The sequence below is a fragment of the Colletotrichum karsti genome (assembly GCF_011947395.1).
Source record: "Colletotrichum karsti strain CkLH20 chromosome Unknown Scaffold16, whole genome shotgun sequence".
NCBI lineage: Eukaryota > Fungi > Ascomycota > Sordariomycetes > Glomerellales > Glomerellaceae > Colletotrichum > Colletotrichum karsti.
The window spans coordinates 354,359-489,555 of NW_024065916.1; the positions used below are offsets into that span (position 1 = coordinate 354,359).

General features: G+C 51.8%; 39 protein-coding genes across 39 annotated transcripts in view; 24 read left to right on the forward strand and 15 right to left on the reverse strand.

Moving 5' to 3' along the window:
* Positions 1-1,649: 1,649 nt before the first annotated feature.
* On the forward strand, positions 1,650-2,466 carry CkaCkLH20_05628 (uncharacterized protein; the record flags this gene model as incomplete). The annotated part of the gene is made up of 3 exons (XM_038888346.1): positions 1,650-1,809; positions 1,992-2,051; positions 2,108-2,466. The coding sequence occupies 3 exons, from the start codon at positions 1,650-1,652 to the stop codon at positions 2,464-2,466; spliced, it is 579 nt and encodes a 192-aa protein (XP_038746243.1).
* A 1,566-nt stretch (positions 2,467-4,032) lies between these two features.
* On the reverse strand, positions 4,033-7,338 carry CkaCkLH20_05629 (uncharacterized protein; the record flags this gene model as incomplete). The annotated part of the gene is made up of 2 exons (XM_038888347.1): positions 4,033-4,495; positions 7,208-7,338. The coding sequence occupies 2 exons, from the start codon at positions 7,336-7,338 to the stop codon at positions 4,033-4,035; spliced, it is 594 nt and encodes a 197-aa protein (XP_038746244.1).
* A 2,192-nt stretch (positions 7,339-9,530) lies between these two features.
* Positions 9,531-10,355, forward strand: CkaCkLH20_05630 (alanyl-trna synthetase; the record flags this gene model as incomplete). Its single annotated transcript, XM_038888348.1, has 1 exon — positions 9,531-10,355. One exon carries the CDS (start codon positions 9,531-9,533, stop codon positions 10,353-10,355), a length of 825 nt encoding a protein of 274 aa, XP_038746245.1.
* Positions 10,356-10,563: 208 nt separating this feature from the next.
* On the reverse strand, positions 10,564-12,390 carry CkaCkLH20_05631 (uncharacterized protein; the record flags this gene model as incomplete). Its single annotated transcript, XM_038888349.1, has 2 exons — positions 10,564-11,627; positions 11,682-12,390. 2 exons carry the CDS (start codon positions 12,388-12,390, stop codon positions 10,564-10,566), a joined length of 1,773 nt encoding a protein of 590 aa, XP_038746246.1.
* A 1,211-nt stretch (positions 12,391-13,601) lies between these two features.
* On the reverse strand, positions 13,602-15,322 carry CkaCkLH20_05632 (pantothenate transporter; the record flags this gene model as incomplete). Its single annotated transcript, XM_038888350.1, has 6 exons — positions 13,602-13,760; positions 13,825-14,518; positions 14,571-14,924; positions 14,984-15,087; positions 15,149-15,199; positions 15,251-15,322. The coding sequence occupies 6 exons, from the start codon at positions 15,320-15,322 to the stop codon at positions 13,602-13,604; spliced, it is 1,434 nt and encodes a 477-aa protein (XP_038746247.1).
* A 1,709-nt stretch (positions 15,323-17,031) lies between these two features.
* CkaCkLH20_05633 (uncharacterized protein) lies at positions 17,032-18,812 on the forward strand (the record flags this gene model as incomplete). Its single annotated transcript, XM_038888351.1, has 4 exons — positions 17,032-17,319; positions 17,373-18,441; positions 18,502-18,642; positions 18,700-18,812. The coding sequence occupies 4 exons, from the start codon at positions 17,032-17,034 to the stop codon at positions 18,810-18,812; spliced, it is 1,611 nt and encodes a 536-aa protein (XP_038746248.1).
* A 2,324-nt stretch (positions 18,813-21,136) lies between these two features.
* CkaCkLH20_05634 (uncharacterized protein) lies at positions 21,137-21,879 on the forward strand (the record flags this gene model as incomplete). The annotated part of the gene is made up of 2 exons (XM_038888352.1): positions 21,137-21,243; positions 21,297-21,879. The coding sequence occupies 2 exons, from the start codon at positions 21,137-21,139 to the stop codon at positions 21,877-21,879; spliced, it is 690 nt and encodes a 229-aa protein (XP_038746249.1).
* A 321-nt stretch (positions 21,880-22,200) lies between these two features.
* CkaCkLH20_05635 (tim barrel metal-dependent) lies at positions 22,201-23,142 on the forward strand (the record flags this gene model as incomplete). The annotated part of the gene is made up of 1 exon (XM_038888353.1): positions 22,201-23,142. One exon carries the CDS (start codon positions 22,201-22,203, stop codon positions 23,140-23,142), a length of 942 nt encoding a protein of 313 aa, XP_038746250.1.
* Positions 23,143-23,550: 408 nt separating this feature from the next.
* Positions 23,551-24,538, forward strand: CkaCkLH20_05636 (fructose-bisphosphate aldolase; the record flags this gene model as incomplete). The annotated part of the gene is made up of 3 exons (XM_038888354.1): positions 23,551-23,636; positions 23,690-24,199; positions 24,253-24,538. 3 exons carry the CDS (start codon positions 23,551-23,553, stop codon positions 24,536-24,538), a joined length of 882 nt encoding a protein of 293 aa, XP_038746251.1.
* A 522-nt stretch (positions 24,539-25,060) lies between these two features.
* On the forward strand, positions 25,061-25,920 carry CkaCkLH20_05637 (ribonuclease e inhibitor rraa dimethylmenaquinone methyltransferase; the record flags this gene model as incomplete). Its single annotated transcript, XM_038888355.1, has 4 exons — positions 25,061-25,114; positions 25,179-25,349; positions 25,406-25,576; positions 25,639-25,920. The coding sequence occupies 4 exons, from the start codon at positions 25,061-25,063 to the stop codon at positions 25,918-25,920; spliced, it is 678 nt and encodes a 225-aa protein (XP_038746252.1).
* Positions 25,921-26,364: 444 nt separating this feature from the next.
* Positions 26,365-27,506, reverse strand: CkaCkLH20_05638 (malate l-lactate; the record flags this gene model as incomplete). The annotated part of the gene is made up of 2 exons (XM_038888356.1): positions 26,365-27,300; positions 27,366-27,506. 2 exons carry the CDS (start codon positions 27,504-27,506, stop codon positions 26,365-26,367), a joined length of 1,077 nt encoding a protein of 358 aa, XP_038746253.1.
* A 1,499-nt stretch (positions 27,507-29,005) lies between these two features.
* CkaCkLH20_05639 (zn 2cys6 transcription factor) lies at positions 29,006-30,571 on the forward strand (the record flags this gene model as incomplete). Its single annotated transcript, XM_038888357.1, has 1 exon — positions 29,006-30,571. The coding sequence occupies one exon, from the start codon at positions 29,006-29,008 to the stop codon at positions 30,569-30,571; it is 1,566 nt and encodes a 521-aa protein (XP_038746254.1).
* Positions 30,572-31,063: 492 nt separating this feature from the next.
* CkaCkLH20_05640 (phosphoribosylglycinamide synthetase) lies at positions 31,064-32,384 on the forward strand (the record flags this gene model as incomplete). The annotated part of the gene is made up of 3 exons (XM_038888358.1): positions 31,064-31,274; positions 31,334-32,160; positions 32,226-32,384. 3 exons carry the CDS (start codon positions 31,064-31,066, stop codon positions 32,382-32,384), a joined length of 1,197 nt encoding a protein of 398 aa, XP_038746255.1.
* A 712-nt stretch (positions 32,385-33,096) lies between these two features.
* CkaCkLH20_05641 (stress responsive a b barrel domain protein) lies at positions 33,097-33,657 on the forward strand (the record flags this gene model as incomplete). Its single annotated transcript, XM_038888359.1, has 2 exons — positions 33,097-33,157; positions 33,212-33,657. The coding sequence occupies 2 exons, from the start codon at positions 33,097-33,099 to the stop codon at positions 33,655-33,657; spliced, it is 507 nt and encodes a 168-aa protein (XP_038746256.1).
* A 502-nt stretch (positions 33,658-34,159) lies between these two features.
* On the forward strand, positions 34,160-35,215 carry CkaCkLH20_05642 (isocitrate dehydrogenase (nad(+)); the record flags this gene model as incomplete). Its single annotated transcript, XM_038888360.1, has 1 exon — positions 34,160-35,215. One exon carries the CDS (start codon positions 34,160-34,162, stop codon positions 35,213-35,215), a length of 1,056 nt encoding a protein of 351 aa, XP_038746257.1.
* Positions 35,216-35,788: 573 nt separating this feature from the next.
* CkaCkLH20_05643 (uncharacterized protein) lies at positions 35,789-37,772 on the reverse strand (the record flags this gene model as incomplete). Its single annotated transcript, XM_038888361.1, has 8 exons — positions 35,789-35,940; positions 36,002-36,146; positions 36,200-36,337; positions 36,398-36,614; positions 36,676-36,994; positions 37,047-37,177; positions 37,237-37,561; positions 37,628-37,772. The coding sequence occupies 8 exons, from the start codon at positions 37,770-37,772 to the stop codon at positions 35,789-35,791; spliced, it is 1,572 nt and encodes a 523-aa protein (XP_038746258.1).
* Positions 37,773-39,848: 2,076 nt separating this feature from the next.
* CkaCkLH20_05644 (calcium-translocating P-type ATPase) lies at positions 39,849-43,496 on the forward strand (the record flags this gene model as incomplete). Its single annotated transcript, XM_038888362.1, has 5 exons — positions 39,849-40,887; positions 40,944-41,374; positions 41,429-42,550; positions 42,610-42,825; positions 42,897-43,496. The coding sequence occupies 5 exons, from the start codon at positions 39,849-39,851 to the stop codon at positions 43,494-43,496; spliced, it is 3,408 nt and encodes a 1,135-aa protein (XP_038746259.1).
* A 1,060-nt stretch (positions 43,497-44,556) lies between these two features.
* On the forward strand, positions 44,557-46,773 carry CkaCkLH20_05645 (choline dehydrogenase; the record flags this gene model as incomplete). Its single annotated transcript, XM_038888363.1, has 5 exons — positions 44,557-45,081; positions 45,140-45,725; positions 45,789-45,887; positions 45,961-46,640; positions 46,744-46,773. The coding sequence occupies 5 exons, from the start codon at positions 44,557-44,559 to the stop codon at positions 46,771-46,773; spliced, it is 1,920 nt and encodes a 639-aa protein (XP_038746260.1).
* A 620-nt stretch (positions 46,774-47,393) lies between these two features.
* Positions 47,394-49,299, forward strand: CkaCkLH20_05646 (uncharacterized protein; the record flags this gene model as incomplete). Its single annotated transcript, XM_038888364.1, has 3 exons — positions 47,394-47,437; positions 47,487-48,852; positions 48,928-49,299. The coding sequence occupies 3 exons, from the start codon at positions 47,394-47,396 to the stop codon at positions 49,297-49,299; spliced, it is 1,782 nt and encodes a 593-aa protein (XP_038746261.1).
* A 132-nt stretch (positions 49,300-49,431) lies between these two features.
* Positions 49,432-52,189, reverse strand: CkaCkLH20_05647 (uncharacterized protein; the record flags this gene model as incomplete). Its single annotated transcript, XM_038888365.1, has 2 exons — positions 49,432-50,803; positions 50,868-52,189. The coding sequence occupies 2 exons, from the start codon at positions 52,187-52,189 to the stop codon at positions 49,432-49,434; spliced, it is 2,694 nt and encodes an 897-aa protein (XP_038746262.1).
* Positions 52,190-57,607: 5,418 nt separating this feature from the next.
* On the forward strand, positions 57,608-58,747 carry CkaCkLH20_05648 (late sexual development protein; the record flags this gene model as incomplete). The annotated part of the gene is made up of 2 exons (XM_038888366.1): positions 57,608-57,943; positions 57,998-58,747. 2 exons carry the CDS (start codon positions 57,608-57,610, stop codon positions 58,745-58,747), a joined length of 1,086 nt encoding a protein of 361 aa, XP_038746263.1.
* Positions 58,748-62,312: 3,565 nt separating this feature from the next.
* Positions 62,313-69,567, reverse strand: CkaCkLH20_05649 (uncharacterized protein; the record flags this gene model as incomplete). Its single annotated transcript, XM_038888367.1, has 17 exons — positions 62,313-62,356; positions 62,408-62,477; positions 62,531-62,643; positions 62,700-62,848; positions 62,905-62,965; positions 63,023-63,321; positions 63,374-63,438; positions 63,489-63,625; positions 63,681-63,861; positions 63,908-64,205; positions 64,257-64,556; positions 67,566-67,778; positions 67,833-68,016; positions 68,069-68,432; positions 68,497-68,633; positions 68,691-69,281; positions 69,342-69,567. The coding sequence occupies 17 exons, from the start codon at positions 69,565-69,567 to the stop codon at positions 62,313-62,315; spliced, it is 3,432 nt and encodes a 1,143-aa protein (XP_038746264.1).
* Positions 69,568-70,172: 605 nt separating this feature from the next.
* On the forward strand, positions 70,173-74,942 carry CkaCkLH20_05650 (uncharacterized protein; the record flags this gene model as incomplete). The annotated part of the gene is made up of 5 exons (XM_038888368.1): positions 70,173-70,387; positions 70,454-71,468; positions 71,528-71,693; positions 73,968-73,987; positions 74,043-74,942. The coding sequence occupies 5 exons, from the start codon at positions 70,173-70,175 to the stop codon at positions 74,940-74,942; spliced, it is 2,316 nt and encodes a 771-aa protein (XP_038746265.1).
* Positions 74,943-75,733: 791 nt separating this feature from the next.
* On the forward strand, positions 75,734-77,288 carry CkaCkLH20_05651 (glycosyl hydrolase family 43 protein; the record flags this gene model as incomplete). Its single annotated transcript, XM_038888369.1, has 5 exons — positions 75,734-75,826; positions 75,874-75,917; positions 75,969-76,356; positions 76,413-76,577; positions 76,629-77,288. The coding sequence occupies 5 exons, from the start codon at positions 75,734-75,736 to the stop codon at positions 77,286-77,288; spliced, it is 1,350 nt and encodes a 449-aa protein (XP_038746266.1).
* A 2,084-nt stretch (positions 77,289-79,372) lies between these two features.
* Positions 79,373-80,709, reverse strand: CkaCkLH20_05652 (uncharacterized protein; the record flags this gene model as incomplete). The annotated part of the gene is made up of 3 exons (XM_038888370.1): positions 79,373-79,463; positions 79,607-80,011; positions 80,309-80,709. The coding sequence occupies 3 exons, from the start codon at positions 80,707-80,709 to the stop codon at positions 79,373-79,375; spliced, it is 897 nt and encodes a 298-aa protein (XP_038746267.1).
* A 7,389-nt stretch (positions 80,710-88,098) lies between these two features.
* Positions 88,099-89,652, forward strand: CkaCkLH20_05653 (flavocytochrome c; the record flags this gene model as incomplete). The annotated part of the gene is made up of 1 exon (XM_038888371.1): positions 88,099-89,652. The coding sequence occupies one exon, from the start codon at positions 88,099-88,101 to the stop codon at positions 89,650-89,652; it is 1,554 nt and encodes a 517-aa protein (XP_038746268.1).
* A 358-nt stretch (positions 89,653-90,010) lies between these two features.
* On the reverse strand, positions 90,011-91,368 carry CkaCkLH20_05654 (subtilase; the record flags this gene model as incomplete). Its single annotated transcript, XM_038888372.1, has 2 exons — positions 90,011-90,838; positions 90,898-91,368. The coding sequence occupies 2 exons, from the start codon at positions 91,366-91,368 to the stop codon at positions 90,011-90,013; spliced, it is 1,299 nt and encodes a 432-aa protein (XP_038746269.1).
* A 2,613-nt stretch (positions 91,369-93,981) lies between these two features.
* Positions 93,982-94,781, reverse strand: CkaCkLH20_05655 (elongation factor 1-gamma; the record flags this gene model as incomplete). The annotated part of the gene is made up of 3 exons (XM_038888373.1): positions 93,982-94,137; positions 94,188-94,486; positions 94,544-94,781. The coding sequence occupies 3 exons, from the start codon at positions 94,779-94,781 to the stop codon at positions 93,982-93,984; spliced, it is 693 nt and encodes a 230-aa protein (XP_038746270.1).
* A 631-nt stretch (positions 94,782-95,412) lies between these two features.
* Positions 95,413-101,360, forward strand: CkaCkLH20_05656 (uncharacterized protein; the record flags this gene model as incomplete). The annotated part of the gene is made up of 6 exons (XM_038888374.1): positions 95,413-95,482; positions 95,549-95,769; positions 95,828-96,350; positions 100,129-100,341; positions 100,404-101,114; positions 101,179-101,360. 6 exons carry the CDS (start codon positions 95,413-95,415, stop codon positions 101,358-101,360), a joined length of 1,920 nt encoding a protein of 639 aa, XP_038746271.1.
* Positions 101,361-102,426: 1,066 nt separating this feature from the next.
* On the forward strand, positions 102,427-104,225 carry CkaCkLH20_05657 (major facilitator superfamily transporter; the record flags this gene model as incomplete). Its single annotated transcript, XM_038888375.1, has 6 exons — positions 102,427-102,575; positions 102,640-102,759; positions 102,828-102,999; positions 103,059-103,232; positions 103,298-103,969; positions 104,028-104,225. 6 exons carry the CDS (start codon positions 102,427-102,429, stop codon positions 104,223-104,225), a joined length of 1,485 nt encoding a protein of 494 aa, XP_038746272.1.
* A 560-nt stretch (positions 104,226-104,785) lies between these two features.
* CkaCkLH20_05658 (uncharacterized protein) lies at positions 104,786-106,626 on the forward strand (the record flags this gene model as incomplete). The annotated part of the gene is made up of 6 exons (XM_038888376.1): positions 104,786-104,872; positions 104,933-105,418; positions 105,483-105,513; positions 105,572-105,768; positions 105,839-106,001; positions 106,067-106,626. 6 exons carry the CDS (start codon positions 104,786-104,788, stop codon positions 106,624-106,626), a joined length of 1,524 nt encoding a protein of 507 aa, XP_038746273.1.
* A 161-nt stretch (positions 106,627-106,787) lies between these two features.
* On the reverse strand, positions 106,788-114,224 carry CkaCkLH20_05659 (uncharacterized protein; the record flags this gene model as incomplete). The annotated part of the gene is made up of 8 exons (XM_038888377.1): positions 106,788-108,295; positions 110,108-110,600; positions 110,653-111,039; positions 111,097-111,338; positions 111,399-111,767; positions 112,631-113,413; positions 113,469-113,601; positions 113,649-114,224. The coding sequence occupies 8 exons, from the start codon at positions 114,222-114,224 to the stop codon at positions 106,788-106,790; spliced, it is 4,491 nt and encodes a 1,496-aa protein (XP_038746274.1).
* A 1,031-nt stretch (positions 114,225-115,255) lies between these two features.
* CkaCkLH20_05660 (uncharacterized protein) lies at positions 115,256-115,969 on the forward strand (the record flags this gene model as incomplete). The annotated part of the gene is made up of 1 exon (XM_038888378.1): positions 115,256-115,969. The coding sequence occupies one exon, from the start codon at positions 115,256-115,258 to the stop codon at positions 115,967-115,969; it is 714 nt and encodes a 237-aa protein (XP_038746275.1).
* A 288-nt stretch (positions 115,970-116,257) lies between these two features.
* On the reverse strand, positions 116,258-118,922 carry CkaCkLH20_05661 (uncharacterized protein; the record flags this gene model as incomplete). Its single annotated transcript, XM_038888379.1, has 9 exons — positions 116,258-116,718; positions 116,783-116,896; positions 116,965-117,490; positions 117,548-117,659; positions 117,742-117,854; positions 118,074-118,320; positions 118,391-118,448; positions 118,504-118,658; positions 118,729-118,922. 9 exons carry the CDS (start codon positions 118,920-118,922, stop codon positions 116,258-116,260), a joined length of 1,980 nt encoding a protein of 659 aa, XP_038746276.1.
* Positions 118,923-121,254: 2,332 nt separating this feature from the next.
* On the forward strand, positions 121,255-124,709 carry CkaCkLH20_05662 (symbiotic chitinase; the record flags this gene model as incomplete). The annotated part of the gene is made up of 10 exons (XM_038888380.1): positions 121,255-121,487; positions 121,595-121,793; positions 121,862-121,905; positions 121,960-122,372; positions 122,426-122,918; positions 122,984-123,210; positions 123,289-123,588; positions 123,667-123,788; positions 123,863-124,279; positions 124,371-124,709. 10 exons carry the CDS (start codon positions 121,255-121,257, stop codon positions 124,707-124,709), a joined length of 2,787 nt encoding a protein of 928 aa, XP_038746277.1.
* Positions 124,710-125,376: 667 nt separating this feature from the next.
* Positions 125,377-126,348, forward strand: CkaCkLH20_05663 (fructose-bisphosphate aldolase; the record flags this gene model as incomplete). Its single annotated transcript, XM_038888381.1, has 3 exons — positions 125,377-125,471; positions 125,528-125,907; positions 125,957-126,348. The coding sequence occupies 3 exons, from the start codon at positions 125,377-125,379 to the stop codon at positions 126,346-126,348; spliced, it is 867 nt and encodes a 288-aa protein (XP_038746278.1).
* Positions 126,349-127,331: 983 nt separating this feature from the next.
* CkaCkLH20_05664 (aminotransferase class-III) lies at positions 127,332-128,718 on the reverse strand (the record flags this gene model as incomplete). Its single annotated transcript, XM_038888382.1, has 2 exons — positions 127,332-128,354; positions 128,407-128,718. 2 exons carry the CDS (start codon positions 128,716-128,718, stop codon positions 127,332-127,334), a joined length of 1,335 nt encoding a protein of 444 aa, XP_038746279.1.
* An 845-nt stretch (positions 128,719-129,563) lies between these two features.
* On the reverse strand, positions 129,564-130,755 carry CkaCkLH20_05665 (thiamine biosynthesis protein; the record flags this gene model as incomplete). Its single annotated transcript, XM_038888383.1, has 4 exons — positions 129,564-130,394; positions 130,447-130,515; positions 130,569-130,671; positions 130,721-130,755. The coding sequence occupies 4 exons, from the start codon at positions 130,753-130,755 to the stop codon at positions 129,564-129,566; spliced, it is 1,038 nt and encodes a 345-aa protein (XP_038746280.1).
* Positions 130,756-131,784: 1,029 nt separating this feature from the next.
* CkaCkLH20_05666 (uncharacterized protein) overlaps positions 131,785-135,197 on the reverse strand; it is a gene marked incomplete at both ends in the record, with an annotated part of 5,819 nt that continues 2,406 nt past the window's right edge. Inside the window, 5 exons of the mRNA XM_038888384.1 lie at positions 131,785-132,889; positions 132,948-133,123; positions 133,173-133,283; positions 133,336-133,694; positions 133,752-133,814. Coding sequence (XP_038746281.1) covers positions 131,785-132,889; positions 132,948-133,123; positions 133,173-133,283; positions 133,336-133,694; positions 133,752-133,814 — 1,814 coding nt within the window. The remainder of the gene's footprint in view (positions 132,890-132,947; positions 133,124-133,172; positions 133,284-133,335; positions 133,695-133,751; positions 133,815-135,197) is intronic.

Consider the following 135,197-nt stretch of genomic DNA (forward strand, 5'->3'; position numbering starts at 1 on the left):
GTGCAGGACCGCCGCACAGTGGCGCGGCCCACATCATCACTGATAATAATATCCCAAAAGGCGTCTCGGCCAGTCCTTACATGGTCTATACTTCCAGGAGCCCCTGAAGAATGAAGCAAGCTAAGCATTCAATGAGTATAGCTGTGGGTAGCATCATTTTCGTTTGGTTAGATGAAGGGGCTGGTGAGGATTCAAACGAGAACCAAAATGCGATACCTCCTATCTCACATGGCGAAGCAGGTCTATTCAGGGAAATGGGGTCTCTAAACTGACGGAACTCACTGAAAGATATTACATCGCCCGCTGTTACAAGTGGGAGTTTCGAACTCCTCTTGACGGAGCCACCCGTGCAGCACATATATCGCAGACTGAATTCAGACACTCGAAGCAGCGACGTTGCACGTAGCGCATGAATTCTACAGCTTCGTTTGAAATACTACGCACTTTTGAATCTGATAATCTAATGAAATCAAGTACCATTGGCAATGCGATAATCGAAGCAATGATTCCGGCTTTTCCGATGTGACGCTGGTGACGATCATTTCCTGGGTCAGTTGGGTTACTCTCATGAACGGGAGTGCTCCGGTTGTTAAGTCCACCGAAAACGATGGAAATCCTACAGAATTGTACACTGCATATTCATTGGATCTCACTCCGCTACAGCCTTACAAGCCGCTTACTACGCAGGGTGCGTTGCTGATCTCAGGAGCCGGCAACGGCCGGTGTGACCGACTATTCGGGAAGGTGGGGGTACGGCATCACCCGGGCCAGAGGCCGGGTCGACGGATCCGCGAAATAGCACAGATTCAGGAGTCCACCGATCCGCCTTGCGGGAGTCGATGTCTGTGCTGCAAGGGTTCTATGGATAGGGGAGGTGTTCATCTCTACTATCAAGTGTTTGGATCCTTACCACGGACTACCGCGAGGCCTTACGAATAGCCTCGGTCTCCTTACGTGTGTAGTTCTATGCGAAACCACCAACATCCCGGCTTTCCATGCTAAGCACTGCGTAGACGTATAACACCCATGTTAAGAAATCAAAATTCCGTGCGCGGGCGCCAGATGCCGGGACCCCATATCGGCTCCAGTTCATCCCACATCCCGAAACATTTTTGACGGTTGACGTACGTGCCATCTGGGATGGCCATATTCTAGAACCAACGATAACGGCACTGCCGTCGAAAACCTGCAAGGCACATACCTGTTTTTCGTCCCTTCTGCAGCTGAAAAGCTTGGCCGAACGCTAGACGCCGACAGCGGTTGCATGAAGAAATTTGGTGATGATTGATGAGCAACCACGTACTGCGGTGGGGTCTTCAGCCTCAGTGTCAGTGGTCTGAGCCGCAATGAGGGATGGGATCATGGGACGTGACTGGCGCTTCGGAGATTTTTTCATTTGGACGACAATCACGTTGTTGTACGGATGTCCCGGGCAAAAATTGTCAATTTTTGCTTCTCGTCTGATGTGATAAATAGACTGCTTCGATCCCGCTCACCGGACCTGACTTGGCTTCTCACCACCTTCAACTCGAACCACCAAGCACCGAATAAGTAATAGCTCTCACCACAGTCTATCGCTACAGGCAAACAGCGTCATACAACAGCCTCATCTAGTCTTTTCACATCAACTCACAAAACAAACCGCAATAATGCAGCACATCGGAGCTTTCACTCTGGCATTTGCCGCCATCGCCGCTGCGGCTCCGGGCCTGGCTCCCTCGAGTCACGTACGCCGTGCCGACACCAACTCTTTCCAGGTCTACGCTTACGGCACCGGACTCGGCGGTCTGGAGATGTTTACCGCTGGAGGTACGTACAACGGCGAATTTCCAAACCTTCCACATGGTCATCTATGCATGTGCTTTTCCTCGGGAATCTGATTCCGTCACCGTCGCACTCCCCCCATTCATTCATTTTGAAGATCCCCCAGCTCGGTCTAGACCCTTAAGTCCCCGTCTGTATCCACCAAACTAACAACCTTTCTCCTCTAGGTGACGCCTACTTCGGAGACTACACCCAGTTCAACGACTCCAACGCCGCCCCAGTGATCTGTAAGTCGATTCCCCCACATCCCTTCCTACCAAACGGAAAGACTAACAAGAACAAGTCACTCCTCAGGACGGAGATGACAGCGTCTGGATCGGAGCTCCGAACACCACCGCCCTGGCTACCACTCCCGAGTGGTCCAACGTCACCTTCACCGTCCCCGGCACCAGCTCCAGCGACCACAACGTCGCTTTCTTCGACAGCAACTCCACTACCACCGGCCGCCAGACCAGCGGGTTCGTCTTCTACGGCAACTTCATCCTGGTCCAGAACCCGGACGACAGCAGCTTGGAGTCTTTGTGGTACGCTACCGCCAGCGACATTGATGGCATTTACAACCTCAAGTGGAACCAGACCGGCGACGACACCGATGGCAAGATTCTTCTCAACCTCAGGAGAACGCCTCCTTCCAACGCCTGAGTGATATTTGGTTGCTCTCTCAGGTTGTAATGTGTAAATGTGTTTTATTTGTCACTTGTTGGAAGTTGAAGATGGTGTCCGGTTCTTGTGGAAATATAGGGGGAGTTGGTCATGGTTGGATAAAAGCTCGCGGTCTGGTGTTTTCGCGACGCGGATGATAGACTTTAGTGTGTCGATATTGAATTTAGAGAAGACCTTTGTGGTGCACGTCAAATCGATGTCCTGCTTCAATGACTGATTTATCTGTAGACATGCAATCTCCTGTCCTCAGTGACGAAGATTTCGTACTGTGTCAGATGAGGAAGACTCTCGCAATAAAACACTATCCACGTTAGGAGCGTAAGGTAAAGTAATAAGCTGCCGCTATTAGGTCCTGGTGGTCACAGTTGTCGCGAACTTCATACACGCGTAAAGGTGACCTAGGTTTTCTTCTTAACTAGTTCCCATACACTCGCGGTTATAATAAACAAAACAGTCCGTCCACCTATGCTGCGCGAAACTATCCAGACGTAAAAAATCAATTTTTAGCACACCTGAGAGGTGTAACTGCACTTATAGCTAGTGCCACCACATGAGGTGGTGTCGAAGTCTATTGAAGTACCATCCAGAACCGAGGCCGTGAAGTATGAATACTGAACAGCAAAATTGTTGTTCAAGTTTTCAATACCAATAAAAGCCCCAGAGCCCTTGTCTGGGGACTGGTAATAGGTCATAGTGACCAATCCTGGAAGGTTTTCATAGAACGTTGTTGCAAAATGATAGTTTGAACTTGGCGCCCTATAACCACCAACAACATGCTCGAAAGTAACTTGGCGACCAGAGCCTCGAGAAGAGGGGGATATCTGGTAATATAGACCCTCTGGGCTACCGAAATCATAAAGGTCTTTCTGAAACGTGGAAACAACTATGTCTGCACCTATCGAGGGACCAAAGGAGATGTAGCCATTGACGCCGACATAAGCGATCGTGCTGTAAGAGCCGTTTACGCCAATGGAGAACGGCAGGTTTACCGTCGCATATCCATCGTCAACTGAGGTTTCAATGAGCCGAGTAGGATTGGAAAGTCTAATCGCTTGGGTTCCTGTTGAGGCGCATTGAGCTGGAGCTTGAGCTTGGTTGCATTGAACCGTGGCAGGGCATGTGGCGGTGGGCTGCGCTGATGATGAACTGCTGGAGGAGCTGCTGGAGGAGCTGCTGGACGAGCTGCTGGAAGAGCTGCTGGACGAGCTACTAGAAGAGCTGCTGGAAGAGCTACTGGAAGAGCTGCTAGATGAGCTACTAGATGAGCTACTAGAAGATGTGATGGACGTAGTTGTGACTGCGGGAGAGAGTGAAGGACTGAAGGAGCTGCTAGATGAGCTACTAGACGAGCTACTAGAAGATGTGGTGGACGTAAATGTGACTGTGGGAGAGAGTGAAGGACTGGAGAAGCTGCTGGAAGAACTGCTGGAAGATGTGGTGGACGTGGTTATGACTGTGGGAGAGAGTGAAGGGCTGGTCAATGACGAGCCAGATGAAGTCGTCTGTATGGCCGAACTGCTCGATGAAGCTGCTGATGAAGTAAAGCTACTGCTTGCGGATATAGATGAAGTAGAAGAAGTCACTGTCGTCTGGGTGGAAGAGGATACTGAAGACGACGTAGATGTGAGTGTTGAAGAAGATGATGTCGATAGGATGACAGATGATGTTGTCGACGTCGTGGACGGAGTCATTGAAGGCGAAGGTGAAGGTGATGTTGATGTGGGAGAAGACGAAGACAATGTCGATATTGGGGTCACAGACTCTGCGGAAGACGCCGTTGATGGGAGAATAGATGACAGCGATGATGAAGTCATTGATGGCGCGGTGGACGAGGATGGCAGATTTGATGTAAACGTATTTGGGAGAGGGAATTGAGAAGATGATGAAACGGAGCTTGGAAATACTGACGCAGAAAGCGATACAGACGTGGATGATGTTTGTGGAGAGGCGAACGTTGAAGAAGACCTCCCCGGTGGACTTCCTGGGGTGGTAGACGCAGTGGATGCTGCTAAGGAGGGCGATGTCTGAGAGACAGCTGAGCTTAAAGTTGATGATGAAGGTCTTTGGCTCGATTCAGGAGCCAGAATGCTTGGGGAGCTACTACTCGGGACTGGTGTCACGGGAGTAGTCAGGGTCGTTGTTCTAGCAAGCGAGGATTCCTGCGAGGTAGTGTTGGGAAAGAATGGAGAGAGCGTCCGGAACGTCGTCGAGCTGGTCTGAGCCTCAGTAGCTGGAGTCGAGCTGACCGGTAGCAGCCGGCTGGTGCTAGGAGAGCTCAGCTGAGAATTCGAGCTTGCGGCCAATATTTGGCTGCTCGGAGTATTCAACTCGCTGGTTGGCGGCCTTGTTGTTTGGATTACCCCTGTACTAATTGGCCCTGGAGTCGACTGGCTATCAGAAGGGCTGATTGCTGTTTGCGTCTGCAGGGTACTACTAGAACCTGAGCTGGCGGATACAATCTGCCCGTTCTGACATTGCTCGACTGTTCGGAAATATTAGTTACATATCTCAAGATTGCCTTCAACCAGTTCATAGAATGGGACAACTTGCCTCCATAAGTAATGAGATTGACCGCTACGCAGCCTGGGGGGCCAGATGTGAAAACGATATACACCTGCCCGCTGGTGGCGTCCTGACAGAAGCTTGCTTCTCTATTGGGCAGCGCCAGATTTTGGAAGACGAGTACGCCGTTGATCGTTGTGAAGCCTGTCGTTACTGCTCCAGCTGGGGGGTTGCCTGTGCTTCGGATCTGTCTGAAAGAATCCCCAACATCGTAGTACAGTGGAAACCCCCCTGAAAAGAGCTCTTGCGCGTCAGATAAGATGAAGACGCTGGCTAGGTCGCAAGTTGTCGGATTCTCATCCAAGCCAGTACTGACGAAGCCGCCGAGATCTCGTTTGCTTAAGCGCTTCGTCCTCCCGGGTGGAGCTGGAGTAACGAAAAATATCACTCGATCACCAGATATGACTGGAATTGTAGGAACGGGTGGCGACGTCGTGATGGCAAAAGAGCCAGATACTTCGGAGGTCGCAACTGTCGTAGAGGGTACATTCGAAAAGGACGTGACTCCAGCAGCCGTCGACGATATCGAAGAGCCGGTTGGTATGGACTCAGTTGGTATCGAAGATCCTGGGATAAGTGCGCTTGTAGATAGCGCAGATGAAGTGCCCCCTGACTCGGGTATGAGTGCGCTCGTAGAAAGCGCGGATGATGTGCCTCCTGACCCGGCGGAAGTTGCAAAGATCCCTGAGCCTGTAGACGCGACTGTCGACGCTGATACGGTCGTCGATACGAAGTCTACTGGCGACTGAGCCGGACCCACGGTCGAGCTATCAGGAACTATGGTAGTCCCGAAAGATACAGGCTCGAGGTACGTTGAAAGATACGTGAAGCACCACAGTCGTTCGACATCATCAGCCGGAGGAGCAGCACCCACTGTGGCGAGCACACCAAGTACAGCAGCGACAAGTGCTAATCGTGCCATGCTGTTGATGTGAGTGGGAAGATAGTTGTCAGTTGCAGGTTTTGATGGGTCTTGCGGTTTATGGAAGGAGGCAACAAAATGGTAAAATGGGCACGCAGAGGGACCGGGAGGGACAGTAGAAATGTTTGATGTGATATCCCGGGCCGAGAATAAACACCGATGCCCCTATTACATCGAGACATTCACATTTCTTTCTCGATCGTTTTGCGGTTTGGCATGTTCGGAGATGACAGGGCTGAAGGCCTGACAGGGAGACGGGAATGGAGGGTGAAATTAGAGAAACAAGTACTTTAACTCCCATTCCACCATCCCTCGTATGCAACATGTAAACAACAACTTGTCTCTCATCCATAAGACATTGCGAAACAGGTGAATTCCCGGATGGTCTGGGCACCAAATATCACCCGTTGCGAAGATTGTATATCACTGGGTCCATCACAGTTGCGCCCACAAAGGGGATCATCTACGGAAGGCATATACCGCGTTTCTTCGCCACCACTGCACGTCCGCAGAGAGGCATACGCTACTTGTACGTTGGATTTACCCCTAATTTATATGCGCAACGGCCAGTCCCTTTTTGAGTATCATACAAGACGAAACATACATCATGCAAGGACATCGCTGGATACCCGCAGTTGTCATAACTTCCGCCGCCGCCGTTTCTGCGGCACCCGAGAACATCACTCTGACATGGCGAACAGCCACCATTACACAATGCTTCGCCATCACGTTCGAGACGCCCTCGGTTTGTAACGGCCATTGTGTGAGACCTTTCGTACACAAGCCAGCAGCCCAGAATGAGCCTATCACGGTGCAAATACAGGCTCCCAGCTGCAACTCTTGTGGTTGCGACGCCTGCGCTCATACCATTGCGTATACGACGACCTACGATTCATTCTGCTCGACTGGCCTCTCTCGTCAAGTATATGCTGTAACAGAGACGTACAGCGGGGTCGAGGCGAAGCCTACCGTAGCCTCGTTATCAGTGCCATTCGGCTTCACGGCAGAAGTACAGACCTGCACGACGTGCGGCAACAAGCCGGTTACGGCCACAATTACGTACCCGGTCCCGGACGCTGCATATATCACGGGAATATCGGGACCATTCCCTGCACCACCTGGGGCAAAGAGCTACGAGTTAAACACAAGTGGTTCGGTGGGAGCTTCTCCTTGGCAAGATGGCGATGCAGCTGGGGATGGTTTTGCTTCTACTGCGGGACCCACTGCAGCACCTACTCTGGATTCCGCAGCTGGGTCAAATCCCACTCCCGGTCCGGGTCCAGGTCCAGGTCCGGGTCTAGGTCAAGGTCCGGGTCTAGGTCAAGGTCCGGGTCTAGGTCAAGGTCCGGGTCTAGGTCCAACGCCAGCGTCGGGCGAGGCAAATGGATCAGGACAAAACTCTCTACTGGGTGGAGCGGAGGGTAGTGGGGTGTCTTATGGCGACTCTGGTGTCAAGCCAAGCCTTCCAGCTGGGCAGTACGGCAATCCGGCCTTCTCACCGATTTACGGCATCTCCAGCCTGGGTCCTACTCAAGGCCCAAGCTTAGATATTGAAGCGAGGCCCTCATCTCGTGAGTATTCTTTAAAATATCCCAAGATCAAGAATTATTGTTTTAACAAAACTGCAGCTATAGCATCGAACAGCATCGCTGTGGTGACACAGGGCTCAACAGGCTGTCCATCGTTTTCTCTCAGGCTGGGGCTTGCCGTGGGTTCATTTATTGTCATTCTGGCGAACATTCTGTGAGACGAAGTCGTTGGAAGGATTCACCCCTTCAGTTCTGTTTATAACCGCGGCCGATACTTTTCATCGCTGAGGTAGGAGTAGGAGAAAGACTCTGTATAATATATACAGAATAGAAGAAACAGTAGTAAACTTACGCTTGAGAGGAGACTGAGGGCAAAATGGGAGACGTGAAACTGACTCGGAAGAATAAGCAGATAGGATCGATCGAGATTGAGCCCAAGGGGGGGAGGGTTGATGAGCGGGCTGAGCTTGGTAGTAAGACTAGGCTAAATGTAAAGGCAGTCTGATACGAAGAAAACCATATTACTATATCGTTGAGAAATCAAATCGTAGTACTATACGTACTATTCGACACCAAGGTGTCGAATCACGACGCCTTTCATACTACCGCCCAACACCGCACGCAACGAACCTTTTATATATGATTTCCTTCGACGAAAAACGCTTGGGAAATGATATCGATCCCTCACAAGTTACAAAAAGTATTCTTCGCGAGAAGAGAAAGATTGACAGGCGTCGCTCGAGAGATGCCTTCTTATATTTTCCCACGCAGAGGTATCCCCAGGTACCAGACCTAAGCTGTTTCTCCTGATGTCGCATGATACCAAAATCTTTCCTTTTCTCTTCGTTTCCTTTCGTTCGTGAGTCGTCACACTTAATCTTTCTTCCTGTCGTTCTGCTGACCTTACCCAATCTCAACATCTCTCAATCAACAAAGCAGACGCCTTCATGATGGCCTTTGGCGGCAATGAAGTTTAGTATCCAAGAAGCTTTGCGATATCGTTCTTCGCGGAGTCGATGCTGACCACGTCTGAGTGATGTGCGAGCCCTCTGAGATTGTGGCAGACCTAGCCAAGCTGGACGAGCGACGACTCGAACCACCTATTCCGTTTTGCAACCTGGCCGCCGCCAACGAGGAATCACATTATTCGAATGATCTACTCAATGGACTGCCGGATACCGCACATAATGATAGGTTCGGCGAGAATGCGGAACCCCGGAAGATTCTTGAGATTTTCAAAACCCGGCCAGTTCGCGGTCTGGCCGCAGCACAAGCTACTATTAATAAGCCGAGGTTTTTGCCGACTTGAACAGTGGCGAGATCATATATTTGGTGCAATGGGATCTGAACGCATATTCGGAAACAGGAGGATACTAAGTCCAACTCTGGTGTACATTACACGGTTGAGTTTTAAGAACCAATGTTAACGCTGCGTTAATCTCTCTTTAATGCACAGATCAGTATACAATCTTTCCTCAACTCAAGAGGGGTGACATCTTGACCATGCAAAAAATACAACTAGAAGCAGTGCTTCTGGTCCAAATTAAACACTCCATGTACTCAAGTCGGATTGGAAGCTACTCTTTCGTGATGGACTCAGGCTGATAGGCGTGCTGATATGGCAAACGGATGAGAAATTGAGCCTGAGCGAGTTTATACGTATTTGTCGCAAAGCACCACCATTTCTCAGACTAGCAGATGTATCTTAGTTATGTTTCTCTTTCGACTGGACTGGACAGTACCATCGAGCAGAGATGATGCCTGTCGCTCTAATCCGCGTACTCGGCAATCTAGATACCCCTGGACTTCAGACGATGGATCCACTTTAAATCCCTCAGAAATGCACTTTGGACCACATTTCCACAGCGATCTCGCGCCCTTCATGTCAACTGGCGCAGAGAAGACCTTAGAAAGAAAAGGAATGTCAAGAATCCACGGCTCATGAATCGATAAATAGATTGCGACTGTTGTCTCTCGTTGCTGCTTGTTTTCTGTACCCTTGCATCACCTCCGAAGACGCATCACACACAATGGCCGCCGCAGCACGCACATATCTGGCCTTCCAGCACAACGCCAAACTCCACACCCTCAAGACGCTCGTCACCGCGATCCGCCCCTTCGCCGACCTCGAAGAAGCCAACCGCCAACTCTTCAAAGATGGCAGCGACCAGGACCACGTCGTCGTGACGAAGGAGACCATCTTCCACCCGCAGGGCGGCGGCCAGCCCTCCGACGTCGGCTCCATAACCACCCCCTTCGGCGCGTCCTTCTCGGTGAACTCGGTGCGCATGGACGTCGTCCGCGACGGCCAGGTCTTGCACTTCGGCCGCTTCAAGGAGTCGAGCGCGGGGTTCAAGGAGGGCGACGAGGTGGAGCAGGCCATCGACGCCGAGAAGCGGCTGCTGTACTCGCGGTATCACACGGCGGGCCACGTCCTCGGCGCCGCGGTGCGGCATCTGCTCGAGAAGGAGGTGGAGGGCTTCGACGAGCTCAAGGCGTCGCACTTCCCGGACTCGGCCAACTGCGAGTTTCAGGGGTTGATTGACGGGAAGCACAAGCAGTCGATCCAGCAAAAGGTCAACGAGTTCCTAGATGCCAAGATGGATGTCAAGGTCGATTTCTGGGACGAGGAGGACTTTCGCAAGCGTGGGCTGGAGAGGCTGATTCCCGACAGGAGTCTGGCGCCGCCGGGAGAGAAGTTCAGGGTTGTTGAGATTGTGGGCGCGGAGGTGTATCCGTGTGGCGGGACGCACGTTGATACGACGGATTTGTGTGGCGAGACGACTGTGAGGAAGATTTCGAGGAGTAAGGGCAAGTCGAAGGTCAGCTACGCGGTCGCTGCGAATGCCCCGTAGGTTTAGAGTCTGGGGATAAACGATAGAAGCATCATGCATACGACGAAAAGAATGAAGTAATTGTTACATTGTATTAGTCTACAGAGTCATCAGTCGTGAAACCCCTTCTAGTCTGTGCGTACCAATCGCTGGTCATCCATCTAAGCCTATGCTCCGTAACGCCGCTGTTGTCTGTGTTCTCACATCCCAGCGGAATCTTCTAAGTCTTCTACTCGCGCAGCAAAGCAATGCCTGAGATGGCCCGATCATCGTCCGAGAAAAGCTTTTTCTTTTCCGATCCGTCCAAGTTGCTCTTGTAGATGTTGCCGCCGAGGTCGCCAAAGTAGACGTGGCCGTTATCCTTGTCGAGCTTCACGCCAATGGCCTCATTGAGATGCCTGACCAAAATCTCAAACTTCTCAGGGCCAGAAGACTCCAACAAGCCAGTCTTGGGGTGGATGCGGGCCCTGTTCAAGGTGTTTCCCTTGGGGATCTCGCCACGGTCAGTCCAGAAGATGGTGTGGTCATCCTCGTCAACCTCCAGGTCGATGCACTCGGGAAGCTTGTCCAAGAAGCACACGATATCGTCTCTCGTCTCGGCGGTCTTGCCTTCGGGCATTTGGATGTTGGCGCAGAAGATCCGTCCCTGGCCAGACTTGGGCGCGCCCTTCTGCGTCCAGTAGAACTTGCCGAGCTTCGGCGCGACCGAGATGCCCACGCACCACGCCTTGATGTCCTCCGGGTCGTTTCCGCCGACAACGAGGGTCTCCAGCTCGCTTCCGTCCAGGTTCGACCGGTACACCCTCATACCCTCGCGGTCGCAGAAGTAAATCTTGCGGCTCTCGGGCTCCACGACAAGCTGCTTGGGCGTGTTGATCACCCCCGGGACGAAAAGCGACTGCACGTCGCTGCCGTCCAGGTTGGCGGAGTAGACCGCGCCGTCCTGCTCGCCGGGGTTGCCCATGCAGGTCCAGAACATGCGCTTCGTCTCCTCTTCGATGTCGATGCCGTCGGGGACTTGCTGGCGGTCAACCAGCACGCGCTCGAGCTTGCCCTCGGGGGTGAGCTGGAGGACCTGGCCGGAGGTCATGTGGTTATCGGAGCGGCCGAGTCCGAGGTCGAGGGCGACAATCTTGGGGAGGCGGGGGTAGAGGCCGCCCTTGACGGACTTGTGGCCGAGTTTGCCCTTGGAGAGGTATTCGCGGTCGAGGAAGTCGACGGTGTTTGAGGGGGAGAGGCCGCGCTCTTTGACGTAGTGCTTCTCGATGAATGCGACGGTGTCGAGACCGACCTCTGCTCTTGAGTTAGTACATGAGGATTTGGAGTGTTTGTAGTGAGACGACTTACCGTCCATCATTTCGCAAGGTCCCTTGCCGCGCTTGGCGAGCTCTATGAACAGGGCGTCAATCTCTTCGGGGCTGGAAACACCCTCGGCCAAGATAGACAGGGTCTCGCGCTTGATCGCAGCCCATAGGCGGTTAAAGATGAACCCGGTAGACTCCCTCCTCGCGGTAAACGGCTTCGTGCCGACCTCCTTCTGTCTCTCGGTCATGAAAGGGAAGTATTCCGGGTGCGTGTGTCCATCAGTCATCAGCTCGACGACCATGTTAGCCGGGGGCATGTAGTAATGCGTGTTCATAATGCGTTTCTTAGTCTCGTCGGTGACCTTCTCAAGCATCTCCGACGACCGGTATGACGAAGAATTGCTGGCCAGGATGGCGTCTGCCGGCGCCTTGGCCTCGAGCTCGGCGAAGGTGTCGATCTTGATCTCGATACGCTCCGGGACGGCCTCGATCACGAGCCATGCGTCCTTGACGGCGCTCTCGAGATCGGTGAAACATTGGACGGTGCCGGCGCGTTTCGTGCCGGACGCCGGGTAGCTGTCGACGTTCTGCTTGACGTAGTCGAGGCAGGGCTGGTGTTGGTTGCCGTCGGGCTCGCGGACTCGGACGTTGTAGCCGCCGGAGGCCCAGATGCAGGCGATGCGTCGGCCCAGGACGCCTCCGCCGAGCACCGTCATGGGGCGCTCCGTGTAGTTTGAAGGCAGTACCGACATTGATGTGAGTGTGAGTGATAGTTGTGGTTGGATATCGATTAAGAGAAGGGTTATTGGACTGTTGATTGTTCACATTAAAAGCATTAAGGATGTGTCGCAGGGAGCCTCAGAGCCAAGAGCCGGAGATATTTATACACATGCAATGGAGATCGGCTAGAAGCCTCCGTCGAACTTTTCGGCGGAGCATGTCTCGTCATCTCTCCGACGCTGCCGGGCCAGCCGTCGTCCCATCACCTTGGACGCCGTGGGTCCGGTGGACGGTAAGGGGCCGCGGTTGGTGGCGTGTCGTGAGTCGAGAAAAGAGAGAACGAGAGCGCGGATGACGCAGTTGTTTGATGGGATGGGTCCGCTTGTGTCGGGAGTTCGGTGCCGATCACGGGGGTCGGTGTTGCCGTGTGATAGCGGGCCGAACTCAAATCTTCCAATTTCGCCTTGATGAGTGAAGCTGTGATTTGGATCTGTGTGTCTATGTTCATATCGTCTTATAGCCAACCTACATATCCTACTCCTCGTAACTTTTGATTTCTTCGATGCAATTATGGCCAGCTGTATCGTCTTGTCATGCATGCAAACATGAACTGCTTATCGCAGAATCGCGAAGAATTCCCTGAAATTTTGAGGTGCGGAATTCGGCCGCTACTCTCAGGGTTCGTTCCGCGCCAAATCCGTCACCTCGGCATCGGGTGGGGCGGGCCCGTTCTTCTGGGTCCGGCCTCGGCATCCGCAAGCTTATGCGGTGGAGCCCCCACTTGCCGGCCTCGGCATCGCGAAATTCGGTGCTGGTCTCGCCCTTCGTGCTAGAGTCTCACCGCCGTCCGGAGCGGACATGACAGGCTGGGAGATTACTAGATCTGCGGACTTGAGTTAGACTGATTCCGATAGTTTTCTTCGAAATACCCGTGTGGCCCAACATCACGGCCATGATTGGTGATCGCTGCGGTCAAGCTGCTGCTTGCGGGCAAGATAACAGGTAATTGGAGTCGCACGACGACAGCTCGATGATCTGCCATAACGACGATGACCAGTCGGATTCTGATTGAAGTTGCAGACCACAATTTCACAGGTTATTGTAAGCAAATTCTGTTCCGAATGTGAGTTTTTCTTTAGGAGAAGTGAGAATCATTCAAGGCTGAGTTGCCCGGTGTGGTCTCACTCCAAACACGACCCCAGGCAAACCCCCTGGTCCCCGTAACATGATCGGAGACTTCTCATTAAACATTATCATCCTTTCCATCCGTTCCCTTGGTAACAGACACCGTCTCCTGGGCCTCCAGAACCCTCCGCTTATCCTCTCTGTGCGCCAAGAAGGTGAGCCCGCTGGTCCACACGATCAGAGCGATAGAGCTGGCGATCATGGCCCACATGCCCCTCTGGAAATACTGCGTTAGCTCGGACACATTGATGAATGTTTGCGGGGAGGAATGGATGACTTACCGTGAACCATGGCGCCATCGATGCACCGTAGAAAACGATGCTCCACCAGGCGTTGATGGCATTGCTTCCCAGGTTCATACCCGCCAACACCACACCACGGAACACGCCCTCTTCGTACCTCATCGCGTCATTGCACCACGCGAAGAAAGTCGCCTGGCAGGCGTAGACCGCTCCGGCCCAGTAGTAAGCGCCAAAGACCACGGACGTGGAATTCGCGCTGGTCGGGTCCTTGGACGCGACGAGAATCATGACGGAAGTCGCGATACCGGTGACACCGATGAAGAAGGCGACCAGGTACCGCTTGCCGCCGAGGAAGTCGGTGAGCGTCGCCCAGAAGAGCGTGGAGACGATGCCCACGGCGGGCACGCCGGTCGGGTAGTTGTTGAGCTGGGCGACGGTGTACTTGTTGACCGGGTGGCTCTTCATGTAGAGGCCCAACAGGGAGTTTGTGCTGAAGGACTCGGTCTCGCCGGCGATGATCCAGAGCATGACGAAGCCCCACCAGTACCACGAGGTGAGGACCTTCTTCGCGAAGCGGAATGTGAGGGGCGACTTCTCCTGGATCTCGGGTACGCGCGATGCGGCGAGGGCTTTCTCCTCGGCGGTGAGGTAGAAAGCACTGGTTGTGTGGGGCGTGTCGGGGAAGAAGACGAAGCCGTAGATGGCGACTGGAATCGTCATCAAGCCATCAATGCTGCATCGGAATCAACATCTACTCAACGGATCTTGGACACGTCAATACTCACATGAACAGCCATCGCCATCCGCTGAGGCCGTGGAGGCCGTCCATGCTGCTGTGGATGCCGGTCTGGATGAAGCCGCCGAAGAAGGTGCCAGCGAGTCCCGAGGCGGTGAAGATACCACTTCGTTTCCCAAGCTCTCGTTCGGTGTACCACGCGCCGAGAATGTAGTGAGTCCCGACGAAGGTTGAGGCTTCGGCAATGCCTTGGAAGAATCTGATGGCCATAATAGACTTTGGGCTGTGCACACTGGCAGTACACATGGTGAGACCGCCCCAGATGATCATCATCAGCGGGAACCAGAAGCGTGGTTTCACATAGTGCAGAGACAGGTTGGAGGGGATTTGTCCGATGACGTATCTTGCATGGACTGTTAGTATGTTGTCTACCGTCCAGATGAATCAATGGGCATCACTTACCCGACAGTAAAGCAGGTATTGATTTGATTGAGCTGGTCTCCGACGAAGCCGATCTCTTCTTTCATACCAGAGACGTAGGCATTGTTCAAGTTTGTCCGGTCAAGCTGCAGTGGGATGAGCATATGCAAATATGGCTGGGAGTGGAGTGATAGATCGATTACTTACATAGTTCACCAGATAACTCAAACAACAAAATGTAAGAATGAAGAAGTCGATCTTTTACAAATTAGCATGGATTGTGATATATCTCATCATCGAGAGCCTTACCTTTTGAATGAGCTTTCGTTCTCCTGGCTGATACTCGACGTGCAAGTACTGCTGAATCTTGGAGAGCGCCATATTGGTGCCTTCGACCAACCCTCTTTCAGAATGACAAAGCTAGAGACCAACTACCGCGCAGGAAATGTCGAAAACTCCCGTCATTCCTTTGACTCAAAGATCGAAGCAGTTCCGAGGAAACCCGTGCGACTTCTTATGGATCTCACCGACCCGCGTTGTTCAACCCGCTATCAGGCTTCCTTCTGGGCGTTGCACTTATCGCTGTGTAGCTGATAGCGCGGAGATAAGGTGGCAAGGAGTCGAGACTGGCGGTCGGTTTCTCAACGGGCCAACAGACCCTGGTTAGGTTGTCGCCCTGTGCTTGATGAGTGTCTCTTGGTATTTCTGCACCGTTTAGACGATTGTCGGCACCGATAGCAGAGTCTTATCTCACGTGCGTTGCTAGAATGAGAATGTCAGACTATATCGGCCGAGTCGCAAAACGTAACGATTCGGCGAAACTGTGGCACTGTGAGCTTCCAAGACCGCTATCATTATCTGATCTCTGGTCGGCGATCATGGCATGTTATCCGCAACGAACCAGGACGGAGCGATAAGCTTACAGGCTTTCGGGGTCCCTGTCCGAGACCCTTGGAGCTGTCGGGGTTCAGTCGAGCTCAAATACGCCGGATACGCGTCGACTCGATCTCTATCGCAGGGTGCAGCTTCCTGATACTCTTTTCGATGAAGCAATCGCTATAGAAGTTGGCGCTGTTTTTGAATTCACTGAAGAGTCATCGGCGCTCGGCGGTAAAGGCTTGACTGAGACAATTAGGGCTAGTTGAAATCGCTAGACGCGTCCCACTTCGCGGCTGTTAGTCGCGTCTTTACGGAGGACCCGGATGTTGGAAAAGACATAATTCTCTCACGATAATCTTGAATTCAGAGACCGCATTCAACGGTCCATTTAGACACAAGAGGTGGGAGGAGATGCGGGGGTGTTCGTTGAACGATATCAGGCTTGCCGCCGGGGTATTCTTCCGGTGCACCAATGAAGCTTAACGCTGTTTGTAGTGGCTTTCTTCCCCGTGCTGCCAAAGTACGTCATTCATCAACATAACGCGGTAACACTACCATCGTCTGGCGCGCCTCTTCTTGCGATCATCTCCGACTGGTTCTTCGACGGTTGAAAACAGTCTGGAATGGGTGGTGGATTTAGCGCGAACCCCTCCACGACGCCCAGGCTATCCCGGGACTTGCAGTATCGGCAAGGAACTGCCCACGGGGTCATATGCATCATACGACAGACACCGCATCTCCAACGTTCCTGTGATCGATAATATGCAGCTTTATCAACGCCGGAACTGGATAACGATACCCTGCACCCATGCGCGGCGTCCTGCATGCACGACAGACAGACACGCCCGCCCAGTTGGATTTTCCCGGTGCGTCTTATCTCTTCCGAGACACACGAATCGAACAATCCCACCCCACAGTTCCCGCGGCGCCGTTCTAACACTGTTACTTCTCCTCTGGTCTTCCCCTTAGCGAGATCTCGGACGATGCGTCCCGACTTGATATCACCGATGACCGGTGCGGGACGGCGTCTCAAGACTAACAAGGCTTGGGCCATCGGTAGCCGCATGCGTGTATTTAACAACTTATTGTCTCAGGTCGGGCTGAAAGGCGCCCCTCGCGAGACTTTATCGTGTTGTTGTTCCTTACACTTTTCTCGCATATAGACCTTTTTATCCGGAAAACCACAACCGCATTTTCATCTTTAATTCAACATGGGAAGCCAAGGTGTCGCACCCTGGGAGCTGGCTGGCGCCAAAAAACGCGAGGCCCTCGCCGCGTCTATTCCTGAAGAATGGCGAGTTCCCAAGGACCTTCTGCCTCCAGAGTCGCAAGCCGACGTCACCGCGTGGCCTGAGACTTCCGGTTGGTTCACGGCGAAGGAGTTAGCCATCACCAACAGCACGGCCGCCGAACTGCTTCCGAAACTCGCCTCCGGTCAACTCAAGTCCCTCGATGTCACGAAAGCCTTTTGCAAGCGAGCCGTCGCGGCGCATCAGTTGGTAAGCTTGAAGATGCCCTGCAGGAGAACCGTTGTGCTGACTGCTCATCGAAGACGAACTGCCTGTCTGAAACATGCTTTGACCGCGCCTTCGCGACGGCACAGGCTCTCGACGAGCACCTGGAGCGCACAGGCAAGCCCTTGGGACCTTTCCACGGATTGCCGATCTCGCTCAAAGACAACTTCAACCTCAAGGGCCTGGATGCGACGGTGGGGTTTGCGTCGCACGTCGGAAACCCCTCCGAATACGATGCCGCCCTGGCGACCCTGCTGGAGGAGGCCGGCGCGGTGTTCTACGTCAAGACGAATGTTCCCACGGCGATGATGATCGCGGAGTCGGTCAACAATGTCTTTGGAAGGACCGTCAACCCAAGAAACAGGAATCTCACCAGCGGTGGAAGCTCCGGTGGCGAGTCGGCTCTGATCGTCATGAAGGGTAGTCCGTGGGGCATCGGCACTGACATCGGCGGCTCGCTGCGTATCCCGGCCGCGTGCACCGGCATCTTCACCCTTCGCCCCTCTTTCGGCCGCTTCCCAACCCTGGGCTGCCGCTCCGGCATGGGCGGCCAGGAAGCCGTCCAGTCCGTCAACGGCCCCATGACGAGAACGATCGACGACCTGGAGCTCTACAGCAAGAGCGTCATCAACCGCCAGACATGGCTCTACGACCCGCGATGTGTGCCCATCGCGTGGAGGGAAACGGAACTCCCCGCGAAGTTGAAGATCGGTGTCATGTGGAACGACGGCATGGTCCGCCCGACACCACCTGTCGCGCGAGCTCTGCGTCAGACCGTTGAGAAGTTGAAGGCGGCGGGCGTCGAGGTTGTTGACTGGGAGCCAAAGGATCACAAGCTGGGACTGAGTCTGCTCGACCGCATGTTTGTTGCCGACGGCGGTATCTCGATCAAGAAGGAGTTGGAGAAGACGGGCGAGCCGTGGAGGCCTGAGATGGCGGCTTACTCGACTGCGAAGGAGCTGGGGACTTACGACATGTGGCAGCTTCATCTGGAGAGGACGGCGTTCCAGAAGAGGTATTTGGATCGATGGAACGCTGCGGGTATTGACGCTATCCTATGCCCTACTACACCGTTTACCAGCCCCAAGAACGGTACTTTTAAGCATGGTAAGTTGATTTCTTCGACGATGAAAGCGATGCGAGATTCTGACTAACCTTCTCTTCTAGTTGGATACACTGGTGTCTATAACGTACTTGACTACTCTTGTGTTTCGTTTCCCACTGGGCTGTGTGCGGATAAGAGCGTAGACACTCCTTACTCGGAAGAACAGCCTCTGGGACCAGTGTGTGAGGCTATCCAGGCCGAATGTGAGTGTTCTTTAATTTTTTACCCTCTATTGCAGAATTTAGCTAACTCATTTTCAGACGATCCAAGTACCGTCGATGGAATGCCTATCAGCCTGCAGCTGGTTGCTAGACGTCTGGAAGAGGAAAAGGCTATTGCTACTGTTAAGCACTTCTTGAAGATTACCCAATAGGTTGGTAGACCAATGAAATACATGTACGATAAATGAGAGAACCATATCCAATCGCCATTCTCAGTACATGTACTCTTCTATTAAGTCGGGATATCTGTCGCCTCGTCAGCGAGATTCTGTTGGCACGAGCTATGCTGAAATCAGGCTGAGGTTCCCATGGCACTGAAGTGCATGTCGGTACGATGTCCAACCTGGAGGGTTGGCCTAATTCGTGGCCTCTCATGCGTCTAAGCCCCGTCTTACACCATCCATACTTAGTACACGGCTTTATCTTCAAGCCGCTTGCAAATTCCATAGGCTCAAATTGACCAAGCCACCTCGCCAACTCATCCAAAAGTCATCACATGGTAGAAGTGAATGAGCTTATGAGCATGCTTGGCTTCAGCTTGTGAAACCCACCATTTTCCATTTGGTTGTGAAGCCAGTACCTGGGCAGAAGGCTGCACCTGTGCCTAAACGTTGATAAAAGGCTGTAATTCCGCGTCCTGACTGCTCTGGATATTCTTCCAAAAGCTCTCTTCATTAGCTTGTACCTTCGTCGAATAGCAAGTTGAGCTACATCACGTTTTGGAATCATGAACGCATCAGTTACCAGTCCAAGGGGTTCCAAGGGAAAACTCTGTGAATCCTGCTCACATATCCCCTTTGAGCGTCTCAGACTTCCCACCGTTGGCGAAATCGAAATTCTTAATGCAGGCAGGCAGCTGGATGGAAATCGATTCCCTCTCAGACATGATAAGTCACGTTTTGAGGTGACCACTTGGTCGCTGGGTCATGTCAGTCGGATCCACAAGTCATCAATTGCTTGTTCCTTCTGTGAAGCCGTTGTAGCCGTTTTACAACAGCAACCGAAGGCACTGGAGGATATGCCGTCGTCCGGCGTGGAAGATCCTGTCTGCAGAGCACATATCGAAGTGGATGGATATCTACTCCCCCCCGAGGGTGGTACTTGGGAACACGCTCACGCCGAAGGAGATGGTCACGTCTTTCTCTTGAGTCGGTTGGGACTATGGGTTTTCCCTGATGAGGAAGATCCCTATATTCATGAGTTGAGTCGACTGCGGCTCCCTTGGACCTTGCTGGGGGAGTGTTTTCAAACATACTATGAGTCGGCAGAAACAACCCCAGCGGTCCGAGACATCTTTGGTCAGATCAGGGACAAAGAAGCGGTTCTATTTGCTGGAAGAAGACGACCGAAAAGCGTGAATACCAATTTACCTCTCCAGTGGCTGAGGAACTGCCTCGAGAGACATGGGGAATCCTGCGGTGCAAGTGGACAGCAGTTACCTGGGCAATCTGAGTTGGTCTCTACCTTGTCTTCTTTAATTACGCTGGACGTATCAAGGCTAACATAAACGATAAGCACCATGCCACTCTTCCGCCTGATCGACGTTAACGAGCTTAAAGTCGTTGACTTTATCAACGCGGATCTTAGTCTCCTCAAATACACTGCATTGAGTTATGTTTGGGGTAAAGGCAAGCAGCGAGTTTTGCTGAAAACAACCAACTATGATGAGCTTCGCAAGGCTTCATCGTTAGTTGGAAAGGTCCCTAGAACAATTGCGGATGCAATCAAATTCACGAAGTCCCTCGGATATCAATATATCTGGGTCGACGCCATCTGTATTGTCCAGAACAGCGACGAGGACAAAAAAGCTCAGCTCAGGAATATGGGGAAGATATACGCGAGCTCTTTGCTTACCATCATCGCTGCAGATGGCAAAGATGCCGACTCTGGTCTACCGGGGGTGTCAATGCCTCGAAATCAGCCCCAAACAGCTGTAGAAATCGAACTCCCTGGCAACGAGTCGATTTCTTTGATCACGTCTCTGAAGCCAACGGGACTTGATTGCGTACATCTGACGCGTAGTACGGTATGGGCTTCGCGCGGGTGGACGCTGCAGGAGCGCGCCATGGCCCGTCGGACCATAACGTTTCTTGACCAGCATATTCTGTGGTCGTGCTGTACCTCTAACTGGTCTGAGGAGACAAATTCAGAATCGCAACTGGCAAGGGTTTCATGGGACAATCTCAACAGTGCCGAATTCTCCCTCAACTCGACTTTGAGGTCATTGGAAGCGTTTGACGATGACACTGACCAACTGTGGCTGATGTTCTCGCGGCTTGTGAGGAACTATAGCAACCGAGATATCAGCGTACAGAGCGATGCATACTATGCGTTTTCTGCCATTTTGAGGCAAGCTCGGGCGATATCAAAAGATCGATTTATTTGGGGGATACCCGCGTCAAGATTTGAACTGGGACTGTGCTGGGAGCCAGTTAACTATGGATTGAAAAGGCGTAGCGACTTGACAGCACGGAAAATGAAGTCTTTGAAACTTGAAAGAGAAGTCCCATTTCCAAGTTGGTCTTGGATGGGATGGCGGGGGGCTCTGACTCTCACCATCGAAGACAAACATGCCGACGCCGGGTGAGTGAAGCAAGTCATAAAGTACCGGATGGCTTCTAACTGACAGCGTACAGTCTTGCATCTGCGGTTGACATCTACATTCTGAGGAACCCCCCTTTACGCCTTCTGTTGGCTAGGAGGATCTTCATGGACTCACCGCGGCAAGTGACCTCTTCACCAGCACGCGGCTCCTCTGCCGTATCGCTGGAAGATCTCCGGAACAGCTACCCCAGGATCAACCTTGAAGAAGTTCCTGATGACCAACTGCTGCTTTTCTGGAGTGAATCAACACGGCTCAGAGTCGCCAAACCAATCAAATCAACGTATCACTGGCACGAAAGAGACGGCCCGCTTCACAAACACCGCGAAGAATGTTATCGCCAACAGCTGCTCGACCCCGATGGAAACATCGCGGGCCAAACCGGCCCCTGTCTGGGAAGCCAAGATGCTGGCAATCTCGAAGACAAGGAGTATGAGTTCATTGTAATAGCGGAAAGAACAGCGCCTCCCGACTACGAGAAGCAGAGGATCGCACTCCAAGTTGAGCGCAGGCCAGATGGTGTGGCATATCGGGTCAACATCGCTGAAATCAGCCAGGATGCCTGGGAGAAGGCCACGAAGAGTCACGGACTCATTGCACTAGGCAGTGAGATATGAGAGAATATGAAAATAAGGAAGTCTTGATAGGGCAATAGGAACATTGGAGCAAATCATTATGAAAGAACTGTAAATCGTTTGGGTCCATTTGCTACGGCTCGGAGTAATGCCGATTTCAATTTAATGTGTCTTCTTGGCCGGTGCACCCTGTTGGATGTGTAATGCATGCCCTTGTTACACATACACGCCACGCTTCCCAATTCTCGTAACATCTATGCCTTCGCAATACATAGAAAGTCTTACTTCACCACTTGAATTGCATAAGGAAATTTAGGCCGGCCATTCACATCAACCTTCGTATCAAACAGCCATCGGAGAATTATGAGCTCAGTCAATATCGCACCTAAGCCCGTGCCTGCGGGTGCTTGGGACACCCACCTTCACATCTTCGAGCCGGGACGTTTTGCCTTCGCATCAGGAAGACACTTCACCCCCTCAGTCGCAACTCTCGGGCAACTCCTGGATTTTGAAGACTTCATTGGCGTCTCACACGTGTGTATCGCCCACGGCCTGTCTTACGGAGCGGACTGCTCGTCTCTGCTGTACTACTTGGAGCATTTCAATGGGACGGCCAGAGGCATCTGTGTACTCGATCTAGAGACAGTCACATACGACCTTCTTGACAAGTACCACAACGCCGGCATCCGAAGCGTTCGTCTGGATTTCTTCAAAGCCCAGGCGATGAACGACGTCAATAAGCAAGTCAATCTCATCGAGGCGACGGCCAATCGCTTGCTTCAGTGGCATCAAAGCGGCAAGGGATGGAGCATTCAGATTCAGCAACCAAACATTTCTCATTGGAAACAACTGGGTGCTGTCATTCAAAGATCAAAGGTTCCGGTAGTCCTTGACCACATCGGACTCGTGAAGGCATCGAGTATGGCCCCTGAGGGGTCTGTGCCCGTCACGCAGCTGTCTGGATGGAACGATCTTCTCGATACCCTGCGGAGCGGGAATCTCTGGATCAAGATCTCAGCGCCTTACAGGTGCTCTCGCGCAGACCCAGACTTTGACGATCTGAAGGATATTGTACAGCAACTCGTCCAGACGAACTCGAAGAGGCTGGTTTGGGGCAGCGACTGGCCGCATACCCAGCGTCACGAGGATAGGCATCTTCGGAGCAAAGATGAACAGGAGCCGTTCTTGAAGATTGATGATCGCGCATGGATTCGGTCTTTGAGCACTTGGTTCAGTGGTGAGGAATGGCAAGATTTGTGGGTTAACAACCCTTCTACTTTGTATGACTTCCCAGCAAAGAGCTAGACAGGATATATGCACGAATGGACATTGAGATAGGGATAGACGCAAATCTACTCATAGAACTACAACTTGTTTGGAAGTGGTTCTCGGCTCTGTTTGAGCTTTACCGTAGCTTACCAATACGTATCTTACGGCTCTTTATCACAATACTACCAGAACTGCAAACCAGTTTTGTTTTCGTCAACACAGGTGGAATGCCTTCCGCAAGTGTCAGTCAGTTTGATGTGTTTGATGTTCATCCGACTTAAACTTACAGTGCGCTCAACTTTCGGGATGAGCCCGAGTGGACCCATCTGATGTGTCTGCAGTTCAAGGGGATGTTGGTTCGATATACAAGATCGACCAACTCCAAGACTGAAGGCATTCAGTGTTTGTACACTGATCCGGAATTCTTTCAAGTCATCTGTCACAATGGCCGCCTTTCCCCAAAACAACCGAACGTATCAAATCCTGGAGGCAGCAAGAACTGGGGGTTACGCAGTTGGAGCCTACAATTGGTATGTCTGCGATTTAACTACCGCTCAAAAGTCTCGGACTGATTCATGAACAGCTACAACGATGACGGCGTGATTGCGGTGATCCGGGCAGCGGAGGCTTGCAACTCTCCTGCTATCATTCAGGTCTTTCCATGGACATTGAAGTTTCAGGGCCCCGAGTTTGTCAAGTATGTAATCGGAGCCGCACACGCAGCAAAGGTACCCGTTGCCGTGCATCTCGACCACTGCATTGAGCCCGAGGACGTCAAAGCCGCCCTTGAGCTTCCCTTTGATTCCATCATGGTCGACGCCTCGATACACGACGAGGCGGAAAATACGCGGCAGTGCAGAGAGATTGTAAAAATCGCGAATGCCAAGGGAATTGCCATCGAAGCGGAGATGGGCCGGATAGAAGGTGGCGAAGACGGATTGCCCACTGTTGATCTCGAAACTATTCTCACGAGACCTGAGCATGCGAAAGAATTTGTCAAGGAGACGGGTGTTCAGTTTCTTGCGCCATCTTTTGGAAATATCCATGGTAACTATGGACCTGGCGGCCCAGAGAAATATTGGAGACTTCCTTTGTAAGTAACGATCTAATCGTGATGAAAGAAAAAGTGCTGACGAATCTCTCTAGGTTGAACGACATTCATGACGCCATCCCCGAGACGCCTCTGGTTCTGCACGGGACGCATGGCGTTTCCGACGAGCTCTTCAAAATAGCAAGGAAGCAGGGAATGGTCAAGATCAACATGAACAGAACTGTCCGCGACGCATACACAGACTTCATTGCTGAGAATTCTGCAAAGCTTGAGCTTACGGTTCTCAAGATGAACGGCACGGATGTTTATGCCAAGTCTATCGAGAGAGTGATGAGAGACGTCCTGTATTCCGCCGGAAAGGCATGGGGCGGAAAGGCATGAGATATTGTGATAGAAGTCAAAGAATACCAAATCTAGTATGACACTGACGAAGTCAGTCAACATGCCATTCTGATGAATGTCACACCTTTTGTGTAGTTCGGATTACGTATGTGTTCAATGTATCGCAAGCTAGCTCCATGTTTCTCTCAAGACTAATGCACCAAATTGAACCATATCTAGGGATAGGAGAACACTGCTTCAGTCAACATGATAAGCAGCGGGCTGCGGATGTCACGGTTGTCAATATGTGGTGGTGACAGGTTATGTTTCTTTCGGCGAAAAGCCGAAGAATGGAGTGCAAACAGTGCGGCTTTAGGCCGGGTCAAAATAAACGGACCCCGCGCTGGCCGGCTTTCGTCGGACCCTTCCGCGCGAATGGCGCGGCAATCGGACGTGAGCTTCAATGGTTTCAACGTCATGGTCAGTAGTGGTCCAGCGCAAACTACTTATCAATCCTCAATCAAGCTCCTCATTGCCGGCTGAACACGTAAACCATCATTGAACTCCATACCCATCCCTGCAATGTCAGCATCTCCAGATATCATCGAGCGCTTATCCAAGTGGTCCAGTTGTGACGTAAGTCCAGTCCCATGGGAATAATAAAGCTGCGGCCACAATATCACTTACACGAGGTACGCAGATCTCAGATGGATTGTCCAAGTTGGGCCGTGCCGATGGCGGCTTCCTCGAGGGCCTGGTTCTCTACTCGCCCGAATACCAGGCTGGTAAGACAAAGATTGTTGGCCCCGTCTTCACTGTAAAGTTCGCGCCTAAGGGCGACTCATCTGCCCCCAAGGTCAAGGGAAACTATGTAGGGCTGTTCTGCTTCCTGTTCATGGCCATGTCGTGCTGACCCGGGCGGAACAGGTTGACCAAATTCCGAAAGGCTCCGTCGTCTTCATTTCTCAACCTGCCCCTCACATCAATGCATGCTATGGTGGCCTTATGTCACTGAGAGCCCAAATTCTCGGAGCAAAGGGTGTTGTGATCGACGGTCACCTTCGCGATCTGCAAGAGCATAGAGATTTGAACTTTCCTGTAAGCGAACCATACATATCCTGAAATTTGACACAATCAATGGCTAATGTCAGTTGTGACAGTTGTTCGCGAGAGGTGTCGGCACAACTGCTGGCGGTGCTGTATGCTTCCCATCCGAGATCAACGTCGACGTTAAGCTCCAGTCTGTAAAGCAGGAAGCTGTTATTAGCCCAGGCGGCTACATCATTGCGGACATTGACGGAGTTGTATTCTTGCCCGGAGACCTCGCAGAGAAGGTTTTGGGTCTGGTTCCAGGTCTTGCAGCTGCGGATGACAAGTGTGCGGAAGCGATTCGTGGAGGCATGTCAGTTCAAGAGGCATTCGCAACCTTCCGAGGCAAGTGAGCGCTTGCAGAAAGGCTGGAGATCAAAGTATACTTATCAGTGACAATAACCACAAGTCATGCTTCAGACTAGAGATTACGTGTATTGCGCGCGACGTGCACCGAATAATTAAATACACTGCGAGGAATACATTCGCAGTTCATCGTGAAACAGCCACATTGTGAAGTGGAAGTATACATTTGCCCTTTTTCTGTCGTGTATTGCAAAAGATCTCTTCAGCACCCATAAATCGATACAACTTCTTGCGATGACGAATAAATCAACCCTAAGTATAAGCAATAAGATAGGTCAATCCATCAAGTGCAACGTGCAAAGCTCCATGTCGTTCTTCAGATATGATTGCGAGGAAGCTTTGTAATATCTCGAAAATGACTATGTTACATGGGAATCTGACTTGTAGATTCGGTGTCTTTCTGACTCTTTACTGGCAAGGAAAGTGTTGATCTAAGCCAAAGGTGTCGTAGAAAGTTGCAAGCCTGGTACGTCGTACTTGGATGCCAAATCCTCAAACATCTTCTTTTCAGCATCGGCAAACGGGAGACCCTGAGCCTCGCGTTCTTTGGCGAGGCGGTACTCGGGCTCTCCAGGGAAAAGGACTTCCTTAAACCCATCGGCTGGAGTTACCCCATGTACGCGCTGAACAAGCGTATCCATCCTGGAGCGGAACTGCTCCGACGACATGAAAATGTCAGGCTTGATAGCAATAAAGCAGTGTCCAACATTCTGAGGCCTAGATTCCTTGTATTGGTCACCCACGTCACCACCAAAGGCCGCGCCGGAAAGAACCCCAGACATGATGTCCATGAGAATAGCAATGCCGGAGCCCTTGGGACCACCAATGGGAGCCATGGATCCGTTCAAAGCTTCATCGGCATCCTCAGTCGGCTTGCCATCCTTATCATACGCCCACCCGAGGGGAATCTTCTCGCCTCTTCGCGCGGCCTTGCGGATCTTGCCCTTGGCAACGACGGAGGGTGCCATGTCGAGGATGTAAGGAACCTCGTTCTTGCTAGGGGCGCCAGCAGCAAACGGAGAGATACCGAGGAGAGTCTCTTTTCCTCCGAAAGGCGGCATTTGCTTGGCAGAGTTTGTGAAGACGAATGAGATCATGCCGGCTTCGAGAGCTTGCAGGACGTAGGTGGCTCCCATGCCGAAGTGATTGGAGTGCTCAGCAGTGACAATGCCGATACCGTACGTCTCAGCACGGCGAATCGCATCCTTCATTGCCTTGGATGCGACAATGAAGCCGAAGCCGTTGTCACCATCGGCGTGGGCTGCAACAGGGGTTTTCTCGGTGATCTGGATATTGGCTTTGGCATTGACCAGGCCACTCTGAACTCGCTCGATGTATTGTTGCAGTCTCGCCAGGCCATGCGTATCCTTTGAAACGTCGAAGTTAGCCAAACTGTCTGGTCCTTTTTGGCAGGTGGGAAGCCTTGACTTACAACACCACGAGTGTCCGCCTGAACCAGACACTCAGCCATCAACGTGGCATCATCCTCAGGGAGACCGGACTTCAGCAAAAGTGCCTTGGCGAATGAAACAGCTTCACTTGGCTTCGCGTAGTATCGCGCAGCAGACGACATTTTAAATGAAATGATGCTGAAGTTGTCGAAAGCCTTGTTTCAAAAAGGCTCTTACACGAATGCAAAGTGTTGTGAAAGAAACGGTAGTATTGTAAAGCCACGCAAAACACATGAGCTTTTACTATTGATAAATTAAATCAGCTGAAATAAAAATCGTGGCATTGACATCATATCCAGAGCTGAACGACCCAGCACTATCGGGACATCCCGATGGCTTTGACCCCTCCATGGCGTCGAGCACCGGCCAAAAGCCGGTGACTACCCCGCCCCCTCATCCGGAACATGCCTGTTTGTCGATTGACGAAGCTGCAAGGATTCCCCACAGAGATCATCTCACAATTCTTCAACCGCGTTCTCGGGATTGTTCCGTCCATCTTCATATCGTCCTCTCAATGTCTTTTCTCACAGATAACCATATGCACACGACAACCCGATAAGCCGGTCTCTTACTTGTGTAAGAGGCATCTCCACAGAAACGGTCTATGAACGAAGATGCTCCTGGATCTTCTGGGTGGTCTGAAGAGGCTATCTCGCCTGTACCAGCCCGGCAACGGTCCGGGGCGTCGGCGATGACTGGTCCGGGCCGCAAGAAAGGCACGGCATGCGCCCGCTGCCGTAGCCAGAAGATTCGCTGCGATGATGAGCAACCATCCTGCACCAACTGTGCACGCTCGGGTCACCCATGCGTCAGGGCGAATCTCGCGAATAATCCTGACGCCGTCAAGTAAGTAGGCAGAACCATCATCGTGGACTTTTGGATTTGTTTCGGAGAAGCAGGCTGACTTTGTACCCACAGTCATGTTACCAAACTGGAAGCCCGACTTCGTTCGTTGGAGGAATCTCTTCGTCGGGTAGCCCCCGAAGAGCTCGACCGGGCCCCGGCAGTGGAAACATGCGCATCGATGCCATGCATCATCGTGTCAACAGCACCCGAAGCTACCTACGATACAAGTCCTACAATGGAGGCAGCTCAACAATGGCCCATGGAGCAACCGCTGCCTACGCCCGACCATCAGAGCCTCCATGAGAATGACGTATATGATGCTGATGGTCTGGTTGTCGACACCGAAGGCCTTCCAGACTTGAATTCCATTGAAGATGATCCCATCCTTCACGACGCTGAACATGAGATCGAAGATGTCCCAGTTGAAAATCCTCCAACTGCTCGGTCAGCTGCGACAGATAACACCACTTCTCTAAGCCCGTCTGCCTCAACTGAGATAGGCCCAGGCGAACCTCTGGCGCATGAAGTTGGCATGCTGTCTCTGGCCAACTCGAAAGAGTCCAAGTATCTAGGGCCTTCTTCTGGTGTACCATTCGCGCGGCTGATATTCTCTGCGATTCCTCAGTCGCAAGGGCTATCCGTCAACTGGGCGGCGCCGGAAGGGGGGACGCTTACGCGGAAACCTTCTCCTGCGCACCACCCTTTCCCGCCTCATTGGACGTCTGAAGTTGACTTACAGCACTTCGCCGACGCATATTTTCAAACTCTTCATCCAATGTACCCTTTTCTAGATGAGGAGAGTATCACGGACAACCTCGACTGTCTTTACACGACCCAAAAGGCCGGTTCTATGCAGATGCCTCCCTTGGAGGAGGTTGAGGCGTCATTATCCCCCTTTCAATCTGTCCAGACTTTCCTTGTTCTCGCCTTAGGTGCTCGGATATTGGAATCTCGACTGTCTGTTGAGTTCTCATCTGAAAGATATCTCGCTACAGCAATGCAACGCATCGGAACTCTGGCATTGCATGACAGCATCGAAGGGCTACAGATCATGCTTCTCCTGACTATATCGAGTTTCTACTTCGAGGAAGGACCCAATGCGTGGTTTCTGGTCATGAATATCATTGCCAGTTGCCTTGATCTGGGTTTCCAAAGACGTGGAGTAAACGTTCATCATCCTTCCACCGTCTCGAAACCTATCAACATTCACAGTCGCCTCAATCTCAGAAGAGGAATCTTTTGGTCGGCATACTCACTGGAGAGGACATTATCGGTCGTTCTTGGCCGTCCGTTAACTCTCAGAGACGAAGCTATTGACATTGAATTCCCTGGCTACACCGCTCGCCAAGGAGACCCAGCTGGACAAGGAGCCTCCGTCGGCAGTAGCGCCCTGACACCAGAAAGCGCACGCTCTCCACATCATTCGACAAAACGAGCGAGGGTCATGATTAACCCATACGCTGCTTCACAGTATTCCTTCAAGTTCGACCAGATCACAGCTGAGATCAAGCTGATGATATATCGGGTTGTCAACTTGCCGAATCGATTTCCATGGCCAACCGATCTCGCCTCCTGGCAGCCGGATGTTAGGAAGCGATGCGACGCCCTTCTAGAAGCTCTCAGAGCCGAGTTTCGTCGGGGCCTTCGGCGGAGCACCTCTGACGGCATGGTACAGAGTCTCGAGCTGAAGTATCACCACTGTATCATGCTACTCTATCGCCCATCACCCGCTATTACGAGACCGAGCTTCGAGTCCTGGAAAATATGTTATGAAAGCGCTGTGGCAACAATTCTCATCAACTCGGAACTTCACCGCTTCTCCAAGCTGTCAAACAGCTGGCTCACTGCACATACTGTCTTCGTTAGCGGCATCACGTTTCTTTACTGTTTGTGGGTAGTACCCAAGATCAAGCAGGACACCACTCTTGTCTTCTTCAAGAGCAATGCAGAAGCATGTATCAACCTCCTGAAATATCTGGCGAAGACATGGAGCGTAGCTGCCGACGCGGTCGGGAAATTCGAAAGACTGGTTCATCTCACATCAGAATCCTGGAAATCAGGGGCTAACCGACCACCGAGCGCAGAGTTTGTCGCCGGGCAATCACTTCTGTCCATGGCGCAAGGCCAGGAAGCGGATAGCAACGAGCCTGCTGCTGCTCCAGTGACAGATCAAGGATTGTACACAATGGAAGAACCCACTATAGGTATGGGTGGCGAGTTTGAGGCAGACTCGTTCTTTAACGAGTTGGGTGATATGAGTTCATGGTTCGATCTCAATTGGCTCTTGGATGCCAGCGCTGGGTTTGGCTCTGCGGACGATGGAGCAACTGTAACATTCTGATCCTTTTGACACCATGATACCGCTTAGACAATGTTACCCGCATTGAAAACGTTATTCGCGATCTTAAGTACCCAGATAGGTGATCGATGTGCCAGAAGTAGGATAAGTTATGAAGCACTAATTTGCAGTTGCTGATCGAGTTCCCCGTTGTTTTGAGCGACAAAACAGACCCTCAATCTGAAGAACGACGACTGCTTCTTGATAAACGTCATTTGCCCGAATAAAACAGCTGTTTCGATATATTACGTAGGCGCCGGGTTGCATGTGGTCTGAACTGCCGAAGACAAGATCTCAATCCGTGGATTTGTTCAGTACAAAGCATGCCCGGGATGTAGCCGGTTTTGTGGGGCCGCCATCGGCATAAGCCCGATCGCAAGTCAGTCCGAACTAGCAGTTCTTCTTCCCGTCAATCAGCACTGGATGGCAGCATTTGGCAACCACCGAAAGTTGTTGTGTTATCGGTAGAAGCTATACCCTTTTTGAGTTTCAAAGATGCACCAATTTGCGCGCGTAGTGCGCAGGGCGACCTCCTCATCGCCGCTCGTCTCGACCTTGCACCTGGTGCATTGTCGGATTGGACGACGTCATGCCCAAGCCTTCAGTTCGTCTATCAGCGCCCAACAGCAACCGAAAGTTGCAGTGCTCTACCAAGAGATCGACCCTCCCGTTATCGCAGGCAACGTTAAGCCCAAGAAACCTGGTGGTGAGTTGCACTTCAAGTGCAAGTAGGACGCGTCAAGCTAACGCCTACTCACTGCTTAGGCTACAAAGACTCCGGGGCCGATATTGCTTACAACTTGAGCCTCTCCCAAAATGTCGATGTTTTAAGTCCGGAGTCGAAACCCGATCCCGTGAAGGATGCCGATTGGTGTTTTCCGGACAATGAAGAAGGCATTCTGCATGCAATCGAAAGAGGCGCCACGCACTTGTGGGCGAACACGATCCTCTTTGCGAGTCATCCGCTCCAGACCTCAAGAGAAATTGGGAAATATGAGAATCGCTTGCGCGTGGTGGGCCAGGGTCCTGTGATTGTCGAGAAATATGACGACAAAGACTTCGTCAACACGCTTTTACGCCAGGAAGGACCTTTCACAATGCCCAAAGCCTGGACAATCCATGCCGACCGAGACACTCCCCAATACAGCGCATATCCGTACCCAGTGGTCGCGAAGCCAGCTAGAGGTCGCGGCAGTCATGGAGTCAAAGTCTGTCAGGATGAGGTCGAGCTGGCCGCGCACATCAAGCTCTTGACGTCGGAGGGCACCAATGCCATTATCGTTGAGGAGTTCCTGGCCGGAGAGGAAGCCACTGTGACGGTGATGCCCCCAACATCAGACAAGGGGTACTGGTCGCTGCCGGTGGTCACTCGCTTTAACCACCAGGATGGAATTGCCCCTTACAATGGAACTGTGGCCGTGACAGCCAACTCCAAGGCTGTTATTGGATCTGAGGATCCTGCGTACAGTGATGTCGCAAGGGAGTGCGAGCTTGCTGCAAAGCTTCTTGGTACTACCGCCCCCATTCGGATTGACGTTCGTCGTTTTCGCGCACAGTCGAAGTTTGCTCTTTTCGATGTTAACATGAAGCCGGTAAGTCTTTCGCAGTCGTGCTCTTGAAATCTGCCTCTTGATTATCTAACGGCATCCCTCTGCAGAACATGACCGGGCCTGGCAGACCAGGACGCGACGAGCAGGCAAGCCTGACCCTTCTCGCAGCCGCCGCTCTTGGATGGGACTACAAAGAACTCCTGCGTCAAATTCTGGGAACATCATACACGCTGGAGGCTTTGAGGAAGCTCGAACCGCGACTTTGAAGAAAGCTCCATGAGATGAAGAGATGTGCAGATAAGGAATCAGAGACTACCATAGAATCTATACAACAATTATTAAATGCATGCACAGCCATTGAATGCCCAAATTTCAGCGAGAAACATCGCAAAGATATCGCATTTATGTTTCATGCACTTCATTCACTCGTTCTTATTCTCGTTCTTACTACATGTAGGCTCGATATCAATCATCTGATGATGTGTTTCAGTCAATGCCCAAATTTTCAGCTTATTCGGCTTTGACTAGTTCTCATTTGTTTACCTAGATAAATTCTTCCTCCCGAAAGCACACATGCTGGTATACTTTCCAGAGGCGGCTGCGATATGTATTGTTGGCTTATTGCTGCTCACCTTCCAACATGAGGTCACTCCAGGTGCCCTCAAGACCCAAATTGCATTGGCACAAGTACAAGATTTAGTTTATCACTGAATCTGCGACAATGGGCCTGGAATATGGTGATTAATGTGTCGCCTTGTTGACCGGCAACAACCCGGCGCACCCGGTCTCAATGCCGATGTCATTCTAGTTACGACGAGCACGCCGGGCCAGCTGGTCACACCGCTGATCCCTGGATTGCAATGAGGACTTCTTCTGTGTCTTAAAACCGTTGACTGATTGTAAAGAATTCCCACTGCATTCGAACTTGTTCACCCGTTCTCGCATCACTTTGTTGGAGTTCAGCTCGATTTTCACTCGTTGTGGCCAATCCTTCTCTTGTTTCGCATACATACTGTTAACATGACTCTCATACATATGGGTGAGTTCATCATGATACTGAACAAGCTTTTGACCACTTGTTAACAACGTATAGTATTATTCAAGTTCAGACCCGAGGTCACAACAGAGCATAAGGAGACGTTTGTGAGAGAACTGAAAAAACTCAAGAACCTGTCTTGCGTGAAGGACAACCGCCTCATTGTTGGGGGGCCATCAGTGACCGACCCGATCGAGAGAAGTAAGGATTTCGAGTTTGCTCTTCTCAGCTATCATGAGAATCGAGCCGCTTTGGACGAGTATCAAGCAAGCAAGGAGCATCATTGGTACCGTCCCCGCACCCTGGTTTACGTCGTCATGTCTGCATGCATGCTTACCAAGCCACTTCCCAGGGTCACACAAACATACATGTTCCCTTACAAGGAGGATCTCTGTCGTTTCGACTTCGAGGTAGATGAGGCTGATGAGTATATGTGCGACTTCAGCAAGTTGGCAGCGAAGATGGCAGGCGGTATATCCACGCCTGAGGAGAAGGACTTGTAGTTCAGGTATTCGCAATTGCCAGAGTATTCTTCATCAGAGAATTGACTGGCCTAGGCGTTGTCCAAGTTTTCTTTCCCGCCTGGTGAGCGCAATTTTGCAAACAATGAATCTGCTGCACATGATTTGGCACCGTGTCGTTACTCAAACAGATGGATCATTTTACACTGATTAAACCAGGCCAAAGTTTCATATCTACCGGTCTCGAACTGGGCTATGACTCTTTGGAATCGAATCCTTGGTATCCGTGTGGGCAGCTCGCTGTTTCTTGCTCAGTTGCGATCGGGTTCGACCGAGCGTGACAAACATCTATGCAAGATCCGCTACCGGATTTCGGCCCGAACGCTAACAGCATAACCGATGCTTGAGCATATTAAGTCGCTCATTACAAAGTTCATGTCATCAGGAGGCATAACAGCGACGTTAAACATCGCGTTTACGCCTGATTCCAGGATATTTTGCATCTTCTTCAGCTCAAACACTATTCTACCTCAACTTGTTCAATATGCGCATTGGAGTCCTCAAGGGCAATGGGATTGGCCCAGAGATTATGAGCGCCGCCCAACGTGTCCTCGAAGCAACAGGTATGCCGATCGAATGGTATGATATCTTGATAGCTGAGGAGGCAATCGAGAAGTATGGGCACCCCCTGCCGCCCGAGACCGTATCCCAGCTTCGGTCGGTTGGCGTCACCTTGAAAGCTCCCATCATCACCCATAAGCTCGTCGGGCGCATTACTTGCGACCAGCCGGACGGAACTTCGGCAACTTATCCGTCTCTGAATAATGCCATCAGGAGAGAGTTGGGACTATTCGTCAACCCAAGACCCATCCGTGGTTTCCCCGGCGTCTCTGGCCGGTACGAGTCTCTCGACTGCATCATTATGCGCGAGGTCACTGAGGATCTTTACTCCGGCATCGAGCACCAGATCGGCGACGACGTGGCCGCAGAAGCTGTCAAGCTTACAACGCGCGCTGCAGCCACCAGAGTCTGCAGGTACTCCTTCGAGTACGCTCGCAAGAACGGCCGCAAGCGTGTCACCTGTCTTCACAAGGCCAACGTTCTGAACTACACCGACGGACTGTTTCTCCGATGTTTCCGTGAGGTCAGCAAAGAATACGACGATATCAAGACCGAAGAGCTTATGATTGACGCCGCTTGTTACATCATTGTGCGGGATCCCAAACGGTTCGACGTCGTTGTCGCTTCCAATCAATACGGCGACATATTCTCGGACTTGGCAGCTAGGCTCGTTGGATCTCTGGGCTTGGCTCCGGGGATGAATATCAGCGATGACATTGCCGTCTTTGAAGCTTGTCATGGGGCCGCTCCCGACATCGCTGGCAAAGGGATTGCGAATCCCTTGGCTTTGACTTTGAGTGGTGCAATGCTCCTGGATCACGCCGAACATTGGAAGCAAGGCAATGCTGTTCGGGAAGCTGTACGCATTGTCGTTGAGCGCGGAGCGGATCTCACCCCTGACTTGGGTGGTTCGGGCACAACTGAGTCCTTGACTGATTCAGTTGTTGGGGAATTGAAGAGAATCATTCGCTCTCAGTAGCGGCTCATACTTCGAGGATATTGTATTTAGTATTGATCGACCGATTTTCCTTTCTTTTTCATTTTAATCAAAGTAACTCTAATGAAGAAGTCCACATTCATTTTTCAGTGCTACTCGGTGAGATCGCATGAGAACCGAGCTGATTTTAACATTTTGCCCGACAAATGCATCAACAAGAGAAACCTTCAACTTTTGGTCTTACTCCTACAAGCATTGTGGGCATCTTTAGATCATCAAACGAAATCCTACTCTGATTCTGTCTGTAGTATTGTTGAGACCTTCAACCAGGCTGTCCTTGCATTCTCCAGATGATACCGAATTTCACGTAAGTGCATCAATCGAATGTTATCCAAGCAATCTCGATTTCAATCCAGAGCGACAAGTACAAAAAGAGTTTATGGCCAAGCGTAAATGACAGTCAGAAGTGAAAGCGCGAGTTCAGGCGCAAAACAATGTCCTAAGAGAAGAGACCCCCATCCTCTGTTCAATATGTCATGAGTTTTCATGTACCATCAGGTCGCTCGCTGCAGTGTCAGTTCATTTTTCTGCAGCCTGTAGCATAGTAAACCAACCTCATGCTGACTTAGTCTCAGCTTCTTCCATGTTGGCGTGCGGAGCACCGAAAAGCGCGTCCATCTCCTCAATGGGAACGCCTTTGGTCTCCCGAATACACCACCACGCCCAGAAGCCCATGCACACCATCAACGCCCCGAAAAAGAAGTAGGCTATGATCATAAAGTCAGTTGTGACGACACATACAAAACAGTCAATGAAGACAACACCCACTGCCATAGCCAATGTCAGAGATCATGTATGGGGTGGAGCGAGACACAACGTATGACCACAGTCTCTCATCAGCGATGGTCAATGCCATGCAAAGAGACCGGATGTAAAGAGGGTAGATCTCCGAAGCATATAGCCACGTGATACCCTGAAAGCATTAGCCAGGAATCGTTTCCGAAAGAGTTTGCAGTAGTTACTGACCTGCCAAGAAGCGCAGTAGATGACACCATAGAGATAGACGCAGACCATAGCGAGGTAGCCCCAGCCAGACATGCTGGTGCCACCAGCCGCGGCTACGGCTTCCGGGTCATTCTTCATCACGTAACCCCCGAGATATAGCTACCAAGATGTCAACATTTTGTAGGTTAATCAAGTAGCTTTTTGAGAAAGGCCTCGTACCATTGGCACTGCACCAACGAAAGCGCCCCAGATAAGACCTTTGCGACGTCCAAGGTGTTCCGCCACCCAGAATGAGAATATGACCATTCCGAGGGTCTTCGCGACACCATAAAACCCGGTGGCAAACAGCTTCAAATCTGTGGACTGTATTCCAAGAGTCTGAAAGATGCGTGGGCTATAGTAAGTGATGATATTGACGCCCGTCATGTTCTGACACCTAAACGTAACGTTAGTACACGTATTCTCTATGCTATCGCCTGTGAGAAAATGAAACATACATCATAAGGCACAGACCAATAGCCAGTCTGTTTCGAATGCCCTTTTTGGTCAGATCTCTTAGCTTTCCCATCAGCCCGGGGTGCTTCGCGGCAAGATGGGCCTCGAATTCAACCGCGAGGCGAATCTCGCGCAACTCATGAACCACGTAGGGGTGGTCAGCCGGCAGTTGACGAACGTTGGTCAGAATCTTCTCTGCTCTGTCCCTTTGGTCCTTTCCACAGAGCCATCTGGGTGACTCAGGGCAGAACGGCAAAACAAGCAGGAGTAGTGTGGCTGGAAGCAGCTGAAGTCCCAGAGGAACCATCCACTGGGTGCTCGCTAGGTTTGAACATTAGTAAGTTGGGTTTCAAACGGAGTGAGTCTGACTTACTTTCGGGGCCAATGGTCCTGTTGACAGCGTAGTTGACCCAGAACCCAAGCATTTGAGCGCCTTGAGAGCCGATCTCGTAGAATCCAACGAGCTTTCCACGAATGGTGGGCGGCGCCATCTCCGCAATGTATCTGGAATAGCAAGCAGTTGGCGATGGGAATTGTAAATGTATCTGTAGATGCTGACTTACACGGGAATGACCGGAGCTGAAGCACCAATGCCAAGTCCAGCAATGCACCTTCCTGCCATGACAAGGCCAACAATGCCACGGGAGCCCGTTTGCATTGAGGCACCAGCCAAGAAAACTATTGTGGCAATGGTAATACACCACTTGCGACCCCAACGATCAGAGATTGGGTAAGAGGCCAAAGCACCAAGGAACATTCCACCCTGGAAGCAGGACACGATGTTCGAAGTGAGGTCATCGAGTTGCCGTTGCGATTTGCCTTCAAGGCCAAAATCGCGCTCGAAAGAAGGGAGAATCAAAGTCCCTCCCATAACAGAAACATCGTATCCTGGTCGTGTAAAGGCACTCGGTCAGTATCATTACCCTGATTTCTTAAGATTCAGCATTCACTTACCGAGAGCAACAGCACCCAAGCAAACCGCCATGCAGTACAAATAAATTTTCCAGTTAGCGACTTCTTTTGGGACTGCCAATGTCTCAGATTGCTCCGTATCATTGACGTCGCTAATGTAAGTTTCGAGAGTCTCTGACTTCTCCATCGTTTCTAGTCGAAGGCCAGGCTTCCGCAAGACTAAAAAAAAGAAGGCTGAATATTCAGAACAACCAGCACAGACTCAACTGTGAGAATTTCGAACGAGTAGTTGTGACACGAAGAGTCTGTGATGTTTGCACAATCAGCTATCTACTACTTGTTATGGATGATATCCGCGTTATGTAGACCAAATTTGCAGTGCATCCTATCGCGCAAACATAGCAAATGCCGTAGTTCACTCAACCAATACCAGTGTCATTCGCAACAGGGATATCCTACACCACCTTGCAGCGCGGGGGAGGCTGTGCTTTGCGGGGAACACCCAACTCTTCATGTTCACATCCGATCTCAGGATTTTGCAACTCGAGATGAACGATAGACGGAGCAACCCCGGAGTACAGAGAACATCCTTCTCTTGTCTTACGAGTTGTACTTGACAGACAATATCGGGCCATGCCCGGTCTACTAACATCCATCACCCTTGGTTGACATCACTAAGGATCACATCCAGTTTTCATCACTTGATCATGTTGACATCTTTGCCAAGACCGGCTAAAGCCAAGCGCACGCCCTTCAGACCCTTGCCTTTGCGGGGGACGAAGAGGTTCTGCAATCAAGACGGAGCTGTCCGTATGTAAAACGCTTTCTGTATCCCTCATGGGTGAACGTACGCTATGAGACCGAGCAGAAATACCGGAGCTATCCGTCTGCGTTAGTATACGTTGTTGTGTCTAATGGCGGTTCGAAGAAACTTGGATCTTCACTCGCGATAACTCTCCGGAGTTGGGGGCACCTTGGCGTACTCACCCCGCATGTTTATTCGGTGGAACAAAACCCCACATTGCACACTAACAAATGGGCTTACACTCTCGTGCAGATATGATTATCGTGTAAGTCTGGACTCTTCCTCCCGGCTTCGAACAAATTTCAAGCTCGTCACGACCCTAGATTCTTCGCTTCGTCACATACTCTTTACAGGTAATGCGATGCGTGTGACTTGAAGTCTTGGGCTTGGTGCAGTACATAGCCACACGGCAGATGATATTGACGAACACATCTTCCAAGCCTTACGGAAATGCTACATATCTCTCGCGTGTCTAGTTTTCCGGCAGATGACTAGGGACATCGTATGATGAAGGGTCCTTTACTGTAAGTGTGAGTTAGTCAAGCCAACACTTTATTCCTATCACGTATTTAGACTGTAGCTCAGGGTCGCCATTGCCCGGTGAATATGCAAGCTAGCAGGATAGGGACATCTTGTGTTTCAATTGACGGTTCAAGATCAATGTGACACAAAGTTCGCACAAGTGATTTTCATCGAAGATCAAATGACCGGAAAGACACTGATACTGGTTCCATCACAGGAAATCTCCATGGCCCACGGATTATGCTACAACCGTACAATGACAAATTCCTACGCGCTCCCAACTGGCAGTCATTTTCCGTGATCTCTCGCTCACGGAGAATGAGCGGATAAACACAGATAACACCATCACAGCGCACCCTGCACAGCCTCAATCGAACGATAGATCATCCCTTGTGTGATGCGGGACTTCAGTGCGGCTTTTGATTCACCCCAAGGCAGATTACGGCACTTGCATGGAGCTTTAACAAGACTACGTTCTAGTCATTCTTGGCGCAGCACTCTTGCATCGGCTTGACTCCGACGTGTACGTTCGAAGTGAATTCAAGAGCTCGTGTCAACAACCTCATTCATCAGTATCATCAGCTGGATAGCTCCGATGAAGAGGGGAAAAAGGCGACAAACGCTCAAGACGGTAAATTTCTCCGGTTGTCACAAAGCACTGCCACAAATTGACCCGCAGGTCTTCTGAAGACGATCGAGGCAGACTTCAAGCAAGTATACACAGCCTCTATGAAGTTGTATAATACTCAACTAGAAGTGAACGTGGACAGGTTCAGATTATGCTGATTCAAGGTCATCAACATCATCATCATACAATACCAACTCCAGCTCAACAGACAAGCCAGCTCCAGCTAAGACCATCATCTTCACTGCTGTTTGAGTTAAGCGTTCGTTGTTGATTTACTTCTGCCTTAGGCGGTATCTTTCGTTATTAAAATGGTTGGTAGTTCCCTCGTTCTACCACCCGCGCATGGGAACTCGCGAGGTCGGCCAGAGAGCAAAGCAGACACCAGAGTCTCTACCACGTCGAACCCCTTTTTGACACCCGCAGTCACCAGTCGCGCCTCCTCAGTCCATGAGAGCGAACGCCATGCCCTCCAAGCTGATCCTGGAGCTGAGGCCGACTTCCAAGTCGACAACAACCCGTTCGCATTTTCGCCCGGCCAGCTGAACAAACTCCTCAACCCCAAATCTCTCACCGCCTTCCGCGCTTTGGGGGGTCTGGAAGGCATTGCCTACGGCCTTCAGTCCGATATTCATGCCGGACTCAGTATTGACGAGACGGCAGCTCCTGGCCATGTCAACTTCCAAGACGCCGTCAGCGCAACCTCGCCTCAGCAGTCCAAGAGTCCATGGCAATCAAGCAACATCGGATCCAGAGAAGCATTCGAAGACCGTATCCGGGTTTACAACCGCAACATCCTTCCAGCTAGAAAGGCAACTTCACTCTTGAAGCTGATGTGGAATGCCTACAACGACAAGGTTCTCATCCTTCTCACTGTGGCTGCTGCCATATCTCTGGCTCTGGGACTCTATGAGACCCTAGGCGTCTACCACCCTCCCGGATCTCCTCAGCCGGTAGACTACGTGGAGGGGTTGGCCATCTTGTTTGCCATCGCCATCGTCACGCTTGTGGGCTCAGTCAACGACTGGCAAAAGGAGCGGGCGTTTGTGCGTCTGAGTGCGAAGAAAGATGAACGTGATATCAAAGTCACCCGTTCTGGCAAGCCTATCATGATCAGCGTTCATGACCTGCTCGTTGGGGATGTCTTGCACCTTGAGCCAGGAGACTTAGTACCTGTTGATGGCATTTTTATTGACGGTCACGACCTGAAGTGCGACGAGTCCTCTGCAACTGGGGAGTCCGATGCGCTTAAAAAGACGGGAGGCATGGCTGTTATGAGAGCCTTGGAACGTGGAGAGTCTGCCGGGGAGTTGGATCCGTTCATCATTTCGGGAGCAAAAGTGTTGGAAGGTGAGACTGACTTGACCACGCGTCACTACTCGAGCCAAGACTAACCGCCTTACTAGGTGTTGGGACGTTCATGTGCACTTCGGTTGGTGTCAACAGCAGTTTCGGCAAGATCATGATGTCTGTTCGAACGGAAACCGAGCCCACCCCTCTCCAGCACAAACTTGAAGGGCTTGCCATGGCGATCGCAAAACTCGGCAGTATCGCGGCAGGACTTCTCTTCTTCGTGCTGTTGTTCAGGTTTCTGGCTGGCTTGCCGACAGACAGACGCCCAGCTACCGACAAGGCTTCTTCCTTCATGGATATTCTCATCGTCGCTGTCACAATCATCGTGGTCGCTGTCCCAGAAGGCCTTCCTCTCGCGGTTACCTTGGCGCTTGCCTTCGCAACGACAAGAATGCTCAAGGAGAACAATTTAGTGAGGGTTTTGCGCGCTTGCGAAACTATGGGCAATGCAACTGCGATCTGTTCGGACAAAACCGGAACTTTGGTAAGCATTTAACCTTCATTTATCAATCCTTCGTCCGTTCTAACACTCTATCAGACAACAAACAAAATGACGGTTGTAGCTGGCAGATTCGACACGAGAGGTTTTGAGTCTTCTGAAACTTCGGCATCTTCTGCTCTGCCAATTGCATCTTGGGCGTCGGAAGTCACCCCTACCTGCAAAGAGATCATTACTCAATCGATTGCGATCAACTCAACTGCCTTTGGAGGCGAAGAGGAGGGAAAGCCTATCTTCATCGGGTCAAAAACCGAGACAGCTCTTCTCCAGCTCGCCAGGGACTATCTTGGTCTCACATGCCTTGCGGAAACTCGTGCGAACGAACACGTAGTTCAAATCATGCCGTTCGACTCCGCCAAGAAGTGCATGGGCGCTGTGGTCAAACTCAGATCTGGTGTTCATCGTCTTCTTGTCAAGGGCGCCTCGGAGATCCTTCTTGGACATTGCACCAGCAAGGCCAACGCTTGCACCTTGGAAGAAGAACTTCTTACCGAAGCCGACCGCAATTCCTTCGGTGATACCATCAATCAGTATGCGGCCCGCTCTCTTCGAACCATTGGCTTTGTCTTCAAGGACTACGAGAAATGGCCACCCTTGTCTCCAGACATCGATAAGACAGGGCACGCGGACCTGGGACGCCTTCTGGCCTCTAAGAACCTCGTTTTTCTCGGTGTAGTAGGCATCCAAGACCCCGTCCGCCCAGGTGTACCAGAGGCCGTTCGCAAGGCTCAGCGCGCCGGTGTCACCGTCCGAATGGTAACTGGCGATAACTCGATTACCGGAAAAGCCATTGCCTCTGAATGCGATATCTACACTGATGGCATCGTCATGGAAGGCCCCGACTTCAGACGCCTGTCTGACACCGAGATGGACACAATGCTTCCGAGACTTCAGGTTCTTGCGCGGTCTTCGCCCGAGGACAAAAGAGTGCTCGTTGCGAGGCTGAAGGCGCTTGGTGAGATTGTTGCTGTTACTGGCGATGGCACCAATGACGCCCCTGCTCTCAAAGCTGCTGATGTCGGGTTTTCTATGGGTGTGTCTGGTACTGAAGTTGCTAAGGAAGCCTCTTCTATCATTCTGATGGACGACAATTTCGCGTCTATTATCACAGCTTTGAAATGGGGCCGCGCCGTCAATGACGCGGTGCAAAAGTTCCTACAGGTGAGAGGAGACTCTGGACTACTACTTCCCCCAGAAAACTGACGTCGCCGCGCATCCAGTTCCAGATCACTGTCAATATTACCGCTGTGCTCTTGGCTTTTGTCACAGCTGTATACGATGCAGAGATGAAACCTGTTCTCAAGGCAGTGCAGCTCCTCTGGGTGAATCTGATCATGGATACTTTCGCCGCCTTGGCTTTGGCAACAGACCCTCCGACTGAGAAGATTCTTGATCGCCCTCCTCAGGGTAAGAAGACAGCGTTGATCACAATAAATGTGAGTTATTGCTCCCTTCTGGGCCGTTCTATGCAATCTTTCGAAGTCCGACTGACACATTTGGGCCACAGATGTGGAAGATGATCGTAGGCCAATCGATCTACCAGCTGGTTGTGACCTTCGTCCTTTACTTCAGCGGCGGTACCATACTCAACTACGATCTCACCGATCCCGACAAGAAGCTCGAGTTGGACACGATCGTGTTCAATACGTTTGTCTGGATGCAGATCTTCAACGAGTTCAACAACAGACGGCTCGACAACAAGTTCAACATTTTCGAGGGGGTGCATCGAAACACCTTTTTCATCGCCATCAATTTCCTCATGGTTGGACTGCAAGTGGCCATTATCTTCATCGGATCGAGGGCCTTTCAGATCTCTCCTGATGGTCTTGATGGTACTCAGTGGGCCATATCGATCGTTGTCGCATCGCTTTGCCTGCCTTGGGCCATCCTTGTTCGCCTCTTCCCCGACGAGTGGTTCGCTCGCGTTGTCGGCGTTCTCGGCCTCCCGTTCGTAAGTGTGTACTCGAAGTCTGCGGAGGTGTATTCCAAGGTCGTCGGTGTTTTCGGCGGTAGGAAGCGCGCGGATGTCGAAGCTCAGTCAGCCACTGCGCCCGTGGTAGTCGTTGTGGATGACTTCGTCGGGGGCGGTCAAGAGAGGAAGATGTAACTCTCTTATCAGATCTTGTCATACCACGCTCGGCCCAATTGCAACAAGGGAAGGGTCTGAACTTGGCGCACGTTTGTTTTATTTCCTTCTGTTTGGCTGTATACTTTCTGTTCTTATTCAAACTTATACATCGGTGTCCATCACCATTTCCCCTGATTCATGCATCTGCAGCATGACTATTCAGCAAATTGACCATGGATTCGTTTTCGTTAAGTAAGTTCTGACACCATTTGTTGTACTTCACTGCGCCAACAAAAGGACCCAAATATCTCCTTGGCAAACACCTGACCGGATTGACCTGCCGCCTTAAGGTTTCTTTTGAGTGGGGGTGCGTGGGATGAACAGGGGCATGTTTGCTAGGCGAAGTTCCGCTTACACGATGTTGCATTTAGCAGCCCCGTCAACCATTCCAAGGTTATCAGATCTGACATGGGTACCCAAGTTCCATTCGGAATGTTGCCAGCCTGAAGGCTGAAAAGAACTATCGTGACAGTAGAAATAGGCTTGGATTTAAAGTGCTATGTTTATTAAGCATTATCCGCGCGTTAATGACGTCAAGCACGGTTATACATACACTTGCCAGAAACTCCTTTTTCTCCGGAAGCCCAGCATCAGAAACTTGGCAGGTCAGTTATGTTGTCTGTTGTCAGCAACAACATATGCAGGAGGCCCCGTCTCAATTTCGGTCGGATGTGTTCCTTACCCCGTTTTCTCTTGGCAACCAACAAACAGACCTTCTACAAATTGTCATCGCCGGTATCGGTTGGTTCCCTAAACCAGAAGGTCCATCATCTGTCATGCTTACACATGGTATCCAGTTGAGAGAGCCAGGGCAGGTGAATTGCAAAACGCCCAGAAAGGCAAACGACATGGACTTATGGATGCAAAATATTCCCGAGTTCTGGGCAACCTGTATGGACGACATGGACAGCGGTAAATAAATACAACTGTCTGGTACTTGCTTGAGTTACCATTGAGGGCTTCAGAGGGGTCAACGAGCAACTCGTCTCTTTCACTCATTCCTGCTTTGCACTTCGCTCGGCGACGATCGTTATTCGCCATGCCCTTCTTTCGTCAGTCCAAGTCCCAGCCTCAGTGGCCAGGGATCGCACTTGCCGCCCTCCTTACGGCGAGCTCTGTTGCCAATGCCTATGTCATTCCCCGCCAGATCAAGCCCTCTCAGCTGCTTTCTAGCTATGACTATGTCATTGTTGGTGGTGGAACTGCAGGCTTGACTGTGGCTGACCGTCTGACTGAGGACCCTGAGACGAAAGTCTTGGTCCTCGAGGCCGGCGACTGGGGCAACATGACTGACAACCTCATGGTTCAGATCTCGGGCAGAACTACGTCTTTCACCGACCTTCTCTGGCCTGACGTCCAGTCTGTTCCTCAGCCAAACTTGAACGGAAGAACCGGCAATGTCTTCATCGCCAAGCAAGTTGGTGGTGGCGCGTCCGTCAATGCTATGATGAACATGCGTGGCTCTGCGGAAGATTACGACCGCTGGGCCACTCTATTCGGAGCCGGAGCTCAGCAGGGAACTGCTGACTGGAGCTGGGATGGCATCTTGCCGTTCTTCAAGAAGGTGAGAAAAGTGCATTGTCTTAGTTACCCATACACCAAAGCTAACCGTCATGTGAAAGGGTCTCCACTTCACCGAGCCGCCTCCCGAGCTGACCGACAACTTCGACAGCATCAAGTATGATGCTTCCTTCTGGGGCGAGTCTTCTGAGATCTATGCCGGATGGCCTCGGTTCTACTACCCCGGAGTGACTCCTCTGTTTGAGGCGTTCAAGGAGATCGACGGCATCGAGTTCCCGGCCGACAGTGGAGCTGGAAAGGCGGGTGTGTTCTGGTTCCCCACGCTTATGGACCCCCGAACCGTCACCCGCTCCTACGCCGGCACTGGTCACTACCTCAACGTCAACGCTACTCGCCCGAACTACCACCTCTTGGTCAACACCCTTGCCCGCAAGCTGATTGTTGACGACAAGCTGACCGCCACGGGAGTCGAGTTTCCCTTAGGAAACAACTCCGTCGTCACCGTCAACGCTAACAAGGAGGTTATCCTCTCTGCTGGTGCCATTCACACTCCTCACCTCCTGCAGTTGAGCGGCATTGGCCCCAAGAACGTTCTCGAGGCTGGAGGTATTGACGTGCTTGTCGACCTGCCCGGTGTTGGCCAGAACTTTCAGGACCACAGCAGTCTGTCTCAGATGAACATCACTCGTAAGTGACAAGAGTCTTACGCTGCTCAGAATGATGACTGTGAGATATCTGACTCATTTTTAGTCCACAAACTCGCATCGATTCACCCCAACCCGACCGATCTGGTTGAAGGAAACGACTTCAAGACCTGGGCCGACGAAGTTTGGGCAGCTAACAAGACCGGTCAGTGCTATTCAGCCCCATCCTTCCCCATCGTGTTCCACAGAGACTGACTGGAATGACTCGCACCGAATAGGCCCTTACTCCCTCGCACTCACCAACCTTGCTGGCTGGCTTCCCTTCACCGCCGTCTCGGCCAAGGCCGACGAGCTTGCTACCAAGCTGGAGCAGCAAGACTTTGCCAGCCTGCTGCCCGAAGGCGCTGACGCCACTGTGGTTGCCGGCTTCGCGGCTCAGATGAAGATCCTCGCCGCCCAGATGCGCTCCAAGGACACCGCCTTTACTCGTCTCCAGCTTGTCCCGGACCACGGTGCCCAGGGCCCCGTTGCGATGCAGTCCTTCAGCCGCGGCACCGTCAACATCAACGCTGCCGACCCGTGGAACACGGAGCCCGTGATCGACTACCGCGCCCTGTCCAACCCCGTCGAGGCCGACTTCTTCGTTGAGTCGATTAAGTTCCTCCGCCGCTACGCCTTCGAGACCTCCCTGGCTTCCAACTACGACCCTGTCGAGTACGCCCCTGGCCCCGACGTTGTCTCTGACGAGGACCTCAAGGCCTACATCGCCGGTGCCATGTCGCCTACCGACTACCACCCCGTCGGCACGGCATCCATGCTGCCGCTTGAGTTGGGTGGTGTCGTTGACCAGACCCTGCGCGTGTATGGAGTCAAGAACCTGAGAGTTGTTGACGCCAGTGTTATGCCCATGGTTCCCAGTGCCAACACTTGCCAGCCTACCTATGCCCTGGCCGAGAAGGTTAGTCGGTGCTTCCACGTTCATTCTATCTTTACATCTTGGCTTCTTATCCCCTTTCAATCCTTTCTGGGACTTCTTGCTGACAGCTTTATGCGTATTACAGGCTGCGGAAATCATCAAGCAAGGCATCTAAGCCATTCAAAGTATCTTGATGGCAGTCATAGCAGTAGTACAGGAAGAAACAGGATAGGCAAATACACGTGCCACATTCAATCAAAGCGAGGTGCCCAACTCCAGTTAAGTGGTCTGAAGCTCATCGTAAAAGGCCAAGTGACACCGTCCGTGCGACTTTTCCTGTAAACATGACTTGGAGCAATTTCATCATGTGGATTCGGCCCGGTGGTTTTATACGCGTATAGTCCAGGATTATCGTATGACCCCTCATTCACCTCACCCATTCAGAGTTGCATTTATGCCCTCGGGCCGAATGCAGGCTCGAGTTAGCAGTTTTCAACACTTATTGTGATCAGAAACTCATCCACGGAGTTGATGTGCGTGCTTTTCAAGGTCGCAGCGAATACCCCACGGGGCTTAGAACGCGGGGTATGCACAACATGGGCGATGGAAAACCTTTGCCCGACAGGATCGAAGCTGCCTCGATGATCACATTGCCCAATGCCTCGGTAGTCACTAGAAGCTATAAATGTGTGGGAAAGTCTTGACTACTAATGACTTCATTTTCTGCCGCTTCGAAAGTCCTCATCAACCTCTTCGTCGCAATCATCATTCCCTGGGAAACATTACTCGGTCATGATGGTGAAACGTATCTTGGCCTTCGGTCTTGCTGCTACATTGCCGTGAGTTACTCATGAAATCGTTAGCTACCAAGCTTATGACATCTAGCAGCCACATCCATGCAGTTTCAGCGCAACAAGACTACCAATGGAGGCTGTATCGCCCGCTGGAATATGCCACACCTGTTCCCAGCCCAACAACAACGACCACGTACGCGCCGCCGTACTCTGAGCTTTCTAGCCTGATAAAACGCTCGACAACCACGTGGAACCCGCCTGATGCTTCTCCGACTGATCATGGAGTTGAATATGGCAATGCCGCTTGGTCGTCCATGTGGGAGCCCATTCCCGTCTCACCACCTCCGTTCACGACAACTGTCTCTCCCACGCCGGTCCCAAGCAGTGAACTCATCAAGCCTCCGCCGCACCCACTGGGTCCGAACAGAACCGAGATTCAGAACTTGACATTCCCAGGCGACTTCCAATGGGGCTTTGCAGGAGCTGCTCTTCAGATCGAAGGCGCTATCAAGAACGAAGGCCGCGGACCATCAGCGTGGGAGAATCGGTCGAGGGGCAACTTTTCTTCTTCGGGACCTGGCGCCGGCCCACCCGACATCGCCACCATGAACTACTATCTCTACCAACAAGACATTGCTAGACTCGCAGCTGTCGGTGTTCAGTCATACAGCTTCAGCATATCCTGGTCTCGAATCGTTCCGTTCGGTCTTGCGGGATCTCCCATCAACAAAGAAGGCATCGACCACTACAACGATCTCATCGACACCGTCTTGAGCTACGGTATGAAGCCCGTGGTTACTCTAATGCACTTCGATACGCCACTAGCTTTGCAGAGCAACACCTCTTTCTTCTCTTATGACCATCCGCAGTTCGTGGAGAGCTTCCTGTATTATGCTCAGACCGTGCTAGTTCACTACTCAGACCGCGTCGGTACGTGGTATACCTTCAACGAGCCCACCATCGAGGCCAATATTGCAAACTCGTGGACACCCAGCCGCTTCGTCCTTGAAGGTCATGCCAAGGTGGTGCGATGGTACCGAGAATCCATCAAAGGCGAGGCGCTGTGGAGTATGAAGTTTGACCTCAGCAATACCGGCTTTGCGTTACCGTTGGATCCGACTAATGCCTCGGACGTCGCTGCTGCCGTGAGGCGGAATGAGTTTACCGTGGGATACTTTGCTCGACCACTTTTTCTGGGCGAGAACCCGCCGAAGTCTATGATCGATGCTGTTGGCGATCGAGTTCCGTCTTATACCGACGAAGAGCTTGAGCTTTTCAACGGAACTGCGGACTTCTTTGCTTTCGATATTTACACGGCGACATACCACTCCGAGCCTCAAGGTGGTTTTGAAGCCTGTGCTGCCGACCCCAACCATCCTCTATACCCTCACTGCACCGTAACTTCGAACACGCGCGGAACATGGGAAGGAAACTTCCATGGTAATGTTGACAGAATTGCGGTAAGTACAGTCCTATTATCATTGTTTCGAGAGTTTTCAGTCAGAACATCGCTGACTGGATGTTCCACGCCGAAGGTTCCTGCTGAGCACGTCCGTGACATTCTCGGCTTCTGGCAGGCCACATATCCGACAAAGGGCGGCATCACTATTGCCGAGTACGGCCTGCCCGCATTCAAGGCAGCTGATATGTCCGTCAAACACATGCAAAGCGACCTAGCGCAGTCCAACTTCTATATCCCGATTCTGGCAGAGGTTCTGAAGGCGATCAACATCGATGGAATCCATGTCAAAGAACTTTACGGCTGGTCCTATCTCGACAACTGGGAGTGGGGACAGTACGATGACAAGTACGGGGTTCAAGGATACAATCAGACGACTCAGGAACGTTTCTACAAGAGGGCCATCTTTGACTATGCCGGGTTCATCCAGGATCACATGGAATCTTGAGCGTGGTCTTGACACATGGCATAAACATGTATTGTTATCTTTCATGTCGTACCTATCTCATCATTGAGACCCCAATTACTCGTTGCTTCCGTTATTAACATTATGAAAAGTGTCTGCAGCATGGAGGAAAGTCTAAGCCAGGTACTTGAGGTTGAACGGAACAGTCTCAACCACATCCCAGTCTTCATCTTTTGTCTCATCGCCAAAGTGCTTGAGGCCACGAGCGATGAACTTGTACGTGCCCTCGGGCACAATAGTCCTATCAGCTAGGAATCCACCGAAGTTCCAGGTGTATCCAAACCGATGAGCATGGATGATGGGGGAGTCCGGCACGGGGCCAAGGGTGGGATATCCCAGGTGATCAACAACCTTGAGCGTCGAGTTACCGGTGGAACCAATTGCAACAAGCTCGACGTGCAACTGTGTGGTGCCGAGGGTGGGAGTAACGACCATCTTGGGGTAGATGGCAGTGCCGGTGGTACCGGGGCGAGGGATGGTGAAGGTCCGGTTGGCGTTCACGGGGATAAGGAAGTGGTTCTCGGTCGAAGAGAGGTAAACGCCGTTGAGGCCAATGCCGGGAACCAAGACGGGCACGTCGTGCATGCTGCCGCCAACACCAAGGTATGGCACAGACAGCGTCTCTCCATTGCTTCCCTCGAGAGTGATGTAGCCGCTGTATACAGGGAGCAGAGTGGCGTTGAGACCGGTGGGCGGCACGGCGGTGAAGCTGACGTCGGCACTGCCCCCAGCGGGGACGGTGAGAGAGTCGGCGGCGAACGTGATCTCAGCCGAGGCTTCAGACGTCGGTGGCGGGGCGCGAGCGACGTTCAGCTGAACTTCACCGGGAGTGAAAGTGTAGACTGTGATAGACTTGGCGTGGCCGAGCTTGTAAGTGACCTCCTCCGAAGCCGTGTTCTTGACGCTGAAGGTGTGCTCGCCGATGAAGTTGTCCGTGTCATTGAAGGAGATGCCAGAGGAGCTCAGGATCGTAGTCGCATGAGCAGCGTCCCAGGCTTGTACCAGACCGGCGCCCTGCTGAGCAACGGGAGCTAGGATATCGTCACGGGCGGTGGTACCGTCGACCCAGCCCTTAGTCTGAGCAGTAGCAGAAATGACTGATTTGAGAGTTTCCTGGTCGAAGGTACCGCGGACTTGACCGACAAGGGCGTATACTGCGGCTACAAACGGCGTGCTCATACTGGTACCGGGGTTCACCATGTACTGTCCTTGGTCCCAGGTCCAGGTGGAGAGAATACCACCTCCTGGGGCGATGAACTGGGGCTTGATGTTAAGCTCATATGACGGTCCATAGCTAGAGAAAGGGCTGGTGTAACCGGCAGCGACACCATTGCTGAGGGACTCTGCGAAGAGACCGGACGTGCTCGGTGGTCCGAAAGAGACGGTGATGTTCTCCGGGTTGGCGATCCACTCGCGGGCCTGACGGGGCACGACCATGCCGATGCCGAGGATGCCGTCGACGTACACATACGGCGGATACATTCTGCTGACCTCGTGTTAGCCTCTGACATGAGCCGTGATGGTAGGTGTGGGAACCTGGAAAGACGTACGATTCGTTCTCGGGGAAGAAGAGGATATGCTTGGCACCACGGTCCAGAACATTTTGAGCTTGAGTGTCAGACTGGCAGCCGTCCATGTTCAGCAACGGGACCGTATCCGTCAAGTCGATGTCCTCGGCAAGTGGTTCACAGGCAGTGTTGTTGGCGCCTCCAATCCATAGTCTGAGCGTGACGTTGGTAGTCACAACTGGCGTGCTAGCCTGCCACCCAAAGGGAAAATCGGCGGTCTCATTCTTGAAAGAGCCGCGGGTCATCAAGTTCGGCAAGATGGTGTTGTCGGCAGAGCCAATGGCAGCGACGGCCTTGCCAGAAGCAGGGGAAGCCACAGCCCAAACTCCCAGGTTTCCGGAGTTGCTAGCAGCGACAACAACGGGAACACCAGCCTCAGCAATACGCGAGACAGCAACAGCAGCCGCGTCGGCAGTCCAGCCAGAGTCGTCGCCAGCAGAGCACGAGATGACATCGCTGCCATCCTCGTAGGCCTTGTAGAAAGCGGAGACCAGAATCTCGCTGGTGGTGTAGCCCGGGCAGCCGCTGACCTTGTAGGCGCCGAGGGTGACGTCCGGCGCGGCACCGGTGAAGCCGAGCTCGTTCTCCTGGGCCATGATGATACCGGCGACGTGGGTTCCATGACCCTGGCAGGTATCGATGGGGTCAGCATCAGGCGTGGGTGCCTCGGATCTCTCGCCATAGTCATCGCCCGTCAAGTCCCAGCCGTAGCCCACGGGGAAGCCCTCGCCGAAGCCACCCCCGAGAGCCGGGTGTCTGTAATCAACACCAGTATCGACAATGGCGACTTTGATGCCCTTGCCCGTGAAACCAGCCTCGCGCAGCTTGTCAACCTGCGTCATGACATGCGTGCTGTACGTGTCTTTCGCAGCCTCATCGCGTCGGTACTTGATGGATCTCAGCAACGCATCACCGGTGGCAGTGCCGTTGCGGCCGATGGAGCTGGGGTTCAGCTTCGGCATCTGGATCTTTCGCACAGGCCAAACACCCTTGACGCTGACCTTCTCGGCAATCTTTCCGGCCGTGACATCGGGCTCGTTGTCATCCTCAACGCGGAAAGACGCGCCGTTGAACAGGCGGTACTTGAGATCAAGGCGGGGAACGACGGAAATGCCGTCAGATCGGAGTTCATCGTAAAGACCCGTGGGATCTTGATTGTCGTTGAACTCGACGATGTATGCTCCCTTGACGAAAGCATCCTCGTCGATCTGGGGAGTCGCAGGTTCGGCGTTAGCGGCGGCAACGCAGGCTGTGGAAGCCAGGAGGCCAAGCCCCAGAGAGGCAACGTTGGCGGAGAACCTCATGGCGGTGGTGGGCGCTGGATAAACGAGTGACCGGCGGTGACCAAGAAAGCTCGGAGATAGACGGATGAAGACATCGTGAGCGGATTTATAGAGCAGCTCGCGGTTGATGCTCGGCGTCTATCGTATCGTATCGCGCATGAGAAATGCAGTGAATGATTCTCGCGTTGTGAGTGAACACGAGGAATTGACACCTTCCTTTTTAGTGCCCGAAATTACCGGAACCAGGGGCATTTGGCGATCTTTCTCTTGGCTGTTGCGACTCTTCATTCGTTTAACGTCGCCAAGTCGGCATCCCGCTTCGCTTTCGGTTCGTGCAGTCGAAAACTCGTCCGACTTGGACGGGATTCTGCTCCGGATGTCTCCATCACAAACTCGGGTTGACATAACTGAAAATGATAGCCCAACATATTGCCCCGCCAGGCGAGGTTTGGGATTCGCTTCGGCCAAGTTAAGGTCGTGGGGCCGTGGTCGTATTCGAAGATCATGAGTGGGTCATTACGAGCTTTGAGCACGTCAGGGTCATGCGCTCTTGATTGAAGGCGCCATCTCACAAATATCCCCGTCATTTCCAGTATGCTTAAATGGTTAATGAAGAGCGCTATTGCCAATCTAGAAGGACATTCTGGAGTCGTTATCGAATACGGAGAAGGACGTGGACTTTGAAAGCACAGACATCCATTGGTTGGCAATAACGCCGGAGATAGAGAGCGGTAAGGGTGTCAGCAATCTGCAGATCTATCTACAGTGGTCTCAGTAACTCCGGACTCCTACGGATACATGAGACATCTCAAGCGCAGGCCGTTTTGGTTGTAGAAGTCAAAACAAAAATATCACCATATCGATGGTTTTCATAGCACGACCTGGTTTCGATCCAGGGACCTCTGGGTTATGAGCCCAGCGCTCTACCCCTGAGCTACCGTGCTGGTGTTCTCCATCAACTGGTGGTTCCACACTGACAGGGAGCTCTGAAGGCCTTAGTGAGAGGAATCTTGAATTCACGAGCACAGTATTCGCCATATTCACCTGAGACGCTGGCAGGGCAGTTGTCAACCTCATGGATCGGCTTTGACTTCACAATGACCGACCTGGCATCTTTGAAACTCATTAATGGGTGAATTGCCTAGTCTTCAGCCCCCTATTCACATTCGAGATGCCCATGTCTATGTTCTTCGTCTCAAATATTTCTAATTCTGGATTCAACTTATCTTGCGTTTTACACATTTCGTGCATCTCAAACACTTAAATAAGGTAACAGCAAGACTGATGCGGCTCTTCATCATGTGGAGTCATCAGCTTGAAAATTCTTCGCCTCATTGAGCAAATGAGCAATAAGAGCAGAGGTCTCACGTAAATCAAATGTTGTCTTTCGAGGTTTAATGAATATGGCGTTTTAGAGTCCTTATAACATAAAGAAAAGATCCGAGCAGCAAATACACCAAATCGCTTATGCGTATCTAAAACTACTATGAGAACAGCCTCCTCGACATGTGTTATGTTTGTAGTGTTTCTCATTTAACTCTAAAATGCTGTGTCCACCTCATAATTGCTCTTCAATTCAAGGCACCTGATCTCATTGGATGCCTCGCACAGCGTGTTGAGTTGCTAAATCATTCTTAGCCGTCTAGAAGTCGTCTACAACGAGTTCGAATGAAAGAAAAGCTGCATATCGAACTTCGCAAGGCTATCTATAGAAGTTCCACGTTGGATAATGAGTTTATTTTTTAAAAAAACATTCCTATGTAAAATTTCTACCTCATTTATCTTTCGCTTGTGCCGGAAAACCTCTTGTTTATTCTCTCTTGCTGTCAAGACAGGGCTTCAAATTCTTCAGATTTTGATGAGTGCAGGCCGCACTTAGGCTGAAGCTCAGGCGAGGTATGCTGTATGGGCCGACATGAAGCGATTTATAATCATAGGCTGTCCAATTAATGCGATGTATAAATCGTGGCGCCTGCGAAGGGGAGCAATGTCCTCGGAGGCCGTGAGGAAACCTCGTGTTACGATGACAATGACTGGATGAACTCCGATTATTTCATCAGCAATTAAATGCAGCAACTGAGCAACGTATTCATGTTTACTTGAGATGGATTAATGCAATTCATGTCACGGGGGGGCCGGTGGTCTGACCAGCGACGAACCTCAGCTCCGGACCGGATGTGGTGAGCTTGATCGCATGCGTCTCCGTGCCGCTGTCCGACCAGCGGCTCTTCGTACTATCCGAAGCCTCCGGAAACCAGGAGCCCAAACTCATTTGATCCCTCGGAAGGCACAGTCAATGAGAGGTCTTTTGCCTTTCGGATAGATCCAGGAACCGGGTTCAGATTGAGGCGAGATAGCGCCGTTTCGAAACAGCCTTCAGTGGTATCCGCAAAGAAGGGGTTCTAGATGTGAGCCATACGAAGCAAATCGTTGAGGAAATGAACAGATTGGACAGACTTTTCGAAGGTCCGTACGAATCCATACCCCACACTGAACTCGAGCACGAAACGGGCGCAGGCGTTTGGAGACAACACCACCAAACACTTGGCGGGGTGTTCGCGAACGACATTCTCCAAACTTGACAGTGACAGAACAGTAATTGTATGCTGTAATGCAACAAGACCCAATCCCAGGCACCATAAAGCTTTTCACTCAGGTTTTCAAGCGTGCGTGCTAGCTTTGCAGGTCGCAGGTTGCGGTTTGCATAAAGGTCATGGACCTCTAGATCGTCCCAAGGTGTTCGGATGCCAAGACAGAGGTTGGAGCAACGAGTCCTATGCTACTCCCTGGTTTAAAAATTTCATGCGGTTTCCTGTAGACATGAACGACTTCACAACTCAAATGAGACGACCATCTTTCTCTGTGATTTCTGCCTGCCTGACGTGAGAAGAGCTTTATCCTCTGCGGTCTCCGTCTGAACGCACAGGACTTGGAATGAGGTCGCTTTCGTGGACCATATCTGATATCTTCATATTGCGCCCGGACAAAGCACACGTCGCAAAGTCTCGACTTTAACTCGACGCTAGAAGCACGTCCATCGCGACATATTCCGAATGCAGTTCGCGCACGCCGCGCTGAAGTCACAGCTTGGCAAGCTGGATTGTACTATCACAGTTGTCAATATTGGAACTTGAGGGACTGTCATGAACTCGTTCCGCAAGAGCAATCTGTCAAGCTTGGCAGAGTATCCTCTGTCTCAAGATGAACCGGATGTTCACGGTAGCGATTCATGATGTACCTACATTGTTGTCTTGGATGCCTTGACTCGTCGAGAGGTGAGATGGGAGTTGCCGCAGTCACAAGTGACACAAACACTTTCCGCCTGCCAAGGCTGCAGAAACCAAGGCGATACAGAAGAAATGGACTGATTGTTTTTGTCGGGCATCCATCGTTTACATCTCATGGGCACATCTAGTGGGGTCACAGGGGTTTTGACAACAGTAGTAGCCGGATGCGAGTAGTGAATCATAATCCATTGCAGAAGAGCTGAGTTTACAGGCAAGGTACGCAGTCGACGAAGGGCTGAACTCGTCCAATGTTTCGGCCTCAGTGAGGTGAACTTGGTTTCCGAGGACTCGCTGATTTTAATGACGAGAGGATCGCGTAAAGATCTAAGCATGCCGAGCATCCAAAGCAAACAACCATTTATTTTGTCCCTCGATCCGGATAGCATACCTCCGAAACCATGAAAAGTTTACCATTCCAGGCTAAGGCTTCAAGAATAGTCCAGTTCATGACCGTTAATATGAGCAGCGCTACTGTCTGTGTTTAACTGGATCATGATAACGGCTTACGGCAATTGACAGTCGGCCGGCAGCCCAAGGGTGGATAAGTTCATGAAACGGACCTGGCAAGTACAGAGAGATGCCAGCCAGTGGAAACTTATTGAGACAGTTCAGCCTACGTCGACTGAATAAGTAACGGCGTAGCTGTGCAGGATGAATTTTGATTCGAGCGGAACTGGTGTGTTGTCAAGGAGATCATCAACAATGAAATTGTAGTCATCCGGGCCTGATGACGACTCGCCATATGCTGTGGATTTGACACCAGTCGTCCGACACACGCGGGGTTGGAAATACACTGATCCTTTGGTATCAGCGCACGTCCGGCGAGTTCTTGAGGCTCACGATCTTCCTGGCGGTGAGAGCAGCTTGGCGGAATTCGGCACACGGAGGTGAAGCGCTCGCGCACGTCGCACATCTGGCGGACAAGGACAGAGCGGCAGCGCAATGACCTTTCATGTAGGGACGTACATGTATGCTTGCTAGGCCCCAATGTCGTGGTACTGAGGTAATGCGGTATGCCGGGAGATGTACTGCCGTTGGAATCGAGGGCTGGTTTTCCTGCAAGATCTGTTGGTGGCAGTCTGCCGTCGCCGATCCCCTTCCTGTTCCTGATGCCGCTACTGCGGGCATGAGTGCAAGTGTGAACGCTGCTGATTATGATGCTTACGCTTACATGGGTAGATCGGGCGGGCGTGGGGAGATGCCGACGGAGCGGCGTCCGACTGCTTTGGCAGTTCTGGCTAAGAAGAAATAGGACAAGGCCATCCGCTAGGAGTGAGTCCAGAGCAAGCTACCCAGGTTGAAGAAGCCACGCTTTTCGGAAGCAACGAGCGATACGGGCACTTCGGCAATTGTTCTGCTATTCCTGAATAGGGTCACCGGACGAGAAACGGTATGGAGGTAACTTGATACGCGGAGTCATTTCCGAGAAAGGCGAGACGGAGCAACGAGCGGAGCGACAGCCTAATTGCGCGTGTCAAGTTCATTCAATCAAGCTGATTTGGAGAAAGTGACATGACTTGCCATGATCGGCGAATGTTCGATAGCTAGAGAAGACATCAATGACAGGGCGTTTGTCACTGATCGCGCAAGTCCCATCGGCTTGTCCCTGTCTCGGGAGACAACGGACATTGGGGTCTTTGGGGTTTGGGGAAGAGACCGTGACCACTGGAGAGGAACACCATTCTAGAGACGTCATTCCATCTGTAACATGCCAGTTTTGAGCAAGGCGGCGCGACTTCTTACCGAAACCAGCCCTACCATGTAATCCGGTTCTATCGGCTCGCAATCTTTCCGTACCGCTTGGGTGCACAAATCTGAGTTGCGGCCCTCACTGTGATCGATGTGCGTGTGTGCGCCAACAGAAGTAAGGATGTGTAAGTGAGAAAGGATGGTGGGTGGTAGGCCGATGCATGTTGGTTGCAGTCCACGTGCGCCAAGCCAGAAACAGGTTTCAAGATTATGTATCGAAACAAACTGCTCGAGAGTATAATAGTTCGTCCCGGTTACCCATCATATCGCATGCAGTCCCTCGGAATTATGCTATGCTAGTTCGTTCGTTTGTACATTGCTTATAACCTTCCTTCCCCCTCTCAACCTGTTCACCATCGGCAGTCTTCACACAACGAACTTGGGATTCAGGAACCACAAGACAATGCATCTAAGAGCTCCCCTCGCGGTTGCCGCGATGGCCCTCGCCGGCATGTCGGCGGCGGCCCCACTCGAGCGCCGAAGCTTCAGTGCCGAGCTTCCGACCAGCCCCGAGCAGATACGCCTTGTCGAGCAACAAGCTCATGGATCACTACCAAATTCGGCGCCACCAGCGAAACTTGAACCGAGCAGTTTGACTGCATTCCAGCTTATCCAATTCAACGAGCAATTCGAGGTCGCCTTCTTCTCATCTATGTTGGAAAACGTCACCACGGGTGGACCTGGGTGGGAGACTTCAGAGAAGGATAAGCTTGTGGACGCTTTGAAGGTTGTTGTCGCCGTAAGTTGTCTAACTCCTCAGACTAGAAGATCACTCAGCTAACATGAACAATAGCAAGAGAAGCTTCACGCATTGGATGCTAAGGGTGTGTTGGATCACTTCAAAGCTTTCGCACCGCCGCCTTGCCAGTATCAGTTCCCTACCAATAGCCTGAAGGAGGCCGTTGCCCTTGCGGAGACTTTTACCTCTGTCGTTTTGGGTACTCTTCAGGATGCAAGTCAGCTTCTAGCGAAAAATGGCGACTCTGGTCCGGTACGCGCTGTCGCTTCCGTCATCGGTCAGGAGGGCGAGCAAAACGGATTCTACCGCAGCATCCTTTCACGACCTCCTTCCTCTCAGCCGTTTCTCACAACCTCGATTGCACCGTTCGCCTTTTCTGCTCTGCAGTCTTTCGTCGTGAAGGACTCGTGCCCATTCAAAATGTCTCAGATCGATATACCGACTTTTGCGCCCCTGTACTGCCAGCAAATGGCTAAGGATGGCGAGATTGAGGCCAAAGACCAGATGTTGTCATTCAATGTCGACTTGAGGGAGGTTGTGACTGCAGGCAGGTTCCTCGGAAAGGATCCCGGTGGTTTGTTCGTCACCTACCTTAGTGGTCTGAACACTCCGTTGAGCGTGCCAGTCAGGAACGGCAAATGGGAAGGCTCCAAGATCGAGTTCGAAGCAGAATTTCCTTTTGAGAAAAACAGCATGTGGGGGCTCTCCATCGCGGCGCTGACGTTTGAGGGCAATTTCAAGAGCGCGGACGATGTTGTGAAGGCAACACTTGCTGGTCCTGGTTTGATCCAGGCCAACAAATAACGTGGTGGCTGTATGTTTTGGTGGTTCTTTGATTTCGCGTGGCATTTGGATAAGCGTCATGTAGTAGACATGGGATTTGGATGATATCCCGAGCTAGGGAGTCTCTTGGAGTTACCAATAGCATAGACTAGCGTTTGAATTCTAGCACATATTTGCCCCCAATCGTTTCCCAGTAATTGGGTGTACTGCAGATGCAGTGTCAGTCTGTCAACAATCCGATGATGACACGGTTTAGCAGCAAATCCGCCGTCATATCCGGAGGACCGTACGCCATGGTCCTGAGAGGGTTGGAACGGCACAGGTTGACCCGCACGCACGCACAGTACGCGTATGTCCAGTTGCGTGATCGGCTGTGCGGAAATGTACTTCTCATCTCCGTTGTGGCTGTTTACATTCGATCCCACTTCTCGTGGGCAGAGTCTTGTCTGCGCGGTGACGGCATCATGTAAGTCGGAAAAGATGGGATGATGAGCCCCTTTCCATCCACGGATGCCCCTTCCGACATTTTCGACTCAACCACATCCGTAAGAGGAAATTCTTGGTTTGACCTCGTTCGTCCGCTCTCAAGGCCGAATACGACAACCAGCTCATATCTCCCATGTCCGGTGGGCTGTCGTCTTGGGCCTCTTCTCGCCACGATAGCTTCGATTTGTTTCCACGTCAAAAAGTGGCATGTGGTCTGGCCCACCTCCGAGGATGACACAACACGACATAGCAATGCTGACGATATCTTAATATGTTCATTAAGATCGACAATCAGGCACAACGTTCATTGGGGTGATAAGAACGCGAAAGCGATTCCCTGTCGAGGAAGCAGCCTGGGTCCTGGTGCACGGAGAGCCCCTGTCACATACTTCGTCTCAGATCTTACCATCACTTCGGATTCAAGGGTACCACCAATAGTTCGGACGTTTATGATAGATCGTAGTGCAGATGCAAGCAACGGGATAGCCTTGCATTTCCCTCAATTAAGGTCTGGCTTCGCTCTTCTGGAGGTTGCTCGGCAAACGGTTTCCCCGATGAGGAAAGACCAGGAACACACTTCAAGCTTCCCCAGAAGCCAGATCGGTGGCAGAAACCTTGATTCTTCAATCGGAATGGTGACTTCACAGCATTGGCAGGCCAACCTTAAGATTTGACTGATGATGTTCTAGTCCTTCTGACCATCCAACACATATCACCCTTTTGCGAGCGGATTTGTAAGAAATGATAGCTCCAAGTCATCTCAACATGGCAACAAGTTTGGGAGACATAATGATGTGAGGGGTATGGAAGCAACACGACATCAGGTGATGATTGTTTCCGAGGTGAAGTGAGGGGGCGAAATAATCGGAGAATTCCCGAGTGGGTGTGAAGATCATTAGACCTCGGATCTCAGACGAAGTTCAGAGCATGTGTTGAGGCACCAACTGTCGTTTCGCAGTAGAAGACCTCAACGTTTTCGAATCCTTTGGCTCTAGATAGGGCGCCCTCGGAAGCTTCTTCGACAGTCGTTCTACGCTGGATCTGATTCGTGCGCATCTGCCGAGTCATTTCATAGCAGATTGACAAACGTTGGCCTGTGTGGAGCCCACTTGGCAGTAAGCTTATTGTGAACTCAATTCTGGCATCGAGGTCTGGGCCGGTAGATCACATCTTAGTCAGTATGGAGATATTAACGAATCATGCTGGCTTCATATGAGTGGAAGCTGAGCGAATCGTGCATGTGTTAAGAAGCTCGGATCTGACAATGATTTTGCATCTTACTGGGTACATTACTCATCCACGGCACCTGAATAATGTGTACATACACTCAATCATTAAATACTGCTGTAGTTAGGGCCGGCCTCAACTTGCCTAGACTCACGCCAATAAACCATTATTCTCGTGAAAATATACAATGGGTGTCTGCGCCAACTGCCTGATTCGGAGTTTACACCGTGGACTCTTACGGCGGACAATATGCCCATATAAGCCACAATTGATCATAAGGCTGCTCTAGCTAGTCCCAACTGCCCGTAACTGCATCAACCTATCACATATATCCATATCAACTCGAACCGCGAGTGAGCTTCTTGGAACGCGGCGAACATGTGCTAGCGGTTTTTTGATTGTTGGGAATCACAGTGTTATTTGCGTTACTGAATGCGCTTTTCTCTTCGGCTCAGTATTTGTTCGATTTTATCCTAAACGAACTATTCTGACCAAAGACTACTGATTCTGTTGATGTACGGGTGGAACATTGGGCTCTCCCTGGGTCTCATAATACCGGATCCTCTGTTGTAGAATCTCTCTCATCAGTGGCGGATGTGTACATATCCAGAACTTCCCTTCTGCAATCTGTTCAACAATCATCCGACTTGCCTCGTCAACATCCATGCCTTCCTTCCTTGCCAGCTCAATCATTGACTGTCGATGCTGGTCTAGTTCTGGTTCGCTCGTCTCGTGGTTCTTATCAACTCGCTCAAAGATACCGGTATTCAGCAATCCTGGGATCACCGAGCTGATGTGAACAGGCGTCTTCTGGGACTTCAGTTCCACCCGTAACGACTCGGTAAAAGCCTGCACTGCGTGCTTCGTTATGACGTATGCCGACTGCCCGGGTATGGTGGTGAAGGCTCCCGCACTCGAGATGTTGGCTATCCAACATTCGTCTCCCGAGGTGATCATTCGCGGTAGAAAGGCGCGAACGCCGTGAACAACGCCATGGATGTTGACGTTCAAACTCGTTTCCCAGCGTGCCGAAGATATCTCCCAGCACGAGCCCAGTGTTTCGATCGCAGCGTTGTTGATCAGGAGTCGAACACTCCCATGACGGGTGTAGACGTGGTTTGCCAGTGAATCGAGTTCATCTGGACATGAAACATCAACAGCCCTGGCTTCCGCTTGACCATGTGCGCTTCTGATGCTGGTGGCAACTTCTTCGGCTCGTGCCAAATCGATGTCGGCGACAATGACGGTCATCCCAAATGAAGCAATACGACGTGCGAGGCCTGAACCCAAGCCCCCTCCTGCCCCTGTTATCACTGCAACGCCTCGGTTGAACTTGCTTTCGGGACTTTGAGACGTCATTGGGAGTCAAAGAAATGAAATTAATTTGTCTCTTGGATTCACTCTTCTGCAGTTGCGCGAAACCTGCGCAGCCTTTGTAATATTGAAGCCATGCTACGCGATCAGCCTGACAAATCGAGCTGACTCGAAGTCTTGGCCTCTGATGTCTGTCTTTAGTCAGTACGCATCTCCTGTCAAGTCAGGTCGAGCCTAATTGCCGAGCAAGCAACGCGTGACATCAAGGATTGCTCAGGCGGTATGTAGAACGTATTCATGTGGTACGCAGGAAAAGGACGGCTCGCCAAGTCAGATGCTGCAGAGCTTACCCGTCTGAGTGCAGAAAGATTTGAATCAAATTCCATGTTTCACTTTGCTTGTCAATGATATGGATAAGGAACACGAAGTTGCGTTTGAAATTGTACGATGATACTGCTTCTTCTATCTCATTATTTGATCGTGAACAAGACAATCTACCCTCTTCTCGACATGAACGTAAGCCCCATGGTGCTTTTCCCTGTGCAGCTATTTCCCAAGCTCATTCTGAGCCAATTCTGTTGTCCGATGTCATGTTGTCCAGATCTGAAGGACAGTGGATTAGTATATTTTCACCTATGATTCTGGTTCACTCACAGAAGGTCAAATCTTGACCCTGGGCTTCGCGTTGAGAAATGCCGTTCCCCATAAACGAAAACGGATTGGACTAGTTTGTCAATTAGCTATGCTTCGATAGACAAACTGCTTAGTGTCTCTCACGTGGATGTACTCAATGTTGAAGTCCTCCCACCGTGGACTCTCAATCATTTCCATGAAGTGAATGCTCGACCCTGGCCAAACTGCCACGACTCGCCCTGATTTTCTGTCCTTGTCTGCACAAATTGAATGTTAAATCAGTCCATAGTAATGCTAGGCAAACATCTCATACACCAACTGTTGCAAGATCCCGTCCAAACCAGATCTTTGTGCACGTCTTGGACATAGTCATTATACGCATCTTGGAGTGGCTGCTTCACATCAATAGAGCGAATCTGATCTGTCTGCATCTTTGTGATTGCCTTCGCGATGTACTTTGCGCTATTTCAGATGTCAATGAGTCAATATCCTCGCTGTTGAGAGACGAGAAGGCCTACCTCCACTCGATGCATGGAATCAGAGATCCATTCGCAATGGGACAATTTGGTCCCAAAATGGCTTGGGAATTTCAGCACATGTAGGCTTCACGTGAAACTCATGTTGATCGAAACTTACTGAAATAGTTAGGAAGTCCTGCAATGGCCATTCCCAAGTAGGCTTCCGGGCCCCGGTCTTTCCACATAGTTCGCAAACTAATGCCTCGTCGGCCGATGATGTTGAATCGTGAGGAAAAAGACGTATTGAAGCCAGTTGCACAAATGAGAACGTCGATATTATGCGTCTTTCCATCTTCTGTCTCTACTCCCGTTTCTGTGATCCTGCGAATCCCCGTTCTGATCACATTCACGTTGGGCTGCTGGATGGCTTTGAGGTAGGGCAAGCTCGGTGTCAGTCGACGGCATCCTAGTTCCCAGCTATGCCAACTGTAAGCTGTTGAATGGAGTATTGGTCAGGATAATTACGCACCTGGGAACCAGCTTCTCTCTCAGTTCCGCAGAGGCGATTGCTGATCTCATCATTTTGGTGGCCCACTGACGATGGTCAACGGAATGATTATACGACTCTGTGGAGCTTTCCATACCTCTCTGCCTTTCTTTTCCGCCGTGGAGTCTTTGACGCTTGCGGCAAAGTTCTCGTTCATCTGCTGCTCTATCTGTTTTCGAAACAGCATGTAGTATTCCGGGTCGCTATTAAAACGATCGATGTCTGCCGAGGTGTCTTCAACGACGAGGTCAGTAATTCCACAAGACACGAAGTCATGACGGGCCCGCACATAGCTCGTTAAAGGCTGACGATTCTATGCCGAATCCGACTGTCGGCAAGATGTATGTTGGTGATCGTACGTATACATCAAGATTTCGACACATCGGCTGGATGCTCGGCACGACTTGTATGCTGCTGGCACCAGATCCGATAACGCCGACAGATGCTCCCTCCAGGTCAACTGAAGGGTCCTGCAGAATATTAGCCACTGATAACATCATGTGTAAAGAGGCTTACCCAAGCAGCTGTATGCAGAAGCTTTCCTTTGAAACCATGCAAGCCTTCAATCTCGGGCCATTTCCAGTCATTCAATATGCCACCTGCGTTGATGAACACATTGGCTTGATATTCTTCATGGACTGTTTTGGCGTGCCAGTCAGAGGAGCCGCTGCCTGCTACCTGTACTCGCCAGATCGCCTCAGTCTCGTCCCATTCGGCGCCGACCACTCGAGAGTTGAATGTGATGTTTTCTAGCAATGCATGCTTCTTGGCCACAGAGATGAAGTATTCGCCAATTTCTTCAGCGGGGGCAAAGCTAAGAGTACTATCAGAAAGGGTGCAAATGTGCGTGATCAACTTTTCTTACTGTCTCGACCAGTCGGTCTTGGAATCGAAAGAATATTGGTAGGCGTGACTGGCGACATCACACGCCGCTCCAGGATATCTCGTTTCGAGCCACGTCCCTCCCACGTCATGATTCTTTTCAAAGCACTTGAGCTTTACGTACGGGAGCTTCTTCAACTCAATGAGAGCTGCAATCCCGGAAGGACCAGCACCCACAACGATAACATCCAGCGGTCTCTGTGAACGATCATGAAGTGGATAATGCCCGTAAACGCCATCGCTGTGAGTCGGCAAAGCCATGGTGGCGGTGCTGTGGCTGGTGCTATTCGGTAATGTCATACTGGGCGCTGGGCAAGTCAACACAGAAACAACCAGTGAAACAATACCATTAACATTAACAAACATAAAACGGCGGTCTTGCTGGCTAAATCAAGATCACTTCTTCCATCCAGACACTACGTCTCAACGGAGCGGCAACTTCGTCATATTTCGGAATTACAGAGCCGGTCAAAGGTGGATTGGGCGCCTCATTGGGTAGTTACATTGAGTCAGTCAAACGAGTCAGCTAGGCGAGTAAGTTAGATCATCCAATAGGACTGCACATTGAGTAAGCATGAGGCAGGCTCCCCGGCTTAAGTCAGCGGGAAAACATTCAACTACAACCCTAGATCCAAGAATTGGTTTCCAGTTATTTGGTCGGGCCACTCAGGTGAATATGTGACGCGCGACTGATGGAAAAAGGGACTTGTCACACAACGAACCGCAAAGTCGTTTTCTCATGATGCATCCCATAACGTGTATTCACAAGCTTGGAAGAATAGTTGCTGAAATTGTCCGCAGATGTCTGCATGGACAACTCAACTACAAGCCAGTACTGTCTTACAAACTCGTCCAGTTCTTCAACATTGGCGACAGCATGATGACGACTATGAAACATGTCAACTGAATTAGCTTTATTAGAAGAAACTTAGCTAGATGCAATATCAGACTACCAGCTGAGATTACGCATGTGGTCAGAAGCAACAACTAGAGTTGGAAGGCGACACTCGCGCGTTCGTTCAACAAACGCAGTAATTTGTGAGAGGGGTCAATGGCAGCACTGATAAATGCCCGAGTTCGAGGACGAGCCATTTCCCCGGATTCCCGAAGGTGGGTTGCGGGGGGTTGCGGAGGATCTGCGGGGGTAATACCCCACGCGGGATGGCATCCCAGACGCGTTGAAGCTCAATGAGGGGAATGTTCCGCAAAACAAAACAGTTATCCTCTTACCCATGCTGATTGCCGGCCAGCTGTTCTCCAGCAAAGTGAAATATCTCAAGTTCCAAAAGTCGTTCAAAATAGTAGGCCATTGGTCTGCTACTATTGCTGAGCTATTGCATCCAGTGGTTAAACTGTCACAATCTGATCCATGGAATCACTTGGCGCAAAGGAGGGGGTCAGCATGACCGAGGCTGAATCCCGAAAAGCGAAGAAGCGGCAGACGGACCGAAATGCGCAAAGACAGCATCGCAAACGCCAGAAGCAGTACATTGAAGGCCTGGAGGCTCAGATATCTCTTCTAAAGTCGACAGGCAAGTCTGAGACGACTCAGCTTGCAGCTCGGAACTTGAAATTGCAGGATGAAGTAAGCTTTCCATACCCTTCTCTCTATTTAGGCGACATCACTAAATGGCAACGCAGCTGCAGAAGATGCATGATCTCTGGGACGAGATGCAGAATGTTTTGCAACGCCAACTTGAGCTTAGACGACATTCGGTTCTCAATTTGCAACCAATCTCGAAAGACGGCTGCCCGACGCCTAGTGACGATGGCGATAAAGATGACCGCGGAGGTATGCCAGCCTTTGTGGTCGATTCTCCGTCCGGCGTCAGCGATGCGGCTCAGGTGCATCAGACGTCACAGCCAGAGGCGGCGGCGTTACATGATTCCATGGAAACAACCAGGCTGTCAGATCTGGACGATCTCATATTCAATGACGCGCTTCCTACAGGAGATATCCCGGACCATTTTATCCACGCCGCGGATCTAGGCCTAGACGATGACGACTTCCATTTATCAAATACGCAAGAAGACCCAATAGATGATGTACTCCGCGACGAGTCTCACCTTGCCAACGCGGAGAGTTCCGATCACAACGACAGAATTGGTACCGAAGCCACACACGCCGAATCACGAAAAGCTCATGATGATGATTTACAACACCTATCCACTGTCGATCCAGCTTCAACAACACAGGACCAGACACCCCATTTGTCACATGACAATACATCTGCTTGCAGTGCGATAAACAGGCGCATGAGATGGTCTCCTATGATGAGCAATACAACCCAAGAGGGCAACTGCTTGCCGGGCGAGAATGGCCGGATGGAAACTCTGTCATTGTACGGCGACGTCCCGTTGCCGGAATCTGACAAGCAAAACCAACCAGATCCTCTAGAATGCTTCATGGAGCAGTTTAGCACATGCTTGGAACATACCTTGCCTGCTCTCCGTCTACACGGTTGGTCAACTAGTGGCGTACAAGAGGCCTCTTGGAACATGCCCATGCTGTTGTTCCCTCCCCTGGCTAGAGACAAGCTGTTGCATGATATGTTACAACGCGCGAGTCAAAAGCCGGAATCGATTGGGCCACCGGCATTAATTGACTTCTTGATTGATAACCGGCAAAACCCGTTGTCGACCGATTTGAAGGCCTATTTGGCACCAGTACGACAGACCCGTAGCACTTCCGAGTATTTGGCTACATATTGGGTGCTGTATCTTCTGTTCAGAGTTAGTCTTTCGGTCTCAATTGAGATCGGCTCAGATCAAGACAGTCTTTTACTATCTGACAACAGTGGCAGATACTCCGCAGCGAAGATGCCTACCATAGTTTGCCATCTTGGCTTCGGCCAACGCCGTTGCAACTGATGATGCATCATCCTCTTGTAGCGGATCTCATCGCTTGGTATGTCCCATGCCGCACGTATTTCGGGCTTCTTTCAATAACACCTGAACAGGCCTAAGATTAGAGAAGAGCTTGTGTTCATGTCGATGTCGGATACACAGCAGGTGGATGATGTTTCCGCTGATGTGGGGAGGTACCTCACGGTCGACATCTCAACGTCGGAATCTGACCTCTTATGCGACCCGCAGCAGATCATTTCACGAATACTGGATCTGAAAAACTGGAAGTTGGACAGGGAATTCTTCAACCGTTATCCACAGTGGAAAGAACATGCTATCTAAATCTCCAAACATGTACATATCTAAGGCCTTCGTGCTATTGACAAAATCCGTTCACGGCCAATTCGAGAAAAGAGGCTTCTCTATGTGTTCGGGATCCAAATACCATGCCAAGTCTCCACCGTCAACTTCTGTCAACGTGAAGCCATTCCCCATGAACTCAAACCTGTTGGAACTCCTGTATCGAATGTCGTAATGCTCAAAGCGAGGGTGCTCAAGCATCAATCGCCAGTGGACCAGGGAACCGGGATACTGAGCCGTGATCTTACCACCAGGTCGGCCTTGATTATACCAAGACCTACAACCAGCCGCCCACACCCTGCCAATGATGTGTTAGCAAACTCTTTCTGAAAGGAAACGAGCTGTTCCTTACGTTCTCTTCAGCCACTCGTGTACATGTTCGTTGTATTCGGCCACAACTTCAGGTTTCACTTCCATGCTGAGAATGTTCTCCGTCTGGATCTTCCTGATGATCTTGCATACATAGTTCTGCGCTGCCTCCAGCACTGTAATGAACGATCCGTGACCCGCAGGGCAATTCGGCCCCAAAGATCCAACTGCAACTGGTCAGTCGACGCACAAATCGGCATCTCGTATCAAATGACGTACTCATGAAATTGGGGAAACCACTTGTAGTGAGCGCGAGATACGCAGCTGGGTCATTTTTCCACGCCTCGCTGAGTGAGACCTGATCACGTCCAATGATAGGGAAGTGCGGCTTGAAGCTGACGTTGAATCCTGTGGCGCAAATGATCACGTCTGCTTTGAACTCAGTCCCATCGGTGGTGCGTAGTCCATCCTCTGTGAAGGATTCGATATCACCCTCGGCCAGCTCCACGTTGTCTTCGTGGAATGCCTCTAGAAACCCTTCGGCTGGGCCAAGTCGACGACAACCCATTGGGAATGTTGGTACGAGTCGTTCGGTCAATGTCTTGTCGTTTTTCAGGATCCTCTTCATTCTCTCAGTGACGAACTAGATTCAGATGTGTTAGCAAATCTCCCGTATCCTTCAAGTCATCCATCTCATAAGTGCCTACCTCACGAGCCATCTTCTGCGCCGGATGGCTGGCAATGTTATGTGGGAAACTCGCGTTGATCTTTGTCTCGATAGCTTTCCGGTGCGCCAAGTATGCTACAGGGTCTTGCGAAAACTGATTCTTTTGCTCCTCGGTATCTAATCCCAAACATATGTTAGATATATTCGCCAGATAAACAAACTCACTCGACTTACAAGTGAAGTTGCGCCCCTCAGAGTCTGTGAAGCCATCCATGGCCAGGCCTGGTCCAATCCACTGCGGCGTACGATAGAATGAAATGACCTTCTTGGCCTTTTCTTTGATGGCCGGGACGATCTGTATGGCAGAAGCACCAGACCCAATGACAATGACTGTCTTTCCCTCAAGGTCAAGATTGGTATCGTAGTCGGCTGAATGCGTCATGTTTCCATGGAAGGCCTCACGATTGGGGATATCAGGCCATTTCCAAGTATTGAGAACGCCGATATTGGCGACAAGGAAGTCGGCTCGGTCCTCGAAGGTTCTCTCGCTCGGTCCAGTCGTTTCTGTGATAGTGAGCACCCACTGCCCAGTGATCTCGTCCCATGCTGCTTTGTCAACTCGATGAGAGAGTTTGATGTAGTTGTCCACATAACCCCTCTCCCTAGCAAATGACTCGTAGTAGGACTGGATTTCCGCTGCTGGAGAATAGTATCTCGACCAATCTGCCTTGGGGTGGAATGGATATTGATAGGCTGGCGATGGAACGTCACAACGACATCCTGGGTATTTGTTCGCATACCAAACGCCTCCAGGCTTGGGATATCCTACGGTTGTTAGAACCTTTCTCACCTTTGCCACTCAACCCATTTATGATAAGAACTTACGTTCATAGACAACCAAATCAATTGAGTCCCCAAATTCTTTCTCCTTCTTGTAGCACATCATAATGCCTGATGCTCCCGCCCCTATGCAAGCAACTCGCAGCCGTCGTGGAGCGCAAAGAATGTGTTCAGATACTTGGTAAGGAACAGCCTCGCCATGGCTGATAGGTGTGCCTCCGACACGGTTGTCGAAGGTCACAGAGTAGCTGTCTCCGTTTGAGGCTGTCATTGTTCGCTTAGATGTGGTAATCGTAAAGGTATTCGGCTTCAGTTGTCAACATGAATTTCCGAGAAGCTGGTATCATCCGGGACTCAATATAAAATATTAGAAGGGGGTTCATTCGTCTGTGCGATATTGGTTCAAAGGGCAAGCAGGCGCTCGGCGATCACTCGATCTAGAATTAATGGTTCACTGACATAGCCTTCTGCTTCTAACCCCGCCCGCTCAGTAATACATCGGTAAAAGCCCGACCGTCGCGTTCACGACGTTCTGTCCGGATGAAGGTCGCGCGCAACCCCGCTCGCTGACTCGACTGGAGAGTCAACCGATCTGGAATGTGGATAACGCGGCGGGGAACCAGGGTGCATAGCCAAGATCTTCCCCATGGGGTCGATATCACCCATCGAGCTTTGATTTCTGACGTCGAACACTGGCGTTGCATTTCTGAAGCTGGTTGGTTGATATCGTAGTACTGTCTACAGGATCACTCCGCATCAACAGTCTACTCTGCCCAATACTTTCCAAACAACTTGCTGTTATCCTCAGAAATTAAGACATCGGCTTCTTTTCCCCTACGTTTGTTGGCTATGAATTTTCCAAACCGGCCTAAGTCAATGACCGATGCTGAGCACGTCGAACACAGCCAGGCCGAAGACTTTGCTGAAGCAGCCGCCGCCCAGGTTGCATACGAAAAGAGTCTCAGCTTCGTTGAAAGTGTTCGAGTTTTCTGGAGAAGCACTCTATGGATTTTATACTTCCAACTCGTTGTTTTCGGTTATGGAATAGACGGAATCATCGCAGGTAACCTACTTGCAACTCCCAAGTTCCGGTACGTGTGGTATCACCAGAGGAATGCCCCATCCCAGATCACGATACTAAGAAGACTTCCACATAGGGAAGACTACGGGACAACACTTGTACAGGGCGACACGACCATCTTCATCATTCCTGCAACTTGGCAGAGCCTGTACGGAGGCGTGTCTCAGCTTGCGGCCATCGTCGGCGCGGCTGTGACGGGATGGCTCGCCGACAAGATTGGTCGACGGTACACCAACATGACTTTTTGCGCCATTTCTATCATTGGTGTAGGTGTTCAGTACGCCTCAGTCTACGACGGCTCGCTGCCCATTTTGACGGCGGGAAAAGCCATCAATGGCCTATCTATCGGGGCATGGTTGATAATCGGCCCCTTGTATGCTTCAGAAGTCGCCCCTCTGAAGCTCAGGGGATGGCTTACAGCCATGACCAACTTTATCCAATTCTGCGGTACTCTCTTATTCACTGGGATCATATACAAAATCGGTCCCCGTAACGACGCCAACGCTTATATCATCCCATTTGCTTGTCAATGGATCATCCCGGCTATCGTCTTTCCTACGGTTCTGCTCTGTCCCGAGTCGCCCGTCTGGCAGGTTCGCGCTGGACATCGGGAGGCTGCCAAGTCATCATTGAATCAGCTCCATGGTTCCAACTCGGTTATTGACAAGAATGCCATTCTAGCCGTTATCGAGAACACAGTCCAGCAAGAACATGAGCATCGCTCCCAAGCCGATTCGGTTTCCTACAAATCGTGCTTCTCCAAGACTGATAGACAGCGCACTCTTATCAGCATGTTCATATACGGCTGCCAATACCTCAGCGGTCTGGTTTTTGTTCTCGGTTACCAGTCTTATTACTATCAACTGGCCGGGTTCGATGCTCAAATGTCGTTCTTGCTGAGCATGTTGAACAACATCAGCATGTTCATTGCCAACATACTATCCTGGCCCCTGCTTACCGTTATTGGTCGTCGACCACTCATTGTATGGGGACAGCTCGCGTGCGCCATCACTTTGTTCATTGTTGGTGGAGCTTCTGTTCCAGGAAGCCGGTCGACAAACCTTGTCACTATCGCTTTCATGTTTGTCTGGGTATGTACATTTTCCCCAGCCATAATGAATGACAACAGGCTGACACAGTTTCAAACCAGGGCTTTGTTTATCAAATAACATTAGGAACAGTCGCTTGGACAGTGGTGGCGGAAATCCCGACGTGGCGTCTTCGGTCGCGAACCCAAGGCCTTTCCAACATTGTCCTCTGCACCGTCCAGTGGCTGGTGGGTTTTGTTTTCCCATACATGTTCAATCCAGATGCAGGTAACCTTGGTGGGAAAGTCGGGTTTATTTTTGGGGCTACAACTCTCTTTGGGTTTGCTGGATGTTGGGTTTGGTTGCCGGAAACAAAAGACCGGACTGTTTCTGAGCTGGATAGTCTTTACGCTGCGAAGGTCAAGCCCCGTCATTTTCACAGGACGAAGTTAGATGAGAATGACGGATCTGCAGGTCCGAACAACAAGTCTGCCTAGAGAGCATGCCAACGCATAGGAGTTTGTATAGCCTGAAATTATCACTGAGTTCGCACACTTGCTTCTCGCCTCAACGTGGTTTTCTATACATACATGTATTGATCATGAGCGACGAGGAAGAATTCTCAAGACCTTCGTATCAACAGGGAAGATTGATCAAGCCGCCAGCACAGCAAAGCGTACAAGTGGACACAGATTTAGCACATAACAATACCAGTCGATTTCCCAATGCTCATTATGAAGTAGGTGTCAGCACTTAGGTTATCTACTGAAGTTTCATCAACCCATCAAGCCATGCACTTATCAACAATCCAGTTCACCTGCAATTGAATTCCAGCGTAAACGTCATGGTCCACATCTCCAAGTTGAGCAACCGGTACCCCAGCCTGGGTACTCCCAAAGTCAACCAGATTCCAAACATGCCCTTTCGATGGAGCAATAAACACTTCAAGATTATTGTATGTGCTCTAATTATCAGAATCAGTAACCAAGCGACTTGTTTGAGCGAGAAATAGCAACACACCTCAAGGATGCACGAAGAGAGCTTTCGAATATCGGCAACAAAGAGGTCAAGGTCGCCTGAAACCAACAGCGTAGTCTTTGGCAGGATGTCTTTCCAGTCATCTCTGCAATCAGTCGGATTTGCGTATTTGTCTAAAGGTTTCCCATGCAAATACGCCGCGCTCCAGGAATCTAGAGCTGCCTTATGCAGACAATCTCGCCCGTCGTCCTTGAGACAGGACTCGCCATCGTTTCGTAAATTCAGCCATGGACTGACCAGAAACATCCCTATGACGCGTCCCAAACGTTCTTGAGTCTGATTTACTGCTGTGATGCTCGGGTGAGGCTTGACCAAGTGACGAAGTAGTGCAAGACACAAATTGCCCCCAGCAGAATCGCCCGCCAGAATGACGGGCTTGTTCTGGCTGGCAATGTATTCATACGCAGAAACAACTTGACCGAGGGCAATCGGATAAGGGCTTTCTGGTGCAAGATCATACTCAGGGACAAACACATCGGCTTGTATTCCACGGGCTTGAAGTTCCACGCTGAGCTGCAAGAGGTATGGCGTCACAGACCCTGGCGAGCCGCTGACGAAGCCTCCTCCATAGATATAGAATATGGTGTGTGTGGAGTGCAGGAACTTGACCACGTAGCGTCCTCGAAAATCTTGCCTTTCGATCTACGTTTGTTAGAAGCTTTCCGCGTTGATGAGCTGTGACAAAATACTTACACTTTCAGTAGTTGCCTTTTCTTCAAGTAAAGTCGGACAGTTTTTCAGCAACGCGTCCGCATCTACTGTCAGTGACGTAACAGCTCTAAACTGATGCATTGAAAGCATTCTGGCAAGCCTGGCGACATCACATATTAGCAAATATGAGCATTTCATGAGTGTGCAAAGGTTCGTCACCATCGTATCGTGGCATTCGCGAGCATGTGTTGAAGAGTTGGTTCCTTGGTTCCGAGAAGTCGTGATATCAAGGCTCGGAGCCGAGTTTTGGGGACGACATAATCTAGTTGGCTCTTGTGTCAATTTGATGCTTTTCCGCTTTTTTAGAGTTTCAGTCAACATACATCGTAATGAAATCATACATGCTGTCCATCTGATGTTGTCCAGGATAGTCCTCAAGATGGCCATGGTGTGTGCGAAAACTCGGGTGTGGACTCTCAACCAATGGTCTTAAGAGGTTCAATTTTGACTTATTCAGCCGATAATTTTATACCCGTGAGAAGTTCCGTACTCTCTCATCGGAAATGCCTCTCAAGTTTTCCTGGGGCCAACTGGGGTGCCTCAGTTGGCTTGGTACGCTGACTCGCCCGCTGACTCATTGGTAGAAGTGCCAGAATCTGCGAACTAGATATTGACTAAGTCGCCAACTAATGCATGCTCCTCGTTCCATAAATGCTGCGGCATCAGAGTGCGGGGAAACAGAGTGAATACTCCATTAGTCGATTGAATGGAGTTGAAATCTTAGTGTTTTTTTCTTTCTGCCTTTCGATCTACAGTACCTCTACTCCCCCGAAATATTCGCTATGTCTTCATCCAGATTAACTTCGATTCAAGGTCGCGTTGCCATCATAACCGTAAGTCTCTTGAGCCGGGAGAGTGTCGTCAATCCGTCGCTAAATCCTATTCAAGGGTGCAGGAGGCGGCCTTGGAAGAGAGTACGCTCTTCTACTTGCGTCATATGGTGCCCGAGTAGTCGTGAATGACTACGGTGGCTCCTTGGACGGTCAACGCGGAACGATCTCTCGCGCGCAAACCGTCGTTGATGAGATAAAAGCAAAGGGAGGAGAAGCAATCGCAGATGGCCACGACATCTCTTCACAATCCGAAGTACAACAACTCGTGCAGGACGCCATCGCCGCCTATGGAACGATCCATATCCTTATCAACAACGCCGGGACTGCTGGAAAGGCCAGTTCACACGACAATGTGAACGTCGAGTCGTTCCGTCGAACATGGGAGATTGCCGCATTAGGGACCATTATGCTTATTAGTGCGGTATATCCCACCATGGAGAAGCAAGGCTACGGAAGGATCATCAATACCTCATCTGACAGTCTCGTGGGCATGGGAGCCGGCGGCGACGGTGGTTATGTGTCAAGCAAGGGCGCCACATTCGGTCTGACTCGAGATCTCGGGCGAATGAGTCCCAAGCATGGCATCAAGATCAACGGAATCCTGCCCTCCGCAGCATCTCGCATGTCTGACTTGTCGCCTGTCATTAAGCGGATCACGAGGGAATACTTCCAACCTCATCTCGTGGCAGACTTTGTCGTGGCATTATGCAGCGAGGAATGTCCTGTGTCTGGAGAACTTTTCAGTGTTGGCGGCGGCAGGGCGGCAAGAACAACATTGGCCACAGTACCAGGCCATTGCCATGAGACGGCTCCAGAGGGCTATTTGGCTCATTTTGATACGGTTTTCGGTACCTCGGATGAGCTGTTCGTGCCGAAAGATACCCTGGATTTAGTTTCTTACGCGATCAAACAGGCGACAGGAACAGACGTAGGCCGCATCAGCTTAGATGACTAGTACGAACAAGAGAAGTTGATGACCATTTTGAAAGTTTCATGTTGATGCATGTATGTTGCTGTAGTAATGCGCCGGACTGGGTACGTGTCTTTCAAGGGATCAATGACATTGGACGGGGAAAGTTCACGAGTTGGCGGTTTTGGTTCACCTTATTCTACAGCGTTCGGCCGAGGGACCGGGCCGTTCCGACTCATGACATGTTCGTCCCCGGCTCCGGGTCCCCCGAGATCACCCCAGAATTCAAGCTTCTTACCTCTTGGGGTAACGATCATCTGACTCCCCCAACCCGCCAGCTTGATTCTTTCCCCGCGATGCGACGTCTTGGCCTGCAAATATTCGGCCTCGGTGATGTCGGAAGAATTCACTCGTATTTCATGTGTTCCAATGGCCAGTTCTAATGAGAAGACCAAGTTTTGCGGAGGCGCGGGTTTTGTTCCTGTCCCTGGGTTTTCCCCGCGTTGACGATTCGGTACCCCAGCCGAATGTGACTCCAGCCACGCATGGAGTCTTTTAAGCGCTCGGTTTGTGCTGCCCCGAGTTGTTTTCTCTGTCGCTTAAACCCTTTCTAGAACACATGCCGTTGCTTGGATCTTGGTCTCTGCAACGTCAACGTCATGTGCTTCGATGTCTCTGTTGACATGGACATCGCCAAGAGACTATCGATGTTGGAGTTGAAGAGTACAAGTATGGGGCGGCCGGCCGACTCTGTTTTTTCTGTCGGTCGAGTTGATTCTACAGGAGCCACTTGACAGATCTCAGTCGAACGTCTGGTAGATTGCCCCCGAGTCAGAATGCGTCCCATCAACATTGCTTTGGCGGCATCCCTCTCTGTGGGCACCGCACAGGCTGCTCTCAGCATTGTGCCTGGAGCAACTTGGACTGCCGTAGGTTCAACTTGATTATTACCTGTGAGCAGGCTAACCCAACTTAGACAAACACCGGAGAGCATGTCCAGGCTCACGGCAATGGCATCATGTAAAGACCCCGTCAAACTCCTCTTCCAGTCTAGTTGCTCACTTCTCGTAGCGAGGAAAATGGAGTCTACTACATGATCGGTGAAGAGAAGACCGACGGTTCGGCCTTCCAGGCCGTTAACTGCTACTCCTCCACGAACCTGATCGAGTGGAGCTTCGAAGGACGCCTCATCGAACGCACTGAAGAAGCAGGGGACCTCGGCCCGAACAGAATCATCGAGCGTCCCAAGGTCATCAAGAACGACAGCACCGGCAAATACGTCCTGTATCTCCACATCGATTCCTCGGACTACAAGGACGCCCGCGTCGGCGTCGGAATCGGCGACAGCGTCTGCGGAACGTACGAGTATCTCAGAAGCTTCCGCCCCTTGGGCTTCCAAAGCCGTGACATCGGTGTCTATAAGGATGACGATGGCAAGGCCTACCTTCTGACCGAGGACGTGAGTATCACCCGGATCTCACCAGAGACGTTGCAACTTTGCTTACACCGTGTCAGCGCGAGTACGGAACCCGCATCATCAAGCTCACTGACGACTACCTCGACGTTGAAGAGGTAACCTTTGGCTGGGAGTACTTCGCAGAGTCGCCGGCCCTCGTCAAGCGTAATGGGCATTACTTCATCTTCGGATCCCAACTGACTGGATGGAACCCGAACGACAACGTAAGTCAACGTGCCTAGTGTTTCCAGCCATCCTCACTGACACTTTTCCAGGTGTACAGCTACGCCGAGTCCCTCTCCGGACCCTGGTCCAACTGGACCGAGTTCGCACCCGTGGGATCCAACACCCACGCCAGTCAAGTCAGCTACGTCCTCCCCCTCGGCAACGATAAAGCGATCTACATGGGTGACCGCTGGCACTCGACAAACCTGGCCGCGAGCACCTACATCTGGCTCCCCCTGAACTTCGACGGCACCACCGTCACCCTGGACTGGCACGACTCCTGGACCGTCGACGTCGCGGCGGGCACGTGGTCCGAAGCCAAGCCCACGCTGGAGCTCGAGGGCGAGGATGCCGAGCTCGCCAACGGCGCGCGTGCCGTCGATTGCTCCCAGTGCAGCGGGTCCTCGGCGGCCGGATACCTGGGCGGCGACGAGGACGGCTCCGCGGCGTTCACGTTCGAGTCGGGCGCGGCTGATCGCGTGACGTTGGTTGTCAAGCACAAGAACGGCGACACGGCGTCTCGCCACGCAGCCGTCTCGGTCAATGACGAGGAGCAGAATGTGGCTTTCCTCGCGACGAACCATCACCCTGATAGAGCGGGAAGCAGCACTGTTCACGTTGACCTGAAGGCGGGTACGAACACTGTCAAGTTCTCGAGGTCCGAGGGATGGGGTCCTGATGTCGACCAGCTGATCGTCCCTCAGCTCTGATGCAAGCAGTTCCCGAGTCAACCACGATTTTCGTGTTTACCTATGTCAGCAATAAGTATGCAGTGAAGAATTCTATAACATTCTTAAGTCCCATATGCAAGCTTGCTGTCGACGACTTCCCATTCATGTGCAACCTCAAGGGTAACGCGTGCGAGCATGGAGAGAAGGTGTCGGTATCTATAGGAGACTGAATCCAATTCACAACACTTCGTAACAACTCAATTGTCGTTGGCAGTTTCTATCATTCGGACTTCTTGCTTCAACGCTTGAGGTAGATGATACGCATCAAATGCCAGCACAGAGGAGCCCAACCGTTCATGTCCAGGTCAGCATTCCACGTCTCAACACCATCCAAGCAACCTCAGATCGTGTTCCGTACATCAAACCGACATTGAAAAGTGACATGAAGCAGACCTCGCTCCCATGATGACTGCGTCAGATGATCTGTCGCGAGGTCTGGCGGCACCAGCCCGTCGCGAGGACGACATCAATATCATCCGGCTGCCAACTCCGTGGACCACAGCAGGTTGGTAACGCCGGAGCTTCACGCATCATAACCACGGATGAAGTTGGAAGATAATAAATCTTGATTGCTAACACAGTAGCTCTCTAACATAATACTCGCAAATACCTAGAGCAACGGCGATGTTGACCAATAGCCCACGCCTGCGGACTTGATTTCGAGCTTGAATGCGACAAGCGGAGTGTGCAACGGCGAGCATCAATACCAACCACGATTTGTAAACAAGACTTGAGATATTAGAACGTTGAGTGCCTAATTTGCAGGCTGGTTTGAAGACATGACTCAAGTGACAAGTTACTGTGATGTATACTACTGACAGCCTACCCGAAAGCTCAAGATGGAAAGCCGGCTTCTCTTGTCAGACACCTCGAATGTTGCCAAATAGGACAGCAAAAGTCACCAGATTAAAGATGCATTGTGAAAAATAGTAAATTCCCGATCAGTTCGAGCAGACACGATCCTCAACGTCGCAACACTGCCCAAATCCATTGAAGGCGTCAATTGAAGGTCCACCGCTCAAGAGCGGACTGAACGGAATCGTACGAAAGACTTCTCACAAGAGCACAAAAATTGGCGACCAACTCATGGCAACCATCGCCCAACAAGCGCATACAACAACGACTCGTCGTGTCTGCCATCCGCGTACAGACGTGTGTAGCTGGGCGACCGCCTCGCAAATCATCCGGACCCAAGCTTCAGCAATACACAAGAGCATCACAAACATCAAACATCCCTCGAATTTACCTCCTACATCCTTCCGCCCACTCACTCGTCGCCATCATCATCTCTCCCCCAAAATGTCATCAGCCGAGCCCGAACACCACCCATCCATCCCCTGACAACCAACACCTCCGCACCCCGACAAAAAAATGAGGTATGCCAAGGCGCCATCCCCAAAGCCCGCGCCAGCAGCAGCCCCCAATTGCCCTCTTCCCGCGGGAGAAAACAGGTGCGCACATCTCCCGTAATTGCGTCAAGGGAGGAATAAGGCGAAATCAGCCGCCTAAAAAAAGTCTTGAGTCCCATTGCCAAGACCGCGTTGCCGCATCGGCGTGGGCGGTCTCTTTTTCGACGTCACCCCATCGCGCGCGGCGCCGAGCGAACCGTACGTCTGGCTGAGTACTGTCGCATCACGGTCACCAATTGCTGTCTGGTTAGTATGTCTCATGAGCGTAGATATGAAGTGGTGGTAGTCGTGATAAATATTGCGTTCATTAAATAAAAACCTCGTGTAGTACATGGCTTCGTAGAGCCGACCGTTTCTACCACGGGGCGTTACTTTCCTGGGCAGGATTGCCAAAACGAGAAAATACTCTGGAAATATTAACAGCTGGGCGAGGCCGCGGCATCCTTGCCGGCCACTGCTGTCGCCGTCGGTATTCCCTGTCCCGAGGAAGCGACAGCACCCTTCATCTTTTCGGGGGTATCCTTCTGTGCAATCACGACCGCTGCAACCCGGTCCATCATACGCGCCGTTCGCCTTGACGCCGCGCGCACCTCAACATATTCGCGCACCCATTGCGCGTAACAAAACACATTCCCAACTTACACCCATCACTGCTTAGACAGAAGCGCGGCTCTTGGCCTTGCGGAGCTCGCGGCCCTTGTCAGACCACGGAAGGTGGAAGACGGGGACCTGGAAGAAGGAGTTGCTGCGAACGAAGACGATTAGCAAATGAAATCCACATAGCCCGTTTTCGAGTCATCATTTCGACGGGGCACGGGAGTGGCGGCGACGGCGTGGTCTAGTCTAGGTATGACTGGGTCTGCCTGTCGTCAAAGGAAAATAGCTCACCTGTCATCTTGGATACCAGCCAAAGCGCAGTACCATGCCAGGAACGCAGCCAGCATACCGAAGGTGCCGCCACAGATCTGAAGGTTGCGCATGGCCGTCAGGGCTCCATTGTTGGCGGCATAGTTCTCGCAAGCGAGGAAGAGGAAGGCCAGGTCGAGGGTGAAGAAGAGGAGGAAGAAGACGACGGTCGAGCGCAGGGTGCAGAGCAGCAACAGGGTCGTGAAGATGAACCAGCCGGTCAGGAAGAAGCCGACGGCGGAGTAGTGGTCGGAGTAGTTGGCGGCGTAGGGACCGTCCGCGCCGATGATGTTCCAGTTAGGGGTGAGAAGAATCGCGTACGAGATCCAGAAACCTCCGTACGAGGACAGAGCAGTGGCACCAAAAGTGTTGCCAACGGCCATCTCCCTGTAATCCCATTGTCAGCATTGGCGCGTATGAGAAGTGACGGCCTATGATGTTCGTATTGCGTTTCTTGCTCCACCGGTTCCCTGCCTGGAGTCGCCTCCGTCTTACCGACCCTCCACCTTCGTGCTTAAGGTCGATCCACTCCGGCGCAAAGGAGCGCGGTCTTGCTCCACAACACCACACCGGAGCTTCCGCTTGCGGGGGGTATCGTGGAGTCGGTTGAGATGAGATGTTGGGGAACTTTGGGGGCCCCCTGGAGAGAAAAAAGAAAATATTGACGAGGAAAAACGGACGTACCACATGCCGGCGAGGAGCTGGACGAGACCACCGTAGCCAAAGGCGAGAGGTACGGCGATGTTGGGGGCCGTGACGCCGCGAGCGTGGAGGTTGACGCAAGAGAGAACGAAGGTCGTGAGGGCGAAAGCAGATAGACCGAGAGGTGCCGGGTTGGCGAACTTTCTGTGTTCGTAGGGCTTCCACAGTCCGGGCTGGAGAGAACCGCCGAATGCCTGCGCATCTCCTTCAGTCATGTTCCGGTAGTCGGCAACGCGGGTGAAGGGCCCGGCGTGTCGCATTTGAGCGTTCTGGCCTACTTGGGCACCATTGACGCCGTTGTGATGGGCGGCACCAGTGGTATGCACATCCTTCTCCAATTCCGTGGGAGGGACGGCAGTCTGGTGAGTCTCGTGTGTGGCCATTGTGTGTTCTTCCGAGTGTATGATACAATAGTGCAGGGTATAAGCAAAGAATTATAAACGAATAAGGGGGTATCTCGTAGTAAGAGCAGGCAAACACCACGGAAGAAGGCACACGGATGTTGGAGAAAGAGACTCTCGAGACTCCGGGGAAGGGGTGGGGAGGAGGCTTTAAGTAATGGGGAAAAGAGCTGGAAGAATAACCCAAACGAGGAGAAATGGAGAACGGGGTCGAGGGTCAGCGCAAAACCGAGATAGCTGATGGGTCGGTAGCTTCGCGCAGGTGTGAATGTCTGGGGTATGTACAGATACGTCGACGTTCCAACGCGGAGAACTGGAGCTGTTCGATGAGGACGGGGAAGAGGAGGTCGCGGTCGAGGTCGAGGAGGGAGGCGTCTGCAGGAAGAGGGAGTGGGTCGAGTGATGGTGTTGGAGGTTGTGATGCAGACTAAGGTGTTAGGACGAGCCGTCTGGACAAGGGCCGATCTTTAAAGCCCAGAGACGTTCGAACCGGGGGTCGAATTGGGAATGGATTAAACGGAGGCTCCATTTTAGATTCATTATTTTGGGTGCAATGTCGGCTGGTGGTGGTGAAATGGATGGGTGGATGGTGGAGTGACCACCTCGGAGACCGCCTGGAGGGGATTGTGGGAGGTCCATCGCAAGTGGCATCGGAAGCCCGAAGTGGTGCGAAGAGAAATCCAACCTGTTCGTCTTTTTGCCTCTGTTCTCTCCACTCTCTCCTCATCGTTTCTCCAGCCCTGGTTCCATAAGAAAAGGGACGACTGGATGGCAGTTAACGGTAGTGTCAATCAGATATCCGATCTTCACACGAAAGGATACCCTCCCGACAAAGGATTGATTTGCGTTCCTGTGAGGAGAAAAGAGCCTCCGTCCTATTAGGTAGCTCGGCAAGTCTGCTCGTGGCATTCTGGTATGCATCTAACGGGGGTCACCCATGTCGGTCAATTCGAGGTTTGGTCCGTCCAATTTGTTGGTGAAAAAAACCTCGGCCGACCCTCCGGTGTTGAGATCCGAGACAAGCACCAAGCCATTGTTGTCGCTGCCGCAGTTACGGACAACGAGGAGCAGAATTCCAGGCTCCTGGACGAAGGGTTGTCCAATTCATGGATCAGTGGAAGTGGGAAGCCTTGAGCCAAGAGAAACACTGCCTCGGGCCACAGGCGGAATCAGCTCATGGGCTGATGTCATTCCCACCTTTTCCGTCAACGGCGCTTTCTCCAACTTTTTTTCCTCCCCTTTGGCGTTGAATATCTGCGTCGGCAGCTCACAAGAGACGCATGGTGGCGGGTGACGCAAATCATTATTGCGTATCCACGACCATATTGCCGAGATGAAACGCTTCTAGCCATTCTTATTGAAGGAAGACCAACCGCGGAAATCTGGTATTCTTGCTGTGCCGCGAGTGCGCGCATCGTCTTGAACGTCGGATTTAAAAATCATTTTGAGCCCCCAACTTTCGTTTTTTCCCGTCCAGGCAAGGAGGGGGTGGTGATAGTACCGGAGCGATACTACGTGGGCGCTGGTAAGCACTGCGGCCACAGCGGAATTGAATCGCTGAGTTTCTGTGCCGCCAGGATGTTTTCAGTATGGTGTGTCGTCTGCTTCTTCCACGCCCGGTCTTGACGAATTCCGCTTCTTTGCTGGTCGAAGCTTCCCATTGGCCTTTTGGTGGTTGTCGAGGTCGCATTTGATCCCAGGATTGATATTACAGTGTGTCATGGAAATAGTGGGAACATCTGCTTGTTGCAAAAGTGTGAACGGTGACGCCTAGGATGTTTCGACGGCGCAAGGGAAAACGGACAAGTAAACCGTGTTGACGGCTTCTCCCCGTCTTGGCTGTGGATCGTGGTCGACCGACTGCTGTCGGTAGTCGGCATCGTCCCACGAGGCAATGCGGCTGTTGAATCCGATTTAGAACGTCCGTCAAAAGATATCGTGGACGTCGAACAAAATAAAGTCTCCAGAGGACTGCTTTGGCCCGCAGAGATTGGCGGGTTCCCACTTCCCCATTCCAGGAGTATATACGGTGGGCACGCATTGCCGTTGTCTCGATTCTGCATCGCATCGCGCGTTTCAATGTTCCGCTCGCCTGGGAAGTGTCACTTAGCCAGTTGGGGTGGGCTAAGTCGCGATACATCTGCCATTCCACTCGGTCAAGGCCTTTATTGACCCTTAGCTCCGAACCGAAGCTGCGGGGAACATGGGACTCGCTCTGCAATATCCCAGCGTATCCGTGGTTTCGTCTCCTCGATGAGTGCTGATGTCGTCCCTGATGATCGAGAGACAGGCGCTGCTTATTCATCTCCAAGCTCCGTGCTTCTCAATCTTCGACGAACCAAACATTTCGCCGTCATTGGAAGTTGTGCTGCGCTGCGCAACTCTTTGCTTTCGCGGGCTTCGACCTTGACCAAATCGTCATCATGACAGTGTCAACCACATCTGGCTGTGAAGATCAAGCCCGAAATCGAACTTCCCAAGAGGCGTGAACCAAGCACCACATGGCGGGCGGATGCGGGGAAAGCCTCCCGCAGACTTGAGGGTCGGTCGCCTTTCAATGCAGACCGCGAAATATGCACCTAACGAAGTGACTTGCTCGCCGTCCATCGTGTCGTACTGCGGTACAGTGGTGCGATGATGGCGCCAGGCCGAAGCAGCTTCGAGGTGCGCCATCTGGCTGTAGAGTTCGGGGTCGCTCTAGTCGTGGATACCCAGCAATCCGCTTGGATCACAGCCGCCTGTCCCCGGATTCCAAGGCGGCTGATGAGTTTATTTCCCCAGACTGCGCCAGTGTCACGATGCAGAAGGCTTCGAAAAGATTTGGAAGCCGGTCATGCTGTTGAAGCCGTAACGCCGCCTACACCGTCCCCTTCGCCCGTAGTGGAGATTGTCGTGCGTGGCCACCTCTTTTTTGACTATGCCTTCCTCACCTGCCTGGTGATCCGCTGGCCGAGCTCACCGAGCTAACTGGGAAATCCCCGGTTTTCACGCCAGTGTTACTCGATCTTCCAGCAGAGTCAATATACTGTAGATGGGTTCTGGCGCGATGCAAATGCCCCAACTATTCCGAGTGCCTCTTTGCTGTTTTCCTGCGAACACAACCTCCTCTGACGCAGACCGTGCTCAGAGGTAAACCGTCACGCAACACGGGTGGGATGCTCGTCCACTTTGGTCGCGCTGACATCATGCCAGGGCGACCATCTTTTCCCCTTTCCGCCGGGACCGTGGGATGATCAGCCCACTTGAGAAGAGTCACTTGGACGAACGTGGCCTGCGCTGACCAGCTGGGGGAAAAGACTCGCCAGCGCTGGAGCAGCTGGCGAAGATATCATTGAGCGCTATTTGATTCTAGGCAACCTGGCAGCTGTCGCTAGCGGTACTAGTTGGCGCCGGGCTTGTGAGACATCGAGCTGTGGGCGGCGGAAAGGAAGGCGGGAGGATAGTCAACGCGCCGAGGAATCGTCCGTCTGAACAGCAACGTCCAAGGGCTTCTGAATTCCAAATGGCGAATTGAGTTGGCAGTGACAGCGCGGGCGGGGAGTCGGTGCGGCGCGTATGCACGTAAACGCCTAGTGATCACTCAAAGACGGAACTTTGGCAGACCTCTGGTCCTTTGGGGGCCTTCTGTCCTCTTCTCCGTCAGTCAAGGTCTCAAAATCTCAGTAAATGTTGGCTCAATCCTTTCCGTCCAAGATCGGCTTTGCTCTTCTGACTGACGACCGAGCAAGCCGTGGCAGCACGGTATCGGCGGATGGATCTTCGATGCCCAGCCCCTTGGCCCGGGATGCCAATGAATGAGGCTCGAGTAGAAGCCGAAGTCGTCAGGAAAACGGCCACTGTCAACAGCCCGGGCAAAACATGGTGACCTCTCACGCACGGGATTCAGTCCCTTTCTTGTCAGCCAAGGCCGCAGTCGCAGCGGCAATGCTATGTGTTGATCAGGAAAATCTCGCTAGAATCCCCTGGAGCGCGTACTTTGAGGTGGCATTGCCAAGGTCTACAGGGCTCAGGGCCACGTTGTGCAGCAGCTTACCGACAGTAATGGCCTGCTGTGGCGTTTTAAGACCGCACCTGTCGCCCTGTTGGTTGCAAGGACCCTGCGCGACATCCGCGCGAGAAGCATGCTAAGCAACTTCCATTTCTCCGAGCAGCATGCTTCCAGAGTGAAGTCGTTCCACCGAGACGTTCGTCGTTGAGACGTGGGTTCTCAACCCTTTGTGGCTGTTGAGGCAGCCTTCGCTCGCTCTGAGTTCCCTTGTTCCGAAAGGGTAACCGAGCAGGAAGTAATCGGTGTTCGCGTTTGCGTAATAGCGTCTCTCTTCTTCCACCGGTCGAGGACGTCTGTCTGTGTCCTTAATAGAAGGCCCTCGCCCGGGGCGGACGGTCCGTTTACTTCCAGGATCCTACGATCGCTGAAGTATGGCTGATTTATCCGAGCCTGTCTGCAGGTTTAGGGGCGGGAATCGATGCCAAGAAGGGAGGCGCAAAGATCACGGCCGGATAACTCGGCATCATCCAGAGTTTAGGCAACCCATGTAAGCTGGCGGCGGACGAGACGTGCGACTTGTTGGCCAATGTCGTCTCGGGAAAAACAACCAGGCTGATTTGAATTGAAATGCAACATGCGTGTGCCTGCTTCAAGCCCTGGTCTCGGCAGAGAATCTTGACTGCGAAACGGTGAATGATGATCTGTCCAGGCCCTCCGGTGTAAAAGGGAACTTTTGATTGTTGCCGTTGCTTCATTTCCGTTGATGTCGCTGCCGCGCCAAAAATTCCCTGAACGGACTTATTGGTGTGACTTCTTTTCAGGGGATAAGTGACAAGATGACAGGGCAGACATCAGACGAAGATGCCAAACGGGCAGAAAGAGGGTCTCCTCGTGCGCTTTTCCCCCGAACTGACTTATGACCCGCGCACCACATCCGCGTCAACTCTACTGCGCGTGAACACAAAAGCAAAGAGCGCGGTAGCAATAGCCCGTGGTTGAACTTTGATGTAATCGCAAAAAGATCGTACTGCGTCAAGGACAGGATTCGAACCTGCGCGACCGAAGCCACTGCCTATACTGGTATCAGAGGATCTGATAGCAGGGCAGCCCATTAACCACTCTGGCACCTTGACTACTGTAGATGAAACACCGAGACTGGTTTGTCGCCCAAGTCGCGTAGCGCGAGTCGTCGCTACCACTTCATTCGCCGCCGTCAGTCCACGGCCTCGTCTTTTCGGAAGCGCAATCATCACCACGGTCTTCTATGGCGGTCAAGTTTTCTGGATGCGCAAGCTGTCTCTATTGTGCTGTTGTGTTGTTGTTGTTGTCTCGCGGTGCACCAAGATACCATGCCGCGCTCTGTCTGGGAGGAGATGGCGCCCCTTGTGGCTGACCAGCTGAGCCGATAAGTGGTTTCAGGAGGATTCGGGCGTCCCTTTGACAGAGATCCAGATGCGTCTCCAAACGGAGTTTTCCGTAATCCTTGAAGCGTCCTAGAAGGTCTCTATTTTTCTGCAACGTCAGCGATCATAAAGATAAAGACCTGACCTACAACTCGACGATATCTCAGTCAAAATGCCGTCCAGACGAGCGCATACGAACTCTCACCATGGGTGCGTTCAGTGCAAGGCAGGGAGAGTCAAAGTATGGTCAGACTCAAGTAAGAAAGTTCAACCGTCGCTGACATTACTTCCAGTGCGACGAACAGCAGCCAATATGCGGTCGCTGTCGTCGACGAGGCCATGGGTGTACTTATCGCCACTTGGCTTCTTCGCGCGGTGCGTTTGAGCAACGTGATGCCGACAGAGAGCGTCATATTGGAGTGCCGGAGACAAGATGGGAACAAAGTCCTTTCGAAGTCGAAACCGTCGTCGTCCATCGATCACCTCCCAGGCTTGGGGCCACGGGGTTGCCGAGCTCGGATCCAGAAGATCACTTCCTGATCCACCATTATTTCGGGCACTTGTTGTCGATGCCAACTTCCGGCTCGGTGGACAAGTGGGATATCCTGCCAGTCTTTCGTCAAGCGGTGACTCGACACGTTCTTGCGGATGCGTATTTGCATCAGGCTGTCCTTGCCTTCTCAGCCATTCATCTGGCCTCGGTTTCTTCCTCCAAGGTCGGATCTCTCTCGTCGTCGTATTTGGTTGCAGCTCTCCATCACAAGGCGTCAACTCTGGCACTCTTTCAACCAATTTTGGCATCGTCTCTGACCCCCACGAAGTGTGAATCTGCCCTCGCAGCGGCCGGGCTCTTGGTGGCGTTCGAGTTCGCATTGCCGATGGCAGACTCGACCGCTAGTGTATCAGGTGTTCGAGTGAAGGAATTGTCCCGCGTGGTAGGTCTCTTTCAAGGAGCTGTAGCCCTTTTCCGTATGGGCTGGCAGAGCCTCCATGCCGGGGAAGGGAGCACAGCTCTGCAGATTCGGAAGTCTGTCCTTGTATCGTTCATGAACGAGCAGACCTGGCCCGAGGCAGAGGATTCGGTTGATCGGGTCATGGAAATGGTGAAAGGTCTACGAGATGACCACCATCAGAGGCGAGACGTGCTCGTGCAAGCTGGGTCCAAGCTGCAGCTAGCACTACGCAGAGTCGCTGCGTCCAGGGGTTCTTTCCACATTGCGTGCATGTGGCTAGGCATGGTTGAATCGCCCTTTATCGACCTCTTGAGCTCCAATGATACTCTTGCTTTGGTTCTGCTCGCTCACTGGGCTGTCTGTCTGAAGGATGTCGACACCGAGCACGCTTGGTGGATTCGCGGATGGCCTGAGATGATGATCAAGGCAGTTGTAGGCAGTATCGACGAGTCGTGCGCGGGGTTGGTGGATTGGCCCTTGAGGGAGCTCGAGAAGTTTGAACAACTGAATAGCTTGTGTAGCTTGAACTAAGGCCAATTGTTTTCAGGGCCATATGGCTATTATGCAGTCGAAGACGACGGGATTGCTGGGAGCAGAAGGGAGTCCTTAATGATGAAGATTGTGGAATGGAGTTGCCTTGATGTGTAGTTGAAATGCAGAGATTTCCTCGTCATGTGACTAAGTGAGTGATTGCCTCTTGCATTAGAACAGTAGGAGGCAGGCGCATGTCAGGAGTCGTTCCTGCCTTCTGAAGTTCCTTTCCCATCCCGCTCTTGACCGAGACACACCGACGCTCACCGAGCATTAAAAGTGACGGATTCACTTCACCGAGCCCCACCTCCGAGAAACAATCGTGCCACCTTCACAACACTGCTTCTCCCGCCGGCACATCGTACGACTCCCAGAATCGCCTGACCAGCTTCCGAAATATCCACATTCCGCCGAGTACAACGGCCACAATGTATTACCATATATCTTCCGCCTCGCTCGGTCGACCGTCGACTCGTGAATCTCGACCCGTACAGCAATGTTCGTGCGACCCATCCGACGCTTCGTCATTACCCTCATACTCGGCATCTTCGCGGCCATCCTGGGCATGTCATATCGTCGCTCCATCGCCAGCGCAATAAACACATTCTCCAATCAAGCATCTCGATTCTCATCTGTCTCAATGGCGTCACGCAAGCCCGTCATTGTCGTAGGATCTGGTCTGGCCGGTCTTGCCGCCGCCGAGGAGGCCCTCAAAGCCGGTGCTTCCGTGCAAATGCTCGACCGTGCGCCAAAACCCGGCGGCAACAGCATCAAGGCGTCTTCCGGTATCAACGGCGCCGGAACACGCTTCCAGAAGGCTGCTGGCGTGGACAAAGACGACCTCTTCTACGACGACACCGTCAAGTCCGGCGGAACGCGCTTCAAGGAGGCCAAGGGCGTCGTCAATCGCCCCAAGTTGGTTGAGTTGCTGACTCAGAGCTCGGAAGGCGCTGTCAATTGGCTCGTTGACGACATCGGCGTCGACTTGAGCGTTGTCGCACCTTTGGGTGGTCACTCCCTTGCAAGAACCCATCGTGGGGCCGGCAAGACGCCCCCTGGAGCCGCCATTGTCACGACATTGTTGAAGCATCTTGGGGAGAACCCGGAGTTCAAACTCACCAACTCGGCTGAGGTGACTTCATTGAATATTGCAGATGGCGCGGTGAAGGGTGTTCGGTATACCCGAGAAGGCGAGCAGCACGACCTCGAGGGCGCTGTTGTCTTTGCCGCCGGAGGTTTCGCGGGTGACGCCAACGGTCTATTGGCAAAGTACCGCCCGGACCTAGCTGGTCTCCCCTCTACCAACGAGGCTCGCCCTGCTTCGCACGGCATCTTAGAAGCTGTCGGGGCTGAGTTCGTTGACATGGACAGCGTGCAGGTTCACCCAACCGGCTTTGTCGACCCCAAAGACCCGGAAGCAAAGTACAAATTCTTGGCTGCCGAAGTCCTCCGCGGCGAGGGCGGAATTCTTCTTTCTAACAAGGGTGAGAGGTTCGTCAACGAGATGGAAACTAGAGAGCACGTCAGCAAGGCCATTATGAAGCTGCCGCCTAAGGAGGACGGGGAAACAAGACAGTGGGATATCACCTTGCTCATGGATCCCGGCGCGATCGATGTTGCCGAGGGGCACCTGGGTTTCTACCTCTGGAAGGGCTTGATGGAGAAGAAGAAGGTGAAGGATCTGAGTCCGGAGATCATTAAGGCCATCGACGAGTACTCAGCTCTCGTGGCTGCCGGCACAGACTCGGCTTTCGGTCGCCGCACCTTCGGTCGATGGAGATTGCAAGCCGGCGAGGGTAACCGCGAGAAGGAAGTTTGCGTCGGCCGCGTCACACCGATTACCCACTTCACCATGGGCGGTGCCTCATTCAACGAAAATGCGCAGGTGCTCAGAGAAGACAAGACTGCTATTGAAGGTCTCTGGGCAGCGGGTGAGATTACCGGCGGAATCCACGGCGACAACCGCCTCGGAGGATCATCCTTGCTGGAATGTGTGGTTTACGGAAGAATCGCAGGACAAGAGGCGGCAAAGGCGGCGACAGGCTCATGAATTGCACCGCATGTACGCATTTGATCTCATCATGACACGTTTAGCGAATCCACTTGCATCAACCACAGCTTGGTCACGGAAGTGAAACCCCGGTGAATACCAAGTCTAACCAAGAAATCGAAATCGTTCACTAACAGGTATCTCCTATGGCAGGCTCACGGTCATCTGTACGTTTGCCAATCCAAGTATTGAAGTCTAATTTACAGTAGAAATATGGAATATCATAGTCAGAACCCTTCCCGGGGTCCTAATCCAACAACCCTGTTGTCTCATCCAGCACCAGACGCTCGCGCCGTGTCTAGGAAATTACTCCAGCGCCAAAAAAGCCAGAGGCCGTTGAAAAAGATGCGGTCATCATTTACAAAAGAGTAGTCTTGGACAGGGCGTGACGGAGGTTGAACTTCTTGTTCACCTGTCGGGAAACAAGGTTGCTGCTGGGGACGGGGCGGGTGCCGTTGATGGCCTTGGCCGTGCCGTTGCCGCCGAAGCCGTTGTTCGCGAGCTTGTTGACGGTGGTGCGGGGAACCTGGCCGATGGCGCCGTCGAGCGCGTTCTCGGCGATGTAGCTGCACAGCTCGACGGGGTCCTTGGGCGCGTTGCCGAGGCCGAGGAAGTAGGCGGCCAGGCCGGCGATGTGGGGGCTGGCCATGGAGGTGCCGGAGATGGTGTTGGTCCTGCCGTTCGGCCAGGTGCTCAGGATCTCGGTGCCGGGGGCGAGGATGTCGACGGCGGCGCCGAAGTTGGAGTACTCGGCCAGGGTGTCGCGCTCGGTCGTCGCGCCGACGGTGCACACGGACTCCTCGGACCCGGGGCTGGAGGTGCCGGCGTCGGCGGCCTCGTTGCCGGCAGCCGCGGCGAGGAAGTGGCCGGCCTTGACGATGGCGGCGGCGGCCTGGTTCACGGCGTTGGAGGCCTGGCCGCCCAGGGACATGTTGACGACGACGCCCTTCTCGCAGCCCTGCTGGCCGGCGGCGTCGGCCGCGACGAAGTCCATGCCGGCGATGACGGCGGAGTTGGTGCCCTCGCCGTTCTCGTCGAGGACCTTGACGGCGAAGAGCTTGGTCTTCTTGGCGACGCCGTAGGTGTTGGAGCCGATGGTGCCGGCGACGTGGGTTCCGTGGCCCTGGCCGTCGGTGTCGTCGTTGTCGGCGTAGTTGGCGAGGAAGGTGGCGCGGCCCTCGAACTCCTGGTTTCTGGTCAGCCAAACATGATCACCTTTGCGAAATAATACGGATTTCGACGTACGGGGTGAGTGACATCGATACCAGTGTCGATAATGTAAGCGCAGGTTCCCTCTCCGGCGCTGTCGTCATAGCTGTACATCGTTCCTCCGGGCGACGAGCTCGAGAGTCTCGCGAGTCCCCATGGCGCGTTGGGCTGCGTCGCCTTGATGCTCATGTAGGCATCCTGCTCGATGAAGTCGATGTTGGGGTCGTTCTGCAGCGCCTCGATCTCGGAAGCGTTCAGCGTCGAAGCGAATCCCCTCAAGTTGTTGGCGAAGTTGTAGACGTGGTCGGCGTCGGCGGAGAAGGCCGACATGGCGGTCGCGAGGGCGCCGGTCTCGGCCTCGGGCTTCATGCGGACGATGTACTTGTCGGCCACCAGCTTGATTCCCATGCCGCGGGGCTTGAGAAGGGGTGCCGGCTGGGCGCGGCGGGTAGGGGGGGCCGCGAGGGCCGTGACGGGGAGGAGGGCGAGGAGCGTTGAGAAATGCATCTTGGACGACGAGGACGACGACGACGACGCTTAGTCAACCTACGACACACACACGCAAGCACAAGAAAAGAGGGACTAGAAAAGACGGAGGAAAGGAATGGAACTCGATAAAAATTCGTAGAGAGTGAAAGAAGGTCTGTTCGAAAAAGAATGTGAGTTGGGTATTTGAGTCAATGGGCGCGCCTGGTGGTTCGATGTCGAAGCCTGCTGGGATCCATCGCCATCCTCTCAACATGCGGCAGGCCGGCGGCGTCTTATACTTACGATGCATGATCATGCAGCGAGCCAAGCGAGAACATGAGCGTCTGGAACCAATTCTTTTTTTTCTGGTTCCCTGGTTTTCTCACTGATCATCGACGGCGAGAACCCGCTGTTTTCCTGGTCTGGCAGGTGGGCAGATCAAGATTTCGGTGACGGCTCGCGGCTCCGCGTTGCGGTACCTCCTGTTGGAAGAAGATGGCCTATCGTGGGTCCTCCTGGAGCCGATGTTTGAATTAAAGGAAACCCAAGGCCAGCAGGTGCCGGGGGACCAACCACAGCCTGCGAGCGCGCGCAGCCTCAAGTCGAGACACACACCAACCGACCAAGGACTTCGTCGGTTGGTTGGTCAATCCATGCATTGCGCTGTGTTACCCGTTGGGTGATGTGTGTGTTTGGGTGGGCTAGAGTGTGGGAAAGAAAGACGTTGTGTGCTGGACGTGGCTCCGCCCCGATGCCGATCACCGGCCGGGGGGGTCGTCCACATTTCGGGCTGCACGGGTGAAGTGACTTGTTGGCGTTCCTTGACGCGGCAGTGCTTTTTGCGGACCAGGGAACCACATCATACCATAGCATGGGCCGGGATGGGCATGAAAGGGGAACAATCGAGAACGAATCATGGCGGCGGCAAACAAATGGACGGGCTACTGACCAACGGTTCCCTCATTTTCATGAGACTCGAAAGCAGAAACCCCCTGGATCTCGCAGGTAGACAGACGCCAATGAGAACGGTCGAATGATGATATATCCGTTGAGAATTAAGCATGGGGAGGCGGGTCATTCCATCTGGGACGAACCAATCCAGCCCGAGAATGGGATGGCATTCTGATCGAGACAAAAATGGCATCGTTTCAGGGGTATTTGGAGAAGCCGATTCGCTGCGCTCCCCAAACGCCGCCGAGAAATTAAACCCGATATGCGATCGTCATGTCTCACTGCTCCGTCCGGCCAACCAGCTTTGCTTCTTGGGGTTTTGAACAACCAGTTCGTCTTTTCTGAGCAGCCACGGAAAGAAAGCATATGAGATTTTTATTTCTATCTGCCTGTGGGTCGGGGGGAGCTTGTTCGCGAACCGGGATGTCGTGTGCCCTGATTGCTCCAATATTCTGGGAGCCGTTATTGCGATTTTCTCACCTGTGGGGGTTTTTTCTTGAAGGGCCTCCCTATTTCGGAGGTTACGTCTTGTGAGGGGAACCAGCATCATGTTGGAACTTGCATCTCGCATGTGGCCAATGAAGGGTTGATGCTTGCATTGAGTCTCGAGCTGAATGCCTGGAAGTAGAGTGATGATGGCGAGAAACGACATGTCGCGGTCGCAGCGATTCTGGTTCCAGCGGTCGGACCTTTTGTTATCTCGAGCAGCAGCAGCTAACCCTGCAACCTTGCTTGCGATCAACGCAGCTTTCCGGATCTTCATTCGTAAGGTTGGGAAATAAGCTTAGAGGCCCGCGGGTCGCGATAACTATTCCCACGGGTAGATACAACCAGTCGTGACTCGCTGTTGCACCGGTTGCATGCGGGATGCCGTTTGGTGAAGGTAGCTTGAGCCGCCAAGCGTGGCAATACGAACTGTGATTGATCGCATCTCAGACATCGAACGGGGAGGCGTGATGAGGGATTCGTCTGAGATGGAATTGGATAGATGCGCTAGAACGGTTGTACAATCTCGTCACATGAGATGATGCGTCCTTATTTGTTGAACTCACGGACGTCAAGCTCCTAGACAATCTGGAAGGTGACACGGGTGTCTACTGTCTAGATACCTGCGTGTAACTTCCAATTGTGTTACGAAGACGCGGTAGATGATAGATGATTCATGCATGTGTCGAGACATGGAGTGAGTCTACGGTTGAGTCGGGATCGACGCGCCACAGTTTCGTTTGCCGGTGAGACTTGGCATTTCAGCTTGACATCGACGCCTAAAGGAGGGCCCAGGCTCTTGTCTTCCGGTTGCTCAAGCCAAATGGCTATATGTGTGCATGCAAAAGTATCTGTCACGACGCCTTCTGCATCCATTTTCAAGCTTCATAGCGGCGGGGAAGCTTCTCATGGAAGACTACGGCTTAGGTACACGATGCCTCATCAAGCATCCCATGATACCAGAAGTATCACCATCACATGAGCCGTTCATGAAAACGTCTCTTGATAACATGAGGCATTCTCGGAACTCGTGAAGTGAACATGAGACTCCTCAGAAACATCTTCTCAGCTCAAGCATATTATATCTACTCAACCAAGATGCATCGCCAAGATCATTTGCATGTATCATAGTGAAGACAGACAAAGTCACAGATAGCTCATTATGAGGGTGCTAATAATATCTTTGTTCAATCCGAAGCATGGTTTTGCATCTACTCACAACCCATCGTAGTCGGGATAAGTGCCGCCCGGCTCATCTCGGATGACGTTCGGGCCCAGAATGCTGTCGAAGATACCGTCCTTGTCATTCCTGATACTCATGTAATACTCGTGCACGATAGGGTGCTTCTCCGCCCAGTCCTTCGTGAAAACCTGTGGTTCATATTAGCATTTACTCTTGCTCATTCAAAGCCGGTACTTACATATTGGTAACCTCTTGCCAATCCCGAGACGACGAACAGATCCGCGAGAGTCAAGGTGTCGCCGACAAGATACTTCTTCCCCTTGATCTCCTTCTCAATGGCACGGATAGTGAGCTCACAACCCTCCTCACATTTCTGCAAGATTTCTGGGCTAGAGGGTGCTCTTCCGATAATGGGCTGAATCCATGCCATGATGGGTGGCAGGAGCTCATAGTTCGTGAAAGACGCCCATCGGAGGACCGTCGTCTCTTCCTTCAACCCTGTCCCGCAGAGTTTTGTGTTGGGATCTTGCTTCGCGACTGTGTTGTTATTAGGCGCGGATTCGATGCCAAAACATGAGAGAAATGAGGACTTACGGAACCAAGCCACAGCGTTGCTCTCATACACGGCAAAACCATCTGCCGTCTCGAGTGCTGGGACCTTGCCGGTGTGGAACTTGGACAAGTACTCCTCGCCGACGCCGCCCTTCTCGGGATACACTTTGATGGGGAAGGCGTTGCAGATTTCGACGTCGAGTTTGTTGTATTTGGCGACGAACAACACCATCGTTGATCGAGGCGCTTTCGGGTATGTGTATAGCTTGCCGAAAGACATGGTGAGATTGAAGGCTTTTGATCGATGATGGTACGTCACAATTCTCGTCGCTTTCGATACAGGAATGGGATGAGGGCTCATTATTAGCTATTCGATGATCAGCGTCAGTTCTTTTCCTATACGTAGTTTCGGACTTCGGCACCGTCAAGGGTTCAATCGTTCATCAGCGATGGATCGGTATCCCATTCCGTTGGGAGGAGCCCCGCGTCCGGCGGAGGAGCTCCACTATCGTGGGGTTCAGTCCGGCGGCATCATCACATTTCTAGGAGCCGACCTGCAGAATACGAGCTGCAACGGTCTATCATCTGAGATAAACCTAAGCTTTGACTGGTGATTTTAATTGTCAGTTCGTCATGTGAATGATGTATTACAGTGGTTCTTCTGCCGGCTAATGTCACTGTGGCGGGACAACTCAAACCGGGTGCTAGAATTTCAAGAGGAGCTCCTCTTAGATCTAAGAGTGGAGTACCGATGAAATCCGAGGACTTAGATGCCATTGGCATTGAACTCAGAATAACGTCGAAGACTCTTGATTTCAAGCAAAGCCTGCATGTTTCATAACTAAAGTCCAGTATTTGATGGTGCATTTCCCTCCAGCGTACCCTTTTTCGTGTTTACAGCCTGAACCCAATTGGAAAACGTTACCCTTTGCGAGATTATTGCCAAGTACATCGGAAAATCAAGAGATGGACTTTTCGTAAGTGTGCAGACACATGGTCAAAAGCCCTGATCATCTCACTGGACCTCCAGATATGTCCTCGTCACAGGAGCCACAGGTCTCGTCGGATCTCATGTCGTCGACAATCTCCTGAGCAAAGGGCTCAAGGTACGGGCGGTGGCGCGATCAGAGCCCAAGGCGGACGCTTTCCTGGCCGCTAGGCCTCAATACAAGTCCGAGTTGAACTTCTATTTTATCAACGACCTCACGGATCCCAGGGCTTTCCATAAGGCAGTGGAGGGGATTGATGGAGTAATCCATATCGCGAGTGTAAGTGCACCAACGTGCCGAAGCAGTCTCTGCAGTCGAATCTAATATGCCGCGCCAGCCTCTCAAGTATGATATTGAAGATAACGAGAAGGACCTGATGATTCCCGCAATTAAGGGCGTCCAGTCAATTTTGGATGCAGCATCCGAGTCGGAAGTCAAACGAATTGTTCTGACCTCTTCCTTCGGCGCGGTCCTCGACATGGGACGAGAGGAATCAGCTCCTTGGACATACACATCAAGCGATTGGAATCCGATTACCTACGAACAGGTAGCGGCTCCAGATGCGACACCACAAGACGCATACCGCGGTTCCAAGACCTTGGCAGAGCGGGAAGCTTGGAAGTTCGTGGAGGAGAAGAACCCGGGGTTCGACCTTGTCACGTTGTGCCCATCCATGATATTCGGTCCGTTAGCCACACCGCCGCTGTCTCAGAAATACCTCAATGAGTCCAACATGATGCTGTGGCGGGTTGCAACCGGTGGTTCGTCGGGGTCATTGCCTCCCTGCCGCTTCAACTTCTGGATCGATGTGCGAGATTTGGCTGAGATTCATGTTCGAGCGTTGACTACTCCTGAGGCAGGTGGGAAGCGCTATATACCAGTGTCACCTGAGCCATTTACTTATCAAAAGGCATCAGAGGCTATGCGAAACGCTCATCCGGCGCTGGGTGAGATGGTCGTCCGTGGCTCACAGCAAGTCAAGACCCACGTTCACGTTGACCTTGCACCCATGGCGGTGGATTTTCCAGATCTAAAGTTCACTCCATTTGAGCAGACTGTAGTGGACTTTACAGATCAGATTAAAAACCTAGTATGAGTTCAAAAATCTACCGATCTTATTTTGATATTCTGGATGGCTTGTGTGAGATCTGGTTCACTCTCTCATCATAACATCTCATCTACGCTGCGTATCTAGCTCATTGAACACCGCAACAATCCACTTGCCAAGGGGCCAAAACCTCATGCTTCCAAAGTTCGCCTCCGCCCACATTAAGTATCCCTTTTCAGGGTTTTCATTTATGTTCACAGGGATGTTTTCTGAGTTGATCGCGGCCAGAATCCCACCAAGAAGAACTTGTGCCGTGACCGCGTAGATGCTGGGCATTCGCGCTCCCGGTATGTCCACCGTACTCTGTGCAACAGTCAAAGACATGAGCCGCACCAAGCGCCAGCCCATCAAACACGCCTTGAAGCCAACCATGGTCATGAAAGGGTCTTCTATGCTAACTGAAATCGCGGCGTCTCCCGACGTAGACATGGGATCCGGGAAAAGCTTTTTCGAAGTGCGAGACATAAGCATCAGAATGTTTTCCATGTTTGTTGCAATACGCGTCACTGATATGTCGACATCTAATGTCAGCTCATACCCACATTCAGGAGGATGCGGGCTTCAGGCTCACCATCTCTGTCCTCGTAGACATCTCGGTGCTGTTTTGACCGGGGCTTATTGAGCTCCCAGCAAGTCGATATCGCGTTTGGGAGACTGTACTCCACTATCCCACTCGTGAGAAGTGCTTCTTGGTGGGTGAGACTCAATGCGGCATAATGCCACATCGTCCAAACGCGGTCCCACGTTCCACACCTCGCCGCTGCGCTCTCGAACTGGTGATTTGGCTTGCGCATGAGATCTGCCAGAGCATCCAGAGCTTGCATGATCGGTGCTCTGTTTACTTCAGAGATGATTGACAAGTTATTCTTGGTTTCTCCTGGACGGATGTTGTGATATAAAAACGATCCGGCCAGTGTCAAGTCTCGAGTCATCATGAGTATTTGAATAATAAGCACGAGACACGTGAATGAAGAGTGCCACAACAGCCCAGGCGGACGCCCTCGAGCTGAAGGATCAGGGTTCATGAGTCGAGACAGGCAGCCATATAGATCTCCGTGAGCAGGCCGAGGCTCGGCATTGGCGTCATCGTCTTCTTCTTCGTTGAAAGAACCTTCTTGTGCTATCACAAGAGCCTGCCATTCATCGGCAGTTCTGCCTTCCCATACGTCGTCACGACAAGGAAGCTCGTATTTGATTTCCAGCGCAGCCAGAAGAGGTCGCATATTGCAACAAATGGCCAGCTGAGCGTCGAGGTAGTATATGAAATAGGCAATCCTGGGGCCTGTTAGCGGTCTCCGATAAAGGAAGGCAGGCGCAAGTTCTTACCGTTTTCTTGATTCATTTTTTACAGCATTATGCCATGCTGACTCCGTAGAACTCGGAAGCAACAGGTTATCGATGCTCGTCGGGCTGCTGAAGTTCTCGTCTAAGCCCAGAGTAATTCTGTCCTGGAGTAATTGGTACTGTCGCGCCGCGTCAACAACCTTCCGATGGATCTTGAGTGCAAGCGGAAAGCGGCCCTCTTCGCAACAGTAGATGGCGTAGTATTCGAACAACAAGTAAGCTTGCATGACCCAGACTTCTAGAAATCTCGAACACCGGCGTTCGCGAACCTACCGCGCGTAAGTAGTCATGAATAAACGGATATGGGACAGGATGCGATACATATGAGTCGAGCGCTTTCAATCCAGAATCAAACAAGGCACCGCTGCAGTCGTGTTTCTGGTCTGGAGCTTCGTAGACCGCGCCAATGCAAGCGACGGCATGTAGCAAGGGCTCTCGAGCCAGACTGGCGTCAAAGGTTGGTGCATGAAGCAAAGGGAAAATGGGCTGAAAGTGGTCGAAATAGGCAGTGATGAACTGTGGCAGTTTGAACATCCAAGATATGCCCTGGTCGCAGAGTATCTGGGATATAGAGGATGACTGATTACACTGGTAAGCTTATGTTGAAATAGGTCACCATATCATATCGTTGAAGAATTATCCCTTACACGATTGCTTCTGCTCTCACTACTGTCTTTTTGGGTGCTCGCGGCGGGCTTTGGAGGCGTACTACAAGTAGGTTGCGCTTCGAAGGATGTGATGTGCTCACCAGTTCCATCGGAATTGGGGTGATATCTTCTCACATGGCGCTTCCGCAGGTCACTGTTTAGAGACAGTCAACACTTGTGAAATGCAAGATGGACGATGAACTCGCAAGGAGGGAATGTGCACCTCCTAGAGAAGCTCACTTCGCAATGTGGACATGGAAACGGCCTTAGATTTGACTTTCGATGAACTATCTCTTTGAATTAGTTTAAAACAACCGGTGCCCTCTTTCCCAACTGACGCACCGGAACTGGTGTGACGACTGAGGTTTTCCTACGGCAATTAGCCTCATTGAAGTTGATACATTGCAAGATATGGAGACTTACCTGTCGGGTAAAACGACTTGGACACGCGGGACATTGAAACGGCCTGTCAATTGGCTCCATCTTGGCCTGTCTTGGACAAGAATCATGAGTTGCTTAACTTGCTGGACAACTTCCCAATCGTCTGACGATGAGACGAGCGAAAGTCACAAGTCGGATGTCGTTATCCTGCGACTGCTCGTATGACGCAGGTGTGTGATAAGGAACAATGCTTTACCTCGATCATGGTACCGTGCACCCAGGTCTCCCGTGACTGGAGATAAGATATCCCATCCTGCGATAACAGCGCGCGTAATCCGGCAGACCGGGGCCGGGCAACAAAACGCGGAGGCATGTCTCTTCCCCGCACCGGGAGGGGGGCCGGAAATGCGACACTTCGGATGCTGCCCATGCAGTCCTTGCGGAAGATGTCTGTGACCAGTTAACGTCTCTGGATTAGCATGAAGCAGATGCAGAGTTGCACCGGGTTCGCGTTGTCTGCGTAGTGCATGCTCAGGTCCACATCCTGCTTATCACCTGACCCATAAAAGGAGGCCAAGAGGAGGAGCTCCTCCTGAGCTGAGTCCGGCCTGTGCAGGGATGTTGATTTAGACCGAAGCATTGGAGGAGCGTGGGTGCTCCTCCCAGTGACCTCTGCCGAGATGTTGCCTTCTGATACATCTTTGGCGAAAGAGAGGAGCGCCCGATTCTCTTGATGTCCTCCTGAACCCTGTGATCTTCGCAGCCACTTGGTGACATGCCTGGAGGAGCACCAATCGGGATGGTCGTGGGTGTAGTCTGCAATGGACGGCACCTGTGGTTTTCATGTTTGAGCTGGGTTCAATTAGATGTCTGTAAGCTTCTCAGCCGATTTTAGAGTATATCTGAAAGCATATCTCCAGAAAGATAAGGGACTGGGACTTCGACCAACATCATCGCAAGCTCGTTGCTTACCTCTGCCCCCATCCCGAATTGCTTTGGTTTCTGAACACATCTTCTGGCATCAAACTGCTGCCTCGAAAACATGTATTTGCCTCCTTTCACTCCAGCTTCGCCCTCGAAGGAGCCTCGTATGTTTCTCACCCGAGATCAGCATACTTTTGCGGATCTAGTGAAGCAGTTAGCTGATGTGACCTTTAGTTGACTACGTCAAGCTGGTGAATCTCGATCTTGCCAAATTCGACGATCCGGCCGGCCGTCAAGAACTGGCGAAAGATCTCTATGAGGCAGCAACTGGATATGGGTTCCTAACCCTGACTAACCACGGGATTTCCGACGAGGTGTATGCCCGGCAAATGCAGATTGCAAATGCTATGATGACGCTTCCCCCCGAAGAGAAGGAACCATACGAAGGTATTCCACCACAGCGTCTTGATATGTAGTTTGATAGCCCGCTAACCACTATCCTGCAACAGTTACGCCGGAGGAAGATGCGCGGGGACTCTATGTTGGCTACAAGCCAGCCGGTCCTTTGGGCCACAAGGGCGGATTTCCCAAGCAGCTGGATCACTACAACATCCTTGTTCACGACCCGAAGAACCGACAGCATCCCGAAATCATGAGACCATACTTGAAGGAGACCCAAGAAGTGATGCAGTTCATCCGTACCAACATTCTGAAGAAGCTTCTCACGCTGGTGAGCATGATTCTGGAACTTCCAGACGAAGCTGTACAAGCGACCCACGCACCTGGAGGCTCCAAGACGGAGTACATCCGGTACATGATGTGCGAGCCTCGTCCCCAAGAAGAGAGCGAAAAGTACCGCGACATCTTCCTCTCGGGACACACTGACTGGGGTTCTTGGACGTTCTTGTTCTCCCAGCCTATCGCGGCGCTGCAGGTGCTGGATCACAACGATGGGAAGTACCGATGGGTCGAGCATCAGCCCAAGGGCCTCGTCATCAACTTCGGTGAGGCGATGGAGAGGTTGACTGGCGGGCTTTTCAAGGCTACGATCCACCGCGTTGTTCAGCCGCCTGCTGACCAGAAGCATCTCCGACGTATTGGGGTCATCTACTTCGCTCGACCGGCTGATGACCGGGAGCTGAGACCCTTGGAAAATTCCCCCGTTCTGCAACGCTTGGGTCGCGACAAGCCCATGGATGACAGGGTCTTTTGCATGGCTGGTAAGTTTAAAGTCAAGACTCAGCTACTCTGACATCGAAATGTGCAATCTGGCTGACTTTTCAGACTACTTGGATGCACGCAAGCATGGTTGGAAGCGGTACGAGTATGATATCGACCGACCCAGAGACGATGGGAAGCATGCCGACTTCTTCGCCGGCGAATATCCAGACCCTGAGGGCCACAAGAGTCTCGGGAAGTTCGATAACGTGGCGAGAGAGGTGTACGTTCCTGTGCTGAAGGCATAGTGATGGGTTTCGTGGGGGATGGCTGACCTGGGTGATCAATTATGGAACAAGAAGTTGGTCACGGCCATAACTTTGGAATTCTGCACCGTCTTTTCAAGTATGCATCAATAAATCAAGTAGCATCTTACTTCGCTTTTCGCTCAACAGTGCACGTTATAACATTGCCACGCGCATGGCAGATTCGATGCGAACCAGCAACCGAGTCAGACTTCGCACTAACCCTGAAGACCCCATGATGTTCAATTTCTCATCCAATTCCTAGCCGATTCCCATGCAAAACCAATTGCGGGAAACAACTCCTAGGAAGCAAGTGCACCATTACAGTAACCCGATGTCTTAGCCATATCTCAGCCGATGCTCAGCATTCACTCGGCGAAGCTTGGCAACTACCGTAGGAAGTGGACAATGTGACTTCTCGGCCTCGACAGACGTAGATACCGATGGATTTCTCCCACAGCAATACGACATCAGATATCGGCACACTTGGCATTATCAAGACAACTCCAATGACAACATGATTCCAGCGGCAACACTGTGACGTGATTCGTCGAGGTGCAGGTTTATCGGGAACGGCATCGATCTGCAGGAGGAGCTCCTCCCATCGCGGGCCCACTTGATATACTTCCTTAGATCTGACCACGTACTGATTGGAGGATTATAGATAGCCCCGGCTTTATCTTCGGAAGGCCAGACATAGAGTCATGGCAACCTCAAGGTTACTCTCAGTGAAGACGCATACGTCAACCCCTTGCTTTACCCCAGGTTTTGCGCACCTAGCTGACACACTGTCAGTGGCCTGGAATGGCAATGAAAGAGGGCGCCAAGTAAGTCGGGCACCTCGGATGCCTAGTCTTTCCAGCGACATATCATGTTCTTGCGCAGTTAGCCAAGAAGATAAGTCTGTTGCTCCTGGGCATCCAAGGTCTTGGAAGATAACAATGCTGCCTCTGTCTTTGAGATAACGGCCTTACTTAAGGCTCCCAATTCACATCGCATCCCAACATCTCCAACCTAGCAGGAGCACTGTACGATCGCCATTCAACAAGCACTCTCTCCTTCTTCAAACTTGTCCAAGAAGGGCGCCACTCGCGTCGTCATGTCGCCTTTCTCAGACCTGCGAGAGCACTTCAAAGGTGCCTCCACACCTTTGGAGAAGAGACTGATCTTGAAGTTGGACTTCTTCATTCTCACGTTCTGTTGCATGGCCTATTTCATGTTCGTGACCTACCTATCTACACCTGCTCCCATGAGTAGAATATAGCTGACATTAGCGAAATAGGAACTATCTAGACAGGGCTAGCATAACTCAGGCCTATGTCTCCGGAATGAAGGAGGATTTGGGATTCGAAGGTGCGCAATTGACAGAGGTCACAACTCTCTATGCAACAGCCTATCTCATGTGAGTTATACGCACAGAATTGCATGGGCGATGACAACAGCTTTACTGACTTTGGGGTTTGAATGAAGTGGCATCGTCCCGAATAACCTGCTCCTGACTCGCTTCAAGCCGAAGAGATTCTTCCCTTTCATGATCACGGCCTGGGCTATAATCACGATGTTGAATGCTGTGGCGAAGAGCCCGCAACATCTAATGGCTATCCGATTCTTCCAAGGATACTTCGAGAGCTGCATCTTTGCTGTAAGAAAATGACATTCGTCCCGGATTTCAACACTTGACTGATGTACGTGGCAACACAGGGCACGCAGTACATCCTAGGATCCTGGTATACGAAGAAAGAACTCGGCCAGCGCACAGGTCTTTTCACTGCTTCTGGCCTCGCTGGCGGGATGTTTGGTGGCTTTCTTCAGACTGGTATCCATTCCTCGATGAACGGCCTGCATGGGATGCCCGGATGGAAATGGCTTTTCATTGTGAGTCAACTCAGAGTCAAAGTTTCGACCGATTGAGATACTTGCTGACGAGGAATTGTGCCTAGATCTCTGGAATCATCACGCTTCCAGTCGCCATCTATGGATACTTTTTCTTCCCAGACACCCCTCACACCACTACGGCTTTCTACTTAAGCGAAGATGAAATTAAACTCGCCAGAGAAAGAGTTCCTGTGCGCGAGGAGGGAGAAAAGATTCTCGCATGGTCTTTTATCTCCCGCATTCTTCACTCATGGTACTTCTACGGGTTCTGTTTCTTATGGATCTTGGGAAACACCTCCGAATCTCAGTCGAACCAGTCGCTGCTCAATCTCTACATGCAAGCACACCCGACCAATACGTACACCGTCTTTCAGCGCAACAACTATCCCACGGGAGTGCAAGCTGTTGGTGTCGTCAGCACGCTACTGTGGGCTACCAGTACCGATATTTGGGGCCGGAGATGGCTCTCGGGCTACTACATCGCCATCACAGCTATCGGCAACGCCGCCATAATCCTGGCCCCGACATCAACAGCAGCAAAGTTTGGAGCATACTACTGGGCGGGTTCGATCTACTGCATCCAGGCTACATTCTTTGCGTGGGCCAACGACTCCATGCGGAATGAGTCCCCGGCTCTTCGGGCTTGCGTCATTGCCTGTATGAATGCTGCCGGTAACTGTTTCCAGGCCTGGTGGCCTCTGATATTCTTCCGTGCGGATGACGCACCCGAGTTCCGCGTAAGTAATCTTGGGTTCGAAATTTCTTATCGAGATAATTATACTGACAGCTGAGCAGAAAGGAATGATTTCTATGATTGCGGTTGGAACGGCTATGATGATCTGGGTCACGGTGCTTATCATTATGGACCGGAGGATCGCCCGCAGAGAAATCCAAGTTATTGAGGCGGTGGAAGCTGAGTCAAATATCGAAGCTGGCGTTGCTAAGATGAAGGATGTTGATGGTGTCGTTGACAAGGGTTCTATCAATCAGTAGAAGATGTCGCAAGAAACCTTTTGATAATACCTTTTTACTTTTTCAGTTGTTCTGATGTTCTTGTAATCCCCTCATGATTCAAATACTGGACCTCAACGTTGAGAGGTTCCACCACGCACTTGATTCTCTGTTCTTGTCAACGCAGTAATTTCAAGGGACAGGAATTAATCCACGGACTTATCGGTCCTAACATCTTTCGGAGTGTTCAAACCGTCCTGTTTCCGCCTTAATCAGGCCAATTGCTGGCTTTCCCCAGCGTGCTGTCTCGTAATTGTTCATCGGCTTAGGCCTGCTCCGCGAGGGGCCGGCACAGGCTTTATGCACTTGCACTAGGGCATAAGCATGCACAACTGCGTGTAGCTCTTCACAAGTTCTGTGCCTCCCCCAATCATCATCGGACGGATTCTCAGCCACCCGGAATCAGAGATGCACAACTGTAACATCGTGATCCAGTTTGCAGATTTATATAGAAAGACTTTTCCGCCCACTCTGTTTCGCCTTTCCGAAGCTGGCAACATCGACCTTCAATCCTCCGGCCTTCAACACTGTAGTCTGGAAAGATGGCTTTTTTCGACACAATCGCGTCCATAGCGGCCTCAACTACACCCAATCACATCTTCACGCTTGCATCCATTGCTCTTGTCGCCGTAAGTCTTGTTCTTAGAATGACTACCGCAAAGACTTTGCTGAATCCAAACGCTACATAGACTCTGGCATACCACATCTGTGTCTACATCTACAACATCTACCTCCATCCCCTCTCCAAGTACCCCGGTCCTCGCTTTGCCTCCGCGTCTTCGTTTTGGCTCGTTTCGTCCTACTTTGGCGGTAAAACGCCGTACGACCTTCTAGAGTTACACAACAAATACGGCCCAGTCGTAAGAACGTCTCCAGATGGACTGTCTTACATCAAAGCGCCTCAATGGAAGGAGATCTATGGTCACAAGACTGGGCAGCTGGAGTTCGCCAAGGACGAGAAGTATTTTGCGGGCTTGAAGGGTGAGCCAATCATTCTCACTGCTGACAGACATTACCATGGATACATCCGCAAGCTGTTTGCGAATGGCTTTTCTGAGAAGGCTCTGCGAGAGCAAGAATCAGTTCTCAAGGGGTACGTCGACTTGATGTTTCGGAGAATTGAGGAAGAAGGCCAGGATGGAAAGCAGCCGGTTGATATACTGAAGTGGTATAACGTAAGTTTCTTTCCCGTCAGGTGCGTTTGATCGTTTCTGCACGGAGGTTGATGTCAGCTCACAGTTCGTCACGTTTGATTTTATCGGGTTTCTGAGTAAGTCAATGCCGGATATGTACGCCAACCTTTCCAAGACAGTGTTAACATGTGTTAGCATTCGGCGAATCCTTTGACTGTCTCAACACATCCACTCTCCACACATGGGTCAAGATCTTCTTCTCTTTGGCGAAGTTCTTTTCCTATCACCAAATGCTCTCACGCTTCCCGAAGCTTTTCCGTCTCCCCATCGCACTCTTCCTGATTCCACCCAAAGTCATCTCTGACGGCAAGACCTTGAAGAAGTTGCAAGTTGTACGTTGCTATTATTACTCGGGAGTCGGGAAATGAAGCAGGTTTGTTCATGTTGCTAACTTCAGAGCAGGAAAAGGTCAAACACCGTCTGCAGAACGAATCGACGGTGCCAGACTTCATGGACAAAATGATCGCAGCGTACCACTCAGGAAAAATGTCTTTTGACCAGCTTGAAGGAAATTCCCAAATCCTCATTGCCGCCGGAAGCGAGACGACAGCCACGATGATGTCAGGTACGTCGAGCTTGCAGCCTGTCACCATGAGTCGCACATACTAACGCAATGAATCATCTTCGCAGGCTTTACTTATCTCCTCACAAAGAACCCCCGTGTCCTGGAAAAGCTTTCCGCAGAGATCCGCTCCACCTTTTCTAATCCGGACGAGGTCACCTTCACTGCTGTCAATAGCTGCAAATACCTTCTCGCTTGCATCGAAGAGGCCCTGCGTGTGTATCCGCCCTCCCCTCAACCGCACCATCGCATCGTGCCACCCGGCGGGGCCACTGTCAACGGCGACTTCCTACCCGCGGGCGTGTCTGTCAGCATCCCAATCTATGCTGCATCCAACAGCCCTGAAAACTGGACTCGCCCTGAGGAGTTCCTGCCTGAGCGGTGGCTGGGTGAAAACCCCGAGTTTGAGGATGACCAGCGAGATGCGTCGCAGCCCTTTCAATACGGGCCCAGGGCATGCATCGGAAGAAACCTGGCATATGCGGAGATCAAGCTCATTATTGCCCGACTTGTTCTTCAGTTTGATATCTCGAACGCGACTGGGAATGATTGGATGGAGAGCCAGAAGGTGTTTATGGTGTGGGAGAAGTCACCGCTTTGGATCAAGTTGCAGCCTGTTAGGAGATAACTTGAGAATCCGGTCATAACACAAGAGCCACCTCTGGATGGTTCAGACGAACGTCATTCACAGTAGCCGGGATACCGAGAGTACCACACTGTCGTGGTCCGGTTCTATGTAACGAAGAGTCATCGCTGGGTAGCTTTTCATACAGCTTATCTATAGTCAAGTTACATGGCCATTCTCAACGCCAGCATCTTACCAATATCAGGCGACCCAAGTCCTGTGACCGCGTCCCAGCCCTTCGCAGCTGGCCAACTGGCTCCAGGCACAAGCTTAGCCCCGAATTGAGGCGGGAATTGCTGTGTTCCAAAGGCAGTTGTGCCAGTACAGCCTATCGACGCGCCTGTCGTAACATCGTTCACGGCCTGAAGTCCAGCACCATACAGCCACGGGTTAATGAAACCCATGGGAGGTTTTCCAGCTTGTATCAGTGCCGCGTTAACCATGCCAACCATACCAGCCCAGATTGGTGCTGCAGCACTGGTTCCTTGGAAACCGCCGAACTGCCCTCCACTGACGAAGGTGGCATTGAAGCTCTGAGCGCTGACGTCCGGGAATCCTCTACCAGATGCATTGAAAAGACCTTGAAACTTGTTACCGACGGTGGTTGTCAGATACGCGGGCACAGCCTGGTTTTGGTATGCTGGTCTGGCGAACTTGTCGGAGAAGCTACCGCTGGAAAAGTCACTCGCCCTCTCCGGAGCAACGCCTCTCACACCCCCAACACCAGTAACGAACGGACAAGCTGCCGGAAAGACGGCATTGAAGCGCGTGCTATTGGTGCCGTCGTTCGTGACACAAGTATTGCCCGGCCCAGAGTCTCCTGATGCGGCGAACATCGTGACACCCCTCGCTCCAAGTGCGCCAAATTGGTTGCAGACTTGTTGAACGTATCCATCCGGTAGCGACTGCTCGTTCTCGCCGAAACTCGTGGTGATCGTATGCGGGAGCTTGTCGTCTGGAAGCTTGAGCATGGCATCGAGCCAGATTAGCCACGGCTCGGTGGTATCGCCGGGAGAACCTCCCAGCTCCAGTTTGATGGGACCATCTCCAGCAACAGCTGTGACGATGTTTGGTACCGGGTTGGATAGCGCGGCGGTGTACTGAAGGTCGAAGTTCAATTCGGCGTTTGAGAACTGGTTCTGATCTTGGCTCGTGACGCCGCCGTTGATGCTGAGGAAGGAAAAGTTGACTCCGGTCGACGGCGGGTCGATCATCTGCGCGAAGAGAGCGAAGTCTGCAAACTTCGGCACTTGGTTCTGCGAGGCGTAGACGCCCAGTCCTCTCGCGGGACTCACAGCAAGCTTGGAAGGAACATTGTAGAGTGCCCTGATACAGCTAGGAGTGACAGTTCTATTGCAGCTCGCATCGACTTGGGCTTGAGATACTGGTGCCGCTGGAGCGATTGCCTCAGATCTCCAAAGCGGTTCTGGTGTGGTGCCGGAGAACGCCCTCTTGTGCTTCCGCAGCTCTGCTGAGGTGGTCGAGTCGGTCGTAGAAGGTGACGTATGCATCATCGGGTGCGAACAGAAGCGGGTCGTTGGGGAGATCAGCGAGATCGTGTTCTTCAACTCCAACGGCAACGAGTACTTCAGAGTCCTCAAAACCTCTTTCCCACTATCTTCGTTCCGGAACCAGGAGTATTCGGCGTCAAGAAGTTGGTTAGCATTTTGAACTGTAGTCGTAAGTCGGATCCAATGTCCGTCGCTGACAATGTCGGATGGTTCAACGTTCCCCTGTTTCACAAGCCAATCGACCACCAAATCACGAGATCCATCATCGGGCGAAAGAAGCGCCTGTGCCTCTTCTCTTGACAAGTGCTTGCCGTACAACTCGTGACCTGGGGTCGATACGCTGTAGAGAGCTCGTTGTACGTGTTGGCTTCTATCGACGGCGATTGACAACTGAAGTTGGTGCTGAGGATCGGCAACACGCGACCAAGCCCATCCTGTTGGCAAGTCCTTAATATACTCTACTTCAATAGAACGAGGTAGCAACGCCTCGGCGAGAAGAGCAAACGATAAGATGACGAATGACGAGACCTTCATCTTGGAGGATCGAGTCGTGCCCGGCACAGACACCCGAGGTTGGTGAAGGGGATATTATGTGGTGGTGTTCGAGCACCAGATCAAGCGCACCGAACATGACTGGCCAGTGGTCTTTGAGCAGCGTCTTAGTCCTCTTATTTGTGAGTTTAGTAATATGAATAATAAGCTTATTGCTTCGATGGGTCGCTTCGCGTGAAACATGCGCCGCGCGCGCGTTTGATGGGGCGTGGCGCGGGGGCCAGCCTCGGACTCGGGATCGAAGTTCTGAGAAAGCTCGTACTCGCCGAAACCGTTTTTGGGTAACGTTCCCCCGGTATAGATAGAAAAATGTCTCTTGAACGTTCTCGCGGGCGCATTCAGATTAGATCTGACGATGAGGGTCTCAGCATCGACTGGATGGCAAGGGGTTCGTTGACCCATGGGACTGAATTGATCGTTCCCACGGACGTGTTCGCCCGACTTGCGCTTTCATCCTGGTGCACACTGAGCTTTGAGCCTCTGATTCGTGTAATGTTGAGACGTAAGAAATTCGCCGCTTGTTCCGATCTCCAGACATTAGCGCCGCCAACGTCATGTTTGCTTGGGCCTGAGCCCCTGAGTTGCTCCGAGGTGACTCCCACGTGAGGCGCAGGTCACTGAGGAATCAGTCTTCAAAGCCACACCTAGGATAACAGACACGTAAATCTGTACCTTTGAAAACAGCTCTCCTGTGTTGGGATTCACGGCTCATGGATGTTTGTTAAGATCAATCAAGATCTCGTTCTCATGACACGCAATTGACGGGCCTCTGCATTGAGTCCGTACTCGTACATTGTACTGGAGGTTATCTACCGGGCTTGATTAATAATACGGCCAAATGGGCACGGCTACCAGCCAGACTCTCTCGATCACGGTTTACGACTCTTGTACTGGTGAACATGTACCTCAGTCATTAAGGTAACTTGTAACGCTATTTACGTACACATCATTACTCGGAGGCATCATCATCCATGTAGAAATACGCGTACCCGTGTCGATAGACACAACTCAAACTTGCAGACAACGGCTGTAGACAAGGTGTAACCCTGCCTGAACGAACCTTAAGGTTCTAAGGGAGTTTCCTAATGGCGCGCTAAGAGGCATTTCCGAGGATTTGGAATCGGGAGCTCCCGCACTTATTGTCAGCTTATATTATCGCGCTACGCCAGCACATTTGTTTGACTTGGCAACTTTAGAATGATAGTAATCATGCTTTGAGTTTATCCGCATACAAATCAGTTAGCTAGGCAAAACCAACGTTGCAAGAAATGAGAATGGCAGTGGTAGGTTGTCGAAAGATGATGAAGACGACTATGGCACAGAGAAAAAAACCGAGGAGGCCTTTAAACTTCACCACTACCAAGAGCTTTTCGAGATCTCGCTAGTTTTGTTCAGATTGACTTCCGGAATCCGGTACTCACTCCCCCTCTCTCTTCTCACCGTCGCCCAGAAGTCATATCCGCGATCCCGTATCCTTGTTTTCCGCGCCTCCTTCTCTTCCCTGTCAATCCGATCGCGTCGCTTTTGCCTTTTCTGCTCAGGCACAACCTTTTTTACACCGGACCACGCAAACTTGACAACACCTTTTCCGCCCTTGTACCCGATTCTCACGTATTCTTGTACACGCGTGCTGAACGCGGCAATTAAAGCAGCGCCTATGAGAAAAACGGACAGGGGCAGCGAAATGGCCCCTATATATCTGATCGAAGGAAGCTTCCCTTGCTCGGCGTCCCACTCGATTGTGTTCATGCCAAAGAGACTCGTGAAGAATGACAGCGGGAGGAAGATGACGGTGAAAGTCGTGAATGTCATAACGGATAAGTTTTGAGACGATGCGAGCTCGGTCTGAAGACGTGACCAGCGTACTTCATCGACTTGTGCTTGGCGCTGAACCATCTCCAGAAGTTTTTCATACTAAAACTTATCAGCATGTTCGTGTTCTCGCACATTGAACCCTCTTACTCACGTCATTTCGCGTCGTGTCAACCCTTTTCAGCATTTCCGTCGTCTGACTTTTGTACTCCTCGAGCTTGTCCAAGGCCTCGTCGAGAAACATCCTCCCATTACGCGTCAGATGCTTGAGATCGTCACTCTCGAAGACAGCCTTCATGTTCTTGACCACACCATCTTGTTGCTCAAATAGCCTCTCTAGTGATTTGAGTTCGTCTTCTAAATCGCGAAGTTCCATCAGCGCGGATGTGTTCTCTCGGTTTTCACGCTCGGCTTCCTGAAGTTCTCGCTTGTGACGCTTTTTGATGGACTCTGGGCGATTGCTCTCCGAGTCTGAACCGACCCCAGTATCTTTGAAGGTTTGCATTCGGAAGCGCTTTAGAGAGGAAGTCATTCGCTCAGTCTTTAAAAGTTAGAAACCGCCTGTTACTCGTCATATAGGGACCGATCCTCGACCTACCAACATACTAATGGCTTCCTCGAAGATTCTGAAAACCTCTAGATCAGGGTGTGAGGCTCGATCAAGAAGTACGGTGATTGCATGAAGCACTATGAACGCTGCCAGATCCAGAGAATTTTCACATCGTCCCGTTAAATCGCCGTTCAGCTCATTGTAAACGCTGTTCCGTAGATCCGCTTGCTGGAACAGTGGCCCTTCCTTGGGTTTGGATTCTCTCTTCGAAAAGAACGTTGTCACCGTGGCTAGTGTTGTCAGTCAGCAATTACTCTTGACGCATTAGAACTTAACTCAATAAAGCTCACTTGTGTCAATAGCCCAGAGCCAAAGCTGGTCGACCATGAGGACTTTGCCATCTTTAATGACCTCCTCCAAGTCCTCCTCATCAGTGTCTGACTGCTGTGTCTGTTCATCCAGCAGCCCAGTACTTGATGGTGTTAGTCTCTCAGTCGGACTCCACCCAGATCCTGCAGTCTGCCTTCTAGTCAAGGTCAAGATTTCACGGTCATCTCCCACAGATGCTCGATTCTTGGTAAGTTTGTAAAGCATCTGGTCGTCATCGCGGGCCCATGTGTCCCTCAGAGAAGGGTATGCAAACTGATCCAGAGTCCGGCGGTAATTAAGCGGAGGATCATAGCCAATGTACTCCCAGATCATTCTCATCTCGGCGGACTCTAGTTCAGCAACGTCTTGGGGGACAGGACGGGCGCGGCCATGTTCCATGCGACGCAGTATGAATCTCCGTCTTTGCAGAATATCGATGTAGGTATCGAAATGTAGAAAGGGAAGGTAGACATAAAGAAAGGCCGACGAAGGACCAGATCGTGGACTATTACGCCCAGAATAGTTGGGAGATGGATGAGGGGATGGAGCTGGACTAAGAATTAGCAAAGTTTAGTTCAAGGTTATCTGAAGTCTGCTTTATACCTGAACCAGCGGGTATGTAGCTGCATGATGGCTTGATAAACGATGCCTGAGATTGAGAATGTCTTCCAATTACGTGTTTGGAAGCCCAGTTATCATTATTGAATAGTTTTGCAAAACTTGCATCATGTGGGTTCCCGAGCACATCAAACACATCCTGTACGACAACTGCATAAGCTACTTGAATATTTAATCATACGGAGAGACTCCATGGAACTTACCTTCACCCAGGATGGATTGGTAGACGGAGTATGGATCCACATGAACTTTCTTGCTGCGGGATCTGGTCTTGAGAAGCCTGCGGTCAAATCATCTAGAGCCGATGCTCTTGATAGACGATCTTGACGTCGGGATAGAGGCTCGGAATGACTTTTTTCAACCCGGGCCTCTGGAACGGGACACGGATTTACGGCCGTAGGGGACAGTTCCAATTCGGTGGGATCTGATCTTGTGCTCTCAGCGTTGCTCATTCGGCTCGAAGGCCTGTTAAATCCAGGTGGTGACAGCGGTGGCACTGTGAGAGATCCCATTCGGCGGATCGGTTCAGCAGGCATTGAGTTTGAGCTGCCAGCCATGGCAGGACGAGTCACCACAATCGGCGGTGAGCCCTGACCTTCGGAGTCGGCAGTTCTTGGTCGGCTTCCCGAGTTGGAAGACGTGCCGAAGAATCTTTGGCCCAGCTCATGAACACCTGCCAGAATTCCAAGACCGCTACTGCTCTGCTGCGAGGCTTCCGGGAGCTGTGGTGGAGAGACAGGATCCGATCGTGGTCGGAGGGTGGTTCTTCTCAAGCGCTCCTCGAGGCATCGCTCCGGACCCTTGTCCAGAAACTCCTGGAGATGAAGCTTCGTGAAGTAAAGACGAACATCCGACTCTAGCTCTGCATCTGGGTCGTCGTAGAATCCAATGATCTCGACCTTAACATGCTTCTTGAGGCTGAGGGGATTATGGAAATACTGAGAGCTCAGATAAGTGGCTTTCGTGACAGCTGCCGCAAGTTCTTTGAGGTAGGTGCTCATCATCTCTGTGTTCCCGAGGCCGAATGAGGCACAATTGGCATGCTCGCTATCGAGAGCGAAGACACGCTCTTGGCGGACGCCGACTAAAGATGACTTGATGGAAACGATGGGAGCACCAAACCGGACTTCTTTGGCTGTACCGCGATTTTGCGATCCAGTCCCTGATAGTTGAGAATCGATTGTCTCATAAAATGACCAGATTTTGAGCTCTGCCGCAATTGTCGCGAACTTATCGTGCATCTTGAGCATAGGCTTGTGGCCCAGTCGAAGCTCATTTGAGATGGATTGTGGAAGGGGCCGCTGCAGGCGTAAAAGGCGCTGGATACTGTTCTCCAGATTCCTCATGGACAGGTAGCTTGAGCCTCTGTGAGGGGTAGCTATGGAAATCAAATCAGACAAGGTGCCATGTAGAAATCTTTCTCGAAAGCTTACCAAAGAATGTGACACCATGGCAGTTGTACATAAAAGGTTTGTATCTAGAACTTTGTGTGGCTTTCAGAAGCGCGGACTCAACCACCAAACCTCCGATACTGTGGGCGATGAAGAATAAAGGCCGAGATCGTTGCTGCAACTCTTAGCTCACAATCTCATGTAAACAGTAGATCTACTCACGTTACCCTCCCTGACACTCCACACTTGCTCGATCAAGTCGTCCGCCAGTTCATCCAGGGTCAGGCCTTCGATCATCTCCCGGTGCCGGTACAGCAGTACCCTCGCCTTATTGACATCTTTCCTGATCCCTTGCCTCACCCACAAGTGCGCCGCTTTCGGCAGATGTCGATTGATGGTTGGTGACAAGATGCTGGCTCCGGCAAGCTCTTTCAAAGTCGTCTCCGGCAGATCATCGCCCGGGTGGCCGAAGTACCCTTCCGGGAGTGGGTCGCGGGCCCAAGTCTCGACGGGATCGGCGCCGGGACACGGCACGCAGACGATGTCGACCAAAGTCTCATTGTACCCGGGGCCGTTCACGTCGCCATCGATGTGCGCGAACCCGGGTCGCGGGTCCCAATGCGACGAACCACTTTCTGGCCTCGGTGCCTCATGGCCGTCGACATTCGTTTCCTCCGACGGGTGGTTAAATGATGACTCTCGCGGTCGGACGCGATCCGGACTATCGTCTTGAGCGGCTGCGACTTCGTCAAGGACCGCCACCTCCGTTTCGTGAGTCCAGTCGCTGAACTGTGCCATGGCGTGTTACGGCTTGAGGCTTCCGCAATGATGTGATGAAGGGAACATGGTTCAAATGAAGCCGTTCTTGCAAACCCTTTTTCTGCGACACCCTGGTGTGAAAACGCCGGGTCTGACAGACACCCCGGCTATTTTTTGGTCATTGGTGGTGCAGGCACCAGTGTGTTCGCCTGCATGCTTATGCACATCAGCGAACCGCGGCGACCAACCTCCAGTATTAAGTGGCCTCCAGGCTGTCTTGAGTCCTGCGCAAGGCGGATGCGTCTCGGCAAACAGTGTCGATCATCACTTACTTGATTGGGTGCTATTTGAGACCTGTAGCCTCTTCATACGGAGCGGCTGGAGAGACACTCAATGAATATCTTACCGAATACCTCGTCGGTCAGATTGTCATCGCATTTGCACGTCAAATGTGGCCAGACAATGTAAACGCCTCACCCGCTGCTGATTGAGGCTGACGGGCAGCCAGCCGTCTTAGTCGAGGCCGCCGTTGCATTGGGTGGCTTTTATTGACCAGGTGACGGGCCAAAGCTGACCAACAAAACTTAGCGTCGTAGATCCTCCTGCAAACCGCCAGGAAAACTATTTGCCGTCGTTCCGCAGCACGCAAAGAAAATCAAGGGCGACTCTCGTGGTCGAAGTGTGGTTCAATAAATGTATAAATGCTTTTGGCTTTAATGCAATATCTCATATGCAGATGAGAGTCATCCCCCTTACCTGCCTACTATGTGTTCCCAACCGCCCAGCTTACCTTAGAGTTACATCTCTCATCATTAAAACAGTGAAATTTAATCGGCGTTCACTCAAGAACAAGTATTATCCATTTCTTAATATTGTCTCACCACAATGTCATCGCGCAAACTCCACAGCCCCGTGCATTTTACTTCGACATGAACTCAATGGCCCGTCGATTCCAGCGGCGAAGCCTCCTTCATCAATTCGGCTCGTTGTCACTGCGTACCCCGCAAGCCTCTTCTCATGCTCTATCAGCGCGCTGCAGAGCATCTCGGCATCAATCGACTCTCAAAAAAATGAGACCTCCGACTCAACCAGGCGAGGCCATGGTCCAGTGCAATGGCCACGACTGGGTACCGCGCTCTTCCGTACAAGAAACCGACTCCGGTCTTCTTCCAATCCACCGCAAATTCGGCTTCGTCATTTATCGGACAGCCTACGGCGGCAAACTAGACGAACTATGGCATAGATACATGCATCATCTCAAGACTGCTGTCGAGCAGACCTTTGTCGAAGACCTGCCCGCGTGGTTGAGGGAGATAAACGACCTCGAATGGACCGTCATGGAGGATCGAACTCGATTGAGCAAACGCACCAAGGATGAAGTGAGGATGATCTTCCACGAATGGTGTGAGTCTGCTTCGGATGAGCGCGACGGCGACGGCGCATTCTGGGCTGCTCGGTTCGTGATTCCCCGTTACAGCCACTGCCTTTACGTCGACGAACAGTGTTTGAAGTCTTTTGAGAGGTATGAGAATGAAGAGGTGAAAGGTTTGAGGCCGAACACGGTGTATGTGTCGCTCATTGCGCGCCCAAATAGAGGGAATGATGAGGATGAGGAGGACAACGACGAGGACGAAGACGAGGAAGACGAAGATCGCTTCTGGATGAATCTTTCATGCTACTACGTCGTTGAGATGTACAACTTCATGGGTTCCACGGGGATCATGCCCGACTGGCAATACGCCTACAAGAGACCCCCAGGCGTGTGGGCAGGCTGGGGAACATAACGTGAGAATGACTACGTAAGACGCGGCGATAGGAAGGCGTTTTCCGAAGGCAAACTCGCGAGTATATGTATCAAGTAATACCAACGCAAGATGTGTCACACACATGTCTGAAATTCATTACTCATGCATGATGCAAGATGCGAATGAAGTCGAAAATGACACCAGCTTCAGACCTCTCACAAGAGCCATGTTATAACACTAGAAAACTATTTAACAGGCACTCAACGGGCAGAGTACCTGATTTAGATAAACTATCGACAGGTGAATCGAACAAATATCACAATAACATCAGACGCCCACACACACAGAGTAGCCCAACCACACGCCGACCGAGCAGTCTGCTCCAACGCCGCTGTTCCAGGCGTAAAAGTTCTCCAGCGAGATCCCGTATTGGTTGGAAATGGACCAGCAACCGTCACCACTGACGACATTGTGGAACTTCTTGCAGGAGGTAATCGTACCGGGCTGAGTTGGAGAAGGCGCTGCGGCTGAGGATGTGGTGGTGGTTGCTGGTTTGGTAGTCGTGACAGTCGGCGGCTTGGTAGTTGCCGAGACGGAGGTCGTGATACCAGACACACGGGATGTCGTGGCCACGCCGCCGCCTCGCAGGCATACAGCGCGGTCGGATTCATCAGTATTGAGACCGGCGAACACTCCAACGTCGCAGTCGCCGCCACTGATCCAAGGGTTTAGCGCCAGAATTTCGGCCACATTTGCTATGGGATATCCTATGCTGCCGCAGTCCAATTCTGTGAAGATTTCAGTGAGTAACCATAATGAAATAAGGGGTTATCTGTCGGAGGACGGGCTTACCGCCTGCATCTCCGCCAGAGATGACGGTGTAGCAACTGCAGTCAGGCGCAGTTCCGGACATGATAAGATCACTCTCGACCATCTCTGCGCAGTACTCGGATCTCAGGTAGTCATCTATCCATGGTTTTTCAGTGTAAGTCCTTCAAAATCATGTGCATTGTGCTTCGCCGACATGCTCTTACCTCGGCTGCCCGAGTCTACATCCTCAGTCCCAACACAGTACCGAAGGCCGGCCTGAAGCTGACACGCCTGACTTGATAGACTCGGGTTCCATGATAGGATATCGGTCACATTAACTCCGTATTGCCGGGCTATTTGGGAACAGTTGTTCGTCATCATGAAATCAAAATCCGGGTACCTGTCCATATCCAGTCCGTTTTTGTTGAGCGAGTCTGTCAGGTCTGCGTTGTCGAGCCCTTCCAAGTATGATTTACAATCACTTTTGGAGCCCGAGGCAAGTGGTGCTGGTGGTTGAGTCTGGGGCACTTTGGTGGAAGTTGTCGTTGGCGGGCGCGTGAAGCTTGTCGCCGGCTGTGATGTAGTGTATCCCGGGTATGTCGTGATGAACCCGACCGCCTTGACGCAGTAGGCATAACCAAGCCACAAATTACTACAAGACTTGTCGATCTGAGGGTTCAAGAAGTAAAAGTCCGCAAGAGAGATGCCGAAGGCGACAGAAATGTCGTTGCAATACTGATCCTCGACCGTCTGGAGAGAACAATATTAGAAACTATGGGCCATATTTCAAGTCAGATTTGAACTCACTGTATACCATTGGGCGCAATTCTTGTTACTTCCTTCAGGGTAATTGGTAGGCACGGGCGCTGCAGTTGTAGTCACCTCGCCGCCAGGAACATCGATAGAACCGCCTGGTGAGCTTCACGGCGTTAGCCAGACGACACAGAATGAGATACCTAGCTCATTGAATTCATAATCAGCGCTCGTGAGACAACACATACCTGACGCAGATCTGTCTGCTAACCGAATCGCCGATGTTGAAGCACTTGGCATCGAACATCGGGTTCCAGGCGAGCAGTTGCGCTTGGCTGAGCCCGTACTTCTTTGCGATGGACTGACATGAATCAGATGTTTTGACGACGTGTATTTGGCAGCTCCTAGGCAGACATAATCTCGACCCAGCAGATGGGAGATTGAGACAGTCTCCGATGATGTTGTTCAACGAAAAGAACTGATGAGTAGGAATTTTGTTGGTCTCGACTATGCTATCGCACGTGTCTCCGGCTTGGACCGTAACTGTACCGGCACAAGTCGGCACCGGCGCATCCGTTACTGTGGCTGAAGGAATGCCGGCACTTGTGCTGTTCAGGGCGTATTTGGTGGGAGAGACATATGCATATCCAGCAGCACCGCAGCTGGCGGTAACGGAGGAGAATTCTGAGGCCGCACGACTGTTGTAACCGAAAGGTGAAGACAGCTGCTTCTGCATGTTTGCTAGGTTGCAGTCTGAGCACTCATCTTGGGGTAGTGTGTCATTGGTGAACTTGGCCATGAGCAAATCGCAATACTGCCCGGATGCCCTGGAGGGAAGGAAAGTGTCAGCTAGAGTTCCTCCAAGTATCCAGAGCGCAGCATTGGATGGTTGCTTACTTGTCTTTGTAACAGGAAAGACTATAAGCGTATAGCATCTTGTCTACCAGGTAGGTTGCTGTTGCACGTAGTAAGTCCCATGGCTGAGTTCGAGAAAGTGTTTCAATGCTTACCAGGGTACGCAATCCTATTGTCTTCAGGAATCATGACGTCCTGACTGCTTTTGCAGGCAGCCTTGATCGCGCCTTGTCGGCTCTTGAGGTCACTCTCACAAGTAGTGGTGCATAGAGCCGTAAGAGAGCGCTCATCTAACAAGCCAACAGAACCACTAAAGAAGACGCAAAGTATCAGCCTTTCTGTCATCATCATGGTTTTGGGCTGTTTTCCTTTTCACTTACCCCTTAATCTGGTTGCCTAGTAGAGAGCTGCATGATGCTACGGTCCTGTTGAGAGCCGTGAAGCACGCACCGCTAAGACCGAGAGTATCGTAAGGCCAGACGAATTGAGAAAGTTGCTGAGCGGAAGAGAAAGGACACAAAACGACCAGGTTGAAGAACGTGCCGAGACACAGGATTCGGAGAAGAGACGCCATTTTGCAGTCATGGAGTTCAGTTCATTTCAGAGACACCAAAGAGCCTACTTGTTTGTCTTATGGTGATACTTATGTTCGCCTTATTGCTTAGAGGTTTTGCTATTGAGCTTGCCATTCATCATCTGCCTGCCCCTCCGAGCTGAGCCGAATTTCCTGCAGAATGTGTAATTAAACCCATGTTACATGGGCCTTCAACCGGTGAAGACACAGTCAGACGTAAGTCGAATCCAGGTCCCTTTTTCGTCTGGTGACATTTGCACCTGCCACATTTCGAAATTTGATGCGTCGTATTGAACTGCAGTAGATTACCTCGAGTCCGAAGTGAATATCAACCACTGTTCGGCGAACTAGGCTCCATGGAGAAACTTTCCTCAAGGAAAAGCACGACGTTTTAGCGCATCAGACGCCAAGCCGTCTGCGGATTCGTCTACTCGGATAAGCTATCCATTTTGGTGATAGGAAGGGTGATATCCAGTCTAGTGGCTCATTCCAAAGCTTGTCATCTAATTCTCCGACTTGATGGCTCAAATAGATCTGCAAGTGCGAACATGCATCCTGGTGGGCTGTTCTTAGGCTGGATGTCAGCATAGATGCAACATCGCGTCGTGACGAAATGAGACAATTGTGCCTGTCAGCTGCATCATGGGCCACGCGCCTCCGTACAACATGTCCCATTGCATTTGAAGATAACCATCACGATCATCACCGACGCCACTTCCGCGCACACATAGTGTAAATAAGCACTAAGTGCTCGGTACCTGCTTCTGAAATGTCACAATCCACCAATTGATATCTCAACTCAAGTCATATGCCACTGCAAGTAAGCTTAATGCCACGCTTACTTCGTTGACCGATGCATATGTAAGGGCGGAAATCCTTCTGATGAACCGCATAGGTTACCATCGCCGGATGCTTCCTAGTTCCCGTGAGCGGGATTTCGCGAGATTCTTGGCAGATAGGCACCTTCGTCGGCCTTTCTATGGCCATTCAGACGAAATACCCCTGGCATATGAGCGCGTAAAACGGTCCGGACTCCTTGGCATTCAACAAAAGAACTATCACGAGGATAGAAAGCATCTAGTTGTTAACTGTGATGGATTTCAAAGGCAATTTCTAAACCCTGTCATGGATGATCGTCGTCGGTGAAAAGGGGCGGCGGAAATAGAGTCGCCAGGCAACGTCAGTCGCTGGAGGTACTTGCCATGTTGCTCCGAGAGCGAGTCCGAGTTATGAGGTTGCGGGCATCGGAATAGAGCTTGGTCGAGTTATTTCACCCGGAGCAAAGGCTACGAACGTCCTGAAGTCCAAATATCCAGATATTCCCATCGTTCAATCTGTCGAAATCTCACTCATCTCTATTTTACCATTCACATTTGTGCTGTTACTAGCTACCGCCATGATGCAGCTTCTCAAGAGGAACATTGCATACCAGAGTGTTCTACTTGTGGTACTGCTGGTCGTCCTCGTTCACTTCATTGGGGTTCGTTCCCATCTGCAAGGTTTCAAGCTCGGAAAAGATGCCCAAGCAAACAGTGCCCACGAGGCCCGTTATCTGTCAACGGAGCTGAGTGAAGGCTTTGGTCAACAATCAGCTGCCCCATCCAATGCTTCACTTTTGTTCTCTCGAGCTGATGACTATACCTGCGCCGTGGGTAGACCGTGCAAGAACCATGCTTGCTGCGGTGCATCGGGCAACTGCGGTTACGGTGAGATCTATTTTCCCCTCCATTATCTTTGACGGTTCAAAAAATAATAAAGCTGACGATCTTTTGACCAGGTCCCACGTATTGCGGTGATGGTTGCACATCCAACTGTGACGCACATGCGGAATGTGGCCAGTACTCTGACCCACCTGACGAGAAGTGCCCCCTCAATGTTTGGCAAGTTCCATTTCAACAGTCGGCTTCAATGCGGTGAAGGCTAACTTGCTTGCCTGTACCTAGTTGTAGCAAGCACGGCTTTTGCGGCACCACAGACGAATACTGCGATGATGAATGCCAGAGCAACTGTGTCTTACACCCCAAGCCATCTGGAAAGAAGTCAAAAGTGTTGAACAGAGGTAAGCATTCTTTGAGAATGGATGATTCCATACATGAGACTGATGGGTAATGATTTAACGTTGATTTTGAGCACAGTTATCGGATACTACGAGGCATGGAGTGCGCGTTCAACCTGCCATGCAGTCTTACCACATGAGCTTCCCTGTATGTATGGTCACTAAACTTTGTAACGAATCCCCCTGACATGTCATCGCAATGCCTCAGTAGGAGCTCTAACGCACATCAACTTTGCTTTTGCTTTCGTCGAGCCGAAGACCTACAAGATCACGACCATGGACTCTGCCACACCGGCCGACCTGTTCAAGACCGTCACGGCTGTCAAGGACCTCAACCCCAAGATCGAGGTCTGGCTTAGTGTTGGCGGTTGGACGTTCTCGGACAACAACACCGTCACTCAGCCCCTATTGGGAGAGATTTCCAGGTCATCCGAGAAGCGAAAGCAATTCGCCAACAACGTGGTAACTTTCCTGGAGCAATATGGGTTCGATGGTGTTGATATTGACTGGTAAGACTGGCTGCTCCCAATCGCCTACGCAAAATCTTCTATCTACATATCCTTCTTCCTTCTTCTATTATCATCGTATTCATCGAATGATATTGATTGCTTTGCAGGGAGTACCCAGGAGCGCCAGATCGCGGCGGCAAAGAAGACGACACCAAGAACTTTGTTTCACTCTTCAAGACACTTCGAGAGACGTTTGACGCAAGTGGCCGTCATGTCGGCCTAACATTCACCATCCCTTCTTCATATTGGTACCTCAAGTGGTTCGATGTGCCTGGCCTGTTGAAATACGCCGACTGGACCAATCTGGTGAGTTCAGAGCCGGGCCCCGGCCCATCACTTCTGTCTATACCTATGATCTAACCTTATCCCCATAGATGTCCTACGACCTCCATGGTGTCTGGGATAGCAATAATCCAATGTAAGTAACCAAAGAGACGAATAAGATTCGAACGCTCTGCTGACCAATCAACAGCGGCAGTATCGTACAGGGCCATACCAACTTGACCGAGATCAAGAGAGCTGCAGAGCTGCTTTGGAGGAATGACATTGCACCAGACCAGGTTGCTTTGGGATTCGGCTTCTACGGGAGAGCTTTCACACTCCAAGACCCGGCATGCACCCAACCAGGATGCCCCTTTTCCGGGGGAGCCAACAAGGGTTCTTGTACTGCTACCAGCGGTTACCTCAGTCACTACGAGATCAAGGACATCCTCGATAAGAACCCTGGAATCAAACCTGTATGGGACAAGGAGGCGGCGGTGAAGTATTTCTCATGGGATTCGAACCAGTGGATTTCCTACGACGACACCGACACCTACAAGCAGAAAGTCACTTGGGCCAATGAAGTGGGCTTCTCAGGATCCCTCATTTGGGCATCCGACCTGGGTGAGTTATACGCGCCATTGAAGCAACATGAGTTGTGCTCACAGAAAACGTAGATGACTACGAGTACACCGCACATTCTGGGCTGCTGGGTCGCAAGGTTCCAAGCAACGCAGCGATAGTAAACGACACTGAAAGCGCAGCCTCCACCGAAAGTCTCAAGAGGTTACCCCAGTTTGAAGGTGACTTTACTAAGCTATGTCGAATTGCCGACTCCTGCGTGGACATTGGCCAGAACAGCAACGGATGGTGCAAGACAGACGAGAACCCAGTCGGCTGGGACGAAGCCAAGTGCGACGGCGGCAAAGCGCGTGCCATCTGCTGCAAATCCTCGAACATCGAGTACAAGTGCCAATGGCGCGGCGGTGGTGCGGACTGCAACGGCCAGTGCCACGCAGGCGAGATCAACCTGTTCCCCGACGAGCATTCGAAGCCGGGAGGGGGTTTCGAAACGGAAGACGATAGTTCGTGCAACCGCGGCTGGAAGGTGTTCTGCTGCGAGTCGCCGGACTGGAGCCCGTTGACTAAGAATTGCTATTGGAGCGGCTGGTGAGTTTGCTCCTCGTATGAGAAAGATTTTATGGCGTGCAGAACTGACAACTTCGGAACTTCAGCGGCGAAGAATGCAAGTCGGGCGAGCAGGATGTTGCTTACGCCGCAGACCTTGAAGGCAAGTGCCGGCCGTGGTCGTACGGTAACCACTATTGCTGCAAGACGGACTTCAAGCCCTTCAACGAATGCCACTGGGTTGGCAAAGGTGACTGTGCCGACAACACCTGCGCTGGAAATGAGGTCACACTTGCGACGAATCCTCAGGGAGACAGCTGGGTATCATGCAGTTGTGAGTTGCCTACAACCCTACAACGCCCTTCATACTCTCTCACGTTTTTGGAAATCGCTAACCAGCTTTCATCTGTAGGGTGGAGGAAGAAGTCGTTGTGCTGCTCTCCAACATCGCTCGCCGACGCCGACTGTTCCGACGTTGATCTCTGCAGCGTTGAACCATGGTTATGTGAGAGCGAGGGGGATGACGGCGAAGATGATGACGACGATGCCACAGCAGACCTACTCAGCCTGCGCTCGATACCCGGCGAGGACGAGGATGGCTACTGTGACAAAGAAGACTTTCTCGACTGGGTCTCGACACCGGGCGAGGATGAATATCACCACGTTGAAAAGCGCAGTCGTGAGTACAAAGTCAACATCTGGTATCGAGCTGGTAAAGAAGTGACCAGAGGGGTTTTAACACACAGAGCACGAGGTATTCTTGAGAGTACCAAGTTGTTGACAAGACCAGGAAAGCTGCAATTTCCAAAGGCGGTGGTTATCGCAAAGCCAGCAGTGTGTTACGCAACGGATTTGGCTCTACGAGCGCCAAAGGCCATTATTGACACGGTCCAATCGGATCATGTCGTTGACGTAAGTCATTTGCCTTCCGATGGAATAAGCCGCAACAGAGTATCAAGAAGCAGCGCGACTAACCTCCTAAACAGCTGCAGTATGCTCGGGCCATGCTGAGAGGGTGGCTCGAAGCTATCCTTCCCGATGGGACAGCGGTCAAGGACTACTTGGTCGATCTCGATTCCAACAAACTGATCCTTGACAACTGGAACTCCTACGCCTTGCCGGCCAGCCTTGGCACCATAGGCATGAGCAATAAGATTTGGCTCACAGCAGAGAAGCGCTTCGGAGATACTATGGGCTCGGTGCTGAACCCAAAACCGCTTGTGCTTCTCTTTTCCACTCTGAATGGTTTGAAAGGCCGTATTTTTGGCTCTGGCGGAAACTTGGCTGGACTGAGAGACGGAATGTTTTCGGCTCCCATCCTCTATAAAAACGCCTACAAACTGGCAGAAAAGGCACTTCAGGATCCCAAGATAGCGAAGGAGCTCATCACCACAATGCGGAATGTAAGTTCGGCGATGTTCCCGCTCACCCTTTCCCAAAATCCCTCGTTCAGAAACAACAGTGTGCTGACAACTGTTCTTGAAACCATCCCAGACCATCGTTGTCTGGAAGTATATAAACAGAGCCGATATCACGGCGCTGATCAACGGAGTCAGACTTGCGAACTACGCCGAGGTCGGAAACTTCCAGACGTACTTGCCAGGTGCGAGATCGTCATGGCAAGATGTTTGGCGCCAGGTCGACTACACGTACTACGATTTCGCGGCCAGGGAGTCCAAGGATTGGATCATCAACATCGCTGATGCGATGATGTACAGATTTTCCCATGCGGCGGTTCAACCGGATCATGCTGCTTGGGTGATAAACAGCCTGCGGTCCATATACACTGCAGCGGAAGAAGTTGTTGTGCCGAACCTCATTTCTCCCAAATGAGATTTGAATTTCTTTCCTTCATGATTTTACATTCTTCATGTTCCATCGAGAGGAACACTGAAAGCGTCTCGCTTCAGTACATGTTTTAGCAACATAGCGGGTATTTGAATGAGATTTGTACTACGACATAAGCCTTGTCCCTGTGGCAATTATGACATGAAGTTGAACCGAAACACTGTGAATGATTTGGTGACATCGGCTTGGTATCCGAATCTTTGTGCTAATCGGCGAGAATGCCGAGAACGACCGATGCTAGAGAGTTGAAGCGACACAACGGAAGCGTGTACAATTAGTGAGGTTTGAACATCGAGCTCTGGCAAAGTTGTCGAAGAGTACTTGTACTTAACATGACTGTCTTATGTACTATTTTTTTACGATGCACTGATGAGAGCAGGCAAATTAAGACTCCTGTTCCTCCGTCTCGAGGCCGTGGGTGTGCCGCCTCGATGCGAGGTGCTCAGCTATGCAGCCCCACTATGGCGGGATCCAAGTGTCGGCTTGAAAGCCGGACGCGGGGTCCTTGGTGACGCGGGGCAGCTCGTTCCACAAGCTTGTCGATGACAAAAAGCCTGACGATAAGAGGCTCATATCCCCTGCTCCTACAGCTTCAGGCTCATTGCAACTCTACTAAGTCTCATTGATTAACTCCCCACGATTCGCTTTCATAATGTCTTCTTGGTCGGAGAAAAAGTCGGAAAACCGCACCCTGCGCATCCTCGATGCTGCCACCAAGGGCAAGTATGGTGTCCTCGGCGTGGTCATGTAAGCCAATCCCAATCGGAAAGAAACATCACGGACATAGTTCTGATTATGAGCAGATATAACATTGAGCATCTTACGGCTGTGGTAAGAGCAGCTGAGGCCAAGAAGTCGCCGATTCTGATCCTGCTGTTCCCCTCCGCTGTGACGCAGCTCCCCACGCTAGCATGGGCCGTCGCAGCAGCCATCAAGACTTCGTCCGTCCCGATCGCATTGCACCTCGACCACGCCCAAAATGAAGACCAAATCAGGGAGATCGCAGCCACTTTGCCATTTGACTCTATCATGGTTGATATGAGCCATTACGACCACGAGGAGAACCTGGCGAAGACCAAGGTTCTCACCAGAGTCTGCCACGACCACGGGATTGCTGTGGAAGCGGAAAGCGGGCGGATCAATGGTGGAGAGGACGGGATAGCAGACACCGGAGACTTGGAAGGTGAGTCTATGGAACCTGAGGATTCGGCTGAGTTGGCTAACAGATGCAGCACTTTTTACGAGCCCAGAGGAGGTTGAGGACTTCATCAATGCCGAGATCGACCTGCTGGCCCCGAGTATCGGCAACATCCACGGAGATTACGGCCCCAAGGGCCCGCAACTTGACTATGAGAGACTGGCCAACGTCAACAAGCAGATCGACAACCGGGTTCTGATGGCACTTCACGGAACGAATGACTTTTCTCCGGAGATCATGAAGAGGTGCATTGAGAACGGCGCCATCAAGCTGAACGTCAACAAGCTACTTCTCGAGCCATGGAATGTTCATCTCAAGGAGAATGTGAACAAGCCGTTTACTCAGCTGGTAGAGGACGGGTTGACCATTTTACAAAAGGAGACTGAGAGGTGGATTGATATTTGTGGTAGTGGTGGGAAGGCATGAGTGGGGACTCACCTGAGAGACGAGAGTGAGTGAGAAATCCTACTAGGGAGAAGACGAGGGCGAACATGCCTATAGACAAACGAAAACATTGAATGATATTAATTGCAACTTGGATTAATTACCTTATGCAACTTCCTGTTCGCTCATCTCTGAGGCCGCCCGCATCTTGATTATCAATCGCAGGGTCAGTCAGCTGATGAGATTCCATGCATGTTTTCAGTCAACAAGGCGGCATGCCTATCACATTTCTTCAACCCGATCACATATAGATCACTCATCATGCCTTTCTAGGTCAAAAAGAATGGATAGGATACAGAAAACCGAGCCGCCTGGGTGAGGCGGAAGGATGAACCCTCGACGGCGGGCTCGGTGAGCAACAACAGACACGCGAGAGTTGTCCAAAAAGGCAAAAGGATAGACCATGCGGCCAGTGTGGATTGAACACACGACCTTCAGATTGATGGAATGAAGTTTGACTTCAGTCTGACGCTCTCCCAACTGAGCTATGTCCGCCGCTGGTGGTTGTTGACGATGGGGGCGACAATGAGGTAGATGATCTCACGGCTAGGGTTGCAGTGCCCTACGCCTTAGTGGTCCCACTTGACATCCCGAATGCCAATGGGACCACACGTACACAGAGATGAATTACGTACAAAATGATGGGAGGCCTCTGGGTTCTTGATTTGGCTCAATTGCTCTCATCTCATGCTGTGGTGTTTAGTGTGACGTTGGGTGAGTTCTCAGACCTCAGATTTCCCTCGGAAGGTGCGGTCGGCTACGTACCACACCGATCGTGCCTACCTACCAAACTCGGCTCCCCTACCTCACCAGCCTCTACAATGATCAACTCTTGAAATGCCCAAAGGATTATGGATGAATTATGTTTCTCTCTATTTCAATGTCTAGTCAAACGCCCGTGATTGATGCATTTTTCCCCTACCCTGCCCTGCTGTATACCTTGCTTCCCCATTCTCTTCCGTCGTCTACGCAGCAGCGACGGCCTTCTCGCGCTGGCTCAACACATAACCGAACGCCTCATCCAATATCCTCAGTCCCTCCTCAATTTCATCGGCCTGGACGGTAACTGGAGGTGCCAGACGGAAAACACCGCCCATGCCGGGCAAGTTGACGACGTTGCACGACAGACCCAGAGTCATCGCCCTGTCAGAGACAGCCTGGCCCAGATCAGAGCCGGGGGCCTTCGTCTTCGCGTCGGAAATGATCTCAATGCCTTGAAGAAGACCGCGTCCACGGACGTCGCCGATGCACCAGTACTTCTCCTGAAGCTTCAGGAGACCAGCGCGCAGCTGCTCGCCGCGCTCGGTAGCCTTCTGGCAAATGTTGTCGCGCTCGACGATCTCGAGAACCTTGTTGCCAACTGCTGCCGTGAGAGGATCGTTGAGATGCGTCGTGAGCCAGAGGAAACCAGCCTTCTTGCACCCTTCGGCGACCGCGGCGGTGGTGCTCACGGAGGCCAGGGGCAGACCGCAACCAAGCGTCTTTGACAAGCAAAGGATATCGGGAACAGCGTTATCATGCTCGAAAGCAAACATCTGGCCAGTTCGGCCAACACCGGTCTGGGCCTCGTCGAGGATGAAAAGCATGCCGCGCTTCTTGCACTCCTCGCTCAGACGCTTCAGGTAACCCTTGGGGAGATCGAGGATACCTCCGGTGGAGAGGATAGGCTCCATGATGAAGGCCGCCAGAGATCCGACGCTCTGTCTGTCGATCATGGACCAGCCGAAATCCATCTCCGTCTCCCAGTCGTAGGAGCCATCGGGCTTGCGGAAGATGGAGCGGTAGGCGTAGGGCGCGGGGAATGCGAGCTGGCCGGGCATGGCGGGCCCGCCGTTCTTGCGACCGGCGGAGTAGGTGGCGGAGCCGGAACCCGAGGTGAGACCGTGGTAACTCGCGGACATGGCGACGATCTCGAACTTGCCGGTGTGGAGCTTGGCCATCTTGATCGCGGCTTCCGTTGTCTCGGAGCCGGTGTTCAGGAAAAAGGACTAAATCGGAGTGAGTTACTGTGAACATGAATGGGATGAATCATCGGCGTACCTTCTCAAGCGGAGCGGGAAGCAGCTTGCCTAACCTCTCGGCGAGGTCTACTACGGGCTGGGTGATCATGTTGCTCAACAAATGATCAAGCTCCGCCACATATTTTTGAACGACTTCCACGATCTCGGGATGCGAGTGGCCCAGGAGGGAGCTCATCTGGCCGGACGTGAAGTCCAAGATCTGACGGCCGTCGGCATCATACAATTTGGTTCCCTTGGCTTTGGTGATAACGATGGGCGAATAGGGGACGCCAGTGGACATCAAGTACTTGTCCGTCTTGGCCCAGAAGGCCGTAGTGCTCTCGGAGGCCATGGTGAAGGTAATGTTTTCGGAGCGACTTCGAAAGCTTAGTGACAAAACAAGAAGAGTGCCTGATACAACAGCAAAGGCTTTCAGACTCGCCCTCCTGGGTTATTTATCTTGTGATAATACCACTGAGTTCGATCGAGTTTACCGCGGAAAGCGGGGCAGTGCGGGGCCGAGAGCAGAGTTGGCCGTGGTAAACACTGAAAACGCCAACGATGGACGACTCTCCGCGGCGCCCGAGTGCATTGGTAATATCAATTCAGCAATCCAGTTATCAGATTACATGACAAGCGACTGCAATCACGCAAATTGCTGGTTTTCCGCGGTCAATACTGTAAATGGAAAACTCCAGAGTTGGCATCAACGCGTCACCAGCTGGCAGCTCATCAGGCACCTGCCAGTGGCATGTCATCACGGTCAACTTGTAGACATTGAATTGAAGGGAAGTCTTGTCATACACGGATATCGTCTGATTGCTATTTCTTTTTTGAAGAGTTACGCATGCGAGAAATTGCGTGGCTCAGAAATAACTCTGGCATCTCCGCGTTATGCAAGAGACATGCTATCTCAAGTGACCCTTACCTTGATTACATTAGCTTGAGATCGAAGTGGCCGTCAACTAAACATCTGGCAATGACGATAACGACCCTTCACTCAATTTCACGAACACATACAGGCAATCCTCAGGAACCATTTGCATATTTAAGGTGTCTAAAGAACGTGATGATCTAGCTTTCTCGCAAGCGACAGAGCGATCCTGAGAAATGGTTTCGACGGGACAAATCCAGCGGAGTCTCTGACGTCCTGGTACTCTATACTTCCAAGAAGCCCATAATCCATGTGACAGTCCCTTAAGCCTTGATCGCAGAGCCCTGGAGCTGGAGGCGTCTGAATCCGCCCCGGCAGGCGACATCACTCTGGAGCTCAACCATTCTCTTCTGATCCCCAGTGGGGTCCTCAGAGTCAGCATCAAAAGCCCATCCCAGGAACTCGTTGGTGTAGTTCGGCTGGAAGCTCTCATCCAGAACGCCAAGTCTCTTGCCGTACTTGGTGACCTTGTTCCAGTCACGCTGGACATTCTTCAAGTCGTGCGAGACGTAGGCGTAGCTGCGCTCGAAGATCTTGCGGTTGAGCTCCGAGCCCATGACGGGCTTGAAGTCGACGTACTCCTTCCAAGCCTCCTCGGGCTTTTCGAGCACGAAATCGGTGGCGCGCTTGACCGCCTTCATGAACTTGCGGACCTTCTCCGGATTCTCGGAAATGAAGGTCTCGTTGCCGATGTAGAGGATGGTGCAGAAGCAGCAGCATCCCAGCTCGGCAAGCTCGTCGATGCGGAGCATCTGGACGTCGGTCTTGGGACGGCCCTGAGAGGCGAGCCACTCCTCGAGCTCAACCATCTGGACGTTCTCCAGACCGATGCCGGCATCGATGGTGCCCTCGATGATGGCCTTGGAGACGTTCATGCCGCAGCGAACCGCGGTGTAGTCGTCGGGGCTCATGCCGTAGTGCGAGGTCAGCTCGTCGATCTGGATCTTGCCAAACTCGCCGACATAGCCGATGCGCTTGCCCTTCAGGGTGCGGAAGTCGGTGGTGATTCCGGAGTCCTTCAGGTAGATGACGCCGGTGAACGGCTCATCAAGAAGACTGCCGATTGAGAGGACGGGAAAGTGGCGAGCCTTGGCCTGTGACTGTGTTAGGGCGACGTCTTGTTGTAGAGTTGAGGTCATCACTCACGGCAAGGGTGTGAATCATCGCCTTGAAGCCGAGGTCGACTTTGCCGGAGCCAATGATTTCGGTGACATCCTGATGGTTGTCAATTGAGGTTCGTCTCCAAGCCGCAGTAGCTCACAACATACGCTGGGGTCGTTGGGCTCGAGAAGCGCAACCTTGATGCGCTCTTCCTTGAAGTATCCCTTGGCTTGAGCCAGGTACAGGGGGGCGTGGTACGGGGTGGCGTGCCTGACCGATTGTCAACTTACATTCCCAGCAATCACGCGGGCTTTCCTACCAGTTGGTGAGGAAGGTGATCTTATCAGTCGACATTTTGATAGATCAAGCGTGATGCTGGAGGGGTTAGTACACCAGAGTTCATCACAAGTGCGGGACGGCAGGGAAGCCAAAGAAGCATGTCCTTTCGCTGGTATTATCCAGATCAAGTTCGCCGGTATTTCTCAGATCAACTCCCTGCCATGCGCATCCTGGCCGGCGGTCCTCTCGATCGAGCAAGATATCGAGGGACGCCGACGCGGATCAAGACACGACAGATGAGCCGAACACCCGGATGCGTTCTTCTCCTACTTTACCTCGATCTGTAGATGTTTCCATTGCGATAGATGGCATGGCTCTTTGACGCGAACGTCGTACCGGGCTGTGTTTCCGTGGGTGGTGATGAAGTGGTAATTCTAAAGTTCAGTGGTTAAGCGTTGAGTGCCTCTAGATCTACATTTGTGAGCCGGAAATCGCGTGGTTTAAATATCCCGCGCAGGCTCGCTTATTGCTGCGCCTTTCCCCCTCACTTGCTCGAAGCTAATCATGCATTTCGGCCTGGGATCCGGTTTACCGACCGAAGACGTTCGTCATTGACGGAAAGCTCCTTTAACGATGAGTAAGGTGTCTCTTGACCTCTCATTGGCTTGCATCCGGCCAAACCGGGATGATACCGAGTGATCTGGGAGAAAATATCACTCATACTGCGTCACTTATGGACGATCGTGCCCGCCCAGACGAAACGTTCAAAAGTGGCCCGCATCTTAGGGCGGAACGTTAAGGCGCGTCACATTACAGAACGATATTGCCTATCCAGTTGTCAGATCATAAGACCAGAAGCCGAAGCCGAAAATTCTCGCGGAACCCACAGAAGTTGGCGGCATATGTAACTATTTCCCAACAGAATGACAGGGACCCGGACTACTCCAGGACTTTCCCCTCCGGAATCGGAAGCCTTCGGGACCCACTCGGCGCCGGCTTATGCCGATGTTGGCCGCATGCCGGAGGTGAAGTTTGGAGAAGACAAATCATTAGTATTTGATAATCGCTACATTCTACAACGTGGTACTGTTACCCCCTTCTGACTCATTTGGTTGCCGTTGTCTGTCGACTGATTGGAAGTTGCTGGTTCATCTCAATCATCCCCGACGCATCTCTCGGCTGGAATCGCTGCTCCTCCATATGCAAATCATAAATCCCGTCGTCCTTCGACACCAGTGTGTCCCGATAAATCCACAGCGAGTTGCTCTTCGTACCGGATGAGCCCTTCTCGCCCGCGTCTCCATTCGCCATCCGTTCCCGAATCGCCATCGCCCGCATGACCTGCGCGACTTCGACGGCGCCTTCGCCAGGCACCACGACCCTGTTGGCTATGACTGCAGCTGCAATACCCAAAGTGAGCTGCAGTGAAGCCGTAAGAACGAGAATCAAATGGATCATGTTCCAGTGAGAAACATTTAGCTTCGTTCCTTTCAGGGGCATGGTTCCTTCCAAGATAATGTCGGCGTTGTTCTCAGCCGCGATAGCCACGACTCCAATTGCAAAACGTGCAAGCAGAACCTGCATCACGCCATTGTTTCCTTCCATTGGGGTACCAAACACTGATTCCGCCGGATAGCTTTGGTACTGGAAGTTAGTGTCGTTGAGTAGGGATGATACGGCGTATCCCTGCAGAGCAATACCTGCAGCGGCGAGGTCGGTCAGGTTCATGCCGAGTTCGTGCTCTAGGCGAGTTGCATTGGCAACCTGGCCCACAGTTACGTTGCAGCTGTAGTACCACGGTGCGGTGTCCGAGGCCTCGAGGACAGAAACAATACTGCAGCCTTCACCGCAGTCGAACTCGGAGTTCGTCATGAAGGTGGACTGATTCGTGCCACCCCGGTAGGGGATATCGATAGTTTGCGTTCCGCCATTCTCGAGAGCCACTGTGATGTTTGTGGTGGTGCCATTGCCTCCACTGGTCACGCGCCAAGATGCGCATGAAGCTGTCGAGTTGACACTGCGGTTCGTGGCGACCGTCATCGGGTTTGTGTCGTCGTCTTTGATGGACGAGGTAGAGGTTTCGTGGAATACGTATTTGCAGTAGACGTCGTCGCAAAACATCAGAGGGTCGCTCGCAACATATATGGCTCTTGCTGATGGCACTTTCGACATATCTGCCGAGGCGTAAGCCTGCGAGATGATGCCGTAACTGTGAACGTGGTGAGTTAGGTAGCGATCAGGATAAGAATGAGCAACAGAATACCGACCTGTTGGCCGTGTATTGCTGGGCACCAAGTGCTTTCGAATTCGACTTGACGACCTTGCCAGTCCCAATTGTGGTCATATCGGAAATAGTCACATTGCCAGGGACTAGCAAAGCTTGCTTGTCCGCAGTGTCCGTAGAATAGCAAAGGCCGACAGCGGCGAGGCCAACTTGAGAGCCCTTCGAGAGTCAGCTATTAGGTATCCTCGAAGCTTATGCATCAACATACAATCGATAAAATGAGCCACCCAGTTGCGGCCACGTGGATAGTCCAGCGTTTCGAACGAACTGCCAACATGATCGTGTGCTTGAGGTTGTCGGCTGCTAGAATTCGCTCAACCTGATGCGTATCAGCATTTGCCATCTTAGCTGGGAGAGTCTGGACAGCATACCTTGCTCTTCGACCTATATCGACGACTCAAGATCCACCATCTCAGCTCCGCCACCATGTGGTTGAGACTGCTGGCTACGGCAATACCCAGCGCAATCGAAAGACCGGTGATGAGTGCGTTGTACTGCCGTTTTGTTTTCTGGCTCATCACGGGCTTACTCGAGTAAACCCAGACGACGACGTATATCGAGACGATGACTGCCATCGTGATCGCCCATCTCGAGAGCACCTTTCCAAGGATCTTCCATCGCGTCTTCCTGGTTGCGGGCAGGCCACGAAACTGGCCGTCGTCTGTGTTCTTTCGAAGGATCGCTGCGTCTTCGCTGTAGTTGTATTCCTGAGTTGGGGAGGTAACCTCCGCTGAGGATGTATTAACTTCCGCACCCATCACTGAAACGCCGTGGTGGGAAAACATACTCTTGACCCTCCTCAGAGAACTCGTCATCTTGTCTGCAGACTTGTCGTCTAAACCGACTTCGACTTCAGTTGTTGAGCTTAGACCTTGCGTTCAGCAAGCTGTTCACAACATCGCCGGCGAGGGAAACTTGACTGCAAAAAGACTGTGCGTAAACGCAGGATGACCAGAGATAACGAAGCGCAAGGTTGTCGTCTTTGAAGAAAAGCGCAGGGAGAGCAATAACCTTTTAAAGCCCCGTAGACGCTCCATCGACATGTGGACTCAACCCCGGGATGGAACTCCAGGTGAATTGTGTAACAACAGGCCTCCCGGCTGCACCGACGGGGCCAGCGGAAGAGTTGGCCCCCACTAGCATTCCCCAAAATTCTCAGGAAAGGCCCAAGAAAAGGTAGGTATTTCAGGGCAAATGCGTACGCGCAATCTGAGTCAAAGTATTTTGATGGCTTTTGAGCACCCATCCGAGGCCTCCAGCACGCCTCGCCACACAACTAAATTCAAAATCACATTCAGAAAAAAAAACCTATCATTACTTTGAACACAGAAGAAAAATGTTGGAAAGTGGTGGCTAAATGGAGCAAAAACACCCAGGCGCTCGGTACGCTCCGTGATGGACCAGGGCACCTGGGCCACGACTCATGCACGTCAGGGGGCCCAGGGCTGATGTTCGCTGACACAACCTTGTAGAGTTCGAAAACGGGCAGTCCGAGATGACATCTTAGGGAACCTAGGGGAGAAGACGGGCGGAGCTCTTTGACCTCTGTATGAGATAAATGTCCAATAGGGGTGAGTTTGCTGTCGATGGCCCTCTCTTCACATATTCACCGATGTCCTCAAGGGCTGCGATTTCAGTCGGATGGGGCACTGACATCTTTGCGTAATAGCCAAATAACAGAAGCCTAGCAGCAGCACGCGATCATGTCTCAAATGCGACGGAGTCAGTTCTTCATGTAGGCCAGGCTCATTTCGATCTCAAAATCTCTCACACACATTCACTCCGCTGCTGATGTTTAAGCATAATAAGAATTCTAGGCCCGTCCTAAAAGCAAGAGACATATTTCTAGATGAGCTGGGCTGAATCCGCCGAGCCGCGCTGTGAGACATTCGGCACTCAGTTGACATCCAAGTCGAAAAGCTTTGGTCAGCAGCGCCAACCTCCAAAGCCCCCCGCGCCAGTCATGACCCCCATTCGGCAGCGTTTAAGAACAACTTTAAGACAGGGGATCTTGTCACGGCACGATTTGCCGTCCCACCATTCCACCCCGTTCGGACGAGGGAACGCAGGAACCAGTTGGCCGGGGCCAAGTTGAGATGCCTGATGCGGAAGTGTCGCTGCCCGCGCGTCCCGTTGGCAGGGTGGTGCTTGAATAGAGTTAGCCTTATGGGACCGGCATATGGAGTCACCCTCTTCGAATATCATGAACCCCGTATCATAAACGACGCGGCCT